The 140,481-nt window shown below is 42.8% G+C and overlaps 4 protein-coding genes and 1 long non-coding RNA gene across 11 annotated transcripts in view; 4 read left to right on the top strand and 1 right to left on the bottom strand.

Moving 5' to 3' along the window:
• The first annotated feature begins 3,074 nt into the window (after positions 1-3,074).
• lnp1 (leukemia NUP98 fusion partner 1) lies at positions 3,075-13,211 on the top strand. The gene is made up of 5 exons (XM_060918501.1): positions 3,075-3,136; positions 4,175-4,499; positions 12,022-12,231; positions 12,596-12,706; positions 13,068-13,211. The coding sequence occupies exons 1-5, from the start codon at positions 3,075-3,077 to the stop codon at positions 13,209-13,211; spliced, it is 852 nt and encodes a 283-aa protein (XP_060774484.1).
• A 7,831-nt stretch (positions 13,212-21,042) lies between these two features.
• On the top strand, positions 21,043-71,030 carry tmem45a (transmembrane protein 45a). Its single transcript, XM_060920147.1, has 6 exons — positions 21,043-21,161; positions 37,596-37,811; positions 44,886-45,098; positions 47,354-47,538; positions 67,953-68,095; positions 70,730-71,030. The coding sequence occupies exons 2-6, from the start codon at positions 37,616-37,618 to the stop codon at positions 70,824-70,826; spliced, it is 834 nt and encodes a 277-aa protein (XP_060776130.1). The 5' UTR covers positions 21,043-21,161; positions 37,596-37,615; the 3' UTR covers positions 70,827-71,030.
• LOC132885459 (uncharacterized) lies at positions 62,794-82,165 on the bottom strand. Its single transcript, XR_009654594.1, has 3 exons — positions 81,898-82,165; positions 63,526-63,595; positions 62,794-63,402 (listed from the first exon to the last, which is right to left on the bottom strand). It is a non-coding gene; the product is annotated as an uncharacterized LOC132885459 (long non-coding RNA).
• Positions 82,166-96,261: 14,096 nt separating this feature from the next.
• On the top strand, positions 96,262-128,534 carry sft2d2a (SFT2 domain containing 2a). Of its 4 annotated transcripts, XM_060920144.1 has the most exons (8): positions 96,262-96,497; positions 96,813-96,902; positions 112,625-112,710; positions 112,792-112,873; positions 125,092-125,127; positions 125,318-125,376; positions 125,468-125,497; positions 128,053-128,211. In XM_060920144.1, exons 1-8 carry the CDS (start codon positions 96,429-96,431, stop codon positions 128,120-128,122), a joined length of 522 nt encoding a protein of 173 aa, XP_060776127.1. In that variant the 5' UTR covers positions 96,262-96,428; the 3' UTR covers positions 128,123-128,211. The 4 variants fall into 4 exon arrangements, with proteins under 4 accessions (XP_060776127.1, XP_060776128.1, XP_060776126.1 ...); XM_060920145.1 differs by lacking the exon at positions 125,318-125,376 and having other exon boundaries at positions 96,813-96,866; positions 128,053-128,532; XM_060920143.1 differs by lacking the exon at positions 125,318-125,376 and having other exon boundaries at positions 128,053-128,524.
• Positions 128,535-128,584: 50 nt separating this feature from the next.
• Positions 128,585-140,481, top strand: part of chd1l (chromodomain helicase DNA binding protein 1-like) — a 190,846-nt gene continuing 178,949 nt past the window's right edge. For 3 of the 4 annotated variants that reach the window (XM_060920141.1, XM_060920140.1, XM_060920142.1), the window contains exon 1: positions 128,585-128,803. In XM_060920141.1, coding sequence (XP_060776124.1) covers positions 128,656-128,803 — 148 coding nt within the window. In that variant the 5' untranslated portion in view covers positions 128,585-128,655. The remainder of the gene's footprint in view (positions 128,804-140,481) is intronic. The other variant, XM_060920139.1, reaches the window with a different exon arrangement.

The raw sequence follows: 140,481 nt of genomic DNA, 5'->3' as shown, positions 1-140,481 counted from the left end.
TGGAGCCTATCCCAGCTGACTACGGGCGAAAGGCGGGGTACACCCTGGACAAGTCGCCAGGTCATCACAGGGCTGACACATAGACACAGACAACCATTCACACTCACATTCACACCTACGGTCAATTTAGAGTCACCAGTTAACCTAACCTGCATGTCTTTGGACTGTGGGGGAAACCGGAGCACCCGGAGGAAACCCACGCGGACACGGGGAGAACATGCAAACTCCACACAGAAAGGCCCTCGCCGGCCACGGGGCTCGAACCTGGACCTTCTTGCTGTGAGGCGACAGCGCTAACCACTACACCACCGTGCCGCCCCGGAATAAACTCTTATAAATTTATTTATAAATGTCAGTTTTTGTATGCTCTCTGAAGCCTTATGAACATCAACTATAAATAAAGTGTTCTTGACTTTGACTTGATACTGAAACTATATCAACATGACAAAGTGATGGAAATTGACAAAAAGCTATTATGATATCTTATGCCTGTCGGAATAAACATTTATATTAATGTAATGTCAAAATGGGTGTCTTCCGAGAGGTTTCTGGCAGGAATAAATCTTAGTAATTGCTTTTATGTGAGCTTTCATGTGTATGCATTATGAAGCCTAATGAACGCCAACCTTTTTATGATATTTGAGTCAAAGTATCTGAAACTGTCTAAGTTATATGACTACACAGAACAAAGAGTAAAACTATGTCAACTTGACATAAAGTGATGAAAATTGACAAAGTCATTATTATGACAGCTTACGCCTGTCAGAGTAACCATTTATAAATGTTTATATGGGTTCATGCCATTCAGTTAGTCATGAATGGCTTACAGTGCTCAGTGTAAATGAGTCCCCCTTTGAAAAGTAACATTTTAAACAATATCTCAATGAACACAATTTCCAAAATGTTGAAAAGACAAAGTTTAATATAACATCTGTTTAACTTATAACGTGAAAGTAAGGTTAATAATATAATGCCAATGCCTCGTATTGACGAGTTGCTGGATCGACTAGGCACGGCTCGCTTTTACTCGACACAAAGGGTTATTGGCAGATCCCCTTGACTCCACTATCCTGAGAAAAAACGGCCTTTTCCACACCGTTTGGCTTACACCAGTTTGTCACACTTCCTTTTGGGCTGTTTGGGGCGCCCGCTACGTTCCAGCAGCTTATGGACAGGGTCCTCCGCCCCCACGCCACCTATGCGGCCGTGTACTTGGACGACATCATAATCTATAGTAACGACTGGCTGCGGCACCTGCAACACCTGAGGGCCGTCCTTGGGTCGCTGAGGCGAGCGGGTCTCACAGCCAACCCGAAGAAGTGTGCGATTGGGCGGGTGGAAGTACGGTATCTGGGCTTCCACTTGGGCAACGGGCAGGTGCGTCCCCAAATTAATAAGACAGTAGCGATTGTGGCCTGCCCAAGGCCCAAGACCAAAAAGGGGGTGAGACAGTTCCTGGGGCTGGCTGGCTACTATCGTAGGTTTATACCTAATTATTCAGACTTCACCAGCCCGCTGACTGATCTGACTAAAAAGGGGGCACCAGATCCGGTCCAGTGGACAGAGCAATGCCAGCAGGCTTTCTCAGAGGTAAAGGCTGCACTGTGCGGGGGGCCACTGTTACACTCCCCTGACTTTTCTCTCCCTTTTATGTTGCAGACGGACGCCTCGGACAGGGGGCTGGGGGCCGTTCTGTCCCAGGAGGTGGAGGGGGAGGACTGCCCCATGCTCTACATTAGCAGGAAGCTGTCGGTGCATGAGGGGCGCTACAGCACCATAGAGAAAGAGTGCCTGGCAATCAAGTGGGTGGTCCTTGCCCTCCGCTACTACCTCCTGGGGCGCCCTTTCACGCTCTGTTTGGACCACGCGCCCCTCCAGTGGCTCCACCGCATGAAGGATGCCAACGTGCGGATCACCCGTTGGTATCTGGCACTCCAGCCCTTTAATTTCAAGGTGATCCACAGGCCAGGGGCACAGATGGTTGTGGCGGACTTCCTCTCCCGTCAAGGTGGGGGGGAGTCGGCTGCAGGCCGGACGGCTGCCCGGCCTGAGTCGGGCGGTGGGGGTATGTGGCAGCGGGGGCATGGTCAAGCGTCGCTCTGTGACCGGAGGGCGGGGTCAGGGAAGGTAAGTGGCAGGATCACTGCACCTGATGTCTATTAATCTGTGTTTGTGTGTGTGTCTTCCCTAGTGACCGCGCCCTATTTAAAGAGAGAGAGAGCAGTGGAAGAGAGCTCTCTCCCCAACCAGACGACGGATGTGTGTGTGTGTGTCTGAGTGTCTGGGAAGAGTTGCAATGCTGAAAAGTGTTAAAATAAAGAGTTTTACAAACTCAGTTCTGGCCTGCCATGCTTCTGTGCTCCACCCACCTGCTCAGATTCTTACATAAGCCTTTATAAACATGAACTTACAGTACGCATGTTTTATGAAGCATTATGAAGGCAGAAGGTGGTATTATGATAGCTTACGGTTGTTGAAATAACCATTGATGTCAACTTAACATCAAAATTGACAAAAGTCATCCTTAGACATCTGATGCATGTTGGAATAAGCGTTTATAAACATGAGCCTATGTATGCCTTATGAACACCGTCCTTCAGTACAATGGATGCACGGTGGATTCAGAATTACATCAGGTACAGTAGCTCCATCATGACCTTCTTCATGTTGACTCAGTTGACACATATGTAGATTTGTGTCAGTAGGAGTGCTTATGTTGCACTATGAACACCACCCACCACCATGTGTTACGAAAAAGTCTGACAAGTGAAACGTACAGTGAATGGATTTTACACTTCACGAGACATGGACGTCATGATGTTCTAGATTATTTTTTTTCCCCGCCCTGAGGGATGGTGTCATGAGCGACTGCACAAGCGGAGTAGGACAGTAGACAGAGGCGGAGGAAGTGTGTCCCAGATTACTCATTAATGAAACCTCGCCTGTTATATTCTCCAAAAACAAGGTCACAGCCCAGAATACAGAGGAGAGACATTCATGAAACAGGCACACACACACACACACACAGGTTATTTATCTAACACATTAAGGACAGAGTAAAGACTGAAACTGAGATGATTGTAGCAGAGTGCGTGATGCTGGAAGATGATCCCACAATCCCTCACTGCTGCAGCCTGTAACTATCGACAGCTTTCATGTGAGTGGAAAGTGTGTGTGTGTGTGTGTGTGTGTGTGTTTATATATACTACTGAGGACCAAATGTCCCCCACAAGGATAGTAAAATCTGACAATTTTGACTTTGTGGGGACATTTGGATGGTCCCCACAAGGAAATTGCTGTTGTTGTGTTTTTTAAACAATAACAAACAAACAAACAGACAGACAGACAAATAAACAAACATAATCAAATAAATAAATATGTAAATGCGCGGGCGGCACGGTGGTGTAGTGGTTAGCGCTGTCGCCTCACAGCAAGAAGGTCCGGGTTCGAGCCCCGTGGCCGGCGAGGGCCTTTCTGTGCGGAGTTTGCATGTTCTCCCCGTGTCCGCGTGGGTTTCCTCCGGGTGCTCCGGTTTCCCCCACAGTCCAAAGACATGCAGGTTAGGTTAACTGGTGACTCTAAATTGACCGTAGGTGTGAATGTGAGTGTGAATGGTTGTCTGTGTCTATGTGTCAGCCCTGTGATGACCTGGCGACTTGTCCAGGGTGTACCCCGCCTTTCGCCCGTAGTCAGCTGGGATAGGCTCCAGCTTGCCTGCGACCCTGTAGAACAGGATAAAGCGGCTACAGATAATGAGATGAGATGTAAATGCGCCAAAAAGTTCCGTTTCATTACTGTGGTTTAGGTTTAGATGCAGGCATAGCATTAATTAACTGCAATAATAATTATGTCAATGGAAGGTCCTCACAAGGATAGTGAGACAAACTTGTGTGTGTGTGTTTGCATGTGTCTGTGTGTCTGTGTGCCCTAGGCTCTGCCATGGAAAGATTTAACAGCAGACCCCCCCCCCCCCCCCCCCCCCCCCCCCCACACACACACACACTACCCAGTCCAATTCCCACCTCACTCCCACATTGGTCCTCTCTCTCTCTCTCTCTCTCTCTCTCCACCCCTCCCTTGTTCTCTGATGCTAAACAGATTACAGAGGACTCGCTTATTTAAAGACTCCATCCAAAACATAACCCACACATCTTACAAATCTCCCCAAAACAAGCTGGGAGATCAGTCCTTCTGAACTCCACAGATCATCTGCAGATCTTCAGAGCCTCAGCGCTCCTTTACGCTCTTTTCTGAACTCAGAGTTTTTAGATCGGGAGCCCCAGCGAGAGCTCCACACACACCGGCCTCCAAGCTGTCTCTGCGTCTGCTCCCTGCCATCATCGTGGACACACGACGATGACGATGATGGAAACTTCACCAAATGGATGAGCAGCTACTGGGGACACGGAGGCAGAGACGAGCGGGAAAAAGAGCGCAAGAGGAGCTTCAGGAGGTCCAGACAGTCCACGTGCGACCGCCGAGCTTCACTGCCCTGCATGGTATGTATCAGAGGGCACAGATGAAGATGAAGATGAAGAACGACGACGTTCAGCAAACTGATAACAAACACATGCATGGTCGGTGTATACTGTAAAATTAATAAACGTTACACATCTAAAGATTTAGATTTGATCTAAAGTGCCTGACTGAGTCCTCATACGATCACGACATATTTTTTTTTTTTAAAGAGAGTGAGAGAGTTACGGTAAAGGAGGACGACATAGCGGCTGAAAAAAATCACCAGCGTTTTCCAGGCACTGCAATTTAAGAATATTCTGTCACCCAAAATGTGTTTGTGTGTATGCTGATTGGTGTTTTTAATCAAATATTTTGTGAAAACAGAATTCCAGAGTTCACATCTTCAGCTCATACTGTTCACGCTGAAATGTACCTCTGCAGGGGCGTGTCTCAGATTTAGATTCATGAATATTTGATTTCTAAACTTTCTCAGATTTATAAACTTTATCCAATGAAACAAGGAGAAAAAAAAGCAAAAACAAATCAGTATTTGATTTGTCCATTTATAAATGTAAAAATTAATGAGCAAACATCTTTCATGTAGCAGTCTGTCGGTTGTGTCCTTTTCAGCTGAAATATATAATGGTGAACATATTGTTTCAAAATTATTGGCACCCTTACAAATTTTATTATTATGCAGGTTTCTTCTTAGGTGTGTTCACGACATGGACTGGTTTGATTAATTCACACTACTGGTTTCTAACAGAGATTATCTCTGGAGATGGCATTTGGCAAACATTGATTTAGTGTCGCACAGCAATTTCTGTGTTGATGTGGACGTTTGTTTTTCACATTCTCTATAAGGGTGCCAATCTCATCTCATCTCATTATCTGTAGCCGCTTTATCCTGTTCTACAGGGTCGTAGGCAAGCTGGAGCCTATCCCAGCTGACTAAGGGCGAAAGGCGGGGTACACCCTGGACAAGTCGCCAGGTCATCACAGGGCTGACAGACACAGACAACCATTCACACTCACATTCACACCTACGGTCAATTTAGAGTCACCAGTTAACCTAACCTGCATGTCTTTGGACTGTGGGGGAAACCGGAGCACCCGGAGGAAACCCACGCGGACACGGGGAGAACATGCAAACTCCGCACAGAAGGGCCCTCGCCGGCCACGGGGCTCGAACCCGGACCTTCTTGCTGTGAGGTGACAGCGCTAACCACTACACCACCGTGCCGCCCCTTTATTATTATTATTATTATTATTATTATTATTATTATGTTAGCATCATAAATAGATGAAGAACGCAGAACTTTGACACCAGCTGAGTGACAAATGAAAATAAAATAATTAAATAGACAGACAGACAGGCACATACATTAGATAGACAGAAAGATATGATAGATAGATAGATAGATAGATAGATAGATAGATAGATAGATAGATAGATAGATAGATAGATAGATATAGACAGACAGTTACAGACAGACAGACCAACAGACAGAAAGTTATAGATAGACAGACAGTTATTGACAGACAGACAGACAGACAGACAGACAGTTATTGACAGGCAGACAGACAATATCAGACAGACAGATAGATAAACCAACAGGCAGATAGTTATAGATAGACAGACAGTTATTGACAGAAAGACAGATGGTAACAGACAGACAGTTATAGACAGACAGACAGACAGACAGACTGATAGATAGATAGATAGATAGATAGATAGATAGATAGATAGATAGATAGATGTAGATATACAGACAGTTATAGATAGATAGATAGATAGATAGATAGATAGATAGATAGATAGATAGATAGATAGATAGATGTAGATATACAGACAGTTATAGATAGATAGATAGATAGATAGATAGATAGATAGATAGATAGATGTGGCAGCAGGGGCGTGGTCAAGCGCCGGTCTGTGACCGGAGGGCGGAGTCAGGGAAGGTGAGTGGCAGAATCACTACACCTGAGCGCAATTAACCTGTGTTTGTGTGTCTTCCCAGTGACCGCGCCCTATATAAGGAGGGAGAGCAGACAGCAGAGGTGCTCATCCTGGAACAAGACACCTGGCGTGTGTGTGTCTGTTCGAGACTTTGTTAAACTGAAAAGTGTAACAATAAACAATAATTTGAACCTGATCTCTGTCCTGCCGTCCTCTGTGCTCCACCCACCTACTCCAAACTGCCACAATAGACAGTTGTAGATATACAGACAGACAGTTATAGATAGATAGATAGATAGATAGATAGATAGATAGATAGATAGATAGATAGATAGATAGATAGATAGATAGATAGATATAGTGTGGCAGTTCTTATGAATGGGTGGAGCACAGAAGATGGCAGGACAGAGCTCAGGTTGGTAAACCATTTTATTTGTAACACTTTTCAGTGGTCTCTCGTTAATAAAACATAGACACACATGCACACACACACAACCGGCGTCTGGTTCGGGGGAGAGCTCCCTCTGCTCTCGCTCTCTCTCCTTAAATAGGCCGCGGTCACTGGGGAAGACACACAAACACATTAATTAACATCAGGTGCAGTGATTCTGCCACTTACCTTCCCTGCCCTCCGGTCACAGACCAACGCTTGACCACGCCCCCGCTGCCACATACCCCCACCACCCGACTCAGGCCATGCGGCCGTCCGACCTGCAGACGACTCCCCCCCCCCCGACGGGAGAGGAAGTCCGCCACGACCATCTGCGCCCCCCGGCCTGTGGATCACCTTGAAGTTAACGGGTTGGAGTGCCAGATACCAACGGGTGATCCGCGTGTTGGCATCCTTCATGCGGTGGAGCCACCGGAGGGGCGCATGGTCCAAACAGAGGGTGAAAGGGCGTCCCAGCAGGTAGTAACGGAGGCCGAGGACCACCCACTTGATTGCTAGGCACTCCTTTTCAATGGTGCTGTAGCGCCCCTCACACACCGACAGCTTTCTACTGATATACAACACTGGGCGGTCCTCCCCCTCCACCTCCTGGGACAAAACAGCCCCCAGCCCCCTGTCCGACGCATCCATCTGTAACATAAAGGGGAGAGAAAAGTCAGGGGAGTGTAAAAGTGGCTCCCCACACAGTGCAGCCTTTACCTCAGAAAAAGCCTGCTGGCATTGCTCCGTCCACTGGACCGGATCTGGTGCCCCCTTTTTAGTCAGATCCGTCAGCGGGCTGGTGATGTCCGAATAATTAGGTATAAACCTATGATAATAGCCAGGCAGCCCCAGGAACTGTCTCACCCCCTTTTTGGTGTTGGGCCTCGGGCAGGCCGCAATTGCTGCTGTCTTGTTAATTTGGGGACGCACCTGCCCGTTGCCCAAGTGGAAGCCCAGATACTCTACTTCCACCCACCCAATCGCACACTTCTTCGGGTTGGCTGTGAGACCCGCTTGCCTCAGCGACCTAAAGACGGCCCGCAGATGTTGAAGGTGCCTCGGCCAGTCATTACTATAGATAATGATGTCGTCGAGGTAGGCGGACGCATAGGTGGCGTGGGGGCGGAGGACCCTATCCATCAGCCACTGAAACGTAGCGGGCGCCCCAAACAGCCCAAAAGGAAGTGTGACAAATTGGTGTAAGCCGAACGGTGTGGAAAAGGCCATTTTTTCTCGGGATAATGGAGTCAAGGGGATCTGCCAATAACCCTTTGTCAAATCCAGTGTCGAGTAAAAGCGAGCCGTGCCTAGTCGATCCAGCAACTCATCAATACGAGGCATTGGGTACGCGTCGAATTTAGACACCGCGTTGACTTTTGTATAGTCTACACAGAACCGGACCGACCCGTCGGCCTTGGGTACCAAGACCACCGGGCTGCTCCAGTCACTGTGGGACTCCTCAACGATGCCCATTTTGAGCATGGCCTCGAGTTCTTCCCGAACCACTTTTTTCTTGTGTTCGGGTAGCCTGTAAGGGCAGCTACGCACTACCACCCCCGGGGGCGTCTCAATGTGGTGCTCTATGAGGTCGGTGCAGCCAGGCAGGGACAAGAACACGTCCGAAACTCGGTCTGCAACTGGGCAACCTCCGCGAGTTGGGTCAGGGAGAGGTGGTCTCCACAGGGGACCAGAGAGGTACGTGATGCCAATGATCCCTTTTGAACCTACGCCCCCGCTCCGCCTTCTCCGGAACCACCGACACCAACGCCACGGGAACCTCCTCATTCCAGAGTTTGAGCAGATTGAGGTGTATAGATCTGTAGCGCCCCACCCCTGTCCGTTCGCCTCACCTCATAGTCAATGTCTCCGACTCGCCGTGTGACCTCAAAGGGTCCTTGCCACTTGGCGACTAATTTGGAGCTGGATGTGGGCAACAGTAGGAGTACTTTATCTCCCGGTGTGAACTCCCTAAGGCGCATACCCTTGTCATACAGGCGGGTTTGTCGTTCTTGGGCCTGCCGCAAATTCTCCTGGGTTAGGTGGGTGAGTGTGTGGAGTTTTGCGCGCAGGTCAATAATATATTGGATGTCATTTTTACTTGGTGAAGGTCCCTCCTCCCAATTTTCCCGCAGCACATCTAGAATGCCGCGCGGCTTATGCCCATATAACAATTCAAATGGGGAGAACCCCGTGGAGACTTGGGGGACCTCTCGCACTGCAAACAACTAGGGTTCGAGCCATTTATCCCAATTACGTGCGTCCTCACTTACGAATTTTTTAATTATATTCTTGAGGGTGCGATTGAACCTTTCAACTAAACCGTCCGTTTGTGGGTGATACACGCTGGTGCGGATCGGCTTAATACCCAACAACCCATACAGTTCTTTCAGTGTACGTGACATAAACGAGGTGCCTTGGTCAGTCAGAATCTCTTTCGGGATTCCAACTCGGGAGATAACGCGGAAGAGCGCTTCCGCAATACTGTGTGCTGAGATATTGCGAAGAGGCACCGCTTCTGGGCATCGCGTTGCATAGTCCACCAGAACTAATATAAAGCGGTACCCTCGTGCTGACCGATCTAATGGCCCGACGAGATCCATCCCAATTCTTTTGAACGGGGTCTCGATTAATGGGAGAGGGCGCAAAGGCGCTTTTGGAATGGCTGCTGGATTTACTAACTGGCATTCGCGGCACACCATACACCACCTACAGACATCGCCGCGAATCCCTGGCCAGTAGAACCGGGCCATTATTTGGGCTAGTGTTTTATCCTGCCCTAAGTGTCCAGCCATGGGATTAAAGTGAGCCGCCTGGAATACCAATTCCCGGCGGCTCTTCGGAATCAAAAGCTGCGTGACTTGCTCTTTAGTCTGAGTGTCCTGCGTCACTCGGTATAATCTAGCCTTCATAATTGCGAAGTAGGGGAAGGATGGGGTGGCATTTGGCTGGAGCATTTGACCATCGATTACTCTCACTTGGTCAAATGCATGCCACAGAGTCTCATCTCACGACTGCTCTAATGGAAAATCCGTGAGGGATTCCCCAATAGAGAGAGGAGGAGTCGGCGGCTCCTCACTCTGACGCGGAGATGATGTAGACGGCTCTGTGACAGCTGCTCCCGCCAACGTGACACCGGGACCTCCCCTTATTAAACTACGGCAGGACCCACTCTTCACTAGATGACTCATTAATTCCCCAAATCCCGGCCAATCTGTCCCCAAAATTATCGAGTGGGTAAGGTGAGGATTAACCACCGCCTTTACTATAAATTTTTCCCTTCGAAAAAAATGTGGACCGACACTAAAGGGTAGTTCTGAATATCCCCGTGCACACACAACACCTTCACCAATTGTGCTCCCCCCAATGCCTCATCTTGCACCAGGTTTTGGTGGATTGAGGTCTGATTACAACCAGAATCCACCAACGCCTGATATGTATCCCCTTGGACACTCACTGGTATGCGATACGCTCCGGCCCGATCGAGGTCGGCTCCTGGCGCGTCAGGGATCCAAACCACCGTGCCCACCTCCATTACCGAGCACTGCTGTTGGAGGTGGCCCAGCTCCCCGCAGCGCCAGCAAACCGGCCCGGGCCTCCTCTCCGCACTGGTGCTCTGGGGCTCACTCACCTGAGGGGGGGAGAGACAGACACAGAAGGGAGAAACGGGAGGGCACCGCGGGTGAGGCGGGCCGGCTGGGGTGACGCCGGCCCCCGCCTCCGCAGTGGGGGAACGGGGCGAGGATGAGACACAGGAGGACAGGGAGAGAGAGAGAGGAGAGGGAAGAAGAGGTTGTCTGCTGTCCTGCCATCGGGACAGCCGCCAAATGGTCCTCCGCCAGCTCGATTGCCTGATCCAGCGACGCCGGGCGGTGGCACTGGACCCACTCTGCGGTTCCGGCTGGTAAGCGCGTGATGAGCTGCTCCAGTACCACCTGGTCGATGATTCCCTCGGCGTCGCGGTTGTCGGCCCTCAACCACCGCCAGCAGGCATCCCGGAGTTGCTGGCCAAATGCGAACGGCTGGCCGACTTCCTCCAAGCGCAAAGCTCGGAAGCGCTGCCATTGTTGCTCGGGGGTGCGCCCCACATGCTGGAGGACAGCCCGGCGAAGATCCATGTAGGCCAGCCGGCAGTCGGCGGGGAGCCGTAGTGCGGCCAGCTGCGCCTCTCCTGTTAGCAGGGGGAGGAGGCGCGCCACGCGCTGTTCCACTGGCCACCCCGAGGTCTCTGCTACCTGCTCAAAGAGCGTGAGGAAGGCCTCGGGGTCATCCTGCGGGCCCATCTTTGTTAGGGTGAGGTGGGAAGGGCCCGCGGTGTTGGAGTTGGTGGACCCCGCCGACGCGAGGAGGTGCCGGAACACCTGTCGATCTTCCTGCTGAGCCAACACCAGGGCCTCGAACCGCTGTTCCTGCTCCTTCCGGAGGGCGACTAGCGCCTGGTGCTGGCTTTGCTGGGCCGTGGCGAGGGCATGGACCAGGTCGGCAAAAGGGGAGGACTCCATGGGGTTGTTCTGCTTCTGCGCTCCAAGCTCCCGGGTTTCGGCACCACTGTGGCAGTTCTTATGAATGGGCGGAGCACAGAAGATGGCAGGACAGAGCTCGGGTTGGTAAACCTTTTTATTTGTAACACTTTTCAGTGGTCTCTCGTTAATAAAACACAGACACGCGCACACACACACAACCGGTGTCTGGTTCGCGGGAGACCTCCCTCTGCTCTCGCTCTCTCTCCTTAAATAGGCCGCGGTCACTGGGGAAGACACACAAACACATTAATTAACATCAAGTGCAGTGATTCTGCCACTTACCTTCCCCGACTCCGCCCTCCTGTCACAGACCAACCCTTGACCATGCCCCCGCAGCCACATATAGATATACAGACAGATAGATATACAGACAGATACAATGGACAGAAAGACAGACAGACAGTTAGATAGAGCAATAGACAAACATACAGATGTGATATAGATTGACTTTTTTCTATTGTCCCAAGGGTGTCAAAACTTTTGCACTTGAACATAGCTATTGTACTACACAGTACACTGACAGAGCGCACTACACTTATTAAGTATAAAAACAGATGGACAGAAGTTTAAGAGTGAAACTCTTGTGCTTTAGATGAGGGTTGATGATTATTATTTAATATATCCTGTTTTATCTCAAATGTGTTCCTCAGTCCCAGCTGGAGGCCATGCGGCTGAAACATCCTTCGACTCCCACCGTCTTAAAGGGTCATGAGAAGGAGGTGCGGCCACACCCTCACGCTCGCCGCGTCTCATCAGACGAATACAGAGGGCATGAAGCTAGAGGAGCAGAGAGTCGCAGGAGCACCATCCCTGAGCTGACGGAGTCCTTCAGGAGGATGCTGCGCTTCCACAACCACAGAGTCCCGTCACTGGTGAGTGCTCGTGTGTGCCACAGACATCTGTATGAACATCTGTGTGAGGCTTGTATTCGGATCATGATCCTCATTTTGAGCGAATGGTATGATGAATCATTCTTTATTAAATATAAACTGTATTATATTGTAGTTGTTGTGGTTATAAGAGGAATAAAACACTGCAGGGTGGGAACAGGGACGCTGATTTATCACAACCCTGTCACTGATTATTTTCCTATAACAGCATGACATTTTCTTTATTTCACAGCAGCTTTTAATCACACAGAGAGCATTTAGTAGCAGCACAGACGGGGTCTGGTGATAGTTTGTTTTGTTCAGCGGTTAATACACAGATGTTGTTTATTTGTAGAGTGATTCGGGTAACGTGTGTCTGATCTGCCATGAAGAAATGTGCAGGACAGTTGGAGAAACAGGAGGAGCAGGCCATGAACTTCACTGCTCCTATCACTTCCATAAAGAGGTAAGAGAAATAAACATTTACACCATGCATTACAGAATAAAAGTCACTTTGAAAAAGTCACATAAGGAGTCCACTACAGGACTCCATTTCACTTTAATCATTTACCAAAAACTGAAACGAGACGTTTTTGGGTCCTCGGGTCCTCATATGAAACTCACCTGAGCATCCTGTTCCTACGCTGATTAGTTTTCTTTTTTTTATTTATTTATTTTTATTAGTATGAGCGTATTTCACTGAAATATTACCATGTGTGAATATTTTTTAGCAGTTCTTGCTTGCTTCAAATGTTTACACTCTGCTGTAGCTCCCTGCTTCTTGTGAGTCTTTAGTTTTTTCTCTCTGATGGTGCGTTGATGGTAAGGTGAGGAGGTCGGAGCAGGGTATGCGTCCACGTAGCCGGAGTTCTGCTGCTGTGTGTGAAAACAGGAAGGAAGTACCAGTCTGCAGCAAACAGGAAGAATACCGTCTGCCCCACCAACGTCGGTCTCTACGCAGACAACGCTGACAGACTCCGAGCATTTCAATACAAGTACAAAGTCATGACTCGAGTATTACAAAACTTCTACTTTTAGCAAGTTGTAAGTAAAAAGCCTGAGAATTACAAAAAAAGTTTTGCTTCCACCTTCCTTATAAAGACAAATCCTTGTTTCCTGTTTTCATGGCACTTAATTCCACTCCTGTTCCTTTTGGATTGATTAGTGGCTGGATCTCAGCTACATTCTGAATATGGGGGGGGGGGGGGGGAACCCTGGAAAAAGGTCCATATTTTCTATCCCTGTTTTCTTCATGCTTAAAGGTGAATGCTTGTGTCTAAAGGCAGTGAAGTGAATTAGACATTACTGAAAAAAATAAAATAGCCTCAATGAGGCTGTAACTCATACTGGCCAAGACGCCCATAAAATCATAAATATGACAGGTGGCGCTGCCATCTTGACAACTTTTATGCACACACACTTGGGGAACATTGCATTGTGAGTTTGATCAAAATCCGATCAATCATGTAGGAGGAGCAGTGATTTTCGTGAAATTGCATGTGATCCCTCTGTAGCCTCATCCATTGTAGGTGGCGCCATCTAGTGAACAACTCTTGTTGGAATGTGTCTTTAGAGTCTTCTGGGTGAGTTTCAGTGAAAACGTCCCAGCAGTTTACGAAGAGTAGTGTTAAATATGACGAGTCACTCAAAAATGTCAGACACCCATAAAATTGTAAATGTGACAGGTGGCGCCACCATCCTGACAACTTTTATGCGCACCCACCTGGAGAACACTGTATGTGAGTTTGATCGAAATCTGATCAATCCTGTAGGAGGAGTAGTGATTTTTGTAAATTAGCTGTAAACTAAATGATATGACTGTACTGTGATGAAATACATCAGTGCTGGTGTTAATACTGACAAAGTTACTATTTTTATCGAAATTTGTATTTCATGAGTAGAAAATGGCTCAAAACTCCATCTACTGGTTAAAATCATCCTGAAACTTGCAAGAGCGATGCCGATGTAGACTCAGTCGACCATTTGGTACGTCCCTACATTCTGAATTATTCTGTCCACATTCAGTGGATATGAGCAATTGTGTACTTTGACTGGCTACTCTACTACTAGGATATCAGCTCATATACCGTAAGTAGAGAAAACAAAATGGCGGAGCGTGTTGCTAAACCAACTGAGGACGAAATAAAAACTCAACTTGAAAACAAAACTCAAAAAATACAAAAAAAGAAAAGCAACAAAATATGGACTGAAAGTATTTGATGTATCTATTTTTATTTTTCAAGAATTATTATTATTGCAGTTTTCATGTCGCCGGCTTGTTTACATTCTTCATCTTTAAGCATTGAAATTTGTTGAATTTTTTTAGTCTGGTTCAAAAGCTCAAAGACGTTTGAAAATTACAGAACCGAAATGTCCAAGGAAGAATTAAATGAATGTCTAAAGCTATTCTAGACCTCGGCACGACAGCACTTTCTCCAAAAAAACAATTCGTGCAGCCATCGATAGGTTTTTAAGAAGTCCGCCGTTTTGTACGATTACGTTTTGTATAAAGTTATTTATCAAATTTGCACAAAAATTAAAATAAAAAAGCTCTGTTTCTCAAAATCCAGTGAATGTGGATAGAATAAAACAATGACGTGCCTCGTTGGCTATCAGCTCATGGATGACTCGATTTTGTGGAATAATTGTTAAATGTTTATTTTAAAATAATGTTAGCGCTCTGGATGGCACGGTGGTGTAGTGGTCATCACCGTCACCTCACAGCAAGAAAGTTTTATCTTTGAACCTTGTGGATGACTGGGACCTTTCTGTGTGGAGTTTGTATGTTCTCCTGGTGACTGCATGGGTTTCCTCAGGGTGCTCCGGTTTCCTCCTACAGTCCAAAGACCAGACATGCGGATTAGGTCAACTGGCTACCCTAAATTTGTTAGGGTTTTGCTGGGATTCGAACCTGGTTCGTTGGTGTGATAATCCAGCAAACCCCCACTAGGCCACCAGGGGGATGACTCAAATGCAGAGGCGTGAGGCGGAAGTGGAAAAAGAATCAAAAGGTTTATTTAAACTATATACACTATATACAGGGCAAAACAAAAGACAAAAAAAACCAAAGAGTATAATCCAAAAGAAAAGCAAAGTGCAAAAATTCAAAAGCTAAGAAGATCAAAAAACACAGTACAAAGGAAACTGGAGATAAACATAACAGCACAAAGACTCCGTGACAAGAGGACTGAACTCAGGGGTATAAATAGACAAACTAATTAAGGACACAGGTGAAGATAATTAGGCAATTAACACAAACACAAAACACAGGAACAGTGGCGGCCTCTAGAGGCCAAAATAAACACGACATGAAAAGGAAATAACAGCGGCCTCTAGAGGCCAAAACAGTCCTAGTCCTAACAAAATTGTCCACTGGTGTGAATGTGAGTCAGTGTGATGGTTGTTCAACTCTGTGTCGCCCTGTGATAGATTGGCGACCTGTCCAGGGTTAGCCCCGCCTCTCACCTGAAATGACTATGAATGAATGAGTGTGTCCAAACTTTTGACTGTTACTGTATTTATAGATTTACAGTATATGTATCATATGAGATCATTTGGATCATTTTGTACTTCTACTCATTTTTCAATCATAACCAATTCCAATCCTCTTCTTCTCCTGCTTATTAACCAGAGGTGGACAAAGTACACAACTTCATTACTTAAGTCAAAGTACAGATTCCACTGGTCAAATGTTACTCCAATACAAGTGAAAGTTGTACAGTCAAATTTCTACTTAAGTAATCCCTTATCAAAAAGTAGTATACTTCAAGTTCATTTTATTAAATATACTTAAGTAAAGTTAAAGTATATTTCCTTAAGTATACTTTTGTGTAACAAGTATACTGATATCAAGTATACTTGTAAGTAAACTAATCTAATACTTCTTGGGACTAAATTGGCCCACATTTAGTTTATAAAAAGTATACTTTAAGTCTAAGAGACATAAACTTTGAGCATACAACTAGAATTTTTTATTTTGTACTGCAAGTATACCACAAGTAAACTTATATACTAATAGTTTACTAGTTCTATACTTGTAGTCCACTCTTTAGTTTACAAAAGCATACTTCATAGTATACTGGAAATATACTATGAGTTTACTTGTTTTATACTTCTAGTCCACTTTTTAGTTTACTAAAGTATACTTTGTAGTCTACTGGAAATATGCTATTAGTTACTGGTTATATACATCTAGTCCACTTTTTAGTTTTGAAGTTTACTGCAATTACCCTTCTAGGTATACTATTAGTTTTCCAGCCCGAACCCTTATCTCATGCACACTACCAGTAGACAACTTAAGTGTTTTGTACCTTAAGTTACAATAAAGTTATAAAGGTAAGAATTCACAAAATAATAACAGATACTCAGGATTAAGAACATATTAATTTTCTTTAAAAATCAGAATTTAAAGCAACATTGTATTAAATGCTAAAGTATAAAAACATAGCAATGACAAATGAAATTGACATCCAAGCTCTAAAGAAAAAGAAATAAATAAAAATTTTAATTATCCCACTCAGGAGAAATTAAAAAACAAAAAACCTTATATGGAACCACAGACATACAGTACCTAAGAGTCAACAATGCTGAAGCACAACTACAGGGCAAGTCCACTTAAACATAAGGCACAAATATTTTAATACTTTATTACACTTTTGTTAAGTATATCTTGATCAAAAGTTTAAGTATAAGCTTAATATACTTAGACTTTTCTATATACTTTCAGTATAAGCCAAGTATACTTATGTACAACTTTATTAAGTATATCTCTAATAAGTAAATAAAAAGTAAACTGAAAGCATATGCTCTTATTTTTAGTTTAAAAGAAGTACACTTGAATAAACTTCTTTTTTGTAAGGGAAAGTCAGAAGTATTTGCTTTTAAAAATACTTAAGTATTAAAAGTACATTTTCTGTCAACGCATTGTTGTATTATTGCCACAACGCTTACAAAACCCAATGTCTCTGAAGCAACCGACTGGATTTACTGACTAACTTGTAGAACCTGTAGAATAAACACCTGGTAGAACATTACAAAATGAAACACAACTGAACTGAAAAAGAGCCATTGTTATATTCATTTTTTTTTTTATTGTAACACTCCTCCCCATCCCAACAAAGCAGCATGGTAGTGTTCTGAGCCAGCTCTGGCAGTGTGTGCACACGTATGTATATGTTAATCAGGAAGACAGTAGAATAGCTGTAAATGCAGCTTGCTCAGAAAATAAAAATGACAGTCCAACCTGATTAAAACCCGGGTCCACACCTCGAGCTTAATAATTGTCCAACAGCAACACTGCTTTAAGCAAGATGAAAAAAAACCCTGCAAGACCATCATCTGACATCAAAACAAAAAAATTCCAGTAATTTGTTGTGACTGACTAGTACAATACTGTCCATCTCACAGGTCTCACGTGCGTGCACATAAGTGTATGTATTCATGCACATATGAATCTGCCTGTGGAATCATGGTGGTTTAACGTTAAGCTAGCTAGTCAGTGAAGCTCCACCTGACATGCTAGCAAAAGCTTTTTACACTCAAAATAATATTGGGTAGCTAACGCTACTAGAAAAGAAAGATTTCTACATTTTGTTTATTTGGCAAGATTATGCGAAAACATTTCTGAAAGGACTTCAGATAAGTTAACGTTATTCATGTTAGCGTAACTCTGTTTTTACATGTTAACTAACAGTGTCCAAGTTAACTAGCTATGTGTAAATGTTAGCCGTGGACAAGGCTACGTCAAGTTGGCGGGAAAATCCATATAAAGTCCCTTGACTAACCAGACTGCATAGCTATTGCAATGTTATCGCTAGCTCTAAAGCACATAAAACTTCATTGCAAGCTTTCTCTTAGAATAAAACATTTACATACCTCAATATACTTCCGCAGGTCGGATGGCGAGTTTTTGTAGCCTGTCATATGGTTCGTTTTAGGCAAACAAAACAAACATTTAAAACAAAATGAATCTTCATTCCTTTCAGGAAACTGAAACATGGGTTCTAGCTATAGCCATGAGTGCGTGCTTGCTCCAGAAGAACCGCCTCCATCCATTCTGCCATCAACTGATCGTGTTAAATAATGCTGCGGAGAAATCATTGATCTTGATTTTATCCAGTCTATGGACGTGACGTGACCCTAGTGGTTACTGATCGGCTGTCTCAGTGTCACCGGCGAAAAGAAAAGAAAAGAAAAGAAAAGAAAAGAAAAGAAAAGAAAAGAAAAGAAAAGAACATCCACTTTCAAAGCTGCTTCATAGTAACAATTAACAAGGACCTTGATAGAAATGTAGTGGAGTGAAAAGTACGATATTTGTCTTTCAAATGTAGTGAAATTAAAGTCATAAGTTGCCAAAAAATTAATACTCAAGTAAAGTACAGATACTCAAAAAGTGGACTTAAGTACAGTACTCAAGTAAATGTACTTTATCACTGTCCACCTCTGAAATTAATATAAAAGGTTTGAAATTGTTGTCATTTTTTTTCTATACAATCACGGCATCTAATAATCTAATGATTGTACATAATTATACTAAATGGGATTGTGTTCTTTTCTAAATATTCATCAGTTCATTGTATATATTGTTTGCAGTACCTTGAATGGCACCAGCTTATTCATTTATTCATTTAATCCTATTCTCAAAAATACATTTTAACTCATTGCTGTTGTTGTTGTTGTTGTTTTTTTTACTTGTTGACCTAAAAACAACCACATGTTCACTGGGTTTAATAAACGGGTTTAAACTAAGAGTCAGTGGTCCAGTGTAGATTGTTTTCACACCGTAGTGCTCGTAATTCCAACTCTTACCGCATAACTTGTTCTTGTACAGTTGATTTATTTTCACATGTTAAATTTCACACGATTTTCTCTCACATCAGTGCTTATTTCTTACATATTGTTCACATGTTTTCTTGAGGTTAAATATGTAATTCCCTTCCAACACACTGAAATGCACCTTCACACGTTTTTCATCTCATTATCTCTAGCCGCTTTATCCTGTTCTACAGGGTCGCAGGCGAGCTGGAGCCTATCCCAGCTGACTACGGGCGAAAGGCGGGGTACACCCTGGACAAGTCGCCAGGTCATCACAGGGCTGACACATAGACACAGACAACCATTCACACTCACATTCACACCTACGGTCAATTTAGAGTCACCAGTTAACCTAACCTGCATGTCTTTGGACTGTGGGGGAAACCGGAGCACCCGGAGGAAACCCACGCGGACACGGGGAGAACATGCAAACTCCGCACAGAAAGGCCCTCGCCGGCCACGGGGCTCGAACCCGGAACCTTCTTGCTGTGAGGCGACAGCGTTACTCTACTACTAGGATATCAGCTCATATACCGTGAGTTGGGCGGCACGGTGGTGTAGTGGTTAGCGCTGTCGCCTCACAGCAAGAAGGTCCTGGGTTCGAGCCCCGGGGCCGGCGAGGGCCTTTCTGTGCGGAGTTTGCATGTTCTCCCCGTGTCCGCGTGGGTTTCCTCCGGGTGCTCCGGTTTCCCCCACAGTCCAAAGACATGCAGGTTAGGTTGACTGGTGACTCTAAATTGAGCGTAGGTGTGAATGTGAGTGTGAATGGTTGTCTGTGTCTATGTGTCAGCCCTGTGATGACCTGGCGACTTGTCCAGGGTGTACCCCGCCTTTCACCCGTAGTCAGCTGGGATAGGCTCCAGCTTGCCTGCGACCCTGTAGAAGGATAAAGCGGCTAGAGATAATGAGATGAGATGAGATACCGTGAGTTGAGAAAAACAAAATGGCGGAACGTGTTGGCGAACGAAATAAAAGACGGAGGACAAAATAAAAACTCTACTCGAAAACAAAACCCCAAAAATTGTTATCAAGTATTTAAAAGAAACAGAAATAGCTAAAAACCAAGACCAGCACACCACGGTGTAAAACAGGACACTGGCGACCACAGACTGATAGAACATCCACAGGAGCTTCCTACAGATGTTAAAGGACCGCAGCCTCCTAAGGAAGTATAGCCTGCTCTGTCGCTTCCTGTATAAGTGATTGGTGTTACAAGTCCAGTCCAGCCCGAGGTACGTTGAGGAATCCACAGCCTCCACCTCGACTCCCTGATGAGATATAGTGCACAATGAATAACTTTTTTCCTGTAAAAAAGTTTCCTGATGTCATTTGTTTATTACCAAGGGCATAAAGTGTCAAGGGTAGGTTTACATACAGGGAATAAAATGATAATGACTTGTGCACTCTGTAGTGCACTAAAATTCCAGGTCGTGACAATATGCACGTACTCACTCACTCACACCTACAACCGCCCCCCCCCCCCCCCCCCCACACACACACACACACAGTTTGTGTATCCACCCAACATAATCACAGCTTCTTTTTTTTAATGAATGTGCATTATTTACTTTAACACATGGTGTGATTTTAAGTGAATTTGAACACAACAGACCTTGTTTTTTCAAGGGCCCTCAAAAGTGTACAAGGGTTGGAAGAAAAAGAGAAGATGAAACCAGAGTAGACTAAACATTTAACATTCATACAGGAGGTTTATTTCCAGCACACACACACACACACACACACACACACTCAGTGTCTAAAGCAGATAGAAAGCAGGCGGGGTGAAAATGCACACGTGGAATCCAGTCCCGAGAATGATTGACATTCGGCTTAGCCAATCAGAGCGCAGATGAGTGACGTTGCGTCCAGATTTGAGCCAATCGCTGATTACGTGGGCGATTTGTTCAAAAATAACGGGAAAAAAAAAACAACCAAGGAAAAAGAAAATCAGGAAAAGCTGGAAAGAAGGTGATGGAGAGGATGTGGAAGTTCGTGTTCGTGATGTTTTAACAGTTTTCCTTTTCAAAAGTGAAGAAGAAAAGACGAGAAGTCATCTTGATAATAAACTCATCCCTTCTTCATCCCTCTTTCTTCTCCAGTCTGTAAGGGTAAGTGGGGAAAAAACATACCAGTGTTTATTTATTTGTTTGTTTATTTAGTTGTAGCATTTATAACTTCATCATCTTATAGCTATCAGGGATTTTTTTAAATATAAAAATGTTTATTGGTTACAAACACTTAATTATTTAATTAAGAAAAAATTCATTCAGGAAAAAGTTCACTATAATAATTAATTATCACTCAAATATAATTATTGTAAAAAAAGAAGCAAAGAAAAAAAAGTTGTGTATTAACCTTTATACATATGAACTTAGTCTTGATTTAGTTTTTACTTTATTATTATTATTATTATTATTATTATTATTAATAAATACAACATATACATATTATAAATCACACTCAGCATCCACTTTAATAGGAACTTGTTCTTGATTCTAACCCGATGTGTTCTTCTGTTTTCTGTTGCATGCTGAGATGCTTTTCTCTTCACCGTGGTTGTAAAGAGTAATTATATGAGTTACTATATCCTTCCTGGTAAAAAAAAAGTTATAACCTCCTTGAATCTGGCCGTGTTCCTCTGACTCTCTCTTATCAACAAGGCGTTTGTTTTGTTCCCACCCACAGAACTGTCTCTCACTCACTTGATGTTTTTTGTTTTCTGCACCATTCTGTGTGGGCGACACGGTGGTGTAGTGGTTAGCGCTGTCGCCTCACAGCAAGAAGGTCCGGGTTCGAGCCCTGTGGCCGGCGAGGGCCTTTCTGTGCGGAGTTTGCATGTTCTCCCCGTGTCCGCGTGGGTTTCCTCCGGGTGCTCCGGTTTCCCCCACAGTCCAAAGACATGCAGGTTAGGTTAACTGGTGACTCTAAATTGAGCGTAGGTGTGAATGTGAGTGTGAATGGTTGTCTGTGTCTATGTGTCAGCCCTGTGATGACCTGGCGACTTGTCCAGGGTGTACCCCGCCTTTCGCCCGTAGTCAGCTGGGATAGGCTCCAGCTTGCCTGCGACCCTGTAGAACAGGATAAAGCGGCTACAGGTAATGAGATGAGATGAGACCATTCTGTGTAAACTCTCGAGACTGTTGTGTGTGAAAACCCCAGGAGATCAGCAGTTTCTGAAAGACTCAAACCAGTCCATCTGGCTCAAACCAACACCCGTAATTTTTCCCATTCTGATGTTTGAACATCATGAACATTAACTGAAGCTCTCGATTTGTATCTGCATGATTTGATGCATCGACTGATTAGAGAAACGCATCAAACACAACAGCAGGTGGATGGATGGGTGTTCATTAGAAAGTGATTAGGATTTTAAAACCCCACTAAAGTATTCCTTTTAAGCGGGATGACTAGAAAGAACAAAACGGCAACTGAAGATAAACCATCATCGCCCACGCTCGGCCCCGCCCACTCAGAGTAGTGGATTGAGATGACAGGAAGTGAACATTGTCCCGGTCACTGGTTTTGATCATGCTGGCCTTTACAGGCAGCTCTTGAGAGAGTCTTGACTGAGAAAACCAGGTTCCCGGAGGATAAACACTGTACTTATAAACCCTCATCTTCAGAGTCTCCTTCGCTTTCCTGTAGTTCCTAATAAAGTGGCCAATGAGTATATATATCGTGTTACTTGTACGTCAGTAAAGAAAGCAGAATATTACATCAGAGATATTTAAGAGTTCTATCAGATATTACACATTTTGCACGTAAAACTCACAGCTCATTTCCTTATAAAACTGCTGTTCGAGCAAAGCATCATCACACCACGTATTGCTCATCTCATCTCATTATCTCTAGCCGCTTTATCCTTCTACAGGGTCGCAGGCAAGCTGGAGCCTATCCCAGCTGACTACGGGTGAAAGGCAGGGTACACCCTGGACAAGTCGCCAGGTCATCACAGGGCTGACACATAGACACAGACAACCATTCACATTCACACCTACGCTCAATTTAGAGTCACCAGTTAACTTAACCTGCATGTCTTTGGACTGTGGGGGAAACCGGAGCACCCGGAGGAAACCCACGCGGACACGGGGAGAACATGCAAACTCCGCACAGAAAGGCCCTCGCCGGCCACGGGGCTCGAACCCGGACCTTCTTGCTGTGAGGCGACAGCGCTAACCACTACACCACCGTGCTGCCAGCCACCACGTATTGATTTTATTTAATTTATTACCGTTTACTACCGTTTTTACACATATTTTTAAAATGTAGAAACGTTTAATTTCATTATCTTTGAAAGCGTCTTTGCTCTACGGTATTTCTTTATACACTGTGCTGTAATTTAACATACTCTTATAATATACATGATATGCACATATACACAATTCCTTGCATAACCTTTCCACATTTTGTACTGATGAACATCATGTAACAATCGTTATTGGGAGTTCATGTCATGAATCGACACAAATTTGGCGTAATATCGTAACAGGAGGAAACATCAGTACAGTTCATAAAATGACGTGAGCAATAAAAGATGACAGGGTCATGAGAAATAATCCACCATGAGATGGATTCTGTGTGATTCGCAAACTAGAGTTAATCTTTTAAAACGCTGTACAGTTTGATTATTTTCCAATAACAGCACACCGTGAAGTGCTTTATTCCTTTTTATACTACAGGGATTTGCCAGTGAAACAACGCCTCGTACCGTTTCTCTGTTTTAGTTACATTAAAGCTAGACGGCCTTTCGATTTCATGAAATCGGTGAAATTTAGTTCCGTCTGAAATGTGGTCATTATGATATATGTTTATTTCTGTAATATCTCACCAAATATCAGGCCATTCTGTGGCTGGGAAGTTGTTTAATTTGAGGGGATTAAAGCAAATAATGTGCATGAAATCGCTCGCTTCGCGCAGTCAAGCAGACAGAGGAAGTCCGTGTGCGCATGCGCAGGTTTACCTTCTTCTTCTTCTTTTGTGTTTTACGGCAGCTGGCATCCACAGTGTTGCATTACTGCCATCTACAGCTTTCCCTTTGAGCGTGCACTGACAGTTCCATCATTCTGTCGCTAAATGAACAGCTGATCACGCCGAGGTGCTCGCTGAGTGCCCATATTTATTAGTTTGGTCCTGCGTTTCCTTTCCTTCGTATAGAACATAATGTCTTTTCTTCTCGCTTTCTTTCCGTTACTGTAGTCGGTCTTTCACATTTCATTCGCACACTCACGCCCTCCATTTTTCTCTCCTGTTTCAAATTTGTATCCCACAATGCCTTGTGCGAACGGGGATGGGGAAAGCCCACTTACTCGTTCACTACTCCCTATATAGGGAATTACTGTATAAAGGACTATACATTGAGCTCATTGGTAAAATGAAAAAACGCTTTCGGACACTACTCCGTCGCGCTGGTATTTGCGTCATTACTGTCGCACAATTAAAACGTGCCAGATCAGTCGGCTGGTGGGTTTCAAAATAATAAATACACGCATGTGTTTTTGTGATAAATCCATATTATACTGAGCGCATTTCCCACATTAATCAATACAAAGTCCCTGCAGCTTTCAGTTCTTTTAAATCAAGCCTGAATACTTTCTTCTTCGCCTCTACCTTTTATTAAATCAAATTTGAGACTTTTAATTTGATTTCTTTCAATGTGACCGCAATGCATGATGGGATATATTGCTTTGGTTAGTGACCATCGTTGTACACTACTTTTCGTGATGCATTGTGGGATACTTTGAGTGCACTATATAGGGTGTAAATAATCCTCACTAAGGTTTCGGACAGCACTACAAAATGGCGTCCTCACTATATAGTGCCCTATATAATGAATAGGGAGCGATTTCGGACACAGGGGTTGTCTAAAGACGTGCGCGCCCTCTTTGCTGATGTAACCAAGCCGGAAGTTTTGTTTGTTTTGATAGCAATCAGGAAAGTTTGAAAAAGGTAGGCAGGAATCGTCATTTAAACTTGTTTTTGTGCAATACTTCGTTTGGAAAACAGTTTTCAAAATGGCGGCACTGACACCTGGCTGACACTTCACGTTTCGAAGTCTCGCACAAGTCTCGTGAAGATCGCGCAGATAAGCGACGCCTGCCGTGGACCAAACGAACTAAATTCAACACGGCTAAAAACCGAATAGGCCGATACGTATAATATTTAATTGCAATTAGTTGCCAATACGGGTCACGATATAAGGTTACTGAAACCGAAAACATCATTGAATAACACGTTAATTAAGAAATAAAGCAAGTTTAAAAATGACTTCAGTTCCCCTTTAATTGTTCTATTTTTTTTTTTTTATTAAATTGGAAGTCTGTGATTCAAATTCAGAAGCTTTCGGTCCACTAAACAAAAATAATTGGGTGTCGGGAAAATTCTTTTAATGACCTAGACTTGAAAAATCTGAAAGGCCGTCTACCTTTAATAGTGCGGAAAGTCAAAGAAACAAGTTAGTTCTTGTTCTCACTTACATTGTAGAACTTATAACCACTCACTCCATCACTGGACGTGCTTTTTTCTGCCTCTTGAAGTTACTAGGCAAAAAAAAAACCCACGCAGGTAATAATGTTTCAGCGGATAAATGAAAAACTTAATGTTAGAGCTTACAAAGCGCTGACGCTGGAGACTCCTTCTATAAAAGATAAACAATGATAAGCAACAGTACATTTTTCGAGACTTGCATGATGTGGCACGCTACATTCGTTGTAGCTACAGGTCCCTGTGAATGAGCTGTTACTATAGAAACGATATCAGAACAAGCGCATTAAAATAAATCTGTGATGTGAATTACAGCCGGATCTACTTTCAGCGCTGCTGTTGTGGGAAATGAATTAATACACATATTATAAGACGCCAAAGAAATTGTAAGTGCATTAGTATTCACGCCTCATGCTGTAACAGACCCATCAGAAACCGTGTCTCTGTTTCAGTTTGTATCTTCATGTCGTCTGAGATGATCTAATACATCACCACCCTTCTTTTCACCTGAAGGACGTGGTGAATATTTATCAGGCGGTGATTATAAATAAACACGACAATGGCAGCCGATCAGACAGCCGGCCCTCTCTCCACTCAAGGGCTCTCAGGAGTCATCTGGTCTCCATGGCGATGGATGGAGGGATAGAGGTCCTGCTGAAAACAGAATCGGAGAGGGAGGTTCTGATGTTTTGCTCCTCTTATTGCTGTTATCTAAGGCATGAGTTTAAAAATAATGCCATAGAAAGGTCAAATAATGTTTTGGTCGTCAGTGATGTTGGTGGTCTCGGAACGCAACCAAGGACAGTTCTGGTTGTGCGAGAAGTTTTTGACCATAATCTCAGATTGTGAATGTTGCTACGAAGTTCATATAAAAGCCACTGATAAAAGAATGGCTTAGGATGATGACAAACTCAGGCCATTATTAAAAAATGTTCTGTTTCCGTTCCACTGGCCAGGTGAGTGCTGTTGAAATTTTTTTTTTTTAACGCTGGTTTTTCGATATTTTTTGGGCTTTTTTCACCTTTATTATACAGGACAGTGTAGAGACAGGAAATGAGCAGGAGAGAGAGAGACAGGGAGGGATCAGGAAATGACCTCAGGTCGGAATCGAACCCGGGTCCCAGGATTTATGCACGGGCGATTGCTCTAAGACAACGAGGGAGGCTCAGCCTCCTCTAAAAATGACGAACATCGTGTAGGATGAATTGCGCTAGGCTTATGTTATAGCCGACCTTATAACATTGCTATTTCAGATCCAGAATCATAGAAATATATGTGCTCAACCCACTACAGTGCGAAATCATTCCCTTATAACTTTAATGTGTGCGTGAGTTTTTCCCCCTCGTGACAGCGCGATGCAGCGCAGCCTCAGTGCACTTCAATGGCATTTGGGAGCTCTGCGCTTTTCAATCTCAAAATGCAAGACGATTATTGGACAGATACTGCGAAAACGCCCGCCCACGGAGTCTCACGGACTCCCAGCCTCAGTGGACTTCAGTGGCATTTGGGAGCTCTGCGCTTTTCAATCTCAAAATGCAAGACGGTTGTTGGACAAATACTGCGAAAACGCCCGCCCACGGACTCCCAGCCTCACAGTGGGAGGGACATGGCAGTTTCCGCGAGGAGACTGGTGATTGGTGAAAGCGGCCGGATATTTTCTTTGATTGACAGCTCATTTCAAATATAGACAGGCAATGAATCTCAGTTCAGTCCCATGTGGATTCGCAAGTGCTGTGGTGTATTGTAAGAGATCAGCTTACATTTCGATTTCATTCATTACATACGGTTTCTACCAGCTTTTTTAGTTTGTATATATTTTCATTGTAAATAAAGTGTAAATATAGTGTTGTCAAGTTTGCTATCTTAGTTCCAGAAATGTTGTTTATTTGAGTGACTGAACTTGAACTTGAGGGGGCTAGTCAGCTAGCAAGAAAGCTGCGCACGGATGCCAAGCATTGCTGATTTAATTTTGGCGAAGCCATTTGCCAGTCTTCCTTTCGAGGAAAAAATTAAAATTAAAGAGCAGGGTAGACCAACGCCTCAAATTGACTTGGTGAAAAAGGTAGGGAATAATACTCGTTCCTTTCAGCTCTCCTGGCACGAGAAAGTGAATTGGCTAACAGCAAGTGACCCACATCAACAACAGTAAATAGGCTACTTTAGTAATATGTCATGGATGGACCAAAAATATAGAATCTATTTAAAATGTTTATGCTGAGTATATTATATTGGAATATATATTTTTCTGGATATGAATTAAACACAGCTACAATTTGGAAAACATTTTTAAACAAAAACACAGCCGAGAACATTTCACACTACAGACCTGGATTAAAAGTGAAGGGTTATCAAAATTGTCAATAAAACATTTCTCAGTCAAAATAAGTAAAATATAGGGAAAGTGTTATTGAATGAAATGTGTGGCCCCCAGCTCTATGTTTGGCTCCCCAAGGTCAGTGCTTGTGCCTATTCCAGAACACTCTGCTGTTACTGCTGAGGTTCCTGACAAAGAGCTGCTTTCAATAATGATCAATTTTTAAACAACATGCCACAATTTTAAAATATAAAATGTTAAAATATACCCCCCCCCCCCACACACACACACACACACACCACCATCATGTATATTGGACAGTAGGCTAATGGGCCAAAAGAACCTGTTATTTCACAGTTTGTGACCCTGCCAACAATCAGCCAGATCAGAGGCAAGAGTATGGGCAAAATTGATGTTTTTTCTTTTAAAATCTGGAAATATCGTAACCGACCAGCCTCGCCTGTTTGAAAGGCTACCAGCCGCCACTGGATTTATGGTGTGGCGCCTTATCCACCTGAGCCACGATGCCCCCGAGTTTTTCAACATTTTTTTTCGGGTTCATAAATCTAAAATCGAACTTGACATTTACGCATTCCCAGGGCTTTCCACTAAGGCTCATACTAGCCAGCCATGACAAATAAGTAGCCAGCCGGGGGGGAGTAAACACAGAATAAACTCCTGTGCACGCAGTTCCCAGGATTAAATGTATTTTCCACAGACCATTTATTTATTCACTTTACTCAAATACAAAGTAAAATGGCAGTAAATCTTCTTTCTTTGAGGCGTTCCTGGCTTGTAAATCTCTTATTTTCGGTGCATGACACATTCACGCAGCTGAGCATGCTATGAATTAACAACGACAACGGTCTGCAGTGGGGCGACACAATTAAACACTCAGCGAACATTTCTCCATTTGTGTATGAAAATACACTCCAACCACTCAGTTTGGTTTCATTTACAACCAACGGTGTCTTTTGATGCCAGCACGTAATTGAACGAGAGAAGACTGGTTTACCGGAGACAAAATAAGCGTCATCTCTGCTTCTGTCCCCTCCGACACACTACTGCCTCCGCCGAGTGCGCGCGCGCACACACACCACATGTCGGGGCCGCGGATGAGTTACTCTCCCCTGATCAACGAAGTCGGCGGGGAATTTGTGGCTATTATCAGTACAAACAGCGCGAATCACAACTTAAATGAGTGCGGTTCAGTTTGACATTATTGTCAGTCCGTTAGATAAACATTTAATTTTATTAAAATCGAAAATTAATATTTAGAGCCTGTAGGCTACAAAAATAATAGTCATTAAAGTAGCCGGCTGGACTTAATTGTGTGGCCGGCAGCTGGCGCTTGTGGAAAGCCCTGCATTCCGCGCAGAATATAGAATCGAATCAGCTCTGCACATGCGTCGTGTGGCACAAAAAAATGGCAGCCACCATGAAGGAAGGAGATCCGGAGTTTTCAAATATTTGCTTAAGTGTGAAATCGCAAAATGGTATTCTGGCGAACAACAAAATAGTAAAGATTCAGAAAAACAAATCATTCAGTGATCATTTTAATAGTGTAATTTCATCCGAACTAGGCCTAACGCTCGATTTAGAACTACAAAAAGTCCGTGTGTCGGACATTTTAAGTACCTTTGTAAAAGTTTTGCAAATGTTGCAGTCATCATTTAAAATGCTAACTTAAAGTTTTTGTACAAGTTTCAGCTGATTAAACTGTCATTTTATTAAATGTGTCTGCTTTTGTAATAAAAAAGTACTGAAAGAAAAAGCAAACACAGCATTGCGATTTCTTATCCATCCATACTGTATATATATTAAAAAAAAATCCCTCCCTCCCGACTGAAAATTTTTTTGCTCATCCGGTGGACAGGAAACGGATTTTTTTTTAAGGATGGCCTCAAAACGGCTCCTCTTCGTCAATGAAGAGCTTCATCGTATCATTTTCTTTAATCGCAGGTCTGTTGTTGGAGGATCTTCACATGTTATCGCATATTGTTTGTTAGAGAATTTAGCCAAGGTTAAAAATATGGTCTTAACATTAATTATTATTATTATATGGTTACATGCAAATGCAAGAACTGTCGCTGTAGTCCATACTCGGGGGTTAAAAGTAAATCCGTATTCTAAATGTAAACACAGACATGATTTGAGAAATTGGAACAAACATGGAACAGATAACAAGGCGCAGAAACAACTCGGGATGTAACGGATACATTGCGATGCGATGCAAAAACATCGACGATGTGCGATTCACATTATTGGATGAATTATGCATTTAATGCACTTGCATTGTTTCAACACCGGAGGTCTCAATCTGTCTAACTCATCGATTGGTAAAAAACGAAACAAACGTCGTGGCTCCATTGCCTTCCGTTCTACAGAACTGAAGCCAAAATTCCTCCACCATGTTGTCAAATTTGGAGCCGGAGTCTGTGCAGTAGAGACGAGACTCTGAGTACACCTATTCATTTGGTTTGCCCCGCCCCCTTTTCTCAATACATAGTTTTCACTGATGTCACGGCATTCCGGGGAACGCCCTCCAGCCGCCATCTTGTGGGGCAAACAAAACGGACCATCGCCATTACCGGCAACGTTATCTCGGACGAATTTATGAAGTTATATCGTCAGTTTTCTAAAATAAAGATTGTAATATTTGTAATATTTTTTATAATATTGAACCTCTGTATTATTGAACCCATTTTTGATTTGTTTAGCTTTACACAAACAAAAATGTATATCGTTTTGTGTTGTTTATTATACAGAAATAAAAAAGGAGTCGCCATTTGTCTTCATCAAAATTGTGAATCATGAAGCCGGGATCACGAATCAAATGGTGACCAGAGTTACACCTCTAGAAACAAATGACAAGAACATAAAGTAGAAACAGCGTGGAATTTTAAAAAAACCCAAACTAATCAAGGTGAAACACGGAACAGGTGAACACAGTAGGGTAATCAACCAGTGACAGGGCGAGGTGGAGAACAAAACCAAAACCAAAGACATATGAAGGAAGACTGAATAATAGCAAGCAGTGCTTGTGGTGCTGGGAATGGTGAGTCATGCTGAGAACGGAAATTCATAACTGAAACCATATTACATTACTGCCATTTAGCAGATGCTCTTATTAAGATCGATATACAATATGCCCAGAGTAGTTCGGGGTTAGGTGCCTTGCTCGAGAGCATTTCAGCCATTCCTGCTGGTCCAGGAAATTGAACCAGCGACCTTTTGGTCCTAAAGCTGCTTCTCTAACCTTTAGGACATGAAACGTGGTTACTATACTGTACATACAGTAGATTGAGAGATTAAGCTGGAGATTGCTAGATTATTTTTTTTAACTCTTTAAGGAAAATATTACTATTGTTAAAATAAAGACAGACAGAAATTAAGAAAATGGTACGGTAGAGTATCCCATAGAAGTCTCACTGTACTGTACTGACTGTACAAATATTTAGTTTAGTAACTCTAGTTACTAAAATGGTCGCATGGTGATGCAGTGCATTCGATTTTAGCTCGGGTTACCGTCTGTATAAAGTTTCACATGTTTTCATGTTTCCATGTCAGTTTCCTCCAAGTTCTCCAGATTCTTCCAACCTCACAAAAGCATGCCAGGTGGTGGACTGGCTATGTTAAATTGCCCCAGGTATGAAAATGTGTGTGTGTGTGTATTTGTACTTGCTACATATTGAGGACCGGAATGCATTTTTTAACCAAGAGAGCTGGGATATTTTTGGCTGGTCCTCACGTCTTCAAAGGGCTGTTTGAGGATTAAGACTTAGTTTTAGAGTTCAGGTTAGAATTAGGCTTAGGTTTGGGTGAGGGAAAGGGGTGGGGATAGGGTAAGGGGTGTGGTGATACATTTAAAGAAAGAAAGAAAAGAAAGCACAACTTTATTCATCACACACTTGTGAAATTTCCTCTCTGCATTTAACCCATCTGAAGCAGTGAACACACACGTGAGCAATGAGCGCACACACATACCCAGAGCAGTGGGCAGCCATGCTAACAGCGCCCGGGGAGCAATCGGGAGTTAGGTGCCTCGCTGAAGGGCACCTCAGGCCAAGGCCGTCCCATATTAACCTAACCGCATGTCTTTGGACTGTGCACTGTAAAAAAAAAAAGTGATCATCTCAACTTAAATTTTCTAGGCAACATGATGCAAGAGAATTTTGTGTTGAGATGGTCAACAACAAAAGGTAAGTTGGTTGAACTCAAATTTAAACACGAAAATCCTTCTTAAGTCAACAAAGATCCTTGTTAAGTCAACAAGGATTTCTGAGTTGAAATTTGAGTTCAACCAACGTACTATTTGTTGTTGACCATCTCAACTCAAAATTCTCTTGCATCATGTTGCCTAGAAAATTCTAGTTTACTCAACCTGTCTCAATTGCTGTTGACCTAACAAGGATTTCTGAGTTGAAATTTGAGTTCAACCAACGTACTACTTGTTGTTGACCATCTCAACTCAAAATTCTCTTGCATCATGTTGCCTAGAAAATTTGAGTTTACATTTGATTTCAACCAACGTATTTTTGCTGTTACCCAAATTAGGTTACTCTTCTTATAATAACAAATAAATCTCATCATCTGTAGCCGCTTTGTCCTTCTACAGGGTCGCAGGCAAGTTGGAGCCTATCCCAGCTGACTACGGGCGAAAGGCGGGGTACACCCTGGACAAGTCGCCAGGTCATCACAGGGCTGACACATAGACACAGACAACCATTCACACCTACGGTCAATTTAGAGTCGCCAGTTAACCTAACCTGCATGTCTTTGGGGGAAACCGGAGCACCCGGAGGAAACCCACGTGGACAACATGCAAACTCCACACAGAAAGGCCCTCGCCGGCCCAAGGGCTCGAACCCAGGACCTTCTTGCTGTGAGGCGACAGCGCTAACCACTACACCACCGTGCCACCCTATAACAAATAAATGTTTGCTATAATAACATGTATTTCTACATTTCATATGATGTTTTTTTCAAGTTACCTGTACCTTAAAACATACAATAAATCACTGGCGCAAAAAAGACACTTACAAATAATTGTCAAAGGAAAACACTTTTATTTGTAAGACTGTGTCTCTTGCAAATGAAAAAGAATTCTGCAATGTGCAGGAAAAAAGTGATCCACTTCCAGACAGATTGCTACATGTCAATCTCACATTTCAATTTTAGAATGAAGAACTAAAGACCTTTGTTGAAATTTACCTGAACATTAAAGTCAAGTTGGATTACAGACTATAATTTGAAATTTTGAACACATTTGTTGAATGAGTCTTTCACAAGTGTTCTGGAGTAAACTGACATTTATACCACAATAAAAAAGGGGCTCAGGCTGCATCACAAACAAGTGCTCAGGCTCCATCAGCTACTTGCACTTGACAAAATAAACTAACTGTGACTGCTGTGTCAATTTCAAAATTCAATTTTACGACAAAAAACTAAAAAAAAAACCTTAAACCTTTACCTGAGTATTCAAATCAAGTTAACCTTCACAGCTGAGCGTCAGTGTTAATATATGGACTACACACTATGATTTGATGTGATTTGCCCCTGCGCAGAGGTAAGGAAACCCCATACAGCACGTGTATATATGCGTCATTGGTTCTACCAACAAGGATACCAACATGCAGCGTTGCAACAGGTTGCAGCTAGTTCTATCAACAAGGATATCTTTGATATTTGGATGTTAAAATTCTTGATAGCTCAACATGATATCACAATGAGAGAAAGTGTATTAGGCCGACCTGGTTTAGTTGGTTGTAAGTGAAAATGACATTTCTGAGTCAAATGATATGTAAAATCTATGTTCAATCAACACCTGCCCATAAAATTTTTTACAGTGTGGGGGAAACCAGAGCACACCCACGGGGAGAACATGCAAACTCCGCACAGAAAGGCCCTCGCCGGCTGCTGGGTTCAAACCCAGAACCTTCTTGCTATGAGGCGACCGTGCTAACCACTACACCCACCATGCCGCCCGTGATTTAGTCATGATGGATAAGGTTAGGGTAAGGGGCTTGGGAATGTATTATGTTAATGAGATTCCCCACAACGATAGAAGTACAGGAATGTGTGTGTGCGCGATGGTCTTGTATCCCATCCAGGGTGTACTGCAGGGGTCTCCAAACTGATCCATAAAGGGCCATGTGGCTGCAGGTTTTCATTCCAGCCATGCAGCAGCACACCTGATTTGGCTCATTCAATCAACTGACACACCCACCCTTTAATCAAGGGTGGGTGTGGCTGCAAGTATTTGACTGTGTGAAGACAGTTCAGTTGATTGAATAAGCCAAATCAGGTGTGCTGCTGCATGGCTGGAATGAAAACCTGCAGCCACACGGCCCTTTATGGATCAGTTTGGAGACCCCTGGTGTACTGTATGAACAGGATCAAGCAATGAATGAATTTGGAAAAATTCCAAAAAGTGGAATATGTTTGGGATTAAAATGAGTCATAATCCCTGTTAACATTGCAGTTATATTTCACACTTTGTGCACAAATGGAAAACAAAATTGTACACATGGCTCGGAAACTGAAGTTTTTGAATGTGTAAGAAATATTTGTACGTGCAGATACATGTCGCAAGATGCACACGCAGGCAAAAATTTAACAGTAGGAAAATACAAATTTGGAAATATTAATATAATTTCTTCCTTTAATCCTTTAATCTTTTAAGGATGAGAGAAAGTCTTACTGAAACTGTTCTTATGGATTTTTATCTTCTTATGGCTTTTCTACAATTGCGCTTTTTATCCCCCGCTGGCCGAAAGGCCCAAAGGTGGATTATGTCGTGGCGATGTCCGTCTGTCCTGGGAAGGGTGCTCACGTTCTGAAATCAACTCGTCTCACAATTTTTTGAGGAATTTCCTGAAACTTGGCAGGATTCTTTGTTATATGTCGGTAATACGCATATTGTAATTTCGTTCAATTCAGTCGCATTTTACCAGAGTTACAGCCCTTGTTTAACAAAATTATACTTTGGCAATTTCATGAAGGTGTGTTTTCCTTCTGACATCAACTCTTCTCACAGTTTGCAGACGAATTTCTCGAAGCTTGGCAAAAGGCCTTGTTATATGACGGTAATACGCATATTGCGATTTAATTTCGTTTGTGAAAATTTTCCCACAGTTTTGACCCTTGATTAAATAACTTGTGCTTTGACAATTTCATGAGGGTGTACGTTCTTCTGAAATCAACTCCTCTCACAATTTGTGGAGGAATTTCAACAAACTTGGCAAAAGGCTTTGTTATATGACCGTTATACGCAGATTGAAATTTCGTTTAATTGTGGCAGATTTTACCAGAGTTATGCCCTTGATTATTAACAAACTTGTACTTTGGCAATTTCATCAAGGTGTGCTTGCTTTCTGAAATCAACTTCCCGTACAATTTTTATCCCCCGCTGGCCGAAAGGCCCGAAGGGGGATTATGTCGTGGCGATGTCCGTCCATCCGTCCCGGGAAGTGTGCTCACTTTCTGAAATCAACTCCCCTCACAATTTTTGGAGGAATTTCATGAAACTTGGCAGGATTCTTTGCTATATGTTGGTAATACGCCTATTGCAATTTCGTTCAATTCAGTCGCATTTTACCAGAGTTATGGCCAAGTTGCCAGGGGGGGATATTGTGCTCTCAGAGCGTTCTTGTTTGTTGTTGTTGTTGTTGTATCTTTACACCGTAAGAGTGACATGACAACAAATTCTACACTACCGTTCAAGAACAGCGATGCTCGATATACATTTTAGACCCAATTTATCCATAAAACATTAACTAAATGACTCCCACCCCTCCCCCCATATGATTAGCCATCTTCAGCCCTGATTCATCCATTCAACTCCAATAAACAGGAAGTCAAACAATCTGGTTTTTCGGGGGGCCTTTTTCTATTCACTGTTATAAAATCAATTGCATGGAAAGTCTATTTTCTGTATTATGTGAAATTTCAGTCATAAAAAATATATTTTTTATCTGTCCCAATGTTCTTGTCAACTCTGTTAACTGTGTTATACATTACCATTCAAAAGTTTGGGGTCACTTTGAAATGTCCTTATTTTTGAAAGAAAAGCACTGTTCTTTTCAACGAAGATCACTTTAAACTAATCAGAAATCCACTCTATACATTGCTAATGTGGTAAATGACTATTCTAGCTGCAAATGTCTGGTTTTTGGTGCAATATCTCCATAGGTGTATAGAGGCCCATTTCCAGCAACTCTCACTCCAGTGTTCTAATGGTACAATGTGTTTGCTCATTGCCTCAGAAGGCTAATGGATGATTAGAAAACCCTTGTACAATCATGTTAGCACAGCTGAAAACAGTTGAGCTCTTTAGAGAAGCTATAAAACTGACCTTCCTTTGAGCAGATTGAGTTTCTGGAGCATCACATTTGTGGGGTCGATTAAATGCTCAAAATGGCCAGAAAAATGTCTCGACTATATTTTCTATTCATTTTACAACTTATGGTGGTAAATAAAAGTGTGGCTTTTCATGGAAAACACAAAATTGTCTGGGTGACCCCAAACTTTTGAACGGTAGTGTATGACAACAAAAAAAGTTCCTTCTTGGAGAGAATGAATTTACCTTTGACTAAAGAAATGATGAAATGTTCTCTGTTAATTGACGACGATAGTCTTTAGTCTGTTTTATAGCATTTATTTTCATTGCCTCATAATCCTTGTAATGATAAATAGATGAACGCTGGCAACAAAATATGATAAAGTGTTCTTTCTGTTCTGTTTATTTTATCTTTCTCACCAGTTAAGAGGGTTTGGAGTTGTTGAAAGGAATTAGGCTTCAACACCCCACCCACACACACACACCCACACACACACACACACACACACACAATAGCTTCAAAGCCTCAATTTACTCTGATTGCTTTCTCTCTCTCTCTCTCTCACAAACACACTCCACCCTTTTCCTTTGAATTCTCTCCATCCTTGACATTACTTCACCTAGTTGCTTGCAGATGTCTAAAAATAGCAGCCCAGTAGTTATTTCTTTGCTATTCCCTGTTCTATTTTCCACCATTAGGGCATACTGTACACGTTTCATGACCTTTTCCGTAATTGCAAACTTGTTCATCTTTCCATAGTAAAGTCAGTAGACTTTTGTTCATTTCTATTTTATTTTAAAATCCTCGGCTCAACAAACCAATTACATCTTGTTTTATATTTCATTCACATACCTGTTTTGTCTGATAAGCAGAGAGATGTGGCACGGATGGATGAGATACAGTGCTGTTTTGTGCTGAATTATTCATCCTCCTTGAGCTTTTCAACATTTTTACATTTGCTCATAACTATCCTCGGTGTGAAGCATGGTGGTGTTAGCATCATGTTATGGTGAGGCTTTTTATCAACAGGGACTGGGAAACTGGTCAGGGTTGAGGGATATATGGATGGAGACATACACACACATCGCAGAAAACAACAGATTTGAGACCAACAATGATCTCTGTCTGATCTAAAAAGAGCTTGGGCCAATTTTGTTAACAGCAGGTTTAATAGCAGCTGTAAATGCAGTCAAATATGATATTGACCCAAGGGTGTGAATATTTATTCAACCATCAGAAGTCTGCTTTTTTTTGTTTAATTTCAGGTTTGTTTCACAAAAAATATTTTGCACCTTCAAATGGGTAAAAAGATAAGTAAGCCCTTTCAAGTCCACAAGTTCAAAAAAAAGGGGGGGAGGGGTGAATATTTATGGCCTATCTCTCTGACTGTTTCCTTGGTGTTTCAGGGAGCTGTGAGGGATTCATCATGGGGAATTTTAAAGGCCATGCGCTACCCGGCAGCTTGTTTCTGATCAGCGGTGTGTGGTGGGCGGTGAAGTACTCGCTGTGGTACGCCACCCGCAGGAACAAGAGCGCTGGTGCAGCGAGGCTCACAACAAGAGCCACACAGCACCGCCTTGAAATCTTTGAAGGAGCCGTGATGCTGTTCTGCTCTGTTATCGGTAAGTTCGACTCTGACATGTGTCCGTCCTGCACTATCAGAGGAATTAAACAATTACCAGTGGGGTGATGTGATGAAGCACAGTTACTGTTACCACAAATTGGAAGTTGATTATTTTTCTGTAACATCTTGTCCTATTTCTGTCCTGTTTATTCCTCTTATTCTTGTAAACAAAGCATTTGAAGGAAACTGGTTCAATGACACATACTGTATGGACCTTGCCGATCTTCTTAGCATAGCAACCAAACATCAGGTGTTCCATGATGCTAACACCAACTGGGAATCCATGGCCTAATGGTTAGAGGAGCAGCTTTGGGCCCAAAAGGTCACCAGTTTGATTCCCTGGACCAGTAGGAATGGCTGAAGTTCCCTTGAGTAAGACACCTAACCCCCAACTGCTCCTCAGGTTGTTCTGGGTATGTTGTACATCGCTCTGGATAAGAGAGTCTGCTAAATGCCTGTAATGTAATGCAATATAATGTTCCAATTTAATGGAACAGTATATGAACAGATTGATGGCGTTGCTATGGGTTCCCCACTCGGGCCTCTGCTAGCCACCATGTTTATGTGTTCAATCGCGATAACTCTTCAGCAAGAAGGTCAAATGCCAGAATATTATCAGAGATAAGTTGATGACACTGTAGTAATAATGCCGAATAAAGTGGAAGCCTCAAAATTATTGGATGTCCTAAATTGTTGCCATACCTTTTTAAAGATTACCATGGAAATTGAGAAAGATGGCATGCTTCCCTTTCTCGGCTTACAGCTTCTCAGTAAGTCCGGTCCAGTGTTTTAGTCGAGTCACTAAACCTTGAGTCCGAGTCCAGTCTCGAGTCCACAGTGTTCAAGTCTGAGTCCACAGTGTTCAAGTCCGAGTCCAGTCTCGAGTGCACAGTGTTCAAGTCCGAGTCCACAGTGTTCAAGTCCGAGTCCAGTCTCGAGTCCACAGTGTTCAAGTCCGAGTCCAGTCTCAAGTCCACAGTGTTCAAGTCCGAGTCCACAGTGTTCAAGTCCGAGTCCAGTCTCGAGTCCACAGTGTTCAAGTCCGAGTCCAGTCTCAAGTCCCCAGTGTTCAAGCCCGAGTCCAGTCTCGAGTCCACAGTGTTCAAGTCTGAGTCAAGTCCAAGCCATTAAAGAATGTTTCAAGTCGAGTCCACTACTGATATGAGTCAAGTCTGACACAAGCCCCGCCCACTATCAGCAGGGCAAATAACATGAGAAAGGGTTAACACTAGCTAGTTCATCGCTCAGCAAGCAAGCCCCGCCCACTATCAACAGAGCAATAAACATAGCTTGTCACTTCCTTCTCTGGGTGGAGTCTTACCAAATGATGATTGAAGTTCGAGGTTGTCCCTGTCGTCTCCTCGATAGTTCTTCTACATATGGAACACATAGCAGTGCATTTTTTCCCACTGCACGAGAAGTCTGTATAAGCAAAGTGGACAATCCTAGGGGCGTCTCTCCAGGCATTTTAGTGCCATTAACGTTAGTTTGTTCCTGAACATGATGTATGAACAGGTGAATGTGCATCCTCTTGCACAAAATTAGTATAAAAATTAATGTTGATGTAAATATAAATATCTTATACCAAATTATTATGGCATGTTACAAAAATAAAGAAAAAATCCGAGTCCTCATCTCCAATTTACGAGTCCGAATGCAGTTAATGCACGAGTTGAAGTCCAAGTCTGAGTCATCAGTGCTCAAGTCCAAGTCAAGTCACAAGTCCTTAAAATTAGGGCACGAGTCGGACTCGAGTCCGAGTCCTGGACTCGAGTACTACAAGCCTGGTCTGGTCATATCGAAACTATCGTGTACATCAAGCCAACAAACACCGGCCTCCTTCTAGAGTATGAAAGTCACATTGACGACCACAATAAACAAACAAGGCTTATTTAAAACAATGCTGGACAGAGCCTATTGATTATCGTCTTCATTGTCCTATTTTAACAATGAATGTGACCGTTTAAGGAAAGTTAACATTTTGCTTAGCATTACGCTAATCTGTTTCTGTATGTTTTGACATTGACTTCGCTTACGAACACTCGCTTGATAATGGTGTCCGAGCGACATCGAAACATTGTGTTCTTTTCCTTAATTTTTAGTACACTTTGTTTTTATTAAATCTTCACTTATGTATTCCTCTTATACCATAGAAATCTGCTATTGATTACAACTTATTTATTAAACAATACCACATCATACTTATCAATTTGTAGTTGTATTTAACGTTGTCGAACAGCCAGCGAATCTCCAGAGTGAACCGCATCCATAAGACAACGCCAACTTATCTGGCGTATTCTAATGGTGTTTTTTTTTTTTGCTTTATTCCAGCATAGACAGGTGATAAATGATAACACGTGACACAAATTTATGCATGTTTATTCTGTGAAAAAAAATTCCAAACATAGTTTTTTATCCCCCGCTGGCCGAAAGGCCCGAAGCGGGATTATGTCGTGGCGATAGGGCTGTGCGATATGGGGAAAAATGAATATCCCGATACATTTTCTCCATTTCACGATATACGATATATATCTCGATATATTTAAATCTCCTCTAAAGGAGCCCGTGAAATCTAACTTTTACTCTTTACTGTTTTCACTACAATCCCTGCAGATTAAATAACATTCTTGGTTAACTTTACAGGTGGTTTTCAACAACACATTTTAAATTTTCATGGGCGGCACGGTGGTGTAGTGGTTAGCGCTGTCGCCTCACAGCAAGAAGGTCCTGGGTTCGAGCCCCGGGGCCGGCGAGGGCCTTTCTGTGTGGAGTTTGCATGTTCTCCCCGTGTCCGCGTGGGTTTCCTCCGGGTGCTCCGGTTTCCCCCACAGTCCAAAGACATGCAGGTTAGGTTAACTGGTGACTCTAAATTGACCGTAGGTGTGAATGTGAGTGTGAATGGTTGTCTGTGTCTATGTGTCAGCCCTGTGATGACCTGGTGACTTGTCCAGGGTGTACCCCGCCTTTCGCCCGTAGTCAGCTGGGATAGGCTCCAGCTTGCCTGCGACCCTGTAGAAGGATAAAGCGGCTAGAGATAATGAGATGAGATTTTAAATTTTCATGTTCGTGATTAATCACAATTGAATTGAAATAAGACTATTTTTATTCAACAAAGATGTGGCACAAACTGCAAAAACAATCTTGAAAATTGCAACAAAGGGGCAATACAATACAGAGCTGCTCAGAGCTCAAACCAATAAAGTGCAAGCTCGACACTGAGAAAGACATTTAGCCTAAATAAGAAAAGTGCTCATTCATTAAATTATTTTAAAGAATAGATCTCCAAGCTATTAACCTGACTACTGAGAACCACTGGAACATTCACAATAGAGAGAGAGATTGAGGGAGAGAAGAGAGAGATCTGCAAAACATCATTTTTCTCTTTGCACACTTTTGAACTGAATGTTTTCTGGCTCTGCCTCTCAGATGTGTAGAATTCCGGCTGCTGCCTTTCGTGATGACAGGGTTTTTTTGCACACTTTACAAACTGGCATTTGCTGCTCCACGTCCTCCTCGCGATATCCAAAAAATGCCAGATGACTGACCCCTTATTAGTTCTTTTAGGAACCAATTCTGTTAGGGTTTTGCTGGGATTCGAACCTGGTTCGTTGGTGTGATAATCCAGCAAACCCCCACTAGGCCACCAGGGGGATGACTCAAATGCAGAGGCGTGAGGCGGAAGTAGAAAAAGTATCAAAAGGTTTATTTATACTATATACACTATATACAGGGCAAAACAAAAAAACAAAAACAAAGAGTATAATCCAATACTGGGAAGACAAAGGGAAAAATAAAATATCAAAAGTTCAAAGTCCAAAAAGGAAAAGGCAAAAATGCAAAAGCTCAGAAGATCACAAAAATAAAAATATCCAAAAGGTACAAAACAAAAGCCAAAAAACCAGAAAAGCAAAGTACAAAACAAAGAACACGGTACAGAGGAAACTGGAGATAAACATAACAGCACAAAGACTCCATGACAAGAGGACTGAACTAAGGGGGTATAAATACACAAACTAATTAAGGACACAGGTGAAGATAATTACGACTAAACAGGCAATTAACAAAAACACAAAACACAGGAACAGTGGCGGCCTCTAGAGGCCAAAATAAACATGACATGAAAAGGAAATAACAGCGGCCTCTAGAGGCCAAAACAGTCCAAGTCCTAACAAATTCGTCCGCTTCCATTTTTAATTTGTCGCTGAAATTGACAGAGCTTACACGGTAGCCTATGCAGCACCAGCGATTGCACGAGCTGAGTCAGCATTGTAAACCGAAACCAGGAAATCTTCCCGCCGGCAGTGTTGCCAGATACTGCTGACGTTTTCCAGCCCAAAATATGTTCAAAACCTGCCAAAACGCACTTAAAACCGCCCAATCTGGCAACACAACCGAAACTAGAAAATCTTCCCGGAAGTTCCTTTCAGCACCGAGATGTCGCCCGGGATTGGTTGGCGAGTGCGTGACATTATTGTTTTCATTACCCTTAGGCAGCCTCTCACGTTACTTCCTGAGGGACAGGGAGAAAACCACCGGGAAATGTTTTAAACAAACCCAACAAACACGAAACGAACGCAAGTCGGAAGATAACCATAAAATACTCGATAGTTACGATATAATAATTTTATGTATCGCACACAGAATTTTCGGCGATATATCGAGTATATTCGATATATCGCACAGCCCTGCGTGGCGGTTTTCGTCTGTCTGTCCGTCCGTCCCGGGAAGAGTGCTCACCTTCTGAAATCAACTCCTCTCACAATTTTTGGAGGAATTTCACGAAACTTGGCAGGATTCTTTGTTATATGTTGGTAATATGCATATTGTAATTTCGTTCAATTCAGTCTGATTTTACCAGAGTTACAGCCCTTAATTCACAAAATTATACTTTGACAATTTCATGAAAGTGTGCTTGCCTTCTGACCTCAACTCCTTTCATAATTTGTGGAGGAATTTCACCAAACTTGGCAAAAGGCCTTGTTATATGTTGGTAGTACGCATATTGTTATTTTGTTCAATTCGGTCACATTTTCCCAGAGTTACAGCCCTTGATTTACAACCTTGTACTTTCACAATTTCATGAAGGTGTGTTTTCCTTCTGACATCATCAACTCTTCTCACAATTTGTGGACGAATTTCTCGAAGCTTGGCAAAAGGCCTTGTTATATGATGGTAATATGCATATTGTGATTTAATTTCGTTTGTGAAAATTTTACCAGAGTTTTGACCCTTGATTAAATAACTTGTACTTTGACAATTTCATGAGGGTGGACGTTCTTCTGAAATCAACTCCTCTCACAATCTGTGGAGGAATTTCACCAAACTTGGCAAAAGGCTTTGTTATATGACCATTATACGCAGATTGAAATTTCATTTCATTTGGGCAGATTTTCCCAGAGTTATGCCCTTGATTATTAACAAACTTGTACTTTGGCAATTTCATCAAGGTGTGCTTGCTTTCTGAAATCAACTTCCCTTACAATTTTTATCCCCCGCTGGCCGAAAGGCCCAAAGGGGGATTATGTCGTGGCGATGTCCATCCGTCCGTCCATCCCGGGAAGGGTGCTCACCTTCTGAAATCAACTCCTCTCACAATTTTTGGAGGAATTTCACGAAACTTGGTAGGATTCTTTGTTTTATGATGGTTGCAATTTTGTTCAATTCAGTCGCATTTTACCAGAGTTATGGCCGAGTTGCCAGCGGGGGATATTGTGCTCTCAGAGCATTCTTGTTGAAACATTTCGTCTATCAACAGACAATTTAAAGTTAACGAACAGTGATTTCTTGGTATACAGGTATACACTACCTGGCTAAAAAAAACCTGCACACTCTTCATATTTCATTAGCCTTTAGCTTGAGTAAGGCGTGCATTTGCTGTAGCATTGTGTCAACAATTGATTCGACATTACAACATTTATTTCCATCCAGATTTGCATTAAGTTTTGGCCGAGATCTTGTCTTGATGACTAGAGAGTGGAACCACTCCATAAAGTCATTCAGCACATTCAGGTCGTCAGCTGACTTCATTTTCTTGCCCCATAACATTGTTGAGCCTCGACTTGACCACAGCAACCCCAGATCATCACACTGCCTCCAGAGGCTTGTACAGTGGACACTATGCATGATGGGGGCATCGCTTCATGAGCTTCCCTTCTTACCCTGACACGCCCATCACTCAGGAATAGGGTCAATCTGGACTCATCAGACCACATGACCTTTATCCATTGCTCCAGAGTCCAATCTCCCGAGCAAATTGAAGCCTTTTCTTCTGATTAGTCTCACTAACAAGTGGTTTTCTGATGGACACACAGCTGTTTAGTCCCAATCCTGTGAGTTCTTATCACATTGTGAGTGTGGAAATGGTCTTAATTTCACTATTAAACATAGCCATAAGTTCTGTTGTCCATGTTCTATGATTTGACTTCATCAAGTGTTTAAGTGATCTCTGATCACGCTCAGTCAAGATTTTTTCCGACCACATTTCTTCCACGAAGTTGACAGTTCATTACTATCCTTCCAGGATCTAATAATGCTTTGAAAAGTTCTTCACTCAATTCCAGTCATTTCAGCAATCACCCTAGTTGTTTTCTTTGCTTGATTCAGGCTAATAATTTGACCTTCTGAAACACAGTAACACCTTTTCCACGATCATGGGATACGTTTTCTGATATGGTTGTTTAAAAAAAGAGAATCTACTCACTGCATCAGTTATGGTTTGCTTATACACTTAAAAAAAATTGAAAGCCATTTCAAAGCAAGTTTGCCAGAGTTTGAGAAAATCATGGTTGTGTTTGAGGAGTGGCAGGGTGAAGAACTCAGGCACAGACTTTAGTACTGAAACACGTCACGGTTTAATGATAAGTGTTAGCTGCTGGAGAGAAGATCGGTTAAGACGACTAACGACAACGTGGAGATAATGGAACCTCAAGACCATGTTTAAAAAACATCAGTAAACATCATCTTGTAAGGAATTTAAAAAACAAATCAGTGTTGTGCTGTTAAAGGAAAACAATCAACAATATTATTAACCTGAAAAGTAGATGATGGTTAAACACTGTGTGTGGTATGACAGGAATGCTAGCAGAACAGTTTACAGTGGACGGCCCGAAACTCCACCTGTACACCTCATCCACTCAGCACTGGGCCAAACTGATGAACTGGCAGCACACAACCATGTACCTGTTCTTCGGCCTGGCTGGAGCCACGTCACTCGCCGTCCACAGCACCAGCGCAGTGCCTCTGGCTTTAGATCGCTTACTGCTGGGCCTCGCTTTCTTCAACGAAGGTAAATCAGTTAAAGACTTGGTGTGGGAACTTATTAATGATCTTGGATAATTAGCTCACTCTGATCATATAGAGTCGGGTGTTTAAGTTAAAATACAAGTTTTTAAAATGGTTCAGTACTTCTGTATAAAACTGATTCGGGGGCGTGGCTATATACGTGTCATTCTAGAATTCGGGGTACATTTCACGTCTTCGAGATAAACCTTTTGTTATTTTCCACAAAAGAAATCTTTATTGAATCAGTTTTGAACAATAATGCAAATTATGACAAACTTTCAAGAACAGCGATGCTCGATATACATTTTAGACCCAATTTATCCATAAAACATTAACTAAACAACTCCCACCCCTCCCCCCACATGATTAGCCATCTTCAACTCCTGATTCATCCATTCAACTCCAATAAACAGGAAGTCAAACAATCTGGTTTTTTGGGGGGCTTTTTCTATTCACTGTTATAAAATCAGTTGCATGGAAAGTCTATTTTCTGTATTATGTGAAATTTCAGTCATAAAAAATATATTTTTTATCTGTCCCAATGTTCTTGTCAACTCTGTTAACTGTGTTATACATTACCGTTCAAAAGTTTGGGGTCACTTTGAAATGTCCTTATTTTTGAAAGAAAAGCACTGTTCTTTTCAATGAAGATCACTTTAAACTAATCAGAAATCCACTCTATACATTGCTAATGTGGTAAATGACTATTCTAGCTGCAAATGTCTGGTTTTTGGTGCAATATCTCCATAGGTGTATAGAGGCCCATTTCCAGCAACTCTCACTCCAGTGTTCTAATGGTACAATGTGTTTGCTCATTGCCTCAGAAGGCTAATGGATGATTAGAAAACCCTTGTACAATCATGTTAGCACAGCTGAAAACAGTTGAGCTCTTTAGAGAAGCTATAAAACTGACCTTCCTTTGAGCAGATTGAGTTTCTGGAGCATTACATTTGTGGGGTCGATTAAATGCTCAAAATGGCCAGAAAAATGTCTCGACTATAATTTCTATTCATTTTACAACTTATGGTGGTAAATAAAAGTGTGACTTTTCATGGAAAACACAAAATTGTCTGGGTGACCCCAAACTTTTGAACGGTAGTGTAAATCTGTATAAAATCTACAAAAGACTTTTAATAATACGCATGATACCTGCACCGAGAGATGTCACTTCCTCTGGCAGGAAACTTCAGAAAGGCAGCGAGGTAGAGTGTGTTACATTTCTTCTCTCGTTAATTTGAACAAAATGTTTAGGGTTTTACACCAACAGTAGATTAATTATGCGTCAACTCTGTTACTGTGATATCAGAGTGAATCTCTCACTCGTTTTTTGAAAAATAATAATATGATTAAAATCCATAAAATTCTGTTTATTTATTTATTTATTTATTTATTATACATGCCGTGTGGTAGCTAGTTTGAGGTTAGCATGTGGAGTTAAGACACAAAATGGTGGGAAATGTCAACTTTTATCGTCAGTCCTGTGAATGGATTGCCCAGTTGAACAATAACTAACAGAGTTGACGCTTGAAATGTACCCACAATTATAGGATGGGCTGTATGGGGCGGGGCTCGGGTTTGTGATGTCACAAAATAGGATCTGATATGCAAATTATTAATTAGTTCATGATGAAAGCACAGTACCGACACTGGACCTCAGTGCTGAGCTACCATAGCTAGCGGAACAAAATCGTGGTTGCTATAGTAGCAGGTTTGTCTACGGTTAGACGAATAAATCTGGAATGCTTTTTTTATTTGGTGCATAACTACATTTGGTGCAGTTTTACGTAACTCCATCTTCAGTACACGTAGATATAGGGTTGCGTTTTATATTTATACGCAAACATTTCCCTCCAGGAACACATCTGAGATCGCGTTTGTGTTGAAAGTCGTCTGATTTGTGGTTGCGTGCAGGGATTTGTATGCGTTTTGTAGCTAGCTACTTTATTTTCTACACTAGCCTGGTGCTAAGAGTGAAACCATGGCAACCAGTAGTAAACTAAAGATAGCCACGCCTACTATCTTGCAGCAAAAAATCACTCGAAATTCCTTTCAAGTGACAATCTAAATTAATTAATTGATTAACGTGAGGTAGTTTATTAGCAGGTAATTAGATATTACATTTAGAGACGTTCCTTTGTGATTTATTAGTTTATTGGATCAAATATGTAATATATACAAGTGTAATGTATACAAGTCTTGTGCTGTGTTCAGAGGAAACAGGAAGTGTAACATTAGGCTAAATGTCTGCTTCCTTTACAGGATTCCTGTTCCTCTATCACCTGCATGGCAGAGACATGCTGGATGTCCACGTGCACATGCTCCTGCTGTATGCCGTGTTCGGAGGAGCTCTCATCTGCCTGCTGGAGGTCTTCCACAGAGGAAACGTCCTGCTGGAGCTCTTACGCGCCGCGCTCTGTCTGCTCCAGGGCAGCTGGTTCTGGCAGGTCTAGGAAAACTTTTTTTTTTTTTAAATCACAGCTTTACTCGTATATTAATGCACTCGTTTTAATATGTTATAATTTCTGTAGTAACAGCTCATTCACAGGTACTTGGATTGCCACATGAAATAAGCCTTATATTAAACTGATTGAAAAATATATAAGGAGATGTCTCCAGTGTGTGAGCGCTTTGTAACACTCGGAGATGAAGCTCTGGGACGTTCTTTAATAATTAAAAATAGTAAATGTTGTCATTGCTGCAAAAAAAGATGCTGCTACAGGAAAATAATGAACTCAAGGTCGTGTTCGGGATCAGTCCACAGTCTGATTGGTTCTATACAGTGGTGCTTGAAAGTTTGTGAACCCTTTAGAATTTTCTATATTTCTGAATAAATATGACCTAAAACATCATCAGATTTTCACACAAGTCCTAAAAGTAGATAAAGAGAACCCAGTTAAACAAATGAGACAAAAATATTATACGTGGTCATTTATTTATTGAGGAAAATGATCCAATATTACATATCCATGAGTGGCAAAAGTATGTGAACCTTTGCTTTCAGCATCTGCTGTGACCCCCTTGTGCAGCAATAACTGCAAATAAACGTTTCCAGTAACTGTTGATCAGTCCTGCACACCGGCTTGGAGGAATTTTAGCCCGTTCCTCCGTACAGAACAGCTTCAACTCCGGGATGTTGGTGGGTTTCCTCACATGAACTGCTCGCTTCAGGTCCTTCCACAACATTTGGATTGGATTAAGGTCAGGACTTTGACTTGGCCATTCCAAAACATTAACTTTATTCTTCTTTAACCATTCTTTGGTAGAATGACTTGTGTGCTTAGGGTCATTGTCTTGCTGCATGACCCACCTTCTCTTGAGATTCAGTTCATGGACAGATGTCCTGACATTTTCCTTGGTATAATTCAGAATTCATTGTTCCATCAGTGATGGCAAGCCGTCCTGGCCCAGATGCAGCAAAACAGGCCCAAACCATGATACTACCACCACCATGTTTCACAGATGGGATAAGGTTCTTATGCTGGAATGCAGTGTTTTCTTTTCTCCAAACATAACACTTCTCATTTAAACCAAAAAGTTCTATTTTGGTCTCATCCGTCCACAAAACATTTTTCCAACAGCCTTCTGGCTTGTCCACGTGATCTTTAGCAAACTGCAGACGAGCAGCAATGTTCTTTTTGGAGAGCAGTGGCTTTCCCCTTGCAACCCTGCCATGCACACCATTGTTGTTCAGTGTTCTCCTGATGATGGACTCATGAACATTAACATTAGCCAATGTGAAAGAGGCCTTCAGTTGCTTAGAAGTTACCCTGAGGTCCTTTGTGACCTCGCCGACTATTACATGCCTTGCTCTTGGAGTGATCTTTGTTGGCTGACCACTCCTGGGGAGGGTAACAATGGTCTTGAATTTCCTCCATTTGTACACAATCTGTCTGACTGTGGATTGGTGGAGTCCAAACTCTTTAGAGATGATTTTGTAACCTTTTCCAGCCTGATGAGCATCAACAACGCTTTTTCTGAGGTCCTCAGAAATCTCCTTTGTTCGTGCCATGATACACTTCCACAAACATGTGTTGTGAAGATCAGACTTTGATAGATCCCTGTTCTTTAAATAAAACAGGGTGCCCACTCACACCTGATTGTCATCCCATTGATTGAAAACACCTGACTCTAATTTCACCTTCAAATTAACTGCTAATCCTAGAGGTTCACATACTTTTGCCACTCACAGATATGTAATATTGGATAATTTTCCTCAATAAATAAATGACCAAGTATAATATTTTTGTCTCATTTGTTTAACTGGGTTCTCTTTATCTACTTTTAGGACTTGTGTGGCAATCTGATGATGTTTTAGGTCATATTTATGCAGAAATATAGAAAATTCTAAAGGGTTCACAAACTTTCAAGCACCACTGTAAGAATTGAGGATAAAAGAAAAAATATTTCTTAATGGTACAGGACATTTACTGTAAAATACCAAATAATAGCCGAGTTCCAATTAACCGCCGAGTTCCCTTTAACGGCCGGGTGTACGCGTGTGTTGTGACAAATAAAGGCCGGTTCCGAATACTCGCCGGGGTCTAAAAAAAAAAAAAAAAGCGTCCGAACGTTCTATCTAGAATCTTGAGGCCCAGCACTTTTCTGGTTTCTGGTGTTTAAACGATTTTGCATTGCATAGTTTTCTACCGAAACAATATGAATGAATGAATGAATGAATGAATGAATGAATGAAATTATTTCTATAATACTGTTTACAACATTTTGTTACGTGATAATAAACATGCCATTTCAATGTTATAATCTTGGTCTACCGTAATATTTCTTGAGGAATGCAACTCCGTAACTTTTGACAGATGTCTTAGCCACCCCTTTGGGTATACCCAACGAAAGCCAGCGTGTGTGGTGACATTGAGGACTGCGGGTTTCCAAGGTTGGACTGCTGCTTCTGTTAAACGACCTAAATTGCCGAATGCATGCGTCAAAGCACACACTGAGTTTTATTAAAGACCTTATACCATTTCACTTGCCCTTACCCATTCGGATCTGGAAGACGCTTTACAAAAAAGGTGAGAGCGTTCTAACATGCATTTCAGTCTGCTCGCGGCCAATCTAATCCAAGGGGCCTTTTCAACAAGTAATCTGTCGTGCAAGTTGGGCAGAAGCACGCGTCAGGCAGGCAACATGTAGGCCTACAAGTCAGTAACCTATTCAACTAACTTTCATCCGAACTTTAAGTTTTCTACGGGGTCGAGCCACCGTACCAACTCACTCGGGGAATAGGCTCATATCGGCCAAATAGGGAGACGTCTTGGAGAGAAACGTGATGCAAGATGACAGTATGTAGCCACTGCAGGTCACTTATTTTTCAGCATAAGAAAAAACCCTTTGGTTTGACACTTCGCACCCTAATTATGTTGCTTCAACGTCGCGCCCTCCATGCAATTTCAGATTGACAGACATCGCGAAGCGCAAAGGGTGGAGGCTGCATGGGTGAGGGTGATAGCAAGTGACCATAACTTTGCAGAGTAATTAAATCACAGTGCTGCGCACAGACAATGGTGTGGTTTCTTGATTATTTTGTAAAGCATGCGCTTAACTAGTCATTAACAGGAAAAGGTGTGTGATTTATCCTTTATCCACCCCGACTGTGCCATGCGAAGATGCATTCTGCGTCTTCAAAATTCCCCGAAGTCGGCACCGTGCTATCTGTAATCTAACTCTAAACAAACTGTAAGTTATACTGGTTAAAAGTAGGCCTATCTGAGAATGATTTTTTCCCCGTTTTGAGGTAGATTTTGGGGAAGGTGTTTGTGAAGAAGGAATTAATCACCTGTTCCAAATGGCCGCCTAGTCTCTAATACGCGCCGGGTCTCTTACGTGATTGAGACAAATAATCGCCCGGGCTATTATTTGGTATTTTACGGTATTCATCTTGGAAGTGTCCTTTTGGTTTTACGCACCAAAGAACATCATCAGGCTTCATTAAACACTGGTTTAAAAAAATTAAAACGAACAGTTAAAACCATATTTTTTCACTTTAGATTTTTTTTAGCTAGCTTTTTTTTAGCTTAGCTTATTAACTAGCTACATTTATTTTCATTTTAAAATAATCAAATAATTATTTGATTAATCTAAACAATTAATTAATTGTTTTTAAAAAGTACTTGAATAATTTAAAATTAAATTAATTATTTAATTAATTTAATAAATAATTAGATTTTACTTTTTACTTATTATTATTTTATTATATGATTACTCATTACTTAATAATAATAATAATAATAATAATAATAATATTATTATTATTATTATTATTATTATTATTATTTTGCCTTACATTTAATTTATTTATTATACTATTTACTTAATTATTTTATCCTTTTTTTTGTCACTCGTATTCTTTATTGAATTATTATTCTTTGCCAATTTTAAGTTTTTTAAACTGTAAAACACTTTGCGCTGGAGTTTAAAGGTCATAGGCAAAGGTCAGAGGTGAAACGTAGAATATCAACTTTATTGTCTAGAACGACCCAAAAAGCGAATTCAATCTTCCTAGTGTCTAATTTGCACCCTAAAATTGAATAAAACGGTTAAAATATACTGTTTTGCCCAATTTCCGAAGGTTTGTTTACATCTCACTTATGCGCACTTTCACCGCCAGGGGACCGTCGTCGTGACGTCATTCAAGCCAAACAGACCGGGAGCAGCTCTGTGTTTACTTGCAAACCGAGCACACGTGTACGGACTTTGGTCGTGAGAGGTTGTGTAAAATGTCTGAAAGCGATTTTGAAGTAGGAACTCTCCAAATTGAATATCGAGAGATGAAACCATATATGTATGAACCTCTGGCCGTTGCAAAGCAATCGGTGAATGTGGCTCACTGGTTTGACTGTGCGGCCTCGGAATCGGACAGCGACTCGGCCGACTCTGATTGCGGTGACGCCGGACCTCAACAAGACTCGCGCCCAAACGATTTATCCTGGTAGTTATGATAAATTCTTACTTTCGTCATAATACGAAAGTTATTACGATGTAATAAGAGCCCTTTTGAAGAATAATTAAACCGCCCTCCCTAGTGGATATAGGGAACGATTACTGGACAGTGCGCCAGTAGGCCACATTAGCCTGCTATCCGCGGCATTATACTATTTACATGGATTAAAGTTTTCTGTCGCTACGACGGATTTCTGTCAACTGGGAGCGCTAAAGGTCAATAATGAGAGTGATGCAGATCCGAGGAAAAAAAAGGGGGGGGGTAGGCCCATAGGTCTGACACCGATGTGATTTAGAATTTCACCAAGCTGCTGTGATTGCCTGTTGTTGAACCCTTTCTTGTGCTATGTTTGAGTATATGTAAAGGAATAAGTTGTTGCGCTAGATAGGCATAAATAAATAAATACAGCCTCCGCTACTGCCTAGTCCCGGGGAGGCTCGGCGTAGGCAGCGAGCCGCGGTGCTCGGCTTGAGTTTCGTTTCTATCGGCGGCTCCAGCCCGACTTTGCACGCTTGTAACTCGGCCAGGGGCGGTCCCAGCCTCTCCAAACTTGGCAGCCAGAGACCTCTGCCCTCTCCCCAACGAACCAGCACTGCCAGGGCGGGCCAGCCCCGCGCCTTGGGACGCGATTCACCCCGAGGCGAGCCGCGGCGCTCCAGATCAGTTTCCTTTTAACGGCGGCTCCACTGATGAAACAATCTGGCTGTCCTACTACTAGGCAACTACTTGCGTACTACTAATACTAGGCCTATTGTGTTAGGGTTTTGCTGGGATTCGAACCTGGTTCGTTGGTGTGATGATCCAGCAAACCCCCACTAGGCCACCAGGGGGATGACTCAAATGCAGAGGCGTGAGGCGGAAGTAGAAAAAGTATCAAAAGGTTTATTTATACTATGTACACTATATACAATCCAGGGCAAAAAAAAAAAAAAGAGTATAATCCAAAAGTTCAAAAAGAAAAAGGCAAAAATGCAAAAGCTCAGAAGATCCACAAAACACAGTCACTACTAAATCCAAAAGAAAAGCAAAGTGCAAAACCAAGAACACGGTATAGAGGAAACTGGAGATAAACATAACAGCACAAAGACTCCGTGACAAGAGGACTGAACTCAGGGGTATAAATACACAAACTAATTAAGGACACAGGTGAAGATAATCAGGACAAACAGGCAATTAACAAAAACACAAAACACAGGAACAGTGGCGGCCTCTAGAGGCCAAAATAAACATGACACGAAAAGGAAATAACAGCGGCCTCTAGAGGCCAAAACAGTCCAAGTCCTAACAGGACCCCCCCCCTCTAGGAGCGTCTCCTGACGTTCCCAGGGCGATCCGGATGGGCCGAATGGAAGTCCCGACACAGTTCTTTATCTAGGACATCCCGAGCAGGAACCCAGCAGCGCTCCTCAGGACCATAGCCCTCCCAGTCCACCAGGTATTGCAACCCGCCGCGGACCCGGCGGGAGTCAAGCAGGCGATGCACAGTGAACACAGTCTGCCCCTGGAAGATGCGGGGGGGTGGGGGGTTCCTAGGGGCAGGGGCATACGTAGACGTCAGTACGGGCCGCAACAGGGAAACATGGAAAGTGGGGTTGATCCTCAGAGTCCGGGGCAACTGGAGCCGGTAGGAGACAGGGTTCACCCTGCGCACCACCTTGAAGGGGCCAATGTAGCGAGGAGCAAGCTTGCGGTTCTCCACCCGCAGCGGAAGGTCCTTAGTGGACAGCCAAACCCGCTGCCCAGGGCGGAAAGCGTGTGCAGGTCTTCTATGGCGGTTGGCCTGAGTCTGGTTGGTTCTGGAGGTCTGTATGAGGGTCTTCCTGACCTTGCTCCAGGTCTTGCGACACCGTCTCACATATTGGTTGACCGAGGGCACCCCCGCGTCCTCCTCCTGGTCCGGGAACAGAGGTGGCTGGAACCCGAATTGGCACTGGAATGGCGACAGCTTGGTGGCCGATGACTGCAGGGTGTTGTGGGCGTACTCTGCCCATGGCAGCCAGGTGCTCCACGATGTCGGGTTATCCATAGCCAGGCCTCGCAGGGTGGTTTCCAGGTCCTGGTTGAGCCTCTCCGTCTGACCATTGGACTGTGGGTGAAACCCAGAGGAGAGGCTGGCAGTGGCTCCGATGACCTTGCAGAACCCGTGCCACACTCGGGAGGAGAACTGGGGCCCTCGGTCTGAGACGATGTCCTGTGGAAGACCAAAGACTCGGAAGACATGATTGAACATAAGTTTAGCTGTTTCAAGAGCAGAGGGGAGTTTGCACAGTGGTATGAAGCAGCAGGCCTTGGAGAATCTGTCAACTATGACCAAAATGACCGTGTTACCTTGTGACTCAGGGAGACCTGTGATGAAGTCGACTGCCACGTGGGACCAGGGACGCCAGGGAATGGTCAGAGGATGCAGGAGACCCTGGGGACGCTGTCGTGGGTTCTTGGTTCTGGTGCAAACCTCACAGGACAGGACAAATGACCTTACTTCCTTCTCCATGTTAGGCCACCAGAAGCGTCTTTTCAGGAAGTCCAGGGTCCTCCGAGCTCCCGGGTGGGCGGTGAGAGGGGAAGAGTGACCCCACTGGAGAACCTTGGCCCGGGCTTGATGTGGGACGTACAAGAGGCCCGGTGGCCCCGTCCCAGGACCGGGGTCCTGGCGTTGGGCTCGTCGAACAGCCTCCTCAATACCCCAGCGGACAGGGGCCACAATCCGGGACACCGGGATAATAGGCCCAACTTCATTCTCCCTGTTAGTGGCAGAGAACAGCCTGGACAGTGCGTCAGGTTTGGTGTTCTTGGAGCCGGGGCGGTACGAGAGGGTGAAGTCAAACCGACTGAAAAACAGGGCCCACCTAGCCTGTCGAGGGTTCAGTCTCTTGGCTTGCTGGAGGTACTCCAGGTTCTTGTGGTCAGTCCAAACCAGGAATGGATGTTGTGCTCCCTCCAGCCAGTGCCTCCACTCCTCAAGGGCCAGTTTGACCGCTAGCAGTTCTCGATCCCCCACATCGTACCGGGACTCCGCAGGACTCAGGCGGTGGGAGAAGTAAGCACAGGGGTGCAGCTTTCCTTCCGAACGTTGAGAGAGCACCGCGCCGACACCACTGTCCGAGGCGTCCACCTCCACGATGAATGGTTGGGAGGTGTCTGGGAGGACCAGAATGGGTGCCGTGCAGAAACGGTCCTTGAGGTCTTTGAATGCCTTTTCTGCCTGAGGAGACCAGACATAAGATCCAACTGTCCTTTTGGTGAGGTCTGACATGGGTGCTGCCACAGAACTGAAGTTCCTGATGAACTTGCGGTAGAAGTTAGCGAATCCTAAGAACCGCTGAACCTCCTTAACGGACTTGGGAGTAGGCCAATCCCGGACGGCCAGGGTCTTGGCAGGGTCCATTTGGAGTTGGCCTGTCCGTACAATAAATCCCAGAAAGGAGACCTCGGGAACATGAAATTCGCATTTCTGGGCCTTGGCGAACAGATTGTTCTGTAGCAGCCTCTGGAGAACCTGGCGGACATGGTGGCGGTGCTCCTGCACGGTCTTGGAGATGATAAGGATGTCGTCAAGGTAGACAAAAACGTACAGGTTAATCATGTCCCTTAAGACGTCGTTGATTAGGGCCTGAAAAACAGCTGGTGCGTTGGTGAGTCCGAAGGGCATCACCTGGTATTCGTAGTGCCCAGACGGGGTGTTAAAAGCAGTCTTCCACTCGTCTCCCTGTCGGATACGGATGAGGTGGTATGCGTTCCGTAGGTCCAACTTGGTGAAGACGGTGGCGCCTTGGAGCAGGTCGAAAGCAGTGGACATCAGCGGAAGGGGATATCGGTTGCGCACAGTGATCTTGTTCAGGCCCCTGTAGTCAATACATGGTCGGAGCCCCCCATCCTTCTTGCCGACAAAGAAGAAGCCGGCACCAGCAGGTGAGGTGGAGGGTCGAATGAACCCAGAGACCAGGGCGTCTTTGAGGTATTCCTCCATGGCCTTGCGTTCTGGCTGAGAGAGGGAAAACAGTCTGCCACGAGGAGGGGTAGTCCCAGGGAGCAAGTCGATGGCACAGTTGTAGGCCCGGTGCGGAGGAAGAACGGCGGCCCTGCTCTTGCTGAATACCTCCTTGAGATCCCAGTACTCTGTGGGAACTTGAGATAACTCGGTGAGATCAGGGGGCTCGGCAGGAGACACAGGAGAGCTAGAGAGAAGACAAGAGGCATGGCATGCAGGGCCCCATTCCACAACCTGGCTTGTTACCCAGTCTATGCGAGGGTTGTGGCGAGTAAGCCAAGGAAGGCCTAGAATAACTGGGAACTCAGGTGAAGGAATCAGGTGCAGGGATACTTCTTCCTTGTGACCTTGAGACTGGAGGAAGACTGGAGAAGTAACTTGGGTGACTCTTCCATCACCTAACGCTTGGCCATCGAGGGCAGACACAGACAGAGGGACTTCAAGAGGTGCAGTAGGTATATTGATGCTTTGGGTGAAGTGAATATCCATAAAGTTCCCAGCCGCCCCTGAGTCTATCAAAGCTTGACAAGAGTGGACAGACTCACCCCAGGAGATGGAGACCGGGATGTAGATTCCTTGGCCAGGGAGTCCGGGAGAGAGGGTAGGCCCCGTCACAACCCTCCCTCGGCTGGACGGGGCGGTCCTTTTCCCAAGAGTTCGGGACATGATGCTCGGAAGTGACCAGGCTTGCCACAGTAGATGCAGCACTTATCCCTCCTTCTGCGCTCCCTCTCAGATGCGGAGAGGCGAGTACGACCCACTTGCATGGGTTCTGGACAGTCACTGAAGGAGGTAGATGGTTTCCAGGTAGAGGTAGGGAGGCTGGGGGGGCTCAAGGTTTGGTGGCGTTCTCTCATCCTGTTGTCCAGACGAATAGCATGTGAGATGAGGGTTTCGAGGTCACTTGGGCATCCAATAGAGGCCAGACCGTCCTTGATGGGGTCAGACAGACCATGGTGGAAGGCTGACACCAGGGCAGTCTCGTTCCATCCACTTACTGCTGCGAGCGTTCGGAACGAGATGGCGTAATCTGCGACGCTTCCTCCTTGCCGGATGGACATGAGCTTTCGGGCTGCGTCGGTACTGATGTCTGTCTGACCGAAGACCCGAAGCATCTCTTCAGAGAACAGCTGGAAATCAAGGCACTCAGGTCCCTGTCTTTGCCAGATAGCAGTAGCCCAGGCTCGCGCCTTACCAGCTAATAAGGTGATCACAAAGGCAATCTTGCGGCGATCCGTAGTGTAGGTGGTAGGCTGAAGCTCAAAGGTGAGTTGACACTGGGTAAGGAACTCTCGGCACTCACTGTGCTTGCCGTCATACCTCTGTGGTGTAGGAAGGCTGGGTTCGCGAGGTGAAGAAGGCAGCATGGCAGGAGGCACTGGAGCAGGAGCTGGATCAGGATGAGGAGATGCAGGCAGAGATGTCAGCTGTGCCAGGGTTTTCCCAATTTGCTGAAGCAGTTCCTCGTGGCGAGCAAGGGCCTCACGTTGGCTGGTGAGCGTACGTCCATGAGCGTCCATGGTCGCTCCGAAGCGTGTCAAAGCTGCCATAATTCCCTGAAGGTTGGCCGGGTAGACAGTTGAAGCAGCCTCTGCTGAGTCGGTCATGACGGAGTCTTTCTGTTAGGGTTTTGCTGGGATTCGAACCTGGTTCGTTGGTGTGATGATCCAGCAAACCCCCACTAGGCCACCAGGGGGATGACTCAAATGCAGAGGCGTGAGGCGGAAGTAGAAAAAGTATCAAAAGGTTTATTTATACTATGTACACTATATACAATCCAGGGCAAAAAAAAAAACAAAGAGTATAATCCAAAAGTTCAAAAAGAAAAAGGCAAAAATGCAAAAGCTCAGAAGATCCACAAAACACAGTCACTACTAAATCCAAAAGAAAAGCAAAGTGCAAAACCAAGAACACGGTATAGAGGAAACTGGAGATAAACATAACAGCACAAAGACTCCGTGACAAGAGGACTGAACTCAGGAGTATAAATACACAAACTAATTAAGGACACAGGTGAAGATAATCAGGACAAACAGGCAATTAACAAAAACACAAAACACAGGAACAGTGGCGGCCTCTAGAGGCCAAAATAAACATGACACGAAAAGGAAATAACAGCGGCCTCTAGAGGCCAAAACAGTCCAAGTCCTAACATATTGTAGTAATAATAATAATAATAATAATGATATTTGCTTATTGAAAGGCGATCAGGTGAAAAATCTAAACAGCCCTGTTGAAGCCACAGCAAGATCTATGCTATTAAGCCTTTTGTAGGTTAAACAGGCTTCGGCAGACAATGTTCTGGAAAGGCTGTGTTTTTCTTTGGTTTGATTAGCCTACGATTTAATCTTTAAACATTATGGTTTCAGCAGTTCGCTTAAACATTGGAGGCTGCAGAGTCGGGCTGCAAGATTTCCCGGCACTTGTTTAAGATGCCAAACTTCATAGTAAGGAGAAAATAATTCCACAGTTTAGTGCCTCGTCAGTCTCAAAAATTAATAGTGAAGGACCAATGCGAATTAAGTCCCAAAAAAACATCTCGTAAGCCTATATTTTACATTTTCAAAAAGTCCGGAATTGGAAGTCGGTCAGTGGAGTGTAATGAAGTGTCTCATTCACTAAACACAAAAGGTCGGAAAACAGTGGAGAAAACAGCGATTGCTTAAATAGGCTACTAATGGTTTACATTAGTAATTTAATGTATGTGACAAATAAATTCATTGATTAAATAGATAAAGAAGCGAATACTCCGAAGCTCAAAATTCAGGAAAGTGGCTCCGGTGTCGCAAGTGCACAAGAACAGTTATTTGAAAGTTAACCTAATGAATTTGTGCGTGTGCGTGCGATTTAATGAAGAACTGGGACAATTGGCATTCGGTGAAAGATTCACACCTCTGACTCATTATATTCGTGTGCGCCCTCTCGCCCACTGTTGCTTCGTTTTCCCGATTTACACGAGTGTCTGAAGATGGAGTTTTCAGAAATCTCCACTCTGCCCAGAGTTTGCAAAAGTAGCTGTTTTCAGTGACTGAAACCTCCGTATAGGTGTGAATGAGAGGTGCAACCGAATAAATAAATATGCGTCTTTTTTAATATGTAGTGAAAATTCATTATGTCTGATAATTATAACTATTCTTTTAAGTTCGTTTCTTAAGACACGTATTTTTACGTATGTTACCTCGCTTGTTGACAGTTTCGGCGAACACTTCCGCCTTCTTCAAAACAGTCACCAGATGTTGAGTGGTGACGTGCCTTATCAGCTGATGTTACTCTATGGAGGCGTGAACGTCCCGCCCTATACTATTACATTTCATTTCCACGTCCACATATTTCCAATACAGAGGTACAATCTACAGACAGAAAGAGGGATTTGCAATGGGGGACCCGCTATCTGCCACTCTATGCAACTTTTTTATGGAGGATCTGGAAACCCGAGCCATAGAAACAGCACCGGATGACTGCAAACCTATCTTCTGGAAAAGATACGTTGATGACATTCTTGAAATAATCAAAACAGGTCACACACAACAATTCACAGATCATCTAAACTCCATAGACAAGACAGGCAACATCAAATTCACACACGAAGAGGAAACGGACAAGACAATAGCATTTCTGGACCTAAAAATACACCACACAGAAGAAGGGAACATCAGAATTACAACATACAGAAAACCTACACATACCGACCAATATCTTCTCTGGACATCTGAACATCCCATCGCACACAAAATGTCAGTAATCAGAACACTATACGACCGAACACAGAACATCACGGAGGAGAAAGACAGACAGGAGGAGGAACAACACATCCAACAGGCATTAAAAAACTGCCAATATCCACTGTGGGCAATTCGAAAAGGAAAATCACAGACACAAAAAAAGGAAAGAAACAAACAAACAAGAAAAAACACAGAAAAAACAAACCGGGGCTTTGTCACATTACCATACATAAAAGGAGTTACAGAACGCATCCAACGATCCATGAGGAAATACCACATCAACACCCCGGTCAAACCATACAAGAACCTCCGACAGCTGCTAGTTCACTCCAAAGATAAAATACAACTGGACAATAAATGCAATGTCATATATGAAATCCCTTGCCGGTCATGTAATAAAGTCTATATTGGTGAAACGGGCAGATGCTTCCACACTCGCAGGAAAGAACACCAATTAGAATGTGAAAAAGAAACAACAAAAAGACTCACAAGATCCGAAAAACAAAAAGCAAGCCAAGAAAACTTAAAATCAGCCATTTCAGACCACTGCAAACGACAAAATCATATTATGAATTGGGAAGAGGCCAGAGTCATTCGCGCTGAAGAGAATAGATATCAGCGTTGGATTTTGGAGGCAGTGGAGATACGTAAGCGGGCGCAGAGGACGATGAACCGGGATGAGGGAGCGTACGCGCTGTCGCACACCTGGAGCGCAGTCCTGGGCCAGCGACCTGACAGCAGGAGGCGTGAACTACCTGTCAAATTGGGCGGGACGTTCATGCCTCCATAGAGTAACATCAGCTGATAAGGCACGTCACCACTCAAGATCTGGTGACTGTTTTGAAGAAGGCGGAAGTGTTCGCCGAAACTGTCAACAAGCAAGGTAACATACGTAAAAATACGTGTCTTAAGAAACGAACTTAAAAGAATAGAAAATGCGTCTTTTTTATCCGGCTACATGTAGGCTATCACTGCGCAAAGCCTCTAATGTTGAAATGGTAGTAATATTTGTTAAAATAATAGTAGGCTAATTTCCACATTAATTGGTAAAATGGCCCAAGGGATGTGATGGGGGGGGGGGGGGGGGATGGCCGTTTTATAAGGGGGATGATTTGAGATTTTTATTTCAGAAGGGGGATGCCTCCCCCTACATCCCCCCCCCAACTCGAGTACTGCGTATAAGGCCATATTTCACCGGACACAGGCCCTTCGATTTCCATCACTAGAGCGCGTCAAATTACTTTCGGTTTTGCCAGCATGGACGCGCTTCTTTTAAATGAAGGCACAGATGTGTCAGACATCAACAAAACGGTAAAGAATAAGTGGAGATGGGCTTGGCGAAATGAAATGGGTGATAATGGCAAGCTCCTGCTGCTGTGCCAAGGAAAAAGAAACAAAAACAGGCATCAGGTGTTGCCAAACTAGATGCCTTTGGCTTCACTGCGAAGAAGCAGAAAAAGTGAACTTTCACTTTACTTTTCTTGTTTCCTGGCTTTATTTCAACAGATTTTCTTAATTTTATTTCTGTTCCACTCTTTTGAAAGCATGGTTCAAGTTCGGCTGCACTTGCACTTTTCTCTTAACCACTGTTGTGCATTACTAAAGTATTGTTGAAATAAATTTGCACTTTGCGCTGAAAACTTGATGTTTCGTCATGATTAGCCAGTAATGACAATGGTCAAGTCTTGCCTTAGCTTTAGTCATTGTTAAAATTATGTAAATGTACTATAAGTAGGGGCCGAGGGGATAATGGACAACACGGCGTTTAAAATTTGACGCATCGCTGACGTGGTAGGGGCCAACGACATGGAGCTTTTTTTTTTCAGTCAGATGATTTTTTTTTTGCTTTAATCCATGTATTTATAGCCGACTCTAAGCGAGGAAATATCCCTTTGTCTCATTTCCACAATGATTGTACAGGATCCCTCAGGATTCTTGACTTATCAATTGCAAGCAAAAGTAAAAATGTTTACCTCCAATCTTCTCCTTTTTGCTTGAGCGTTACTGCTCCGTTTCTTCTCTGACTGGTTGATTTTGTTTCATGCGCACAATCCACTCTCTCCGCCTCTTCTCCTCTTTCGGAAAAAGCCAACCCACTCGCTCCGCCTTGTCTCCTCTTCCGGAAAAAAACAACCCTCTGGCTTCACGCACACAATCCACTCTCTCCGCCTCGTCTCCTCTTTTGGAAAAAGCCAACCCACTCGCTCCGCCTCTTCTCTTCCGGAAAAAGCCAACCCTCTCGCTCCGTCTCTTCTCCTCTTTTGGAAAAAGCCAATCCACTCGCTCCGCCTCTTCTCCTCTTACAGAAAAAGCCAATCCACTCTCTCCGCCTCTTCTCCTCTTACAGAAAAAGCCAATCCACCCTCTCCGCCTCTTCTCCTCTTTCGGAAAAAGCCAATCCTCTCGCTCCGCCTCTTCTCCTCTTTCGGAAAAAGCCAATCCTCTCGCTCCGCCTCTTCTCCTCTCTCAGAAAAAGGTAAAAGCTTCTTCCTGAACCGGTCCCGTTGTTACAGTTCACTGCACAGCAATAAGGCATGGGGACTTTTCTTTGGAAATTCCCGAACGCACGTCTGCACTCAAGCCAAACGGCAATGTATGTAAACGGAAGTGGCCTCAACTCAAGCGGTTTGTTTGGCTTAAATGCTGTCACGCACCGAGTGGTCACGAAAATAGCCAAGAGAAATTCGCCATGATCCGTGCTAACTTATTTTAATTATTACTTATTAACAATACTTCTTGGGACCAGAAGAAAATTACAGAGGGTTTTTAACATATAAGGTTTCAAATGTGTATAAAATTAAAACCGTTGCCTGTGAGCTTTAAATGGTATAAAATGTTGCATACACTTGCGGTGAGAAGTTTACCGACACGGACATAGATGTCATGGTAATATTGGCTTTTCAGTGATTTCTTTAAACTGTTCTTTTTCTCTGGCAGAATGATTGTACAACATACGTCTTTAATAGAAAAACAAAGATTTTGATGCACAAGTTTTAATATTTTACATTTTATGAAATCAACTGGGTGGAACGGTGGTGTAGTGGTTAGCGCTGTCGCCTCACAGCAAGAAGGTCCGGGTTCGAGCCCCGTGGCCGGCGAGGGCCTTTCTGTGTGGAGTTTGCATGTTCTCCCCGTGTCCACGTGGGTTTCCTCCGGGTGCTCCGGTTTCCCCCACAGTCCAAAGACATGCAGGTTAGGTTAACTGGTGACTCTAAATTGACCGTAGGTGTGAATGTGAGTGTGAATGGTTGTCTGTGTCTATGTGTCAGCCCTGTGATGACCTGGCGACTTGTCCAGGGTGTACCCCGCCTTTCGCCTGTAGTCAGCTGGGATAGGATCCAGCTCGCCTGCGACCCTGTAGAACAGGATAAAGCGGCTACAGATAATGAGATGAGATGAGATGAAATCAACACAGGGTCAAAATTATACATACAGCCACTTAGATGATAAAATCAGAGGTGCTGAAAATTCTAAAATGTGGCTTCACTATGCCAAGGCCAAGGTCTCTTAACTTCCTGTTAGTGATGATGACTGACTAACAGGACTAGTAGCTTTTCTGTGCAACATAAGAGGGTTTGTTTGACACTGATTGGATTGACCAACACACAGTACAATGGGAAAGTCCGAGGAGCTCAGTGCAGATCTGAAAAAGAGGATTATAGATTTACACACTCAGGAATGTCTCTGGAGCCATTTCTAAATAATATCAGTTCAAACAACTGTACTTTGCTAAGCCACTTTGCTGGAAGAAGACCCAAACTGTCACCTTCAGCTGGTTCAGATGGTCAGGAACAATCCAGGAACCACCAAGGCACAGGCCTGCCATGAACTGGAAGCTGTACAACATACGTACATCTTTAATAGAAAAACAAAGATTTTGATGCACAAGTTTTAATATATTTTACATTTTATGAAATCAACACAGGGTCAAATTGTACATACAGCCACTTAGATGATAAAATCAGAGGTGCTGAAAATTCCAAAATGTGGCTTCACTGTGCCAAGGCCACCAATGTCTCAGTCTACACTCAAGTGAGTTTTACATTGTCATAGACTGAGACGATCTTCTTCTTCGTCTCATAGCTGGCAAGGACCGTAGAGCCACCACTGGTGACATTTTAACAGTCCATAATTGGTGTGTCTAGGGCATCTAAACTTGGTGTAATTTAAATCCCATCCCTCTCCAAGCTTGATCAATAGACACTTTAGAGTAGCCAATTAGCCTAACTGCATGTCTTTGGACTGGGGGGAAACCAGAACAAACCCATGCAGACACGGGGAGAACATGCAAACTCTACACAGAAAGGCCCCCATCAGCCACTGGACTCGAACCAAGAACCTTCTTGCTGTGAGGTGACGATGTTAACCACTACACCACCGTGCCGCCCAGACTGAGAGGCTGCTGTCCAATAAAGATGCTCCAAAATTGACAAGCCCCAGCTAAAGATTGCAGCTGACCACAAAAGCATGGGCAGTGACAATAACTTTATAAGTTTGGCCATCGCCTAGGCGGGTGCTGGGTTGGGCTAGTTCTGCTTGAATTAATAGACTAGCTCTAGCTCAGGCACTGAACACTAGGTAGAGGATGCCAATGTCTTTATAGTTAGTTGAGAAAAATCAGCGTGTGATAGTTATAGGTAGGGTGGCTGAGGGCTAGGCAGTGGATTGTAGCTCCATGTACAAAGGTTTAAGTCCTTTTCCTATCACTAGCCTCGTGGTGTATAACAGATTGGATTGCAAATCCAAAAATGTAGATTAATTGCCTGCCAGGGCTTTTCCCGTCTTTTTGCTGGGAGGCGGGGAAAGTAGATGAATGCTCGGTGGCTTGAGCGTCCAGCTGTTAACTAGGAATTTGTAGGATCAAGGCCTTCTCATCAAGAAAGGCTTTAGCTTAATGAAAGTGTCTGAGTTGCATTCAGAAGCTGTGGGAGAGAGTCCTGCAAGTCTTGTACAGAGATGAGGAGATTCTCACTCCTACTTAAAGCTTTGAAGGCTTTTGGTCGAGTATTATCCTCAATCTCTAGTTAATTAGTGCTTGGGCTAGTGGAAGGAGTCATAAAGTTGTGGTTATGAAGGTGGCTATGAAGGAGTTGTGTTTTGTATATTTTGTAGACATCAGAGGGTTAAGGAGTTGTTTGTGTTAGGAGAGATTGTTAAAGTTAGACTGCCTTTCAGATTTTTCAAGTCTCATCTCATCTCATTATCTCTAGCCGCTTTATCCTGTTCTACAGGGTCGCAGGCAAGCTGGAGCCTATCCCAGCTGACTACGGGCGAAAGGCGGGGTACACCCTGGACAAGTCGCCAGGTCATCACAGGGCTGACACATAGGCTACGTTCACACTGCAGGCTGAAGTGACTCAAATCCGATCTTTTCGCCCATATGTGACCTGTATCCGATCTTTTATTGACAATATGAACGACACAGATCCGATTTTTTCAAATCCGACCCAGGCCGTTTGGATATGTGGTCCTAATTCCGATTCCTATCCGCTCTTTTCGTATGCGACTTCAGTCTGAACCGCCAGGTCGCATTCATCCGACTTACACGTCATCAACAAGCCACAAACATCACTATTCTGCACGGAAGTAGGCGGCGGGTCTCTCAAAAAAAGTTACAACAACATGACGCATAATCACGGGCGCAGATAGAGGGTGGGACTCGTCCCACCCAGATTTAAATTCACCTCGCTCGGTCCCCCCCACTTATAGGGAGGAAAAAACGTCTATGCTGTCTTTCTTTGCATAAGGCAAACCTCACGGAAAAATCAAAAGACTAATTACCATTCGGTTTATTGAGGTGCACAGCAGTGTATACAGAGTTGCAACAACTCACATAAAACAAAACAAAGACTGATATTCGGTTGGTTGAGCTGCACAGACTGCACAGGTTGCGAGCTCGAGCTTGGTTGCTATGGTAACCCACAAGTTTGACAGGCATATCGGGGTTTGGGGTTGGTTTGCTGGCAGCTTTGTCCCCCCCAGTTTTTTGTCCCCCCCAGTTCAAAAAACGTATCTGCGCCCCTGCGCATGACATCAATGCGAGGGACGCTTCGGGCTGTGAAGGTTCTGAATCTTCTCAATGGAAGGACGCAGAGGTTAGGGAGCTGATTTCCATTTGGGGGAATGCAGCTATTCAAGCTAGATTGGATGGGTCATACCGCAACCGGGCGGTTTTACTTCCGTAAACACTGGCCATGCTCACTGCGTGCGACGTCGTCGTATCCTGCAATGCGCATGCGGAACACTTTTAGGTCGCTTTTCGTTCATACTGAGGATCACATACAAGTCGCATATATTTGTTAATGTGAACGACCTCACAAAAAAAATCGGATTTCACAAAAAAATCGGAATTGAGCATTAAGCCTTGCAGTGTGAACGTAGCGATAGACACAGACAACCATTCACACTCACATTCACACCTACCGTCAATTTAGAGTCACCAGTTAACCTAACCTGCATGTCTTTGGACTGTGGGGGAAACCGGAGCACCCGGAGGAAACCCACGCGGACACGGGGAGAACATGCAAACTCTGCACAGAAAGGCCCTCGCCGGCCACGGGGCTCGAACCCGGACCTTCTTGCTGTGAGGCGACAGCGCTAACCACTACACCACCATGCCGCCAGATTTTTCAAGTGTAGGTCATAAAAAGAATTTTCACCGACACCCAGCTATTTTTGTTTAGTGGACTGAAAGCTACAGAATTCGAATCACAGACTTCCAATTTTATTATTATTTTTAAATAGACCAGTTAATGAATTTAAGGCCACATGGCCTTAAATTCTCCGCTATTTTTTCCTGCTTCACCATGACCCAATTCAATATACTACATCATGCATCACATGGTGGGCTTTCCCCGTTCACGCAAGGCATTGTGGGGTACAAATTAGAAACAGGAGAGAAAAATGGAGGACGTGTGTGCGCGAATGAAACGTGAAAGACCAACTACAGTAACAGAAAGAAAGCGAGAAGAAAAGACGTTATGTTCTATACGAAGGAAAGGAAACGCAGGACCAAACTAATAAATATTGGCGCTCAGCGAGCACCTCGGTGTGATCAGCTGTTCGTTTAGCGACAGAATGATGGAACGGTCAGTGCACGCTCAAAGGTAAACCTGTAGATGGCAGTAATGCAACACTGTGGATGCCAGCTGCTGTAAAACCCAGAAGAAGAAGGTAAACCTGCGCATGCGCACACGGACTTCCTCTGTCTGCTTGACTGCGCGAAGCGAGCGATTTCATGCACATTATTTGCTTTAATCCCCTCAAATTAAATAACTTCCCAGCCACAGAATGGCCTGATAGTTTATGAGATATTACAGAAATAAACAGATATCACAATGACCACATTTCAGAGGGAACTAAATTTCACCGATTTTATGAAATCAAAAGGCCGTCTAGCTTTAAGGTTATTGTGTAGCATATTTGTAGGTAAAAATATAGGCTAAACTGAAGCACTTTATGCAACAACTACAAGGAAATTATGCAGGAATACAGGAACAAATACACAAAAATTGCAGCTTTTTTATTCCGTTAAACTCTTTCGCACAAAAATCTCATTGTAAATATAATTATTAATGTAATAAAGTAAATCCTAATCAAAATACAGTCAGGTCTGTTTATATGTAAATACTCATCTCATCTCATTATCTGTAGCCGCTTTATCCTTCTACAGGGTCGCAGGCAAGCTGGAGCCTATCCCAGCTGACTACGGGCGAAAGGCGGGGTTCACCCTGGACAAGTCGCCAGGTCATCACAGGGCTGACACATAGACACAGACAACCATTCACACTCACATTCACACCTACGCTCAATTTAGAGTCACCAGTTAACCTAACCTGCATGTCTTTGGACTGTGGGGGAAACCGGAGCACCCGGAGGAAACCCACGCGGACACGGGGAGAACATGCAAACTCCACACAGAAAGGCCCTCGCCGGCCCCGGGGCTCGAACCCAGGACCTTCTTGCTGTGAGGCGACAGTGCTAACCACTACACCACCGTGCCGCCCTATGTAAATACTTCCAGTTCCAATTTTTTGAAGGTTTCAGTTGCTTCAAGGAATTCTCTGATATTCCAGATTAGGCTTGTGAAGGGATGAGATGAAAAATCATTCTTTTTTTTCCTTTGAAATCTGATCCAGTGCCATCTTGAATGATTGCTGTTGGTGCGTAACTTTCTGCTTTTCCTTTCCCCAGATTGCGTTTGTGCTGTACCCGCCGAGTGAGGTGAAGTGGGATCCGTCCGATCACAGCAACATGATGTTCATCACCATGTGTTACAGCTGGCACCTGGTCTTCGCGCTCATCATCGTGGCTGTAGCACACACCACTGTTATATGGTAAGTCTACATATTATTAGCACTTTAAGGAAAGTCGAACATACGACCGAAATTCTCTGACACCAAATTCACCTGATAAAAACATACACAGCACTGTATAACTGAAAAGTCCTCATATTCGCTCATTTTTATTTTATTTTATTTCTGTTTCTATAAGGCCTGGTGTACATTTCCGTCTGTCTGTTTGTGAACACGAGTTGTCAAGTAGAAATATGCCTTCATAGCTGCAGCTAGCATAACTATGTCCACTAGGGGGCAGAAGAACAGAACGAAAGTTCTCAATGCAGAATGATTAGAGAAGAAGAAACGAATCAATATGACCTATTTATTTATTTATTTATTTGTAAATTATGTAAATTCCTAGCTCAGAGTGTTCAAGCTACAAAGTTGGGAAAAAATATAGACGCCTCGATGGAAGCGTGTGTTTTGTTAGTGACAAGCTAGCCAGCTAACACTAGTGATCATGAGTTAACGATGTATTTATTTTCTTCTAAGAAACAGTGAAGTGTACGGTCAGTGATACAAATTAAACCAACGAATCTGTCTGTGTTGATTTATATAAAGTAAACAGTAAATATTTTATTTACTGTTGACGCTGTGAGCGGGCATGTCGACAAGATGTTATACGCACACCTCAGGATCGCGGAAACCTTCCTGACTTTGCAAGTTGAAGCATTTTCTTTGATTTTTTTTTTTTCGAGTCAGGAGTCAGAAATTCAGAGTAACAGTATGGTATCTCGTAAGTAAGTCAAACAGGAGCAAAAAATGCATTCAGCCCAATTTAAGGGATGGACAATTAGAAAGGTTATATTGTGATACTTAAACATGATACGTATCGCTATATTTTGCTAACAGCGAAGGCATTTTTAAAAAAAGAACTGACAATTACAACCCCAATTCCAAAAAAGTCAGGACACTGTGTAAAACATAAATAAAAACAAAATATGTGAAGATCTTCAAATCATGGAAAGCCTACGGTATATTTAATTGAAAATAGTACAAAGACAACATATCAAATGTTGAAACTGAGAAATTTTATTTTATTTTATTTTTTTAATATATGCTCATTTTGAATTTGATGTCAGCAACACATTTCAGAAAAGTTGGAACGGGGCAACAAAAGACTGAAAAGGTTGTGTAATGCTAAAAAACCCTAATTTGGTTAATTGGCAACAGGTCAATAACATGATTGGGTATAAAAAGAGCATCCCAGAGAGGCGGAGTCTCTCAGAAGTAAAGATGGGGCGGGGTTCACCGCTCTGTGAAAGACTGTGTGGGCAAACAGTGCAACAATTTAAGAATAACAAAACATTCTCAATGTAAAACTGCAAAGTATTTGTGGATCACATCATCTATGGTCCATAATATCATTAAAAGATTCAGAGAATCTGGAGAAATCTCTGTATGCGAGAGACAAGGCTGAAAACTGACATTGGATGCCTGTGATCTTCAGGCCTTCAGGAGACACTGCATTAAAAGCAGACACGTGTCTATAGTGGAAATCACTGTATGGGCTCAGGAACACTTCAGAAAACCATCGTCTGTGAAAACACTTCATTACTGCATCCACAAACTCAAGTTAAAACCAGATATAAACAATATCCAGAAACCCCGCCGTCTTCTCTGGGCCCGAGCTCTTTTACGATGGACTGAGGCGAAGTGGAAAACTGTCCCGAGGTCTGACGAATCAAAAGTAGAAATTCTTTTTAGAAATCATGGCCACCACGTCCTCCAGGCTAAAGAGGAGAGGGACCATCCGGCTCGTTATCAGTGCACAGTTCAAAAGCAGCATCTGTGATGGTATGAGGGGGCATTAGTGCACATGACATGGGTAGCTTGTACATCTGGGAAGGCATCATTAATGCTGAATGATATAAACACGTTTCAGAGCAATATGCTGCCATCCAGACTAAATCTTTTTCAGGGAAGGCCTTCCTTCTTTCAGCAAGATAACAAACCGCTTTCTGCACATATTAAAACTGCATGGCTCTGGAGGAAAAGAGTCCAGGTGCTAAACTGGCCTGCCTGCAGTCCAGACAAAGGAGACCCCAAACTGTTGAGCAACTGAAATTGTATATCAGGCAAGAATGGGGCAACATTTCTCTTTCAAAACTACAGCAAGTGGTCTCCTCAGTTCCTAAACGTTTACAGTGTTGTTAAAAGTAGAGGTGATGCAACACAGTGGTAAACACGCCCCTGTCCCAACTTTTCTGAAACTTGTTGCTGACATCAAATTCAAAATGAGCATATATTTTTAAAAAAAAAATTTCTCAGTTTCAACATTTGATATGTTGTCTTTGTACTATTTTCAATGAAATATAAGGTTTTTATGATTTGCAAATTATCACATTCTGTTTTTATTTACAGTTTACACAGCGTCCCAACTTTTTTGGAATTGGGGTTGTGTCATGTCATCACATTTTCCAGCCTTTTGCTTAATCAGATAATACTAATGTCCTCCTGAATAGTGCAACTGAAAAGCGCTTGCCTGACTGGCAATGGTGAGGGAAGAGCTCAGCAGTAGGTGGGAACTGATCAAATCGGGAAGACAAACGCTTAAGAAAAGAGATAATTAATATGTGTTTTATTAGTTTGTATACAAATCGATATGTTCTTTCTTTCCTTTTTGTTCAGCGTGGTACGTTCCAAACTCAGGAGGACGCCACCGATGGAGATGGGTCTGCTGAAACCACAGGAAAGAGAAGGAGACTCTGAAGATGAGGGTTTATAAGTACAATGTTTATCCTCCGTCAATCAGGTTTTCGCAGTAAAGACACGCTCGAGAGCTGCCTGTAAATGCCAGCATGATCAAAACTAGTGACCAGGACAGGGTTCACTTCCTGTCGTCTCAACCCACTACTCTGAATGTGAGTGGTGACGGTTTATCTTCAGCTGCCTTTTTGATCTTCTCTTAAAAGGAATACTCTTGTATTTTTTAATCCGACTCACTATCCAAATTACAAGATTCTGTATCTTTCGTGTATGCAAGATTTTGCAGACAAGAAAGATACAGAAAGAAGACAGAGTTTATGATTTTTAAAAAATACTGGTGTATTTCTTTAAAGAGAGATATCTGGTGCAATCATTCCTTTCCTTTGTTAGAAAATAACCAAAGAAACTATGATATTTTAGCTAAATAAATCATTACTATGAAATATGATGAGATACTGGACATATATTTATCTTTATGTGCATTGTACGTTTTCCTGGTTAAAACATTCAACTCTGAGATCATACTTGGGAAATAACAGCCTTTTAAAGCCAAACAAAGCCCAAAAATAAACACAGTTTGTCGATCATGGCAAGTGCTCTGATGTGCCCTTTGCATGTTTTAATTAAAAATAAAACTTTATAACAATTTATTCATTTTAAAAGTTACGATATTGCTAAGAATAGGCTTCCCTGGGCGTGGCCATTTGCACTGAAATGGGGTATCCGCCTGTGACGTAACTGGGTCACTAGTACACTGTTTACCTTCGTTACACAGAGCCATCAAATAAAGGCTTCTAATTTTGAAAAAATCCCCAGGCACCACTGTGCTCTCTCTCTCTCTCTCTCTCTCTCTCTCTCTCTCTCCTTGTGTTTTCACTGCTTCAGATGGGTTAAAGACAGAGAAAGAACTTCGCTGCGCTGTAATATACTGTATATGTGACAAATTAGGGCCCAGTCCCACGACACCGATAACTATACCTATACCTATAACTCTACTACTCTACGGAAGTGAAACCTGGCCGACACTCGCCAAGCAGTTCCACATTTTAGAAATGTTCCATCAACGGTCCTTATGTCGCTTGCTCAACATCAAGTGGTGGCATCACATCACGAACACTGAGGTCCTCAGACATGCAAAATCAACCACTGTAGAGACCATCATCCAAGTCAATAGGCTCCACTGGTTGGGCCGTGCCTGCAGAATGGACGACACCTGGATGCCGAAGCAACTTCCCTTCGGTGAGTTAGCTCAGGGTTCAAAGCCAAGGGATCAACCGAAGGAATGCTGGAAAGACTGCATAAAAGACGACTTGAAGGCTTTCATATTGCCCTTGACAGAAAGTCCTGGCGCTCCAACATCTGTCAGGGAAAAGCGCTCTCAGAACGCAACCTCGAAGATCGCCGGCAGGCCAGACGGGCGAGACAGCATAGGGGGACCCCAATCGTCAAACCTGACGTGGATTATATGAGGGGATAACTCCAACTCTGACTATACTGTACCTATGGCTGAATTTAGTTCCAGTCTGTAGCAGTCACACCACAACTATAATCCCCACTATAATATCGGTTGGTCCTGCCACTCAGGGAAATAAAGGCATCGTTATCAGTCTGGTGTGACCACCAACCATATAAACTGCAGGGGACCCATTCATTTATAGTTATCGTAATAGTTGTAGTTATAGTTATTGGTGTTGTGGGATCGGGCCTTAAAGGCTTCTAATTCTCAAAATCTAATCAGAAATTTTCTGTCTGAAATGTCTAAAGTCCTTTCCTGCACCATATGGCACATAGGGCGGCACCGATCTTCTAATATGTGATTTTTACTGACAGCAAAATCCACAAATTGACAGACTTCAATTTTATGAATTTTGAATCTCACTCAGCTACGCAGTACTGACACAGATATTGGTAAACAATGGCTGTTGTCATAGCAACGTGATTCTTGCCATCTAAAAGGATCGCGTTTCACAGTGAATAAAAACAAACAAAGAATATCACATAAAAAAATACAGGGGAAATTTTCATTTTTTGAAAAAAAAAAACACTGCAAGTAGAGCGTGATGGAGCGTTTATAGGCAGCAAACAAAACAGCCTCCTGGTTGTGCGCGTGTGTGTTCACTGCTTCAATGATCAGGATTATTTTTACACCCAAACATTTGACCCTCGGCATCTTCAGGGTTGTTTACAGCAATTTAGAAGTGATATATCCACTAGATCTCAGCCTCGGTAAGTCATATAGCGTATAAGTGACATCACAATCTCAGATTCTCTCACGTAATTTGTACTCAGAAGGGGTGTTCACACGGCACATATTTGCATCGATGCTGCACCGATGTATTTTGTTGCGATATATCTTACACCGGTGTAAATTTTGTGGAGCGTTCACACGTCACAAACCTGCTTACTAGAGAGAAGCGTGTTAGCACCGGTGCAGCCCCACTTGCGTTCACACGGCAGTTTTTGCGACCGTGCTATACGATAGTAATGATGCGGAAATGAAATATGCGCATGCGTGAAAATGTACTTCCTTTTCCCGGTTGTCATGGCATCACCAAGCGCCGGGAAAACAACGTGGACGAAGACACCCGTGTTGCCAGATACTGCTGACGTTTTCCAGCCCAAAATATGTTCAAATCCGCCAAAATGCACTTAAAACCGCCCAATCTGGCAACACTGGAAGACACGCAGTTCTGTTGTTGTTGTTGATATTCGCCATTTTGGAAGCGCAAAATACCAGGATGCAAATTATGCAATGCCCGTATGTAATCAACTCTCGTCATGCGTAGCGAGTCTACCCCTGTAGCGTTCAGACGGCCCATTTTATATCGGTGCTGCCCCGCAAACTAGCATTTACTCCGGAGTAAATTTCTTAAACCACCTCCCGAGCAGGGTTAGATTTGCACCGGTTTAAGCAGCTTTCAGGGGCTACACCGGTATAACTTTGTACCGTGTGAACGCTCTACCGGAGCAGCCCCGGTGCTACACCGGAGTAAAAGTTGCCGTGTGAACACCCCTAGAGTGTGATATTTGAACCTGGGAGAGTAAGATGGCAGCACTCAGGGACATTTTATTTTTAAAGAAAAACAATCTGTACACAGTATACAGGTACAAATTTGAACAAGTGAACACTCGAACATGTCTTGTATGAATATTATCTGTCAGTATAAACAAAGGAGTTAATTTTTTGGGTTTTATTTGGTTTTAAGAGCACTAGCTGTATTACGATCACTGTTAAAAAAAAACACACACAGTGATAAAACACAACAGAAGCTGCTGATATGAGTACAGATTTGTCTTTTTTGCTTTCGGACTCCTCTACCTGTCGTAGAAATGTTGGCTGTCATTTCACTCGGAAGTTAAATGCCAGTGAAAAATCTCCTGCTTTAATGTTTCGTGACATTTCGGAGAAATTGTTTGGACTTTCTGAACAGAAAGCGTGTGCAATCTGGGAAGAACCTTGAATTACAGCGCATTAACTATTTATAGTGTATTTTGTAAAGATGCTGCCTGTATCATTGTGGATTTTAAACACCTTATTGTTATTTAACAGGAATATTATAATGGATACACTTTCACAAAACGATGTGTATAATTTTCTGTGGTTTACACGCCGATAGCTTTGTGCGGTCTGTATTTATGAGAAAGGGTTGTGTAAAAATGCTGCAATATCTCCTTGCTTTTAAAAATAAACACAAGTTGTCAGATTTTTGCATTCTCGAAAATGATTTTGTGGTTTCTCTCTCTCTTTTTAACTGCAGTTCTTATATGCTGATGCGACATAGGACAATGTGGTGACAGTTGATAGTGAAGATACTATCGACTTATGAGAATACGTCGATACGTTGACGTATCAGCCTTCGCCAATATGCCCGCCACTAAAGCTTTCCTAGCCTGTCTATGAAGGTGTAACCACTCACTCTTACAATTATGCAGGAAGACTAAATGATATGTGTGGCAGCGGGGGCGTGGTCAAGCGCCGGTCTGTGACCGGAGAGCGGAGTCAGGCAAGGCAAGGCAAGGCAAGTTTATTTATATAGCACATTTCATACACAATGGCAGTTCATTGTGCTTTACAGAAGTAAAAACAAAAACAGTAAACAATAGAGAAATAAAATTACATAAAATAATTTTATTTTTATTCTAAAACAATTAATTAAAAGAATTAAAAGAAAATAATAAGAATTAAACAATAGTAGAAATAAAATAATAAAATGAAGTAGTAGTTCAAATAGGAGGAGAAAAAAGAAACCAGCAGAATAGAATAAAGAATAAAATAGAATAAAGTTAAAGTAAATTTAAAACATGCAGAGAAAGTAAAGATTATAAAAAATGTAAAGAAGACAATATTAATTATTTAACAGAAAGCATCTGAGAACAGCTTGGTCTTTAGTCTAGATTTGAAGCTGCCAACAGCAGGAGCATTTTTGATGTCCTCTGGCAGTTGGTTCCATAGCTGTACTGCATAGTAGCTAAAAGCTGCTTCACCACACTTTGTTTTAACAACTGGTTTTAATAGTAAATTTTTCTGTTTCGATCTGGTAGATCTGATTGGGTTAGGCCGCTGCAACATATCAGAGAGGTAATTGGGCCCTGTACCATTTAGAGATTTGTACACCAGCAGCAATGCTTTAAAGTCAATTCTGTAGCTTACTGGAAGCCAGTGAAGGGACCTTAGAATTGGAGTAATGTGCTCTGTTCTTTTTGTTCGTGTGAGAACCCTAGCCGCTGCATTTTGAACCAGCTGAAGTCGTTTGATGGTCTTTTTTGGCAGGCCTGTGAAAAGGCCATTGCAGTAATCAACCCTACTAGAGATGAAGGCATGTATTAGTTTTTCCAGATCATTTTTTGACATAAGTCCTCTTAGTTTGGAAATGTTTTTTAGGTGATAAAATGCCATTTTAGTGATTGCTTTCATGTGACTGTCAAAGTTTAGCTCACTGTCAATGAAAACACCAAGATTTTTAACCATATCTTTTGTTTTAATCCCCTTTGTGTCAAGAATAGTGGTAATTCTGAGTCTTTCATCTTTTTTTCCAAATAGAATTACTTCTGTTTTATCTCTGTTCAGCTGAAGAAAATTTTGTGACATCCAGCTATTGATTTGATCGATACACTGGTAGAGACATTCAAGGGGGGCATAATCATTAGGTGATAGAGCAAAATAAATTTGGGTATCATCTGCATAGCAGTGATACAAAATTGAATTTTTATTGATAATTTGCCCAAGTGGGAGCATATAAAGGTTGAAAAGTAATGGTCCAAGAATCGACCCCTGGGGGACACCACAGGTCAAGGACATTGACGTTGAGGAACAATTTCCCAGGGTAACAAAGAAGCTTCTATCTTTTAAGTATGAATTTAACCAATTGATAACTTTACCAGTCAATCCAACCCAGTGTTCAAGTCGATATAGCAGTATGTTGTGATCAACAGTATCAAAAGCTGCACTGAGGTCCAGTAATACCAGGACCGATGTTTTGCCTGCATCAGTATTAAGACGTATGTCATTTATAACTTTAATCAGCGCTGTTTCAGTGCTATGATTGGCACGAAATCCTGACTGAAAATTATCAAAACGGCTGTTTGATATCAAGAAGGCAGTTAATTGATTGAAGACAATTTTTTCAAGGATTTTCCCGATGAATGGTAAATTTGATATTGGCCTGTAGTTATTTAATACTGAAGGATCCAGATTATTTTTTTAAGTAGGGGCTTTACAACGGCTTTTTTTAGGGAAGGTAAGTGGCAGAATCACTACACCTGATGTCAATTAACCTGTGTTTGTGTGTCTTCCCAGTGACCGCGCCCTATACCGTATAAAGAGAGAGAGAGCAGAGGAAGAGAGCTCTCTCCTGAACCAGACAACTTGTGTGTGTGTGTGTGTGTGTGTGTGCGTGCCTGGAAGAGAGTAAATATTGCGTCTGAAAAGAGCAATTAAAGAGTTATTGAACTTTATTCTGGCCGGCCGTCTTTCTGTGCTCCTCCCCCTCCTACGAACTGCTACAATATGTATCTGGGGCAGATTAATTTCACTGATTTAGACTCTTGAAAAGTGAATGCATGCTGATTTGGGACAGTTTTCAGGTATTACACTGCAGTTAGCCCCTTCTGCAGCACAAACACACTCCGGTATTTTTTTATTGATGTGAATAAGACTGAAAATCAGGATTGACACACGGATCCGATCACTTGCAGTATATAATTTGAAAATAGTCAAAGTGTTTTGCTGTATTGTCCATTTCACTGGTACTAACAGTATATACTGAAAGGTTCTGACTGCGAAGTTGAATTCTGGGTAAAATGTTCTATTTCTATCACTGTTGGAGTTTCCAGATGTTTCGCTGCTCCACACACACCGTGTATCCTGTGTGTAAATGTTTTGCCGGGATAAAAATAATCCTGCATTTTACGATTCCAGAGATCGCCGAAGCAGAGTTTGACCTACTTTTAACCAAAACAAGTGGGCGTGGGCGAACATGGCGGACTCGGCTCTCCCTCCAGCGAAAAAGAAAATGAAATCCTGCCTAGTGAATGCAACTGCAAGATAGAGCGAGGTTAGAGAGATGACGTCCTTTTTCTGGACAGATAACTAAATCATTCTAGCTAGCGCTTAGCTATCTTAGCTTTAGAACCCATGAGCTCGACTCCACGGTAGCGAGTGTGGAGTTACACACCTAATGTTTTGATCTTACACAGAAAGAAACGAGAACACAAAAGCAGGAACAGAGAAAAGATATTTATTCATCTTTTGTTTCACAGATCTAGTCACGAACGTCAACCACAAATTGCACAAATCCCTGTGACTCAAAACTCTCCGAGGTCGATGTCATCACGATGCAGAGTCACGATGTTTTCTTGGTGGTGTCGCCATCTTGGTGTGACGCAGTTCCATAGTTATGCTAGTTAGTTAAAGCTCCTCCCTCGCGTTCGGCTGTTTCCTGTTTCCAGTGAGCCGTACTGTTTACCTCAAGAGGGAGGAAAACGGTCCCAAAATAGAGAAAAGCAACCCTCAGAATAATCATCACAATGATCACATCCCGTTCATCTGCATGATATTGTTCTTGTGCGACAGAGGAAAATTCCATGTGCAATAAAAATTTGAAAATTTCAGATGACTTTGTAGTCAGTAACTTTAAGCTGATTTTCTGGGTGTGGCATTTAGATTAGATTAAGAAAAGAAATCACTTATGTGTGTAGGAAACCAATCTTCTCGGGGTACTACTGCTTTATTTTCTTATACACAAAGACCTTATAGATCCAAACCTGTCCCAAATGTGTTTTCAGAGCAGATAGTCAGTATTTAGCCATTCCTGCTGGTTCAGGGACTCAAACCCGTGACCTTTTGGTCCCAAAGCTGCTTCTCTAACCATTAGGCCATGGCTTCCCCAAACCCTTAATGCTTACTCGTTCAACAGTCCACCATTCTGAGGATTAAACTCTGAGCCAATTCTTAAGGATGGCATGGTGGAAAAGTGGGTTGCATCGCCACCTCACATCTCCAGGGTCTTTGGTTTGATCCTAAGCTCAGGTTACCTTCTTTGTAGACCCGTTTTAGTGTGGGTTTCCTCCACGGTCCAAAAAAATGGACTGGGATCCCATCCGGGCTGAATTCTCCTCCCTTACACACAGTGCTACTATGATTATGTCTAGAACGTCCATGATCCTGACTAGGATAAAACAGTTAGTGATGATTAACTACTTCTATTACTTGCCAGCTACATTGCAAAAGTAAATAAATAAACCTCATACACCAAATACATCTCAGCTGTTCAACTTTATTTGGAGTAAATAAACATGGTAAACAGTGAAATGAAAAATAATATATGTGTCTAGGATATTATTCGAAAGAGAAAGAGAATTTTTCCCCATCCCTTTAATCGTAAACTACATTTACCAGAGTGAGCAGACTACTAACGCTACTAACATTAAAATATCTAGTACACTACACACACACACAGTGCCGTCTATAATTTTTGGCACCCCTTGTTAAGATTAAAAGTCATGAAGTTCAACACACTTCTCCCTCATTTGGTTTATTTGTGTGTTCTCTTATCTTTCCCATGTTAATGTTGGGGAATTCGGCCTCTGTGTCGCCTCATATTTGTTCCCCAGTTAATCAGGAAGTCATGGATTACAGCTTGAAAGTACCTACACACTCCAATCAACTCAAACATGGACAATTTAAATGAGAAACATGCTTCAGTTACATTGTGTTCACTATCATTTACAACCCCGATTCCAAAAAAGTTGGGACAAAGTACAAATTGTAAATAAAAACGGAATGCAATGATGTGGAAGCTTCAAATTGCATATTTTATTCAGAATAGAACATAGATGACATATCAAATGTTTAAACTGAGAAAATGTATCATTTAAAGAGAAAAATTAGGTGATTTTAAATTTCATGACAACAACACATCTCAAAAAAGTTGGGACAAGGCCATGTTTCCCACTGTGAGACATCCCCTTTTCTCTTTACAACAGTCTGTAAACGTCTGGGGACTGAGGAGACAAGTTGCTCAAGTTTAGGGATAGGAATGTTAACCCATTCTTGTCTAATGTAGGATTCTAGTTGCTCAACTGTCTTATGTCTTTTTTGTCGTATCTTCCGTTTTATGATGCGCCAAATGTTTCCTATGGGTGAAAAATCTGGACTGCAGGCTGGCCAGTTCAGTACCCGGACCCTTCTTCTACGCAGCCATGATGCTGTAATTGATGCAGTATGTGGTTTGGCATTGTCATGTTGGAAAATGCAAGGTCTTCCCTGAAAGAGACGTCGTCTGGATGGGAGCATATGTTGCTCTAGAACCTGGATATACCTTTCAGCATTGATGGTGTCTTTCCAGATGTGTAAGCTGCCCATGCCACACGCACTAATGCAACCCCATACCATCAGAGATGCAGGCTTCTGAACTGAGCGCTGATAACAACATGGGTCGTCCTTCTCCTCTTTAGTCCGAATGACACGGCGTCCCTGATTTCCATAAAGAGCTTCAAATTTTGATTCGTCTGACCACAGAACAGTTTTCCACTTTGCCACAGTCCATTTTAAATGAGCCTTGGCCCAGAGAAGACGTCTGCGCTTCTGGATCATGTTTAGATACGGCTTCTTCTTTGAACTATAGGGTTTTAGCTGGCAACGGCGGATGGCACGGTGAATTGTGTTCACAGATAATGTTCTCTGGAAATATTCCTGAGCCCATTTTGTGATTTCCAATACAGAAGCATGCCTGTATGTGATGCAGTGCCGTCTAAGGGCCCGAAGATCACGGGCACCCAGTATGGTTTTCCGGCCTTGACCCTTACGCACAGAGATTCTTCCAGATTCTCTGAATCTTTTGATGATATTATGCACTGTAGATGATGATATGTTCAAACTCTTTGCAGTTTTACACTGTCGAACTCCTTTCTGATATTGCTCCACTGTTTGTCGGCGCAGAATTAGGGGGATTGGTGATCCTCTTCCCATCTTTAATTCTGAGAGCCGCTGCCACTCCAAGATGCTCTTTTTATACCCAGTCATGTTAATGACCTATTGCCAATTGACCTAATGAGTTGCAATTTGGTCCTCCAGCTGTTCCTTTTTTGTACCTTTAACTTTTCCAGCCTCTTATTGCCCCTGTCCCAACTTTTTTGAGATGTGTTGCTGTCATGAAATTTCAAATGAGCCAATATTTGGCATGAAATTTCAAAATGTCTCACTTTCGACATTTGATATGTTGTCTATGTTCTATTGTGAATACAATATCAGTTTTTGAGATTTGTAAATTATTGCATTCCGTTTTTATTTACAATTTGTACTTTGTCCCAACTTTTTTGGAATCGGGGTTGTACATTTACGGGGCGCCAATAATAATGGTACGTGGTTTTTTTTAATTAAGACAACCTTTGTAATGCATTTAATAATAAAAGCTAGCGATATCATAAATGGACGGTTCGATGACACTGACATCATCATCAGAGTAAAATAAACAGTATTTAAAGTGATTAAGAGTCAGTTCAGGTTTTTATAAAGTCCCAAGAGAGTGCATCAAGTAAAAAACCTTGGCACGTACGGAATCATATTGGATGTTTAATTTTGGCTTTTTTTTTTTTTCTTGGATGAGCAACATCTCATAAGTCAGTCAGTCAGTCCAGTTGCTTCCCAGAGGATTTTCGTAGAATAATAAATTGATTGCTCAAATCAGGAATGTGAGGCCATGCTCAGTCTTAAGGTGTTTACCAATAGTTGAGTACCAATAGTCTGATGACATGAGGACCATTCGTTTTTCCTTGCCTTTTAAAGACCAGAAGTTGTCTGACATGGTGAGAAGACAGCTTGGATCTTTGAGTGCTAGACTTAACATCACTTTACTTCCTGTTTACACAAGTCGTAAAATTCAGGAGGAAGTCAAGTTACACGAAGCCAAACCACCGCTAGTTAACCAACAGAACGTTGTTTATTTATTTCAGTGCGGTCTGTGTGATGCAGACTATATTGGCTACACCTGCAGGCATCTGTACCAACAAACTGAAGAACATCGCCACTCAACTATTGGTAAACACCTTAAGACTGAGCATGGCCTCCTAGACATCCCTGATTTGAGCAATCGATTTATTATTCTATGAAATCCACTGGGAAGCAGCTGGACTGTCTGATTTATGAAATGTTGCTCATCCAAGCAAAAAAAGCCAAAATTACACATCTAATGTGATTCCATACATGCCAAGGTTTTTACTTGATGCACTCTCTTGGGACACTATAAAAACTTGAACTCACTCTTCATCACTTTAAATACTGTTTATTTTACTCTGATGATGTCAGTGTTGTCAAAACATCCGCTTATGATATCGCTAGCTTTTATTATTACATGTGTTCTTGTGGGAAATAATTATTCCTTGATAAAGGATTTGTTTTTCTCTGAATAAATTTATTTCAATTAAAGGTTGGATTTTTCTTATTTTTCCAGTGTGAGATGAAGCGACTTCACCAGAAGGTGGATTTTTTTTCTAACCCTTTTTACTAATCTTTACATGGGGTGCCAATAATTATGGAATATAAAAATAACAAACTAAGATATTATCTGAAAAGGAAAAACATTTCCCCTTACCTTTAATGGTAATCTCGATAAATCTCGATAAATTTCCTGGACTGAACATACTCCTAACACTAAAATATCTCACACACTACAGATTTATTGTGATTTGAAACACAGCTCTTTTTTTTTCTCTGGTTGTATTATTTTTCTCCTTCCTCCTTGTGAAACGCCACCCCATCTGTTTGCGCTCTCCATTTCACCATGACGTCCTCTGCCATCCCATGATCCTTCACTTTCTGCACAATCTAAAGAATTATTAAATAATTCAGGACAGAGACACCGATCTCATGTGAAACTTGTAGAAATGCAATGAAAACTGAACACAACAGCAGAGATTCAGTTTCCAACGTGTCCGAACCTGATGAAGACTCTGGCTGAACCAGTTCTGTGGGATCTTGTGGACGATGAGATCCACCTTCTCCATGATGGGCATCTTGAATGCACTCACATCCTGATTGGACTGGACCTTCACCTTTACAGTGGTGCTTGAAAGTTTGTGAACCCTTTAGAATTTACTATATTTCTGCATAAATATGACCTAAAACAACATCAGATTTTCACACAAGTCCTAAAAGTAGACAAAGAGAACCCAGTTAAACAAATGAGACAAAAATATTATACTTGGTCATTTATTTATTGAGGAAAATGATCCAATATTGCATATCTGTGAGTGGCAAAAGTATGTGAACCTTTGCTTTCAGTATCTGGTGTGACCCCCGTGTGCAGCAATAACTGCAACTAAACGTTTGCGGTAACTGTTGATCAGTCCTGCACACCGGCTTGGAGGAATTTTAGCCCATTCCTCCGTACAGAACAGCTTCAACTCTGGGATGTTGGTGGGTTTCCTCACATGAACTGCTCGCTTCAGGTCCTTCCACAACATTTGGATTGGATTAAGGTCAGGACTTTGACTTGGCCATTCCAAAACATTAACTTTATTCTTCTTTAACCATTCTTTGGTAGAACGACTTGTGTGCTTTGGGTCGTTGTCTTGCTGCATGACCCACCTTCTCTTGAGATTCAGTTCATGGACAGATGTCCTGACATTTCCCTTTAGAATTCGCTGGTATAATTCAGAATTCATTGTTCCATCAATGATGGCAAGCCGTCCTGGCCCAGATGCAGCAAAACAGGCTCAAACCATGATACTACCACCACCATGTTTCACAGATGGGATAAGGTTCTTATGCTGGAATGCAGCATTTTCCTTTCTCCAAACATAACGCTTCTCATTTAAACCAAAAAGTTCTATTTTGGTCTCATCCGTCCACAAAACATTTTTCCAATAGCCGTCTGACTTGTCCACGTGATCTTTAGCAAACTGCAGACGAGAAGCAGTGTTCTTTTTGGAGAGCAGTGGCTTTCTCCTTGCAGCCCTGCCATGCACACCATTGTTGTTCAGTGTTCTCCTGATGGTGGACTCACGAGCATTAACATTAGCCAATGTGAGAGAGGCCTTCAGTTGCTTAGAAGTTACCCTGGGGTCATTTGTGACATCGCCGACTATTACACACCTTGCTCTTGGAGTGATCTTTGTTGGTCTACCACTCCTGGGGGGGGGTAACAATGGTCTTGAATTTCCTCCATTTGTACACAGTCTGTCTGACTGTGGATTGGTAGAGTCCAAACTCTTTAGAGATGGTTTTGTAACCTTTTCCAGCCTGATGAGCATCAGCAACGCTTTTTCTGAGGTCCTCAGAAATCTCCTTTGTTTGTGCCATGATACACTTCCACAAACATGTGTTGTGAAGATCAGACTTTGATAGATCCCTGTTCTTTAAATAAAACAGCGTGCCCACTCACACCTGATTGTCATCCCATTGATTGAAAACACCTGACTCTAATTTCACCTTCAAATTAACTGCTAATCCTAGAGGTTCACATACTTTTGCCACTCACAGATATGTAATATTGGATCATTTTCCTCAATAAATAAATGAATAAGTATAATATTTTTGTCTCATTTGTTTAACTGGGTTCTCTTTATCTACTTTTAGGACTTGTGTGAAAATCTGATGATGTTTTAGGTCATCTTTATGCAGAAATATAGAAAATTCTAAAGGGTCCACAAACTTTCAAGCACCACTGTATGGTGTGTTGTTTTTTGATGACTGGATATATAAGAAATGCAAACCCACACTAAAACTGATATTTTCAATGCAGTTTATATTTGCTTAGATGTAAGGCTGAATAAAGCTTTAACTCACCTACAGTACGTATGTAGCAGAAGAAAGGTTTTATATCTGAGCACTGTGCATCAGCAGCTTGACTGTTATTTAAATAACCACAGTTCTCTTTCCACAGGGCGTTATCTGGTTTTCCACACATCCAAATGATATTAGAGTCAATGGTTTGGTCGATCCACTTCCAAGACTCTCTGAACAGACCGATCCAAGTGTAATATAACAAAGGCATCACCACTGTATTTATAACTGAGTATTCTGTTTCGTACTGCGAGTTGGCCTAGTGGTTAGCGTGTCCGCCTCTCGACCAGGAGAGGTCATACCAATGACCATCATAAAAATGGTACCTTCTGGCAAGGCAGGCTGAAATACAGATGCAAGTAGAGAGTCAAACTCTCATGGTTACCAGAGGACTGTAACTCTAGCTGTATAAGCGAGAGGCCGAGGGCTACGGAAACAGAGATCGGCACTGCACTCATATGCCTCAAAGTGCTAGTTAGTACTGGGACAGGAGACTACCTGCCTGGGAAGACCAGATCCTGGCATGGAAGGGACTTTGACTTGATTCTGTTTCATCTGTTGTGCTGGCCATATATGCGTAATACTGTCTACAGTAACTCTGAGCTCCATACCACATCATTTCCTTCAAGCTGTCGCTACCACTTCTTATTTCTAAAAGAAAGTCGATCAGAAATAATAAAAATGAGCACACATCTCATGACAACATTCACCAAACAGGATAGGAAAACATGAAGACTCTGACCATTGAAGCACACAAACAGGAACGCTTCTGTACTACTTCTATTGTTCCAACCTTTTGCACTGCAAAAAGTAAAATCTAACCAAGATTAAATATCTTAAATCAAGACAAAATATGCTTGTTATTTGTCTGCCAAGATAATTCTCCTTTCCAGGCAGGTTTTGTGTAAGAGTATTTCACTTACTTTAAGCATTTTTTCCCTCAATTATCTTAATAAGGTATTATAACTTGTTATTGAGATTTTATTACTGGTTATGAGTAAGTTCTGTCTTAAAATGAGAATTACCATAATTTCATCGGTGTTATATTAACCATGACAAGTTTGTCAAAGTCAGAATTTCTTATTTCAAGCATCTTATCCGTTCTTTTAATCTCTTAACACAAAACAGATAATTAAATTAAATGAATTGTTGTATTGTCAATCTGGCAACAAAAATAGGCTACAAAATGGATTGGTTTGTTGTTTTGATTTTGATTTATTTGGCGGTCTCAGTTGGTATAAACACTTACTTAAACAGAGCACACCAATACGCCCAGATGAAATAGTCAAACTGTTAGTTGGGGGACAAAGTATCTAGCATGTTAAAGTGAGTAGTACAAATCTACTTGTTTACACTAGTTTCAAGACATCTGTGGGGTTTCTAAAGCTAGATATATTTACTTGTTTTTAAAAATCTTGCCAAGTCAAATTTTCTTGTTCTGTTGGCAGATAATTTTGCTTATTTTAAGTAAAATATTCCTCATTTTATTACTTTTTTTCTTATTTTTGTAAGCCGGGTTTTTGCAGTGTGGAACTATTGTACCACAGTTTTGATTTCCATCCTCGTTATTAGGCTGCCAGGCATCCCATTTTTCCATATTTCCCAGTGGCTCATTGCCAAGGGACCAACGCCAGCTATCGATGTCATTATAGAGTCCGATCCATACACTGGAATTTAATTGTTGTCTTTGCGGTTTATTCTGAAGTTGGACCATGTCGTCATGACTTTTGAGGATCGCCAGGTCAGTATGTGTGGCCTGGCAGTAAGCCTGAGCATCACTCCATGTTTTCCTTTCCTGAACCAGTTAGAACTTATGAGATACAGACAGGACGAAGAGGGCGAGTCCTGTGGAGTGGAGAAGGTTTGAAAGGTTTTATTCAATGCAAAGTCTATGACAGAAATTCTACTTTCTACTGTATATAGAAAAAAACAGCAGTAAACTTATTAATTCTAAAATTACAATGAATACCTCTAATGGAAAGAAGGCCACCTCCTTGTTATAGCTACTCATACTGAGCAGCTCCACATGCGATTGCTTTAAGATTACATGAAAAGCCTGGATTCCTTGAAAAGTTCATTACAACATGGCAAAGAAATGTTTACCAAAGTGTCCACTGTACTGTATATTATTCATTAAAGCCGTACTGCCTTTCAGATTTTTCAAGTGTAGGTCATAAAAAGAATTTTCCCCAACACCAAAATATTTTTGTTTAATGGGCCGAAAGTTACTGAATTCGAATCACAGACTTCCAATTGTATTAATAAAAAAAAAATAGAACAATTAATGAATTTATCTCTGCGTGCCCCTAAATTCTCCGCTATTTTTTCCTGCTTCACCATGACCCAATTCAAGACACTACATCATGCATCACGTGGTGAGCTTTCCCTGTTGTGGGATACAAATTTGAAACAGGAGAGAAAAATGGAGGACATGAGCGTGCGAATGAAACGTGAAAGACCAACTACAGTAACGGAAAGAAAGCGAGAAGAAAAGACGTTATGTTATATACGAAGGAAAGGAAACGCAGGACCAAACTAATAAATATCGGCGTTCAGCGAGCACCTCGGTGTGATCAGCTGTTCGTTTAGCGACAGAATGATGGAACTGTCAGTGCACGGTCAAAGGTAAACCTGTAGATGGCAGTAATGCAACACTGTGGATGCCAGCTGCTGTAAAACTCAAAAGAAGAAGAAGAAGGTAAACCTGCGCATGCGCACACGGACTTCCTCTGTCTGCTTGACTGCATGAAGCGAGAGATTTCATGCACATTATTTGCTTTAATCCCCTCAAATTAAACAACTTCCCAGCCACAGAATGGCCTGATATTTTGTGAGATATTACAGAAATAAACATATATCACAATCACCACATTTCAGACGGAACTAAATTTCACCGATTTTATGAAATTGAAAGGCCGTCTACTTTTCGTCTTTGATGAATGCAATATTTTAGTGACTCAAATGATCAAAGATCTCACTTCAATATCATGCTAAACTCAAACTGTTTCCAGTGAACAGTCCATGAAAATCTCCTTCAAAGCCTCTGACACAGAACTAATGCACAGCTACTGGAGATACTGCATCTCTTAGTGTCTGTTAGGTGTTTGTGTACTTGCTATTTTAATAGGATGAAAGATTAATGCTCAATGGACTACAGGCTTTGAATGCATGCTTTTGAATCCTGTCCGCATGCACAGCTACAATATTTGGCACAAATGTGCAGACACTGCTAGTCTGTTGATGCTCTAAGTTATGAACAGAGACTGAAAATTAAACAAGAGAGCAAAACAATGGCCAAGATTTTAATTTAAAAAAAAGTCAGGGAGGAAAAAGGGTCCTTTTGACTATATACAGTACTTTATGAGTCTTCTCATTCCAAATCACTGTGTGATAGTATGTGATAGTATGTTAAAATGAATCATCGTTGTCACTGGGCTTGAGGTGAACCATATTTGGTTGGCTTGGTTAGGACTGCAGCAGTAGGCTGGCCAGTTCCCTTGTGCACACTCACGGACAATTTAGAGTAACTAGTTAACCTAATGGGTAGCACGGTGGTGTAGTGGTTAGCACTGTCGCCTCACAGCAAGAAGGTTCTGGGTTCGAGCCCCGTGGCCAGCGAGGGCCTTTCTGTGTGGAGTTTGCATGTTCTCCCCATGTCTGTGTGGGTTTCCTCCGGGTGCTCCGGTTTCCCCCACAGTCCAAAGACATGCAGGTTAGGTTAACTGGTGACTCTAAATTCACCGTAGGTGTGAATGTGAGTGTGAATGGTTGTCTGTGTCTATGTGTCAGCCCTGCGATGACCTGGCGACTTGTCCAGGGTGTACCCCGCCTTTCACCCGTAGTCAGCTGGGATAGGCTCCAGCTTGCCTGCGACCCTGTACAGGATAAGCAGCTACAGATAATGGATGGATGGATGGATGGATAGTTAACCTAACTGCATGTCTTTGGGGGGAACCAGAACATCCAGAGGAAACCCACACGGACACAGGGAGAACATGCAAATTCCACACAGAAAGGCCCCTGTCAGTCACTGGGCTCAAACCCAGAACCTTCTTGCTGTGAGGTGACAGTGCTAACCACTACACCATCATGTCACCTGTTAGAATAAATGCATTAATATAAACCTATTAATATAGACTCATTGAGCACTTTATTGCGAGTTCTACTTGTGGCTGGGTCATACTAAATACCATCCTAAAAATGGTACCTACTGCCGTCTGGCAAGGCACGCTGCAACACAGATGCAAGTGGGTAGTCAAACTCTCATGGTTACCAGAGGACCCCCCCCCCCCCCACTGTAACCCTAACTGTATAATAGGTGAGAGGCCAAAGCCTACAGAAGCAGAGATCAGCGCCTGCCCATGTGCCTTAAGCATCTTACTGGGACAGGAGACTGCCTGGGAAGACCAGGCAGTACAAATTGTAAATAAAAACAGAATGCAATAATTTACAAATCTCAAAAACTGATATTGTATTCATAATAGAATATAGACAACATATCAAATGTCGAAAGTGAGACATTTTGAAATTTCATGCCAAATATTGGCTCATTTGAAATTTCATGACAGCAACACATCTCAAAAAAGTTGGGACAGGGCAATAAGAGGCTGGAAAAGTTAAAGGTACAAAAAAGGAACAGCTGGAGGACCAAACTGCAACTCATTAGGTCAATTGGCAATAGGTCATTAACATGACTGGGTATAAAAAGAGCATCTTGGAGTGGCAGCGGCTCTCAGAAGTAAAGATGGGAAGAGGATCACCAATCCCCCTAATTCTGCGCCGACAAACAGTGGAGCAATATCAGAAAGGAGTTCGACAGTGTAAAACTGCAAAGAGTTTGAACATATCATCATCTACAGTGCATAATATCATCAAAAGATTCAGAGAATCTGGAAGAATCTCTGTGCGTAAGGGTCAAGGCCGGAAAACCATACTGGGTGCCCGTGATCTTCGGGCCCTTAGACGGCACTGCATGACATACAGGCATGCTTCTGTATTGGAAATCACAAAATGGGCTCAGGAATATTTCCAGAGAACATTATCTGTGAACACAATTCACCGTGCCATCCGCCGTTGCCAGCTAAAACTCTATAGTTCAAAGAAGAAGCTGTATCTAAACATGATCCAGAAGCGCAGACGTCTTCTCTGGGCCAAGGCTCATTTAAAATGGACTGTGGCAAAGTGGAAACCTGTTCTGTGGTCAGACAAATCAAAATTTGAAGTTCTTTATGGAAATCAGGGAAGCCATGTCATTCGGACTAAAGAGGAGAAGGACGACCCAAGTTGTTATCAGCGCTCAGTTCAGAACCCTGCATCTCTGATGGTATGGGGTTGCATTAGTGCGTGTGGCATGGGCAGCTTACACATCTGGAAAGACACCATCAATGCTGAAAGGTATATCCAGGTTCTAGAGCAACATATGCTCCCATCCAGATGACGTCTCTTTCAGGGAAGACCTCGCATTTTCCAACATGACAATGCCAAACCACATACTGCATCAATTACAGCATCATGGCTGCGTAGAAGAAGGGTCCGGGTACTGAAATGGCCAGCCTGCAGTCCAGATCTTTCACCCATAGAAAACATTTGGCGCATCATAAAACGGAAGATACGACAAAAAAGACCTAAGACAGTTGAGCAACTAGAATCCTACATTAGACAAGAATGGGTTAACATTCCTATCCCTAAACTTGAGCAACTTGTCTCCTCAGTCCCCAGACGTTTACAGACTGTTGTAAAGAGAAAAGGGGATGTCTCACAGTGGTAAACATGGCCTTGTCCCAACTTTTTTGAGATGTGTTGTTGTCATGATATTTAAAATCACCTAATTTTTCTCTTTAAATGATACATTTTCTCAGTTTAAACATTTGATATGTCATCTATGTTCTATTCTGAATAAAATATGGAATTTTGAAACTTCCACATCATTGCATTCCGTTTTAATTTACAATTGGTACTTTGTCCCAACTTTTTTGGAATCGGGGTTGTAATGTAATGTCTTCCTAAAAAAGTGTTCAGTGAGTGCATATAGTCCAGAATCGAAATTTCTCCTATTCCCTCCCCCCATTAACCTGTGAAAAACAGGAGAATAACCAAATGCTGATCCATCACTGATGTTGCTGGGAAACTCACTAAAAAAAGTAGTTAAACTGCATCAGCAGTCCTGATTAAAACTGCAGGTACCATATATGAAGTTAAATGTCAGTATAGTTTTACTACCATGACATGTTACAAGTCCCAGAATAACAATTTGTCTACAGATGGAGAGCTGTGGATATCATGGGTACATGTCCCTTTGACCCCTAATATCTGCCATCCCCTTTCTGAAAAGGGTCTTTTCAGGACTGTACTTCTTCTTCTTCTGGCTGTTCCCATTAGGGGTCGCCACAGCGAATAATGTCCCTCCATCTCCTCCTGTCCCCCATATCTTCTTCTGTCACACCAACTGTCCTCATATCCTCCTTCACCACATCCATAAATCTCACCTTTGGTCTTCCTTATTTCCTTCTACCTGGCAACTCCATCTCCAGCATTTTCCCCCCAATATACCCTGGATCTCTCGACTGTACAGTATGTGTCCAAACCATCTCCTCCTCTCTAACTTTGTTTCCAAGCTGTCCTACCTCTAGGTTGAGGGGCTTTGACAAAACAAGCCAATGAGAACCTTGCTGTGAGGGTTTGAAGATGTTTCACCAGCTGCCTGTATTTCCTTCTGAAACAGTTTAACTTCTTTTTCTTCTTCAGTGTACTCATGAAGCACTCTCCACATAGCACAGACCTTCTTGCGGCTTGCTCTTGACATTATTGTGTGTCTCTCCTTTACAGACAGAGCTTGCTCTGCCTGTTGAGATTTATTGCAGACTTCATGGGGTGGTGGTGGTTGGAAGGTAATGGCAGCACTACACAAAATTATAGCGGAGCTCCCAGCGGAGCACCATACCTAAGAAAAAATGGTAAACCCATCGAGTCGATTTTTTGTGGTTTGTCTGTGTATGTGTACCACCACTCATACACACCGCCTAGTGGCCAGTGTTAGTAATTACCGGTACCAGTCATACACACTGCCTAGTGGTCACTGTTAGTAATTACCAGTTATACACACTGCCTGGGGTGGCACAATGGTGTAGTGGTTAGCCCTGTCGCCTCACAGCAAGAAGGTCCGGGTTCGAGCCCCATGGCTGGCAAGGGCTTTTCTGTGCGGAGTTTGCATGTTCTCCCCGTGTCCGCGTGGGTTTCCTCCGGGTGCTCCGGTTTCCCCCACAGTCCAAAGACATGCAGGTTAGGTTAACTGGTGACTCTAAATTGAGCGTAGGTGTGAATGTGAGTGTGAATGGTTGTCTGTGTCTATGTGTCAGCCCTGTGATGACCTGGCGACTTGTCCAGGGTGTACCCCGCCTTTCGCCCGTAGTCAGCTGGGATAGGCTCCAGCTTGCCTGCGACCCTGTAGAAGGATAAAGCGGCTAGAGATAATGAGATGAGATGAGATGAGATGAGATGAGATGAGATGAGATGAGACACACTGCCTGGGGTGGCACGGTGGTGTAGTGGTTAGCGCTGTCGCCTCACAGCAAGAAGGTCCGGGGTCAAGCCCCGTGGCTGGCGAGGGCCTTTCTGTGCGGAGTTTGCATGTTCTCCCCGTGTCCGCGTGGGTTTCCTCCGGGTGCTCCGGTTTCCCCCACAGTCCAAAGACATGCAGGTTAGGTTAACTGGTGACTCTAAATTGAGCGTAGGTGTGAATGTGAGTGTGAATGGTTGTCTGTGTCTATGTGTCAGCCCTGTGATGACCTGGCGACTTGTCCAGGGTGTACCCCGCCTTTCGCCCGTAGTCAGCTGGAATAGGCTCCAGCTTGCCTGCGACCCTGTAGAACAGGATAAAGCGGCTACAGATAATGAGATGAGATGAGACACACCGCCTAGTGGCCAGTGCTAGCCAGTAAAGAAATAAAACAAAAGAGACTGGCTATGATATAAGAACCCAGAAACAGATGGGAGCTCTGCTTTTAGGCAGTGCCTAAATCTATATATTAAAGCATTGGACCATTCTGCACCTGCTAAATTAGGGCACGCAATAAGCTGGAGTTTATAAATCTAGAACTTTAGAGATAGGGTAGAGTAAGATTTACACTATAGTGTTATTCAAGATTAATGACACTGACCTCAAGAATAGAGTGAGAGTTCTGCACTTTCATTTGGAGATAGCAAAGTTTACAACCTTCCACAAATCAAACACATAACCCAAATCAACCAGCAAAGCCATAAAACCCCAAAAGTGAAGATCATTTACATGACAGGCATTTAGCAGATGCTGTTATCCAGAGTGATGTATAACAGGACCCTGAAATACCCACAGCAGTTGGGGGTTAGGTGCCTTGCTCAAGGGCACTTCAGCTATTCCTGCTAGTCCAGGGAATCAAATTAGCAACCTCTACATCAAAATCTAGTCAGTTGTTCCTTGGCTCATAGCTCACCTTTCCTCCAAATTTCATCCAAATCTGTTCACTACTTTTTGAGTTACGTTGGGAACAAACAAACAAATAGAGGTGAAAACATAACCTCCTCCAACAAAGTTGGCGGAGGTAACAGAGACATAAAAATGAAATCTACTCAGTCATTTCTACAAACTGCCACATTCTGAATTTCTACAGAATCATGGGCAACAGAACAACATCTCGTATGCACAGTCATGTGTACTGCTTTTGGTATGTTTTTTCTCATCTCATCTCATCTCATTATCTCTAGCCGCTTTATCCTTCTACAGGGTCGCAGGCAAGCTGGAGCCTATCCCAGCTGACTACGGGCGAAAGGCGGGGTACACCCTGGACAAGTCGCCAGGTCATCACAGGGCTGACACATAGACACAGACAACCATTCACACTCATATTCACACCTACGCTCAATTTAGAGTCACCAGTTAACCTAACCTGCATGTCTTTGGACTGTGGGGGAAACCGGAGCACCCGGAGGAAACCCACGCGGACACGGGGAGAACATGCAAACTCCACACAGAAAGGCCCTCGCCGGCCCTGGGGCTCGAACCCAGGACCTTCTTGCTGTGAGGCGACAGCGCTAACCACTACACCACCGTGCCGCCCTGGTATGTTTTTTGCGTGGAAAAATTGAAGCGTACCTTTTTACATGTCAACTCTGTGAAAGTGATTATATCTGCGTGATTAACTGTGGTAAGTAGTCAGTATGATGAAACAAAGTGGCAGTCCACTCCCTTCATGACCGCACATGACCCTGGGCAATAATAGGTTGATACCAATGGACATGGCAAGCCAAAAAGCCCAAAATTTGTCATCTATGTGACGTCAACTATGTGACATCTAATTGAAGGTAGATTTAGCGTTGCCAGTGCTGCTGGATCCTGCAGTGCAGGCTACAATTCCATCAACAATGTATACTGATGAAGCCAAATTCTATACAACAAGCCATTTGATTCTGACTTTAAAGGAGGGGGTGCACAAAAAATAAATAGTAGCTGGTCTATCTGTCACAGAGTTGACATCTCACAAAATGATATATATGATTAGTGTTGTAAGGGCGGCATGGTGGTGTAGTGGTTAGCGCTGTCATCTCACAGCAAGAAGGTCCTGGGTTCGAGCCCCGTGGCCGGCGAGGGCCTTTCTGTGTGGAGTTTGCATGTTCTCCCCGTGTCCGCGTGGGTTTCCTCCGGGTGCTCCGGTTTCCCCCACAGTCCAAAGACATGCAGGTTAGGTTAACTGGTGACTCTAAATTGACTGTGATTGTGAGTGTGAATGGTTAATTGTGTCAGCCCTGCGATGACTTGGTGACTTGTCCAGAGTGTACCAGGGTGCCTCGCCCATAGTCAGCTGGAATAGGCTCCAGCTTGCCTGCGACCCTGTAGAACAGGACAAGCGGCTACAGATAATGGATGGATGGATTAGTGTTGTCTCATCTCATCTCATTATCTCTAGCTGCTTTATCCTGTTCTACAGGGTCGCAGGCAAGCTGGAGCCTATCCCAGCTGACTACAGGCGAAAGGCGGGGTACACCCTGGACAAGTCGCCAGGTCATCACAGGGCTGACACATAGACACAGACAACCATTCACACTCACATTCACACCTACGGTCAATTTAGAGTCACCAGTTAACCTAACCTGCATGTCTTTGGACTGTGGGGGAAACCGGAGCACCCGGAGGAAACCCACGCGGACACGGGGAGAACATGCAAACTCCGCACAGAAAGGCCCTCGCCGGCCCCGGGGCTCGAACCCGGACCTTCTTGCTGTGAGGCGACAGCGCGAACCACTACACCACCGTGCCGCCCGGATTAGTGTTGTATACTGATAAATATAAAAGCACTTCATGTGGACCTTTCACTTGGGGTGTGGTCCTATCATTTGGCAGCATTTATATCAAAACCCAACATACTGTACTTCATTTTTACCAAATTGCCCAACCCAAATTTCTCAGTATTCACAGAAATAGTCATATAAGATTGCTAAACCTAGTTCTAGATATTATAACTTATCTCAAGCTTCTTTAAAAGTAGACAGCCTTTCAATTTCATAAAATCGGTGAAATTCAGTTCCGTCTGAAATGTGGTGATTGTGATATATGTTTATTTCTGTAATATCTCACAAAATATCAGGCCATTCTGTGGCTGGGAAGTTATTTAATTTGAGGGGATTAAAGCAAATAATGTGCATGAAATCACTGGCTTCGTGCAGTCAAGCAGACAGAGGAAGTCCGTGTGCGCATGCGCAGGTTTACCTGAGTCATTGTCATCATCGTCTTCTTCTTTTGGGTTTTACGGCAGCTGGCATCCACAGTGTTGCATTACTGCCATCTACAGGTTTACCTTTGAGCGTGCACTGACAGTTCCATCATTCTGTCGCTAAACGAACAGCTGATCACACCGAGGTGCTCGCTGAGCGCCCATATTTATTAGTTTGGTCCTGCGTTTCCTTTCCTTCGTATAGAACATAACGTCTTTTTCTTCTCGCTTTCTTTCCGTTACTGTAGTCAGTCTTTCACGTTTCATTCGCACACTCACGCCCTCCATTTTTCTCTCCTGTTTCTAATTTGTATCCCACAATTGTTTGCCTTGCATGAACGGGAAAGCCCACCACGTGATGCATGGCGTAGTATCTTGAATCGGGTCATGGTGAAGCAGGAAAAAATAGCGGAGAATTTAGGGCCACGTGGAGATAAATTCATTAATTGCTCTATTTTTAAAAAACTAATCAAATTGGAAGTCTGTGATTCGAATTCAGTAGCTTTCGGTCACTAAACAAAAATAATTGGGTGTCGGGAAAATTAGTTTTATGACTTACACTTGAAAAATCTGAAAGGCAGCCTAGCTTTAAATAAGCATCGGCAGAGAATTTTGTTTCTTTCTAGAAATAAATGCTTAGAATTTATAAAATTGTCTGGCATAAGAACAGGACAAGTTCAAGCTAGTGAAATGAAAAGAGTCTAGTCATAATCATCTGATCTTTGGTTTATTGTCATCTTATAATAGGAAATACTAAAGCAATTTGACTTTAGCTATTCAAGGATGTCTTTTTTCAGTGAAGAAAGAAAGAAAGACTTCCTGGAAAAATAATTGCACGAGTCGAAAGTTTGAGGTTTGTTCGCTGTAACACCTCCATCTAGTGGTGAAGTTCAGCATCGCACCCAGAACTCAATGTGTGCTATTTTTTATTTCCAGGAACAATTGAATGAACACACGTGTTAATTATTCGATTTAAAATGATCTTATCGTGATTATAACAGCACAACAGGTTATATGTTTTAAAAATGAACATGAATAATAATCATTTAGTTAAAAAAGTTATCCAGTAGTAAATTATCTAATAAGTATTTAATGATTTCTGTTTGTTTATTTGGATTTAAGTCATAGAGTTTTTTTTTTTTTTAATGACAATACTACTGGACATGTAATGATTTTACTTAGTGGACTGTTCTAATGGAATTGTATACACTGATAATGGTGTTTATTCTGACTATTTTTTTTTAAATTACCTTGTTATGCTGCTCCTACAGGAATCAGGCTTGATTTTACTTTTATTTATTTCTACTAATTTTTTTTTCAATAACAGCCTGCTTTTGAATGACAGGAAGCTTCCCCAGGACTAAACCTGAGCCGACAGGTAAAAAGCGCACCTGGAGGATTTGCCGGTAATTACCGCGGTGTGGCGCCACGCGGCTGCGACAGGGTGGTTTGTCTTTTTCAGGTGTCATGCATGTCATCATCATCATCAACAACTTCTACCTGGCCTTCAAACACGACTGACTCTCACCCAGAAAGAGGAATCTGAGTGATTAAGAAGTAAATCCAGGCGCGTTTTTGCGGTTGAAGCTGAAGGTTTATGGATAAATTAAGGGCGGTGTTGAACGGTCGAGATGGAAACCCTGACAGCACACCGAATGTAATCCAGGTAAAGAACCGATCTGAGGGATTAAACCGCACCTGTATGGAGACGTTTATCATTTTCAGCCATGAACGAACTGACGTTTCCAAAAATGACGCATGACGCACGATAGGAAAGTATTTAAAATTAGGTTAAGATTTTTATGTGCTCACAATTTGTGTTGATCTTGACCAGAACCAGAAAGGTTGTGAGTTCGAATCCCATTGCTGATTTCCTTTATAATTAGATAAGCTTTATTTGATGATTCCATTAGTGTTTGGATCACATCCCGTGCCTATGGAGACTAAACCCCCATCTAAACCCAGCTCTCTGACTTTGTAGACAGTGAATGAAGCCTCCACGCTGTCCTGGACCACCCGGGTGAGAGGATTCGGGGTGTGTATGGGCATCGGGATCCTGTTCTCAGTTCTGGTTTGTAGGCTCTGCACATATCTTTTGCTTTGATTACTTTTGTTGTTGTTTAAGTAAATAGATTGAACCTTGATTTTTCACTCGAGGTTGGGAATGAGGCAGAGGCAGGGAAGTGCTGCCGGTCAGACCAGCTCTCAGGAATGTCAACCAGGAGAAGAATGCACTCAGATATGCATCATTTGATTTCACTGATGAATCGATTCTTTTCGAGTGAATCTTTTCACATGAATCGAATCAGTCTAAATTTAGACTATTTTACAGGTCATCACAGGGCTCAAGCTCAACTTGACTCATTTTTTTTTTCTTTTTTTGGTTTTCTATCAGTACAGATTGTGTGGGTGGGTGTTTTGTTTGTTTGTTTTTAATCATTACATTTACAGGCGGCACGGTGGTGTAGTGGTTTAGCGCTGTCGCCTCACAGCAAGAAGGTCCGGGTTCGAGCCCCGGGGCCAACGAGGGCCTTTCTGTGCGGAGTTTGCATGTTCTCCCCGTGTCCGCGTGGGTTTCCTCCGGGTGCTCCGGTTTCCCCCACAGTCCAAAGACATGCAGGTTAGGTTAACTGGTGACTCTAAATTGACCGTAGGTGTGAATGTGAGTGTGAATGGTTGTCTGTGTCTATGTGTCAGCCCTGTGATGACCTGGCGACTTGTCCAGGGTGTACCCCACCTTTCGCCCGTAGTCAGCTGGGATAGGCTCCAGCTTGCTTGCGACCCTGTAGAACAGGATAAAGTGGCTAGAGATAATGAGATGAGACATTTACAGGCGGCGGCATGGTGGTGTAGTGGTTAGCGCTGTCGCCTCACAGCAAGAAGGTCCGGGTTCGAGCCCCGTGGCCGGTGAGGGTGCTCATTAGAGATAATGAGATGAGATGATGTTTACAGGCATTTCGCAGATCCAGAGCAACATACAACATACCCAGAGCAGCTGGAGGTTAGATGCCTTGTTCACAGGCACTTCTGTTTGTTCCAGTAACCTAATCACTTCCATCCTGATGCCCTATGTCTGGTTGGAGTCTCATCACATCACTCCTGTGGACGATGGCCCTATATGGACAGTTGAAAGTCACACTTGGAAGACACTCTGGACACTTTACAGTAACGCTTTTATGGCTGAGGACTACAGTTGATTTGCTAACTTTAGACTGCCACGTTGCTCAATCGCCTGCAGTGCATCCAAAACTCTGCAGCTAGAGTCCTCACGCTCACCAAGCGCACTGCTCACATCACTCCTGTTTTACAGCAAATGCATTGGTTGCCAGTTATTTCTCGGATCAAATACAAAATCTTGCTTTTAACCTATAAAGCTCTTCATGGTCTCACCCCTTCCTATCTTTGTGAGCTAATTCATTTGTACTGTCCCTCCCGCTCCTTCAGATCTTCTGTCTGTGGACTTCTGACTGTTCCACGTTTTAAACTGACATCTATGGGTGGCAGATCATTCAGTGTTGATGCTTCTAAACTCTGGAACTTGTTACCACAATAGCTTCGTGACTGTTCCACTCTCTCTCTTCCTTCAAAGCTAACTTGAAAACTTTTTTTTTTCTCTTTACCTCACGCTACTCTTCCTAGTGTGGCTTGGTTTTTTTTGGGTAACTCCTGTGTAAAGCGTCCTTGGGTTTGGGAAAGGCGCTATATAAATTGAACTACTTGTTATTTAGAAGTGCAGTTATCATGAATGGTTTTGCACTCAAGCTTCCATCAATGAAGCTGACTTTATGTTAAAACTGTTAATGTTATAGTCACGTTGTCTGTTATTACCCAAATGAGGATGGGTTCCCTTTTGAGTCTGGTTCCTCTCGAGGTTTCTTCATGTCATCTGAGGGTTTTTCCTTGCCACCGTCGCCACAGGCTTCATCATCAGGGATAGATGAGGGATAAAATTAGCTCGTGCTTAGTCATTCAAATTCTGTAAAGCTGCTTTGTGACAATGTCCACTGTTAAAAGCGCTATAGAAATGGCTTGACTTCAGCCATTCCTGCTGGTCCAGGGACTCAAACCAGTGTCCTTTTGGTCTCAAAGCTGTTTCTCTAACCATTAGTCCATGGCTTTCCCCAGTGTTCCAAGCGAGCTGAGGTGATCCCAAACAACTACTGATTGGTCAGAGAGAATCATATCGCTGCGTCGTCATTGTGCGCATGGGACGTCCTGAACAAACCCTCCATTTTTAAATATTTAACTTATTTAACTTCTGATTTTGTGTGTTCATCGCTTACACATGTTTTTCTTTGTGTGCGCGTGACAAAGTTTCGATGACTAACTCTCCTCCTCAGTGAACATCGCTGCAGTGCCCCGGATGTGTAGATTCCTCTTCCACAACATCTGAAGGATTCACCCTTTTCTCACCACCTACTCTACTCCACTCCTGGTCCAAGCGCTGATCCTCTCCTGCTTGGACTACTGCAACTCTCTCCTCATTCTTCCCATGTCACCCCTCTGCTCAACAACCTGCATGTTACCTATTGCAGCTCACATCAAAGTTGTACCAGCATACCTCCAGAGTCTGATCTGACCCACATGCCAGTCAGATCCCTATGCTCTGGTACTACCGGTTGCCTGGCCTCTCCTTCTCTCCACTCCTGCCCAGTCCACTCAAGACTGCTGTCTGTCCTGGCTCACTGTTGGTGGAATGACCTTCTCATTGAGGTCAGAACTGCTGACTCCCTGACCACCTTCAAGTGCAGACTGAAGACTCGCCTCTTCAAGCTGCACCTCTCCCCTTCTTCCCTGCCCACTGTGTCCCTGCGTTTCGGTCTTGACCAACCCAGGCTGTGTACGGTTGAGCCTGGGGTTAGCCATTTGAGTTCTTTTAGTTATACTTCATATGGTTGGCTTGTTTCCTTGGCTGTTTGAGTATTGGGATTTCAACAGAATATTACACTAGGTATTGCTGTCACTTGTTCAGTTGGCAGTAGAACTTTCTTGTCTAGAAGTTCAGCACTTTGTGTACCTGACTCTTTTTTTTTTTGCATTCGTTGTACACCACTCTGGATAAGAGCGTCTGCTAAATGCCATGGAATGTAATGTGTGGGATGACACAACTGTAAGTCACTGTGCACAAAGGCATCTCCATCATAGAAGAAAACCAAACCAGACTCTGGGCAAGTGGGGAGTGAGAGAGAAGCTGTGGCAGCTAAAGCCCAAACACACTCTTTAACCTTCGTGTGTAGTAGTTGTAGCAAGGACTGCCACTCTACAATCAACTAATTCAGCTGACGCTGAGCCTACACTCAGATAAGCAGCACACCTGTTAGTGTTGTAGAGAAGACCTAGATTTTGAGGGGTTGAGATCAAGTCAAGACCAAGACTGGGTCAGGACCAGACCAGTGTGTGTGAAGGGGATGGGGGAGGGGTGACAGCCATTAACATCTCATCTCATTATCTCTAGCCGCTTTATCCTTCTACAGGGTCGCAGGCAAGCTGGAGCCTATCCCAGCTGACTATGGGCGAAAGGCGGGGTACACCCTGGACAAGTCGCCAGGTCATCATAGGGCTGACACATAGACACAGACAACCATTCACACCTACGGTCAATTTAGAGTCACCAGTTAACCTAACCTGCATGTCTTTGGACTGTGGGGGAAACCGGAGCACCCAGAGGAAACCCACGTGGACACGGGGAGAACATGCAAACTCCACACAGAAAGGCCCTCGCCGGCCCCGGGGCTCGAACCCAGGACCTTCTTGCTGTGAGGCGACAGCGCTAACCACTACACCACCGTGCCGCCCCATTAACATTAACGAAAATTTCAAATTGGCAACGAGTCGCATTGTAAGCAGGAAGTTTTCCATCCGATCGCAGTAACCATGTGAACAGTAAATCGGACAATACACAGGCAATTTAGCGAATTCAATGCAGGTGTATTTTCACGTGTAAACAAGGATATAAAGTAGTATAAAAAGATGCAGCAAAGGTGTAAAATACCAGTGCAGTGGACATCCCCACAGTTGTGGTCTTGAAATAAAATCCTGAGACCGAGACAAGACAAAGTAAAAATGCGGTCAAGACCGAGACCTTCTTCAAAAAGTGGGCTAGACACTGTTCTCAAGTCCTACAACACGATTATCCGTGGTCTGTTTGGACGTTGAGAGTCTTCTATAGTGTGTGTGCACGTGAAATATGTCAAGTTAAAGTTGCCACAATTCATCATGTTTCTAAGGCATTTTCTTAAACAAAATCGATGTTCAAAAAAAGCCGCGATCAAACGGTCAGGCCCTGTGTCCGAAATCACTCACTACTCGTTTATATAGTGTGTTCACCATTTTGTAGTGCTGTCCGAATGTATAGTGATAATTATTGCATCCTATATAGATGACTTGCAACCACGTGATTAAAATGTGCTACGTCATGAGCCTCCGCCATGATGGTGGATAAACCAACCACACCAACAGGATGACTCAATGACACCTTAGATGAGCTTTTCATCCATGAGAGGATAAATACCTGATGCTCCCTACCAGTCAGACAGAACTGAAGAAGCCTTTCGGATGAGAGGTGAAACGTCTTCAAGAATCTTCAAGCAAGTCCAGTTGCTCTCTTTTGCCACCCACTGGATAAACAAAGTGACTCGGATGGCAGCTGCTGAAAGCGTGTCTGTAAACAGTGCTGAATTTTCTCAGTATTACCATGATTTGAACGATGATTTGATGCAAAGAGAAAAGATGTGTGGTTTTGACCCCATGTTATTTTTTAAAAATCCGACTTTTCTGAAGATAAGACGCTTTTACCGACCGTTGAGTACGAATACAGGTAATTTCGTCTAAAGCCTTTTTTCATACACGCTATCAATTATTTTATGTTTCAGGTATTTTTGTTCGAAAAAAAGGAGGAATTCTCAATGGAACACATTTTTTTAAAGCAAATGAGTGCCATGGTACGTGCACTTTGACACTAAACAGCGTACTGGGGGGTAACCACATCGGCCCGTGCCACCTGCTGACCCTGGGATGAGTTTAACTCCCTTGTCATTGCAGGCTGCTCGCTTTCATGTCTGTTTCCGGCTGGATCGTATTAAATCTTCAGGTGTGAAGCAGTGCTTTCGTGAGGGCTTCGTTCGTGAATACCGGGCCGAGGAGAGGTTCTACCGACCTGAGCCCATGCTCTTTCTAAGGGGGAGGCTTGGAGGGAGGTGCCTGTAACAAAAAAAAAATTTGGCTTCGCTGTGAGCTCTGTTGGCAGAGTTATTAATTTTTAAAGCTAGCTGGATCATATTAAATCTTTAGGTGCGGAGCAGCACTCTCATGGGCCTTTTTGTTCACAAACACCGGAATATCTCATCTCATTATCTGTAGCTGCTTTATCCTGTTCTACAGGGTCGCAGGCAAGCTGGAGTCTATCCCAGCTGACTACGGGCAAAAGGCGGGGTACACCCTGGACAAGTCGCCAGGTCATCACAGGGCTGACACATAGACACAGACAACCATTCACACTCACATTCACACCTACGCTCAATTTAGAGTCACCAGTTAACCTAACCTGCATGTCTTTGGACTGTGGGGGAAACCGGAGCACCCGGAGGAAACCCACGCGGACACGGGGAGAACATGCAAACTCCACACAGAAAGGCCCTCGCCGGCCACGGGGCTCGAACCCGGACCTTCTTGCTGTGAGGCGACAGTGCTAACCACTACACCACCGTGCCGCCCCGGAATATCTGAAATATAAAATAATTGATCATGCGTATGAAAAAGGCTTTGGACGAAGTGTCCTGATTCCCTCGTCTCTTCTCCGTACTAGGCCTCAGAATTTCCTCGCCCTCTTTCCAATTCACGGACGGGATTCTAAAAAATCGGAATCTGCCACAGTCATGAGTACTGTTGTGAACTCCACCATACACAGCACAAAGATATGGCCTAGCTAAAGGAACGCTTGAAGCCGTGGAAAAACAGAGGGTTGCCCATGCGTGACTGTTTTGTATGGCATGTCGTTTGACCCCACGTTTGTATCGCCACCAACATGGCCGACATCCGGGTTTCCATTTTGCTTTGACATCCCTTGCAAGTCAAGGGTTGTGGACTCCTTGTATCCCACAATACACCATGAAAAGTAGCGTACAACCGATGGTCACTAACCAAGGTATATACACACCATCGTGTACTGTGGTCTCAATGAAAGTGTGGGGGGGGAGGAAGTGTTGGGGTGAATAGACGGAGGAAGAAACTCATTATAAACTGACATTCAAGTCCAATTAAAAATAGTAAGAGATTATAAAATAAGCCAAAATAGAATAAGACAGATAAAATATAGGGGCGGCACGGTGGTGTAGTGGTTAGCGCTGTCGCCTCACAGCAAGAAGGTCCTGGGTTCGAGCCCCGGGGCCGGCGAGGGCCTTTCTGTGCGGAGTTTGCATGTTCTCCCCGTGTCCGCGTGGGTTTCCTCCGGGTGCTCCGGTTTCCTCCACAGTCCAAAGACATGCAGGTTAGGTTAACTGGTGACTCTAAATTGACCGTAGGTGTGAATGTGAGTGTGAATGGTTGTCTGTGTCTGTGTCAGCCCTGTGATGACCTGGCGACTTGTCCAGGGTGTACCCCGCCTTTCGCCCGTAGTCAGCTGGGATAGGCTCCAGCTTGCCTGCGACCCTGTAGAAGGATAAAGCGGCTAGAGATAATGAGAATGGGATGAGATAAAATATAAGAATAAAAGTTACAGTGCAGAGTGAGGAATTAATCAAAGCCTCAAATGTGATTTAATAAAAGGCAGCGGTAAAGAAGAAAGTAAGTATTCAGCCTTGATTTAAAAGAAACTGAAAGCTGCAGCAGACACAAAGTACTGTATTTATTAATGTGGGAAATGCGTTCAGTATAATATGGATTTATTTTGAAAACCCACCAGCCGACTGATCTGGCACATTCTAATCGTGCGACAGTAACGATGTAAATAACGGTGTGGTGGAGTAATGTCCGAAAGTGTTTTTAGGTTTTACCAATGAGCTCATTGTTTAGTCCTCTATATAGTAATTGCCTATATAGTGAATAGTGAACGAGTGAGTGATTTTGGACACAGGGAGGATGTAATGCTAACGGTGTAAAATGCATCAAGTTACAAGCAAAAAAAAAAAAGGAGCAAGCCACACTATAATGATAAAATGCTGTAATAGTTAAAGCACAGGGCTTTCACTTTGTGTCCTGGTTCAGTATGTTTAATTTGGGGAAAGTTTTGCAGCAGGTAACTCGTGTAAAGTGAGCTAGCCTGTACTGATATTTTGCCTAATCCTGAGTTGGTTTAAAAAGGAAAGGAAAAGTTATAGGTTGAAGTTTTTGTAATGAATCAAACATCATGGCATAACGTTACTCAGACTGAAGCAGGATTTCAGAAACGGACTAAATCTTATTAGGAGTTAGGGTCTTTAATTCCCCCCCGGTCTGAGGCTTGCTTTAATATGCTTACTGATGATGGAGATCAAAATCAGACTGTGTGTACACTCTTCAGTTTTTGTCTTACAGGCACATTTTTAAGGGGGGAATCTACCTTGTTTACATTCGCTACTCCTGTGTGCTTTATTTCACATTCTCACCTTTTCAATCACTGCTGATGACGTGGGAATGAGATCCAGGGGCGTGCCACTGTGGAATCACCTGACATGGCGGTCACTGATGGAAAGACTCAAGTTTCTTTATAGTGCTTTTAACAATAGGCATTGTTGCAAACCAGCTGTACAGAATTTGAATAACTTTAAACATGAGCTAATTTTATCCCTGATGATCAAGCCTGTGGTGATGATGGCAAGGAAAAACTCCCTCAGATGACATAAAGAAACCTTGAGAGGAACCAGACTCAAAAGGGAACCCATCCTCATTTGGGTGATAACAGACAACGTGATTTGATAAAGTTTAACAGTTTTAATATGAAGTCAGTTTCGTTGATGTTATAAACTCTTCACTGATGGAAACTTGAGTCAAAACTGTTCATGACAACTGCAGTCTTCAGCCATAAAAGCATGACTGTAAGAGTCCAGAGCGTCCTCCAGGTGTGACTTTCAACTGTCCATGTGGGGCCCGTCCTCCACAGGAGCGATGCGATGAGACTCTGGCCAGATGTAGGGCATCAGGATGGATCAGGGGGCTGGAAAGAAATCTGCCTCACTTCTTCTTAATACATTCTTTAATACCTTTTTTTTTTATTTTTTTCCTGTGACCATTGTTAGTTGTGCTGTGGAACTCTGTTTCATAAAAATGTTTAAGAAAAAGTTTGTTTAAAGCAAATAATTCCTCCTGAAATAAGCCTGATGGCCCATTTATGAGTCTCTCCTGGTTAGGTGACTATAACCCTGACCCGATATACCATCAGCAAGATTTTAGAAAACTAGAACCAACTTGGTGTTCATTTCAAAGCAAAATGTAAATGATCAGGGTATCTTACACTGAAAGGATAACAAATAACACCATCCTGGGAAGAATAAACACCAAACCAGTGATTTAAGTATGATAATCATGAGGAAGCTGCACTACTATGGACATGTCTCCAGAGACTATAATTCCCTAGAGAGACATGTCCTAGGAGGAGGAGCTGAAGGCAGACACTCCAGAGGCAGACAAAGGCTAACATGGATGGAGAACGTCTGGAAGTGGACTGGCCTCACTATACAAGAGGCAAAAAGACAGCTGACAGGTCCAAATTGGACGAAAGCGGTCTCGGAAGCTCTAGAAGAGTATGGAATATGATGATGAAATGATCAGGGTACAGATCAGATCTGTCAGTGATTGAGAGAACATGTAGACCAGAAATGGTTCAGAGATGTGTGTATTGGATATGGAAGCCATAGCCTCAAGCAGCTTTGGGACCAAAAGGTTGCCGGTTCGATTCTCTGGACCAGCAGGAATGGCTGAAGTGCCCTTGAGCATAGCATCTGCTCCCCAGGCTGCTCTGAGTATGTTGTATGTCGCTCTGGATAAGAGCATCTGCTAAATGCCTGTAACATGATGGATATCAAGCTTGCACCACACTGAAGGCCAGCAACTCAATCAGAAATACAGGGTTAGTCAAAATTATGTTAACGCTAATGGATTTTTTTTTTCTTTCTCCTGAATATGTGGTGCGAGGTGAGCACTGCTGGCGTAACGGGCCTTACATTTTTGACACCCCAACAGAGATGTTAGACATCTACTTACAGATGGTGCAGCAGTATGCCATTGATGAACTTCCACTACAGAACCTATTGGTGGGGTATTTCCAACAGAATGGCGCACCGCCACGTTTTGGCTTATTTCGGCCACACATTTCCAGGTCGATGGCTAGGTCACGGTGGACCATTGCCGTGGCCTCCACACTCCCCTGATTTGATGCCCTGTGATTTCTGGTTATGGGGTATGGTGAAGGAGTGCATGTATAGCAGGAAAGTTTGTGATATCAATGACTTCAAGGACAGAATAAGGACTGTGGTATCATCTATTCCCTGTGAAATGTGTGTCTGGGCTTTAAGTGATACTGTTTCTCGCTGGTTTTTGTGTGTTGAACACAATGGAGAACAGGTTGAGACCGTCCTGAAAATCATCTTGCACGTACAGTGGCATGCAAAAGTTTGGGCACCCTTACTGAAAATGTCTGTTACTGTGAATAGTTAAGCGAGCAGAAGATGAACTGATCACCAAAAGGCATAACGGTAAAGACAAGACATTTCAGCATTTTCTGCAAGATTTGTGTATTTTTGATTTTTACAATTGGAGAGTGAAAAAAGAAAAGGAACACCATGTGAAAGTTTGGGTACCCCAATACATTTGAGTTCTCAGGTAACTTTTTTTTTACCAAGGTTCCAGACCTTAATTCACTTATTGAGCTGTGGCTTGTTCAAATTCTTCGTTAGGAAAGGTCAGATGATGCAAATTTCAAAGCTGTATAAATTCTCTGACTCCTCAAACTTGTCCCTAAAATCAACAGCCATGGGCTCCTCTAAGCAACTCCCTCGCACTCTGAATAATAAAATAATTGATGCTCACAAAGCAGGAGAAGGCTACAAGAACATAGCAAAGTGTTTTCAGGTAGCTGTTTCCTCAGATTGTAATGTTATTAAGAAATGGCAGTTAACAGAAACAGTGGAGATCAAGGTGAGGTCTGGAAGATGAAGAAAACTCTCTGAAAGAACTGCTTGTTGGATTGCTAGAAAGGCAAATAAAAACCCCTGTTTGACTGCAAAAGACCTTCAGAAAGATTTCGCAGACCCTGGAGTGGTGGTGCACTGTTCTACTATGCAGCGACACCTGAACAAATAGGACCTTCATGGGAGAGTCATCAGAAGAAAACCTTTCCTGCGTCCTAGCCACAAAATTCAGCGTCTGAAGTTTGCAAATGAGCATCTAAATAAGCCTAATGCATTTTGAAAACAAGTCCTGTGGACTGATGAAATCAAATAGAACTTTTTGGCCACAATGTGCAAAGGAATGTTTGGAGAAAAAAGGGGGCCAAATTCCAGGAAAAGAACACCTCTCCGACTCTGAAGCATGGGTGTGGATCGATCACGCTTTGGGGTTGTGTTGCAGCCAGTGGCACAGGGCACATTTCACTGGTCGAGGGAAGCATGGATTCGAATAAATACCAGCAAACTCTGGAAGCAAACATCACACCATCTGTACAAAAGTTGAAGTTAAAAAGAGGATGGGTCCTACAATAAGATGATGATCCAAAACACACCTCAAAATCTCCAATGGAATACCTCAAGAGGCCCAAGCTGAAGGTTTTGCCCTGGCCCTCACAGTCCCCTGACCTAAACATCATTGAAAATCTGTGGATAGATCTCAAAAGAGCAGTGCATGCAAGACAGCCCAAGAAACTTGTAGAACTGGAGGCCTTTTGCAAGGACGAATGTGTGAAAATCCCCCAGGTAAGAACTGAAAGATTATTAGCTGGCTACAAAGTGTTTACAAGCTGTGATACTTGCCAAAGGGGGTGTTACTAAGTACTGACCATGCAGGGTGCCCAAACTTTTGCTTCGGGCCTTTTTTTTCCTTTTGTCATTTTGAAAATGTAAAAGATAAATTGATTTTGCTTAAAATATAAAGGGAATGAGTCATCTTTATGCCTTTTTGGAGATCATTTCATCTTCAACTTGCTTAACTGTTCACAGTAACAGCAATTTTGACTGGGGTGCCCAAACTTTTGCATACCACTGTATGATGTATGTTTTGTGAATAAATGGGTTGTACCATTTAAGTGTTAAGATAATTTTGACTCGCCCTGTACTTTAATAATCCCACGGGGAAACTGAGTGCAGCTGCTTATGCTCAAGTAGAGAAAAGAAATTTATAAAATGGAAACCATGTCAGTAGAATATCATACAATGGAAAATATCTGTTACAGACAGTAATATGTAAAGAAAAGTTATTGCATATAAGAAGTAGTAAAATAATGGCTGTGGGATATGGAGGATATTCCACAGTCATGTGAAGATATGAGGTTTATCGTCAAGTGATTATATTTTTCAACTTCATATCTTTGCACCGCCATGTAATGTTCTTTATATTATATGGACACACACACACAAAAAAACAAGTTAATCAAAAGAATTTTAATTTTGAACCAGTTCACCATTTTGACGTCAGCGGGAAAGCACTGGGAGTGACATCGGAGTGAAATATTGGGAATTATACATGCAGGACAAGTTTCCATGGAATAAAAACGTGTTCTATTCCCTTCTAGCGGGTTTCATTCATCTGGTTTGATAGCATGCAATATTGTTAGCATATCGCTTATCCTATATGTATTACATCACTCTACCCAATGGAGAATGAGTTGCAATATCGTAAACCATATTCATGGTTGTCAAGACATGACGTCACACGTCGGAGATGTAAAACTTCCGCGCTAGCGAGTGAGCGACTGAGACAATTTGTAAACAAACATGGCCGCCATGTTTTCTTTTTTAAATACAGCAGATTTTGAGAGACTTTTGAAAGAGAGAGATGTGTTGAACACTCAAGGAATGTATATGAAATTTTTTATTATTGGCTGGTCTTTTTTTCATGGTATATCAGATGTATTCCATTCAGCTACTCGTTTCTGACTCCTTCAGTATCATGCTAGCTGAAATGGAATACATCTGATGTACCACTCAATGCCAGCCAGTATTATTTAAATACAGTATGTCACTCAGATCCTGAAAAATGTGAGTTTTCCAACACGAGAAGATAAACTTCACATCTTCAAGCCAAGGTGTGATTTTTTTTTTTTTTTTTTCTTTTCATGATATCGACACATTCACAAAGAAAGTACACACATTTTATTAAAACAACTCGCTCATCGAAGTCCTCACGAGTCACATATAGAGATTTGTCATGGTTTTGGTTCTCCATGTCCTGGATGGAGCGTGTATGAAAAATCAGTGGTGTATTTCCCAGTAAAACACTCGTCTGTATAATATATATATTTTACCAGCTGGGAGGTCTGTATCATGAAATATCGTGAACTCGGCCTTGAAAATACTGACCGAGGCCTCTGGGCCGAGGTCAGTATTTTCAAGGCCGAGTTCACGATATTTCATGATACAGAAGTATTTTCAAGACCGAGGTCACAGTATTTCACGATACGGTATATTCTAACAGAAAATGAGAGCGCCCGAAAGGGAAACCATATTTAGAACAAACCTGCTACAAGCTCGTTTTCGGCTTTTTCCTGAAATGTGTTTTTATTTCGTCTTCCTCAGGGTAGTAAAACTCACTTTCACTGTGAACACTGTCGTTATCGCTATCCATGCTGTAAAATTTAATGCTATTTTATTGAGAAATGCGAAAATAAATGTTGACAAAGAATTGCTATTATGTTTGCTGTGAAAAAGCAAGTCACCAAAGGTTCGTAACCGGGGTCCGGATTGTAGGATTCCAGACCGCTCGCGAGCCAATCAGAGCGCACGATTTGAAACCAGACCGCGAAAAAAAAACATTTTATTTACCAGCTGGGAGGTCCGTATTGTGAAATACTGTGACCGAGGTCTTGAAGGTACTGAGTGAGGCCCTTTGGGCTGAGGTCAGTATTCAAGGCCGAGGTCACGGTATTTCACAATACCAAATCCTAACAGAAAATGAGAGCGCCCGAAAGGGAAAACTGAGCCGAGGCGAGCCGTCATTTTGAATCCTCATTCACAGCTGTAATGCAAATGGCTTCCTCCTCGGTATACAAGTGCACTTCCATGGCAGGAAAAAAAAACTACATTTTGCCGCCTATGTAGTCCCCTATTTATACAAAATTTGAGTCATTCAGGATTCACCCATGTTTTTGCTCGGCGTTAGCAACAGTTACAGGTTTTTAGCTTTCTCCTGAAATGTTTTCTTCTTCCTCAGGGCAGTAAAACTCGCTTTTGCTGTGAACACTGTCATTATCGCTATCCATGCTGTAAAATTAATGCTATTCTCCTGAGAAATGCGAAAATAAATGTTGACAAATTGCTACTATGTTTGTTGTTGTGAATGAGCGAGTCGCCAGAGGTCCATAACCGGGGTCTGTAACTGGGGTCCGTATGTAGGATACGGACCCACTCACCAGCCAATCAGAGCGCAGGATTTGATGGAAACCACACCACGAAAAAAATAAAATGGAATTATTGCACAGGTGCAGTATTGAATAGTCCATTATCTACTGAGTATCTGAAATACTGAGTATCTGACGCAGTAGCTGGGTTTCCGTTGCAGTTTTGCACAAAATAGATGTGATGTTTATGGTAAAAATTTTGACAAAACACAATTATGATTGGCTCATGCTTCCATTGAATAAATAAAACAGACTTAATGTTAAAACTAGAATGAATTTCCTGGTTTCACAGTTATACTTTTGTGACTCTATAGGACGCAGTTATAGAAATGAGTTATTAATAATCACGTTGTCTGTTATCACCCAGATGAGGATGGGTTCCCTTTTGAGTCCGGATCCTCTCGGGGTTTCTTCCTCGTGTCATCTGAGCACGGGCGATTGCTCTAAGACAACGAGGGAGGTTCAGCCTCCTCTAAAAATAACGAACATCGTGTAGGATGAATTGCGCTAAGCTTATGTTATAGCCGACCTTATAACATTGCTATTTCAGATCCAGAATCATAGAAATATATGTGCTCAACCCAACTACAGTGCGAAATCATTCCGTTATAACTTTCCCCAGTTCGCCTAATGTGTGCGTGAGTTTTTTTCCCCCTCGTGACAGCGCGATGCAGCCCAGCCTCAGTGGACTTCAATGGCATTTGGGAGCTCTGCGCTTTCAATATCAAAATGCAAGACGGTTATTGGACAAATACTGCGAAAACGCCCGCCCACCGGACTCCCAGCCTCACAGTGGGAGGGACATGGCAAAGCTTTCCACGAGGAGACTGGTGATTGGTGAAAGCGGCCGGATATTTTCTTTGACAGCTCGTTTCAAATATAGACAGGCAGCGGTGAATCTCAGTTCAGTCCCATGCGGATTCGCAAGTGCTGTGGTGTATTGTAAGAGGATCGGCTTACATTTCGATTTCATTCATTACATACGGTTTCTACCAGCTTTTTTAGTTTGTATATATTTTCATTGTAAATAAAGTGTAAATATAGTGTTGTCAAGTTTGCTATCTTAGTTCCAGAAATTTCGTTTGTTTGAGTGACTGAACTTGAGGGGGCTAGTCAGCTAGCAAGAAAGCTGCGCATGGATGCCAAGCATTGCTGATTTAATTTTGGCGAAGCCATTTGCCAGTCTTCCTTTTGAGGAAAAAATTAAAATTAAAGAGCAGGGTAGACCAACGCCTCAAATTGACTTGGTGAAAAAGGTAGGGAATAATACTCGTTCCTTTCAGCTCTCCTGGTACGAGAAAGTGAATTGGCTAACAGCAAGTGACCCACATCAACAACAGTAAATAGGCTACTTTAGTAATATGTCATGGATGGACCAAAAATATAGAATCTATTTAAAATGTTTATGCTGAGTATATTATATTGGAATATATGTTTTTCTGGATATTAATTAAACACAGCTACAATTTGGAAAACATTTTTAAACAAAAACACAGCCGAGAACATTTCACACTACAGACCTGGATTAAAAGTGAAGGGTTATCAAAATTGTCAATAAAACATTTCTCAGTCAAAATAAGTAAAATATAGGGAAAGTGTCATTGAATGAAATGTGTGGCACCCAGCTCTATGTTTGGCTCCCCAAGGTCAGTGCTTGTGCCTATTCCAGAACACTCTGCTGTTACTGCTGAGGTTCCTGACAAAGAGCTGCTTTCAATAATGATCAATTTTTAAACAACATGCCACAATTTTAAAATATAAAATGTTAAAATATACCCCCCCCCCAACACCACCATCATGTATATTGGACAGTAGGCTAATGGGCCAAAAGAACCTGTTATTTCACAGTTTGTGACCCTGCCAACAATCAGCCAGATCAGATGCAAGAGTATGGGCAAAATTGATGTTTTTTCTTTTAAAATCTGGAAATATCGTAACCGACCAGCCTCCCCTGTTTGAAAGACTACCAGCCGCCACTGCATCTGAGCGAGGTTTTTCCTCGCCACCGTCACCACAGGCTTGATCACTGTTACGATAGAAACGATGATATATTAAAACAAACATATTTAATACGGTGTACTCGTACCGGTAAACCTGTGATTTGCAGCTGCGCTACTGTCAGAGCAGCTGTTCTGGAAAATTAATCAACACCCACTTTCTGACCGATCAGAATCCAGGATTTGATAGTGTAGTGGTGTATTTAAATAATTTAATTTGAACTGTTAATGAAACGCATTTAATTGAGCTATAACCCGAGTTCCTGTGTGCATTAGGGCGTGTGCTGCCTGTTCATCCCCCGGATCGGCATTATCCTCTTCATCGTCCTTTACACCTTCGGGAACATCTGCTCCTTAGCCAGGTGAGTGAGTGTCCACTTATTTATACATCAACATGCCAACTTGGACTTGAAGTATCGGAGTTAAACCAGTCTCTTCTACAGCACCATGTTCCTGATGGGACCAGTGAAGCAGCTGAAGAGGATGTTTGACAAAACCAGAGCTTTTGCGACAGTGGTCATGCTCGTGAGTTCGTTTTCATCATCTCCACCTGCACGAGAGCCGAAATAATCCTCACGATGTATCCACTTATCATTTCTCTCCTTCTAATCCCTCCTAAAACCTTCCTTAGGCAATTAAATGTTATGTGCTGCTTTTTAAAATAGAATTCTGTATAGTGTTGAGTGCAAAGGTTTGTGCACCCTTGGGACAAAAATGATGCTGATGTGGCTGCAGTTTGCTCAGGCTGGAGGGCACCAAATCATTTTTTCTATTATAGAGGGCACATTTTCTCACACAAGAACATGTAGAAGGAACGTAATCATGTTTTATTGCATTTAGAGGAGTCCATAGGGAATGGAGTGTCGTTATCTCTACTGGAAATGCGCCCATTAGGGAACGTCATGTTTGCTCAGATTGTAGGGGCTCCCTAAAGGGCATTTCAGATTTTTCCATTTGAGGAGCATCCATTAGTCAAGTGGGTTTTTAAATTGTTTTTATGTTTCCAGGACCATAAAGTACAAATATACCACAGCGTGAAACGAGTGCAGGACGACAAATACACAGAACAGGACGTGGGCCGTTATTAGGATCGTAGCAATAGGTTTAGTGTTCCATAAGTGTCTGATGCAGCTCTGTAACGTGTGGTGAGGTGTTTGACTAGCCCAGGTGAACGTTCAGAGGCAGCAGGGTGTTGAGTAATCGAACTGCCTCGGGGAGAAACTGTTGTGGAGTCTGCTGGTGGTGGCATTGATGCTCCTGTACCTTCTGACAGATGGCAAGAGGGTGACGAGTCTGTGAGAGGGGTGACGTGGGTCGTCTGCAATGCTGGTGGTTCAGTCCAAATCGCTTGAAATTGCTCTCATTGAATTCAGAACTGAATGCAGAACAACAGACTTTTTACTGAATTAAAATATGTTTATCAGTTCTTAAGATGTTACAAGTCAAAGATTGAAGAAACGGCGTAATTTTTAGAAAACGGCTGTGATGTTCTGTATGAGGATCACATGATCCAAAATGGGCCTCATTAACTAATGAGATCAAATGTTTTTTCTTAACTTTTTTTTTTCTATTTTTCAAGATATTGACATGGAAATTTTCAAGCAGATAGTTGTATACTGAATACAAAGTAAAAAAAACAAGTATGCAGATTAGTATTTAATTAGTATTAATTATACTAATGAGGTAAAAATGTTAAATTGGTATGCTCAAAGTAATAAGATTAGAAATAATCTTCTCTTTGTACTCTAGGTCTTTTTATATTTCTCAAAAGTATGGCCTAACCTTGAAAAAACTCTCTGATCCATATCCAATAAACAATTCGCGTTAACTGAACTGAAATCGACACTCGCATTTCTGACTTCCGTTTTTTTTTTTTTTTTTAATCTCATTCTGACTACTAAGAGATCAATATTTTTTCATCAAAACAACTCCAGTTATATTCTAAAATAGTTACTCACATGAATCAGTTTGATTTGAAAAAATAAGTAGGTAAAGCTATGAAAACTCACTTAAATTACTCAAACTTTTTTTTTTTTTTGTTTCCGGTTGAGAGTACGTCGTGCGCGTTCTGGCTGCCGCTTCTCACCAGAGCTTTTGTTTTGTTTTTTTATTTTCTTTTTCTTTTTTTTTTTTCTGTGTGTTTTGTGTAGTTTGATATTTGTTTGAGTGTTTTTGTCCACCGGTTGTGGTGTAGCTCCAGACCCAGTTTTGGGCGTCGGTCCCCTCCAGGCCTTGGTTCACTGTGGGCGATGCCTGTGCTCCCAGCTGTGGATTGCAGTGAGCTCGTTGCTCATTTTACATCGTGGTTGTCCAGCGCTCTGTGCTTTAATGCTTGGCGTGATGTTCCGAGCGATGTTGCTCGGTGGCGTCGCAGCGGCTGTGCAGGCGGTTTGGGACACACCAGCGCTCTGCGTGGCGGAGCTTCTGTGCTCGCTTTGTGGATCCACGGCGTGGTGTTCGAGCGATGTTGCTGCCGGCATCACAGCGGCGGTGCTGGAGATGTGGGACTCGTTTTTGTGCGCCTTTTGGTGGGACTGTGGCTGCTACACCACAGGAATTACATCCTGACCCCTACTCGGTGGACTTTTTATATATTTTATTATTTATTATTATTTTTATTTATTTTTTTCTTTGTCTATAATTGTAAAGCGTCCTTGGGTTTCTTGAAAGGCGCTATATAAATTTAACTTTATTATTATTAAATCTCTTGTGAATCATGACCTCAAAACTAGCAGAGGGAAAATGTTGCTGAATCCATCAGAAACAGTGAGAGAACATTCCTATAAAAGTGATCTGATTGATATTGACGAGTAATCCAGTGAGAAACCGATCAGGAGAGAGAGAGAGCCTGACCGCTTTCCCGTGATTCAAAAAGAAAAGCACCGGCAGTTTCCCGACGTCCTGCGAGCAGAGTTTTTACTCTGTTGTACCGACTTCAACCTGCCGTTACTCCCAAAGCACTGAACAGATCTTAATCAGATACATTTCTGTGGAAAGCAGAGATTATAAACTTTTTAATGAGAGAAAATATTCAGGAGTTAGGCGGCACGGTGGTGTAGTGGTTAGCGCTGTCGCCTCACAGCAAGAAGGTCCTGGGTTCGAACCCCGGGTCCGGCGAGGGCCTTTCTGTGTGGAGTTTGCATGTTCTCCCCGTGTCCGCGTGGGTTTCCTCCGGGTGCTCCGGTTTCCCCCACAGTCCAAAGACATGCAGGTTAGGTTAACTGGTGACTCTAAATTGAGCGTAGGTGTGAATGTGAGTGTGAATGGTTGTCTGTGTCTATGTGTCAGCCCTGTGATGACCTGGCGACTTGTCCAGGGTGTACCCCGCCTTTCGCCCGTAGTCAGCTGGGATAGGCTCCAGCTTGCCTGCGACCCTGTAGAAGGATAAAGCGGCTAGAGATAATGAGATGAGATGAGATTCAGGAGTTAAGTAATGACCGATTTGGAAACTTAGATGAGCGTCTGCATGGGGAATTTTCACAGCACAGCCAGTGAGTGTCTGATACGCCCACTGTTAGGGCACTTCATCACTTTTCCTCCACAGTAAGGGTGAGCGAGAGGGCTTTGTATCGTATTTGATCTACTTCTGAGACACCCTAGAGGGCACTTTTAATCCCCTGAATCTGCCAGTGTCTCAGGCCTGTAATGTCACCTGCAATATTAAAGATCATGTCTTTACACATTTGCTTCATAACTTGGGGAGGGAATAAATCATGACTGTAATTCATCTCAGGATCGTTTTATTTATGTGCTGGTTAGCTGCCTTCGAAACAGCACATCAGTACCAGACGAAAGTTTGGACACCCAATTCAAAGCTATGAAATAAAACATGATTATGTAGTAAACAAACCAAAATGCTTTTATATTTTAGATTCTTTACAGTAGCCACGTTTTGCTTTGATGATGGTTATTATAGTGGTAATGGTAATATTTTTTCCAGAATTTTTGATCATATCTTTGGCCTGTGTGTTTTTTTTTTTTTAAATTGCATTATTTTAGTTTTAGTATTGTAAGAGCCAAATTAACAACAAGCACAGAACATATTCAGTGAAATTTCTGGTAGAAGTTGTTTGAGAGTAAATATCTGTTTTCATTGAAATATCAACTTAAAGAAAGAAAGCACAACTTTTATTCATCACACACTTGTGAAATTCCTCTCTGCATTTAACCCATCTGAAGCAGTGAACACACACACACACACACACACACACACACACACAGCAGTGGACAGCCATGCTAACAGCACCCGGGGAGCAGTTGGGAGTTCGATGCCTTGCTCAAGGGCACCTCAGCCCAAGGCCGTCCCATGTTAACCTGGACTTTGGGGGAAACCGGAGCACCCGGAGGAAACCCACGCAGACACGGGGAGAACATGCAAACTTCGCACAGAAAGGCCTCCGCTGGCTGCTGGGCTCGAACCCAGAACTGTGAGGCGACCGTGCTAACCACTACGCCACCGTGCCACCCAACTGAGATCAGAACAGATGGTAATGCTTTCCTAATTTCCTAATACATCTAGGGACTTGGTTGGCTTGTTGAATTTGTGCTCCATATTACCCCAAATTCACACTGGATGCAAAAGAGTGCATGTAAAGCATCCCAAACAAAAACGAGACTGAGCGATGCTGAGTTTTCTTTACTCTCAAGCCTTCGTTACAGAGTTTAAGTCTGCATCAATCTGCCAGATGATGAGAAACCTGATGAGAGATGGCACCACGGTGAATAACATCCGTTTGTGTTTCGTATTTATTTTATTTGCCTCTTTGCTAGAGTGTGTATCTCCAGGTTTCTCTGTGGATCATGATTTTAAATGGCATTTTAATGGTTTCATTGGATTTCTTTTTGGTAATGCAGTGTTTTATTGAATTTTGAAAACATGGAAAATGCACAGCACCATGTAATACAACAATAAATCCCCCCTCCCTCCCATCCCACCCAGTCCCTGACCAACACATTGCCTTCAAACAGCTAAATATCAGATGCCAGCTGAGAGACACAGCATACGGTTTCCAATGTGTAAAAATAATAATGATAAAATAAAATTATAACAAAGAAAAATAAGTATACACCTCTATTTGCAGAGTAACTCCTTCACCATTTCTATCCCACTTAACCAGTTGTTGACAGTTGCTGCCTTAGCATGGTTTATTCTTGCTGAGGATAATTCTGGATATAAAATGTCTAGCAGTGTATATAACCAGTGTTTAATTGAAAGGTCATGAGGTGGAAGCCATCTCTGGACCACCAATTTCTTGGCAGCAGTGATACCTGCTAACCACAGATTGTGTTTTCTCTGTGATGGGGAACCTTGAGTCATCAAGCAAAAGGTGTAGAGCAGGATCCGTTGGGAAATCCGTGTTTGTCAAGGTAGATATTGTATCTACTACTTTAGTCCAGAAAGAGAAAATGTCCGGACGGCTCCACACAGAATGCATAAAAGTCCCCACATTACCAAATGGGCAAAAAGTACAATAGGAATAGGGGGCTAACCCCATCAAATATTGCTTATGGGGGGTCAGATAGGTGCGATAACATGCATTCAAGTGGATAAACTGATGTTTCATTGGATTTCTAAGGAGCTCCTTCATGCTTTGTTCATGCATGAGTGTAAAACAAGAGTAGCATGAGGCACAAGGTTGAGTTTGACATGCGCTGAACGCTCCTCTGATGGAGATGGTGTGGTCTGGAAATGAATGACATCTTGACGCAAAGCATCCAGTGAGAATCGGCCTGGGTAGATGATTCATTTGCAAACAATTCAACTCTTGTATCTCTTGGATATGAAGCGTGTTAATGAACAGACTCCGCCATAGTTGAGCAAAGAACAACCAACGATCACCAGTATGAACTTCATCTAGTTTAGGAAAAAAAATGCTCTGATTCTCATCTCTAGCCGCTTTATCCTTCTACAGGGTCGCAGGCAAGCTGGAGCCTATCCCAGCTGACTACGGGCGAAAGGCGGGGTACACCCTGGACAAGTCGCCAGGTCATCACAGGGCTGACACATAGACACAGACAACCATTCACACTCACATTCACACCTACGGTCAATTTAGAGTCACCAGTTAACCTAACCTACATGTCTTTGGACTGTGGGGGAAACCGGAGCACCCGGAGGAAACCCACGCGGACACGGGGAGAACATGCAAACTCCACACAGAAAGGCCCTCGCCGGCCACGGGGCTCGAACCCGGACCTTCTTGCTGTGAGGCGACAGCGCTAACCACTACACCACAGTGCCGCCCTGGTCTGATCCTTTTGAGTTGAATTTTATTGGTGAGACGAGTCAAATGATCTGACTCGCTGAAGAAAGTCAGAGTTCCCATTACTGCCAAGTTCATGTATTGCACCAAGTCAAGTTAACTTTATTGTCGATTTTGACAGCTGTATACTGTATGATGTAGATGGGATTGAAATATCGTTTCTCCCAGACCCTCCGTGTAAACATAAATGCACAAACAAAACAAGTATTTAAAAAAAAAAAAAGCTATAAAATGTTTTTATTTTTTTTTATCCAAGTATAAAAAGGGACATGCATCCAAAACCACACAAGCAGAAATGGTGCAAGCTAATAGTGTCCAACAGGCTTAATTTGTGTTTGTATCCTTGAGTTGCAAGTGACGTCAAAGCAAAATAGAAACCCGGATGTCGGCCATGTTGGTGGAGATACAAATGCGGGGTCAAGCGACATTCCATACAAAACAGTCACAAATTTTATAAATAAAAATACAAATTTTATTTCGTGTTGCTAGAATTTTGCTATAAAATGAACGTTTTCTTGTGGTGGTTCACTCGGTCGTTGTTATAATTTTAACACGTGTATTACCATTTCACTTCTAGGAGCATCAGGAAAAATTATACCGTAAAAACAATCCAGACGGGGCATCCACTCAGAACATGGGCTATGTTTCGTCCAAGGTTGGACTTGATTCTTCAGCAGCCAAACCAGATAGAACACCATATCTGGGTACTTGATGGTTGGTAGAAGTGTCTTATCTTCAGACAAGTCTGACTTTTTTTAAAATAATATGGGTCAAAACCACACACGTGTATCTTCTCTTTGTATTGAATCTTCGCTCGATCGTTCAAATCGTGGTAATACTGAGAATTCAGCATTGTTTACAGCAGGGGCGATTTCTCAGAGACAACAAGGGAAGCAGAGCTTCCCCAAAAATTCCCTCCCCAAACTGCGGCGTCTACGACGTTGAATTCTCATTAAAACAATAACTTGCATAACGTAATATATGCCCAAGATTGTATTTATGTTCATAACTATCCTGTAACTTATTTGAGTGATGTCTGACGAACTTGCAGTTTGCTACGAGAATCACCTTTGCTGCCAGGCTGTAACCTTTCTTATTTCAATGGGCTCTATGGACTGGCAGCAGTGTTGCCAGATTGGGCGGTTTTAAGTGCATTTTGGCGGGTTTTGAACATATTTTGGGATGAAAACGTCAGCAGTATCTGGCAACACTGACTGGCAGCCGGGTATCCGTTGCAGTCTACGAGACGGCTCTGAACAGCCAATTTCGGCTAGTTGTTATTGGTTAAAATCAACAAAATCGTCACTTCCAGGGAAGCCGGGCTTCTCTGGGACTAAACGAGACAGTGGGAGGGACAAGAAGCTGGGCTGATAAAGGATTATTGGAGGTAGTGTTTGAAAGGCATGAGGAGGGCGGTACTTCGGTGAGGAACATGGAAGTATGATCAGTCAGTCCCTAGCGGATGTCGAGAAAGTGCAGTCGTGTGCCAAAGTGCTGTCCGAATTTCTTTTCATATAAACGGTTCTTCTCATTGATGTCTCTGTACATTACTCTGTAAATAAATGTAAATATTACTCGTTGTGCTCTAACGTTCATCCATTCTATCAGTTTGATGATTCGTGAATTCACTCATTTATTTCATTTGTAGTTCAATCTGGTTGTAGGCTAGCTTGAGCCTTATTGGGATCTGCAGTGCTAGCTGCTAACAGAAATTGGTGAAGTCTCTGGAAAGCACAACCAGCTGGTATGACAGGGTCACAGACCATTTTCTGGAAAAGGAGCAAAGGGCAGAATTTGTGTATAAATAGTGTTCATGTTCATGAATCTGAAGTGTGTATATTGTTCAGTAATGTTAAGAGAATGGTGGGCTCTGTGTTATAGGTTATACCTGGGTATAATATTCAAGGTTCTGTGTGTTGCATAGCCTACCTGGTTATGAATTTCCAGACTGTGTTGCAGAAGATGTTCAAGGATGTGTTGCACAGCTGGGTGTTGTGTTAAAGACTCTGTGTTGCATATCAGGGTATGATGTTCAAGGCTCTTTGTTGAATAGCCAGTGATTTTTGGATGTTTTTTGATATTTTTGATTAAGGATATGAGGCACTAGCCTGGCAAGCCAGACTATAACATGAAATGTACAAGCAAAATTACTTTCTGCCACTAGGTAGGGTTGTCTAGTTCACTATGCTAATGGGGCACACCTTTCTATGCTTTGATATCCGGCCTACAGGTTTTACGATGAATGCGTAAAATGGGCTTCCCCTGTTTTAAAAACCAGCAGCCGCCACTGGTTTACAGACACGCTTTCAGCGGCTGCCATCCTGGTCGCTTTGTATATCCACCATCATGGCGGACGCTCATGATGTACGGTAGCACATTTTGATCACGTGATTGCAAGTCATCCATTGTATGTGAGGGTGGAGCATATGCAAATTAACCAGATACTTTAGGCTTCAGCCAATGTTAGGTTTATATAAGTATTAATTCGATTAACTCGATTGAATAAAATTGAATAGCTGATAAGCACTCTTTGTTGGATTCGATATGTGACAGAGACTGAAAATACATTTTTAATTCAATTAACAGTATTAATGAGAATGAGAATTGGTTGTATTGGACATTTTAACTTTATGTATATGGAATTTACCTAATAATATAAAGAGATTACTTATTACATTTATTATTGTGAGAAAGTGCCAAAAATAATGATTTTCTCTGCCCATTGCAGATTTCTGTGTCCTTGCCTGCTGTTCTTGCATGAGTTGTTTATATTATGGCTATCTGTAACAGTCTGGGAGTCCTTATCTCAATGTTCACTGAGAAAGAGACAGAGCATATTGCTACGGAACAATTATTCAAATATTATTTATATTAAATATTATGACGACAATTATTCAAAAAATGTCAAAAATGAAGTAAAAAGCGGGTTAGCTCGCTGTTGAACTAGTTGCATGCTTCCCAGACAAGACAAGTTCGCTAAAACGCGTCAGAAACAGGAGTATATAGGATATTTAAAGGTTAGAATTACATATGATTAATAAAAATCCCACTACACCAGCGGCGGTGAGAGCGCTGAATCCTAACCACTAGACCACCACACGATCAGTTTAAAATGTTTTAGATCAACATTAAACATTAGGTTAAACATTAAACTTTTCGGCATTTCCATTCACACGTAGGGTAAATATATTTGGTGCCTTTTATTATACCTTTAAACAGGAAGTGGTATAATACTCGATATTTTAAAAATGATTCCTGATAAATATCTTCAAATCTGAAAGTGATATTTGATTTGGCCTTAAATATATTTCTTCTGTTTTTACCATGTCTGTTTAATTTAAGTGAATGTTTTAAAAATGGTTTTTGTGTTGTATTTGCTTGTACAGTTATTTCATTATTTAAGGTCTGAATGCATAATTGCCCAAAAGAGCTGCTTTTTCTTTCATCCAGTGCGCATGCCCAGTTCACAAGCATCATGGGAACTGGAGTTCTCATAATTTTGAAAACTTCGTATTCATCATTTATAAGATTAAGACATGAAACTGCATTAATAGCTGCACTATTAATTATTAAAACATTAATAGTCTTGTAGAGTGCTCGCGGACCTGTTCAGAGATCACCTCACAGACCACTCGCGACTTTACTGATAACTTTCCAGTTACAAGTTTCGGACTATCAACACACAATGAATATAAAATAAAATACAGATGATCTACTCACCAAACGCTGAAACTAATTGATTAAGAAGCAGATTTTTTCCTCTGATGATGTTAAGGGAAGAGGATCTCTTCTCTTGGGTTTCTAACAGTGATGAGATTCATAAACGATTCGGATCTTCTTCGGGAAACATAAATGACTCGATCGAGCGAATCGATACAGACGCATGGACTGCATTTGTTGAGTTCATGCACACGTAATGGGTTGAGGAAAGTTCATACTTTAATTTCATGCAGCATGAAAGTGTGATTATTGTTTACAATTTGAAAACAGGAATACAAATAAGGTTTCCGTTGTTTCTTAAGAATCAAAAGTGAATCAAGTAAATTGATTCACACGCATGCGAGTTTGTTCTAAAAAATCGATTCAGTGAAGCTTTCGTTGAGATCATAATGCACAATACAGAATGTCCGGATTTTATACGGATTTGATTCAATAAACATAGTATACAGGCGTACAAATAAAGTTATACGGATTCTTTTTAACAAAAAACACTTCAATATTTATTTAGAGCTATAATCAATTCCCACAATGATAAAAGAGCACATAACATTTACACTTTGTAGTTTTTTTTGTCAAACATTGAAGCTTTGTATTCATTCTTAAAGTTTATTATTAAAAAGTACCTGGGATATATCATTGTTAATTATCATTCAAATTTTAGGTAAATCATTTTAATTTGCATCTTATAAGGACTTTATAAAGGGAATAAGGACTTTGGAAGTTGGTTATACAGGTTTGACTGACCAAAGGTTTGACATTTATGCACACCAGGAACACAGTTCTAACTGTTCATGTCCAGAGTACTGATTTGTTGTTTCATTATTTTGTGCATATCCAGTAATGCCTTATATAAATGCTAAAACAATTAAAGATACATTACACAGCTCCTAGAGATTGCAAATACCTGGATGAGGATAAATCAAAACTGAGCCGGCCAAATTGTCTAGAATCTGTGTAGAATGCTAAACCACATCCAATCCCGTGGGTTTTTTTTTCTCGGGGTCCGGGTACCTTAATACAATAATACAATTAATATAATACAATTTTTATAATACAATTTTTATAATACAATTAATATAATACAATTTTTATAATACAATTTTTCCCCCCATGGTGGCTGCACGAAGGAATCAAAGATTAAAAGCGCGCTCTTCTCGTGACAGTTCTCCTCCTTGAAGTGTCTTCACGAGGCTCACCGTCCCGTAAACAAATTACGAGGTTTACCAGCCCAATCCCGTGGCTCTACCAGCCCCGTCTCGTCCCGTAAACAAGAGTCTAAAATAAATAAAGGTGTCTAATCTAATCTTCAGTCTACGAGGTTCCTTACGTCCCGTGCCTCCACACGAGGATTACCAACCTGAATTTACGGGTCTCTATTTTTTTTTTTTGAAATTACTACCAACCAGGCGGTGACCAATCAATAACCAATTATAAAATTCAAATAATTTACTCACCTGGTTGGCAGTATCCCACTTCTGACACCAAATTGTTGGGTTCACCCAGAAAGAGACCCCGATTCCTTCGTGGGCCACCCTCGGCCGAGGACGAGAATGATCAGGTCGAGAGAAACAGACAATCAGAATCAGAGATTCACATGTCAGTTTATTCGCACAGTCACTTCGTCAAAATGAAAACATCTTTGGAAACGTCTTATAGTGTTTCTGTGTTTATGTTTTGTCTTCATGTGTGTGTGTGTGTGTAATGGGTGTGTGTCTATGTGGAAGTGTGTAATGATCTTGAATCAATCATAATATAAAAACATTTCTGATGACAGTAAGGTACAGATAGATATCAGCATGGAATGTCTAAACACAGAATGTCTAGTCTACGGAGTCTATTCAGAGAAGGTCAAAGACACGTTTGCACAGAAAGGATCTAATAATTTAACATAACTCCTTAACACATAAATGTGTGTTAAGTCAGTAAATTACATCTTGATTTCATCAACATAAGCAAAATAACAAATAACTATGTCTTTAATAATGCTAAAACAAAGAATGTTATAAGAAAATAAACATTAAAAATAAGAACAACTTAACCACAAGAACAATGAGAATATGTTTGAAAGAGAGAGAACAATTAAACAACTAACAGGATTAAACTCATAACTAAATTAGGTTAATGCTTTTAAACTAAAAACCCTTAGAATCATAAGATCTTAACTATAATTATAATGTCATTATGAAACTAATCTAAAACTATAAAACTAACATTAATCACGGAATGCATTCATTAATTACGGGATCCAAATCACTACCATAGTATATTTCAATATATTTCAGTATATTTCATAGCTTTTATGAAGCTATGACCTAAGTTTCAACTGAATGGATTAACATAAACATGAACTTTAATTCTACCATTTCAGGGTGTGTGTGAGTCGATCTGACACCAAAACAGACCTTCAGACACTTCTCTGTTCAAAATACACATTTCATAAACAAAATGTTCCCAAACAATGTCCAGCTGGACCTAAGGTCGTTTCAACTAATATAATTTTGACACAGAATAATGTTGCTGAATTATTGGCCAAGAATTAATACTTATATAAACCTAACAGCCAATAAACAATTTAAACTCCACTCATCAAAATGCCAGTTGTGCCCCCCCCTCCAAGGAACTCTGAGAAGTTTGTAAAATTAAATAAAATGTACAATTATGGTGTGGGGTTGGGGTAGTAATTTTTTTTTTTTTTTAAATCCTATATATAAACAGGCTTAACCATTACAGCTCTGAAGTTGATTTCCATTTTGTCCACAGGCGTGCTTGGTGCTGACGCTGTGTGCAGCATTTTGGGTGAGTTATTGTAATTATTTATTTGTATAAAATAGCTTAAGCTTTAACTACTAATTCTGGTGCATGTACGGAGATGTTTTTTAGACTTAATGAAGACAGTTTTGCCTGTCAGGAAGACAACAGGGTCTGAATTGCATCTGGAAGTTTTTAACATGCTTAAATTGTCTTTAATGCCTCGTCTTTTCCACAGTGGAAGATTTTCATCCTGACGTTTCTGTTTGTTATTTTGCAAGTCATTGCATTTGCTTGGTAAGTGTGTGAGCTCTGGGAGTGCTTTGACTCGTATCAGGGTGTTATAACAGGATGAACTGCTTTACTACAATCTGTGTTTGTTTTACAGGTACGGACTGTCGTACATCCCATTTGCAAGGTGAGCTAAAGTTTGGTAAAAATTTATTATTATTATTATTAGGGCCTGAGCAGGGGCGGCACGGTGGTGTAGTGGTTAGCGCTGTCGCCTCACAGCAAGAAGGTCCGGGTTCGAGCCCCGTGGCCGGCGAGGGCCTTTCTGTGTGGAGTTTGCATGTTCTCCCCGTGTCCGCGTGGGTTTCCTCCGGGTGCTCCGGTTTCCCCCACAGTCCAAAGACATGCAGGTTAGGTTAACTGGTGACTCTAAATTGAGCATAGGTGTGAATGTGAGTGTGAATGGTTGTCTGTGTCTGTGTCAGCCCTGTGATGACCTGGCGACTTGTCCAGGGTGTACCCCGCCTTTCGCCCGTAGTCAGCTGGGATAGGCTCCAGCTTGCCTGCGACCCTGTAGAACAGGCTAAAGCGGCTAGAGATAATGAGATGAGATGAGGGCCTGAGCACCATTCGGTGCGAGACCCTATTGTTTTTCAAAGGATGATTATTATTATTATTATTATTATTATTCTGCCGTGTTTGGCCTTATTTGAGGCATTTCCCATGCATGAAAACTCATGAAATTTGATACACACATCAGTCATTGTCCTCGCTACTCAGCCACAGACTTTTGGCCCCGGGCGTGGCCCAGGGACTTCATAGTACCCCTTTTTCCATTTCCCATTGAAATGAATGGGTAGAACTTTGGAATGATGTCATAAGGCCATTTGGAGTGAAATGACACATGGTCTTTTCTAACGTACTCCTCCTAGACGGTTCATCAAATTCATGTCAAACTTGGCAAACATGGTGCCAAGATATTGCTGAAGTTGAATTACTAAGGGATTTTTGATATATGTTCTAATATGTTGAAATATTATAACATATAATATGCCAAGATATTGCTGAATGTTGAAATTTGATATCTTGTAATATGATTCTGATTCTGATGCATTGGTTCGTTTGCATGTGTGAACGCGGACCACGCAGTCTGTATGCTACAGTGTAACAATATTACTGCCTGGTGCGGACCAAATAATCAAACCCACACGATAATAGTGACCTATCATTGTACATTTTGTTGCAGACAAAATGCACAATGATTTTTGATATACTGTAATATGTTTAAATATTATAACATATGCCAAGATATTACTGAATGTTGAATTTATCTGTAGGATATTGCTGAATGTTGAACTCGATATCTTGTAATATGACTCTGATTCTGATACTCTTTAGCCGTTATAGGCCTGTCTGACGAACAATTGATGAATATATGACACGTGACTGTTTTGTTGAGTGGCGGGATGCCCTGGGTTGCGGAACCACACGTGCGAGGGCCCGTCAAGGCCGCTAGCGGCTTTTATTATTTTATTTATTTATTATTATGGCTTGGTGATGGGATTCGGATTTGAACTTGTCACTTGTAAAAGTAACTTATTATAGTTCTATACATATGAAGTTAAACTCAGTAGAACTTGTATTTCCTACATTTGTAATTGTGAGTGGGTTTTAAACTTTTGTTTAAAAATATTGAAAAGAATTATTAAACTTGTGGAGGTTATATTATTAAAACTCTGCTTCTATTTAAATTAATTGCACTAATTTTAATTTAACCTTCAAAAATTGTTTTGCACGGTTTCCTAACAATAAATCCTGTATTCAGAATCTCAGTGGTGCAAATACAATTAGAGAGCAGGAAACCTTTTTTCTTTCAGGTTAAATAAAGGAGGTAAAGTTGTTGGGCGAAGTTCAGCGTGAAGGAATGTTTGGATGTACATGTTATTTACCAGCTGGGAGCTCTGTATGGTGAAATACCGTGACCGAGGTCTTCAAAGTACTGAGCGAGGCCCTCTGGGCCGAGGTTAGTATTCAAGGCCGAGGTCATGGTATTTGACCATACAGACCGACCTTAAGCTGGTAAATTAATATATTTTATTTTTTTCTTTACCAAATTCTAACAGAAAACGAGAGTGCCCAAAAGGGAAAACCGAGCCGAGGCAAGCCGCCATTTTGAATCCTCATTCACAGCTGTAATGCAAATGGCTTCCTCCTCGGTATACAAGTGCACTTCCATAGCAGGAAAAAAAAAAACTACGTTTTGCTGCCTATGTAGTCCCCTATTTATACAAAATTGAGTTATTCAGGATTCAGCCATGTTTTTGCTCGGCGTTAGCAAGTTAGAGGTTTTTAGCTTTCTCTCGAAATGTTTTCTTTTATTTCTTCTTCCTCAGGGTAGTAAAACTCGCTTTCGCTGTGAACACTGTCGTTATCGCTATCCATGCTGTAAAATTAATGCTATTCTCCTGAGAAATGCTGGCAAAAATTTAAGATTTGATACTTATAAGTCAGTCTTATTAAAAAAAAAAGATAAATGTTGACAAAAAATGCTAATGTTTGTTGCTGTCGTGAGCGAGCGAGTCGCCAGAGGTCTGTAACCAGGGTCTGTACTGCAGGATACGGACCCGCTCGCCAGCCAATCAGATCGCAGGATCTGATGGAAACCACACCATGAAAAAAATGTGATTTATTCTAAAATCTATATATTTCAAACTGATTTTTCCCTTTTTTTGTCTTTAATAGAGATGCCATACTGAAGTTCTTTTCCACGATGTGCAGAATGTGCATAAGATGTACAAAAAACTCTACTTGATCCAGGACCTGTGGTTTTTAAAGCTGATTGACTACCACACACCGGCACTTGGTGACATGTTGTGCTCACTATGGTGAACTCCTGACAGATGTGCCACTGGTTTTATTTTTGCCTTTTTAAAGGTGAAAGGATTGTGGTGTTAAAACAATACTCTATTCATGGAATTTTATTTTCTGTACTGAAGTTTTGGGCCTGTTTTTCCATTGTTGTCTTCAACTTTGTGGGATTTTATAAATGCCGTGTCTTAATTGATGATGCAAATAATGCTGGTTTCTTTAATATTTATGCCATGTTGTACTTTAATTGTACCATTTAGTGTAACCGAGTAGGCGGGGCTTATACAACTTTTATTGCATGCTGAACTGAAATAAAACGTGCATGTAAATTTAAAATGTGCAATAAATTCATGTAAATAAAATATATTTAATTAAACACCACCTCAATTTGATTTTAATTTGATAAAACAACCGTCAAAGGCAGCCGATTGGTCAGTTTCTGCTTGACCACGCCTACACCCGGAAGTAGAGTCGCTCATGGCGGGCAGTGAGGAAGCCGCAGAAGCACTTTGGAAAGTTTCAGGAGGGAAAATGTCGCGGTTTCTCCGAGCGGTTCAGAGTAACACAGCAGAGAAAGAAAAGTCTGAGCTGTCCGAGACTGACCTGCAGAAATGGGGACTAAGAGGTGTGTGAGGTTTTTATAGAAACAGGAAGATAAATAACCATGTTTGTTTGTGTGGAGCACTTTTCGAGTTGCGTAGCAACAATAACCATATTTCAAGTCTTTTATTTGTATAATCTTTAACTTTTAAATGATTTGTTTAGGATTTGTTATAGGTTGAAGCCCAAATGAACATAATGTGCTCGGTGCAACATGTTTACACAACACTAACACAATGTATTTGGTATTAAAGGTGCAATAAGTAGGTTTTTTTTTTTTTTTTTTTAAATTTTCATCTATAAATGACTCGAAAGACATCAGTCGCTTCCGGTCTGGTATGTATGTATGTGTTTGGATGAGCTTCCTGTCTCTGGAATGCCATTCAAGTCCATATTAAAAAAATAAATGGGGTTATACATAAACGAGACAATAAGTATATAAATAAATGCATATTTAAATATATTGAGTCTTTTTTTTTTGTATAAAGACTGTAACTTTAACAGTGTAATAGGAAACAAATCTAACAAGTGTTGCCAGGCAAAACAAACCTCGCCCGGTAGCACTTATGATGAATATGAAGGAAGATCTTGTGAAAAAAAAATAGGTACCCTATGGGTCCATGTAGCTACTGCTTATAAATAAAATAGTTTTCTGATCCCATGTCCATACAGCATATATATTTACTCTATGAGCCAGGAGCCACAAAAATAAAGCGTAATGCAAATATGAACAACTTTAAAAATCACAGAAGTAAAATCTACCAAGTGTCTGTATTTTATATTATTCGACTCTTACCTCTTACAGTTTTTGAAACTGAAACCTCCGAACCGAGGCTGACATACACACGCTGTCGCCGTGACCCAAACTCTTATTTCCTGGAAATGGCCCGGCGCTAGAGCTCCGTGAAACGCACTTTCCCTCTGTAATAAAGGTGCAATAAGCTTTTTTTTTTTTTACATTTTCATCCATAAATGACTCAAAAGACATCAGTCGCTGTAAAAGCCTGAATGGAAAACTGGCTTCCGGTCTGGTATGTATGTGTTTGGATGAACTTCCTGTCTCTGGAATGCCATTCAAGTCCATATTACAACCCCGATTCCAAAAAGGTTGGGACAAAGTACAAATTGTAAAAAAAAAAACAGAATGCAATGATGTGGAAGTTTCAAAATTACATATTTTATTCAGAATAGAACATAGATGACATATCAAATGTTTAAACTGAGAAAATGTATCATGTAAAGAGAAAAATTAGGTGATTTTAAATTTCATGACAACACATCTCAAAAAAGTTGGGACAAGGCCATGTTTACTACTGTGAGACATCCCCTTTTCTCTTTACAACAGTCTGTAAACGTCTGGGGACTGAGGAGACAAGTTGCTCAAGTTTAGGGATAGGAATGTTAACCCATTCTTGTCTAATGAAGGATTCTAGTTGCTCAACTGTCTTAGGTCTTTTTTGTCGTATCTTCCGTTTTATGATGCGCCAAATGTTTTCTATGGGTGAAAGATCTGGACTGCAGGCTGGCCAGTTCAGTACCCGAACCCTTCTTCTACGCAGCCATGATGGTGTAATTGATGCAGTATGTGGTTTGGCATTGTCATGTTGGAAAATGCAAGGTCTTCCCTGAAAGAGACGTCGTCTGGATGGGAGCATATGTTGCTCTAGAACCTGGATATACCTTTCAGCATTGATGGTGTCTTTCCAGATGTGTAATCTGCCCATGCCACACGCACTAATGCAACCCCATACCATCAGAGATGCAGGCTTCTGAACTGAGCGCTGATAACAACACGGGTCGTCCTTCTCCTCTTTAGTCCGAATGACACGGCGTCCCTGATTTCCATAAAGAACTTCAAATTTTGATTCGTCTGACCACAGAACAGTTTTCCACTTTGCCACAGTCCATTTTAAATGAGCCTTGGCCCAGAGAAGACGTCTGCGCTTCTGGATCATGTTTAGATACGGCTTCTTCTTTGAACTATAGAGTTTTAGCTGGCAACGGCGGATGGCACGGTGAATTGTGTTCACAGATAATGTTCTCTGGAAATATTCCTGAGGCCATTTTGTGATTTCCAATACAGAAGCATGCCTGTATGTGATGCAGTGCCGTCTAAGGGCCCGAAGATCACGGGCACCCAGTATGGTTTTCCGGCCTTGACCCTTACGCACAGAGATTCTTCCAGATTCTCTGAATCTTTTGATGATATTATGCACTGTAGATGATGATATGTTCAAACTCTTTGCAATTTTACACTGTCGAACTCCTTTCTGATATTGCTCCACTATTTGTCGGTGCAGAATTGGGGGGGGGGGGGCGGCACGGTGGTGTAGTGGTTAGTGCTGTCACCTCACAGCAAGAAGGTCCGGGTTTGAGCCCCGTGGCCGGCGAGGGCCTTTCTGTGCGGAGTTTGCATGTTCTCCCCGTGTCCGCGTGGGTTTCCTCTGGGTGCTCCGGTTTCCCCCACAGTCCAAAGACATGCAGGTTAGGTTAACTGGCGACTCTAAATCATAGGTTGCGTTAACCGACAATTGTCCATCATTGACGGATTTTTTTTAGCTATGACGGAAAAATCTGAAGGCCGTCGGTCATTTTGACGGATGTTTACCATTACCAATAACAATAATAGCCTAATAATAAAACATAATGAAACACGCAATTGAAATGATTGGCAAGTTGTGGCAGAGTTTTCTTACATACGGTATACATAGTCTTCACTGCCGTCACTTTCAATTTGAGCCGACGTTGCGGCAGTCTTGATGTTCGGTGCTACTCATGTATACACTGTAGCCACTGCGCAAGGCTGTTCCCCCCCCCCCCCCCCCCCCCCATCGCGCTCCTCACCGCGCTCTGACTTTTCTACCACTAGCACAGTGAGATGTATTAATGTTTCCCTTCTCTGCAGAAGACACGTCATTTTTGCTATTAAAAACGGAGATGCATTGGGTTGTTTGTGTCGTTTCCCTGCCTGCACGTCTTAATGCAATAGCGCTCATTTAGGCTAGTTTTCTTGTTTTTAAAATGAAACAAATGTCGATTTACTGTATTCTTCCCCAGCAAGCTTAGGAAGCTTAGGAACACCACTGCTCGAATATCTGCTAAACTATCATTTTAATGAGAGCACGGGTAGACAAACTAACATTTAAACATAACTTCGTTTTATTTAAGACCTTCCGTGTCAGGTTCCAGGCTCCGCGGGGTGCAGCTGCACCACTGGTGCTTCTGATCACTTCCCTGGGAGAAATGTTTCCCGACTTCAGAACTTTGGCTGAAGTGGCGCTGGTTATTCCAGTCTCCAGTGTCGCAGCAGAGCGCGGGTTCAGCCTTCAGAATAAAATTAAAACGTCAATGAGAAGTCGTCTGTCCGAGGCAAAGACGCAAAATTTAATGACAATTGCCTCGGCAGCAGTCTCCATTGATGACTTTGATTATGCACAAGCGAGCTCCCAATTTAAATCCATGCGGGCCAGAAGGAAGGTTTGAGCTCACGCAAACCGGTCAAATTAGATTGTCACTTAAATCGTTGTAGTGGACTGTTCATATTTTAACTGCAGTTGTTTTGCTACGTTGTAAAATAACATTGTTCATATGCCCGTTAAGGCACAACAGCCGCAATGTTTTTAGCGGAGGGAAAATGGGTTCACAAGTGACCGAACGTCAGAATCTTTGTTCATCTTTTTGCATCATAAATACATAAATGATTAAATAATACAAGCTTGTTCTGTGAATTAATTTTGAAATGAAAATGAGTCCATGAAAACACAAGTTATTAAATATATAGCATTTATAGCCTATATACATTGTCATTTAAAAGTTAAAATAAAATGACAGATAATAATGGACAATGACGGAATTTTTACGACCCTGTCCGTCAAAATGATGGACAATGAAAAAGTCTAACGCAACCGCTGCTCTAAATTGAGCGTAGGTGTGAATGTGAGTGTGAATGGTTGTCTGTGTCTATGTGTCGGCCCTGTGATGACCTGGCGACTTGTCCAGGGTGTACCCCGCCTTTCGCCCGTAGTCAGCTGGGATAGGCTCCAGCTTGCCTGCGATGCTGTAGAACAGGATAAAGCGGCTAGAGATAATGAGATGAGATGAGAATTAGGAGGATTGGTGATCCTCTTCCCATCTTTACTTCTGAGAGCCGCTGCCACTCCAAGATGCTCTTTTTATACCCAGTCATGTTAATGACCTATTGCCAATTGACCTAATGAGTTGCAGTTTGGTCCTCCAGCTGTTCCTTTTTTGTACCTTTAACTTTTCCAGCCTCTTATTGCCCCTGTCCCAACTTTTTTGAGATGTGTTGCTGTCATGAAATTTCAAATGAGCCAATATTTGGCATGAAATTTCAAAATGTCTCACTTTTGACATTTGATATGTTGTCTATGTTCTATTATGAATACAATATCAGTTTTTGAGATTTGTAAATTATTGCATTCCGTTTTTGTTTGCAATTTTTACTTTGTCCCAACTTTTTTGGAATCGGGGTTGTATATAAATAAATGCATATTTAAATATATTGAAGAAAGGGGGCATTCGGCCTTCCCTCTGTAATAAGCATAAACATGTCTGAAAGCGATTTCTTTAGCCTCATCCATTTATTTCAAATGGTGAACCGAACTGGATACACTCACTGGCCATTTTAATCAGAACATGTGTATGTGCATTAGGGCTGCTCGATATTGGAAAAAATCAATATCACGATTTTTTCAGTAAATATCGATATCGCGATTTTTAAAACGATATTTATACACCTTTTTTTAAAGCCCTGATCATCAACACCTGAGGCACCGGGCCACATTTTTATAGTACAGGCCTCATAGGCTACCTGTCAACCCTTCCCATTGTACCCTGAAACACCTTTTACTTAAACTATTTACTGTGCAAGCGCGTACTTTGCATAGGTCCTATCGCCTGCACAAGGCTCACGTTCTCCTCACTCAACATTTCCGATCACAGAGGATGGAGCCAGCGCTGGTATTACCAGTGATTACTGCGTAACGTCCACACTGGCTCGTAGCCAGCCAAGGATAAAATCTCTCTCTCACACACACACACACTACAACGTAAGCTTGTGTGTTGTTAAGACACCAACATTAAACACGCACAATATAGGAGACAAGTCCTTAAGAATTAACATACATGAAAATAGGCTTCTCTTCCTTCATCTTCCAAATGTGGACTCCGCTATCTTTTTGGCATGTCAGCATTGAAATACCATTTGCAGAGATATTTCACTCGCCATTAAGAAAAGTAAAAGCAACACATGATTAGGGCTACATGATTAGCAGGGGGACACTGTTTTAAGCGCACGGAATTTTAAAAACAATGTAATTACATCTGAGTCCGTCTACATCGCGCAATAAACCCGTCCTTAGCAGAACCTACTTCAAAGCATGATGCTAGCTGCAGATGCACAAGTCAAAATCAAATGAACCCAACATGCCGCGGCGGGCAACATTAATAACCAAATTGCCTTACCTTAAAACGCTGCCTTGACCACAGGACGACTCGCAATTATTCCACTTAAATCCACACGGTTTAACACATCTAACACAGCTAGCAAGCTGGATATGTGCTAATATTGTTGTGCTTGTTTTCTTCCGTAGATGCCATTTTTACATTACCCAGTCCCACATCCAAAAATATGACGTAAATATATGTTAATTGTATTATTATAACTATTAGCAAGCAAATCAAACAACATATTAAGAAATCAATATATCAAATCACCTGACACGTATGAAAACAGAAGAACTGATTTTTTTACTGTTGCGGAGATATCGTGGGAGTAGAATGGATGACGTATGCAAGGCTACGGTGTGCCTTAGGGGACAGAAGGGTTCGTTTTACCTTACTGTCACGTCAATGTTATTGTTGTTTTATTGCCATTGTAGAAATATTGTGCACGTCCCTTTCGACAAATGACAAAAAATCGTTTCATATCGATATTATGAATTTTGATATCATTTGACACCAATATCGATATCGTGATAAAAATACGATATATTGCACAGCTCTAATGTGCATGCACAGTGCGTGACTGTTACACTCGTACATTCTTGCAGCACGATGACGTAGTGGCTAGTGCTTCTATATGAGGCAGGAGCCACAACAAAAACGATTTTGACCTTTTTGGTGACCTTGACTGGATGACCCTCAAAATGTTGGAGGTTCTATTTGAGACCAATGCCCACCTATCCTGAAAGTTTCATGAAGATTGTTCCAGGTATTTTCCTGTAATATTGTAAACAAAGAAACCCGAGTGATAACAATACCTCGCCCCCTGGTGGACTCCGTCTTGGGTGAGGTAATTACAAATTAACTGGCATCAAATCCATTTTTTTAACAGTGGAACTGATTCCCCACAGGTGTGGGACAATCAGCCCCCAGGAGAAGAGTCCAACTTTCAATATCTATTTCATTTTATCGGGTTCAGTTATCACGCATTCCCATTGGCTCCTGAGTAATCTGCAATAATGTCTGGCATGCTGGTGATAAATTTCATGCAGTTTCAATGTAGTAGGACCAAATGACCCCTTTCCCCGAAACAAGTCAGTATAGTTCAATAAATGAATAGGTTTTTAATTTCAAAATAATGTTTTTCAAATACAGATTTTTATTTATTTTAGGGGACATTTCATTTCATAATTCCACATATATGTCCCTGCTCTTTTTATTTCCATGTGTTATTGTCAAATGAATGGGGCATGGTTATCTCACAGAGTTAGATCAGTAATGATCCTGGGTGGGTGGAGCTTCATGAACATTGGACAAGAAGTGTATGTGATTTGAGGGGTGAAGGAGTAAAAAAAAAAGTCAAATTAAAATGTCAAAGTCCTCTAACCATTATAGACCTAGTCTTGGGAATGGAAAAACACTTATCTTGCATACAAAAACCTTATAGTACCAGATTATACATATGTAAGTGTGGCAGTTCGTAGGAGGGGGAGGAGCACAGAAAGACGGCAGGCCAGAATAAAGTTCCATAAAGTGTTTATTTTTGCTCTTTTCAGATGCAAATGTACTCTCCCAGCCATACACACACACACGCACACACAAGTCGTCTGGTTCAGGAGAGAGCTCACTTCCTCTGCTATCTCTCTCTCCTTATATAGGGCGCGGTCGCTGGGAAGACACACAAACACAGGTTAATTGACATCAAGTGTAGTGATTCTGCCACTTACCTTCCCTGACTCCGCCCTCCGGTCACAGACTGACGCTTGACCACGCCCCCACTGCCATATACCCCCACTGCCCGACTCAGGCCGGGCAGCTGTCCGGCCTGCAGCTGACTCCCCCCCCCTTGACGGGAGAGAAAGTCTGCCACAACCATCTGTGCCCCCGGCCTGTGGATCACCTTGAAGTTAAAGGGTTGGAGTGCCAGATACCAACGGGTATTCTGCGCGTTGGCATCCTTCAGGCGGTGGAGCCACTGGAGGGGCGCGTGGTCTGAACAGAGGGTGAAAGGGCGTCCCAGCAGGTAGTAGCGGAGGGCGAGGACCGCCCACTTGATCGCGAGGCACTCCTTTTCGATTGTGCTGTAGCGCCCCTCGCGTAATGACAGCTTCCTGCTGATGTACAGCACTGGACGGTCCTCCCCCTCCACCTCCTGGGACAAAACGGCCCCCAGCCCTCTGTCCGACGCATCCGTCTGTAACATAAAGGGGAGAGAAAAGTCAGGGGAGTGTAACAGTGGCCCCCCACACAGTGCAGCCTTTACCTCAGAAAAAACCCGCTGGCGTTGCTCTGTCCACTGGACCGGATCTGGTGCCCCCTTTTTAGTGAGATCAGTCAGCGGGCTGGTGATTAATTAGGTGAATAATTAGGTATAAACCTACGATAGTAGCCAGCCAGCCCCAGGAGCTGTCTCACCCCCTTTTTGGTGTTGGGCCTCGGGCAGGCCGCAATTGCTGCTGTCTTGTTAATTTGGGGACGCACCTGCCCGTTGCCCAAGTGGAAGCCCAGATACCATACTTCCACCCGCCCAATCGCACACTTCTTTGGGTTGGCTGTGAGACCCGCTCGCCTCAACGACCTAAGGACGGCCCTCAGGTGTTGTAGGTGCCGCGGCCAGTCATTACTATAAATAATGATGTTGTCGAGGTATGCGGCCGCATAGGTGGCGTGGGGGCAGAGGACCCTATCCATCAGTCGCTGGAACGTAGCGGGCGCCTCAAACAACCCAAGAGGAAGTGTGACAAACTGGTGTAAGCCGAACGGTGTGGAAAAGGCCGTTTTTTCTTGGGATAATGGAGTCAAGGGGATCTGCCAATAACCCTTTGTCAAATCCAGCGTCGAGTAAAAGCGAGCCGTGCCTAGCCGATCGAGCAACTCATCAATACGAGGCATTGGGTACGCGTCGAATTTAGACACCGCGTTGACTTTTCTATAGTCTACACAGAACCAGACCGACCCGTCGGCCTTGGGAACTAAGACCACTGGGCTGCTCCAGTCACTGTGGGACTCCTCGACGATGCCCATCTCGAGCATGGCCTCGAGTTCTTCCCGAACCACTTTTTTCTTGTGTTCGGGTAGCCTGTAAGGGCGGCTACACACTACCACCCCCGGGGGCATCTCAATGTGGTGCTCTATGAGGTCGGTGCGGCCGGGCAGGGGCGAGAACACATCCGAAAACTCGGTCTGCAACAGGGCAACCTCCGCGAGTTGGGTCAGGGACAGGTGGTCTCCACAGGGGACCGGAGAGGTACGTGATGCCAATGCTCCCTTTTGAACCTCCGGCCCCAGCTCCGCCTTCTCCGGAACCACCAACACCAACGCTATGGGGACCTCCTCGTTCCAGAGTTTGTGCAGATTGAGGTGGTAAATCTGTAGCGCCCCACCCCTGTCCGTTCGCCTCACCTCATAGTCGACATCCCCGACTCGCTGTGTGACCTCAAAGGGTCCTTGCCACTTGGCGATCAATTTGGAGCTCGATGTGGGCAATAGTACGAGTACTTTATCTCCCGGTGCAAACTCCCTAAGGCACGTGCCCCTGTTGTACAGGTGGGTTTGCCGTTCTTGGGCCTGCCGCAAATTCTCCTGGGTTAGGTGTGTGAGTGTGTGGAGTTTTGCGCGCAGGTCAATAACGTATTGAATTTCATTTTTACTTGGTGAAGGTCCCTCCTCCCAATTTTCTCGCAGCACATCTAAAATGCTGTGCAGCTTACGCCTATATAATAATTCAAACGGGGAGAACCCCATGGAGGCTTGGGGGACCTCTCGCACTGCAAATAACAAGGGTTCGAGCCATTTATCCCAGTTACGTGCGTCCTCACTTACGAATTTTTTAATTATATTCTTGAGGGTGCGATTGAACCATTCAACGAAACCGTCCATTTGTGGGTGATGAACGCTGGTGCGGATTGGCTTAATACCTAATAACCCATACAGTTCGTTCAGTGTACGTGACATAAACGAGGTGCCTTGGTCAGTCAGAATCTCTTTCGGGATTCCAACTTGGGAGATGACGCGGAAGAGTGCCTCCGCAATACTGCATGCTGAGATATTGCGAAGAGGCACTGCTTCCGGGTATCGCGTTGCATAGTCCACCAGAACTAAAATAAAGCGGTACTCTCGTGTTGACCGATCTAATGGCCCAACGAGATCCATCCCAATTCTTTCGAACGGGGTCTCGATTAATGGGAGAGGGCGCAAAGGCGCTTTTGGAATGGCTGCTGGATTTACTAACTGGCATTCACGGCACGCCGTACACCACCTACGGACATCGCCGCGAATCCCTGGCCAATAGAACCGGGCCATTATTCGGGCTAGTGTCTTATCCTGCCCTAAGTGTCCAGCCATGGGATTAAAGTGAGTCACCTGGAATACCAATTCCCGGCGGCTCTTTGGAATTAAAAGCTGTGTGACTCGCTCTTTAGTCTGAGTGTCCTGCGTCAGAAGGGATTCCCCGAGAGAGGGAGGAGGAGCTGGCAGCTCCTCACTCTGACGCGGAGATGACGTAGACGGCTCTGTGACAGCTGCTCCCGCCAATGCAACACCGGGACCTCCCCCTGCTGAACTATGGCAGGACCTACTCTTTACTAAATGCCTCATTAACTCCCCGAATCCCGGCCAATCAGTCCCCAAAATTATCGAGTGGGTGAGGCGAGGATTAACCGCCGCCTTTACTCTAAATTTTTCCCCTCGGAAAAAAATGTGGACTGACACTAAAGGGTAGCTGTGAACATCCCCGTGCACACACAACACCTTCATCCCCTTGTGCTCCCCCCAATGCCTCGTCTTGCACCAGGCTTTGGTGAATTGAGGTCTGATTACAACCAGAGTCCACCAAAGCCTGATATGTATCCCCTTGGATACTCACCGGTATGCGATACGCTCCGGCCCGATCGAGGGCGGCTCCTGGCGTGTCGGGGATCCGAACCACCGCGCCCACTTCCATTGCCGAGCACTGCTGTTGGAGGTGGCCCGGCTCCCCGCAGCACCAGCAAACCGGCCCGGGCTTCCTCTCTGCACTGGCGATCTGGGGCTTACTCACCTGGGGGGGGGGAGAGACAGACACAGAAGGGAAAAACGGGAGGGCACCGCAGGTGCGACGGGCCGGTTGGGGTGGGGCCGGCCCCCGCCTCTGTGGTGGGGGAATGGGGCGAGGACGAGACACAGGAGGAGAGGGGGAGAGAGGAGAGGAGAAAAGAGGATGTCCGCTGTCCTGCCGTTGGAACAGCCGCCAAATGGTCCTCCGCCAACTCGATGGCCTGATCCAGCGACGCCGGGCGGTGGTACTGGACCCACTCTGCGGTTCCCTCTGGTAGGTGGGCGATGAACTGCTCCTCTACCACCTGATCGATGATTCCCTCGGCGTCACGGTTGTCGGCCATCAACCACCGCCAGCAGGCGTCCCGGAGCTGCTGGCCAAACGCGAACGGCCGGCCGACTTCCTCCAGACGCAGAGCGCGGAAGCGCTGTCGCTTTTGTTCGGGGGTGCTCCCCACCCGCTGGAGGACGGCTCGGCGAAGGTCCGCGTAGGGCAGCCGGCAATCGGCGGGGAGCTGTAGCGCGGCCAGCTGCGCCTCGCCCGTTAGCAGGGGGAGGAGGCGCGCGGCGCGCTGTTCTACCGGCCAGCCCGAGGCCTCTGCTGCCTGCTCGAAGAGCGTGAGGAAGGCCTCGGGGTCGTCATGTGGGCCCATCTTAGTTAGGGTGAGGGAAGAAGGGTCCGTGGAGATGGTGGACCCCGCCGACGCGAGGAGGTGCCGGAACGTCTGTTGATCTTCACGCTGCGCCAGTATCAGGGCCTCGAACCGGTGTTCTTGCTCCTTCCGGAGGGTGACTAGCGCCTGGTGCTGGCTCTGCTGGGCCGTGGCGAGGGTGTGGACCAGGTCTACGAAGGGGGAGGACTCCATGGGGCTGTTCTTTTCCTGTGCTCGGTCCCGGGTTTCAGCACCACTGTGGCTGTTCGTAGGAGGGGGAGGAGCACAGAAAGACGGCAGGCCAGAGTAAAGGTCCATAAAGTATTTATTTTTGCTCTTTTCAGATGCAAATTTACTCTCCCAGCCATACAGAGACACAGACACACACACACACACACACGTCGTCTGGTTTAGGAGAGAGCTCACTTCTCTCTCTCCTTATATAGCTAGGGCACGGTCGCTGGGAAGACACACAAACACAGGTTAATTGACATCAGGTGTAGTGATTCTGCCACTTACCTTCCCTGACTCCGCCCTCCGGTCACAGACCGGC

The sequence above is a fragment of the Neoarius graeffei genome, chromosome 4 (genome assembly GCF_027579695.1).
Source record: "Neoarius graeffei isolate fNeoGra1 chromosome 4, fNeoGra1.pri, whole genome shotgun sequence".
NCBI classification, from domain to species: Eukaryota; Metazoa; Chordata; class Actinopteri; order Siluriformes; family Ariidae; genus Neoarius; species Neoarius graeffei.
The sequence above is the reverse complement of the archived record's forward strand: the minus strand, read 5'-3'. Positions and strand labels throughout refer to the sequence as shown.

Coding starts and splice junctions, on each gene's coding strand:
- tmem45a (XM_060920147.1), top strand. CDS start 37,616: ATGGGGAATTTTAAAGGCCATGCGCTACCCGGCAGCTTGTTTCTGATC. Junction 37,812..44,885: donor GCTGTTCTGCTCTGTTATCG/GTAAGTTCGACT, acceptor GTGGTATGACAG/GAATGCTAGCAGAACAGTTT. Junction 47,539..67,952: donor AGGGCAGCTGGTTCTGGCAG/GTCTAGGAAAAC, acceptor TCCTTTCCCCAG/ATTGCGTTTGTGCTGTACCC.
- lnp1 (XM_060918501.1), top strand. CDS start 3,075: ATGATTGTAGCAGAGTGCGTGATGCTGGAAGATGATCCCACAATCCCT. Junction 4,500..12,021: donor GAGCTTCACTGCCCTGCATG/GTATGTATCAGA, acceptor TGTGTTCCTCAG/TCCCAGCTGGAGGCCATGCG. Junction 12,232..12,595: donor TGCGCTTCCACAACCACAGA/GTCCCGTCACTG, acceptor GTTTATTTGTAG/AGTGATTCGGGTAACGTGTG.
- sft2d2a (XM_060920143.1), top strand. CDS start 96,429: ATGGATAAATTAAGGGCGGTGTTGAACGGTCGAGATGGAAACCCTGAC. Junction 96,903..112,624: donor GGATCCTGTTCTCAGTTCTG/GTTTGTAGGCTC, acceptor TGTGTGCATTAG/GGCGTGTGCTGCCTGTTCAT. Junction 125,498..128,052: donor TCGTACATCCCATTTGCAAG/GTGAGCTAAAGT, acceptor TGTCTTTAATAG/AGATGCCATACTGAAGTTCT.